Source organism: Nannobrachium achirus (genome assembly GCF_963921795.1).
Source record: "Nannobrachium achirus genome assembly, chromosome: 14".
Lineage (NCBI taxonomy): Eukaryota > Metazoa > Chordata > Actinopteri > Myctophiformes > Myctophidae > Nannobrachium > Nannobrachium achirus.
In genome coordinates, this window is record NC_137821.1 from 37259463 (window position 1) to 37403641 (window position 144179).

General features: G+C 42.9%; 6 protein-coding genes across 7 annotated transcripts in view; 3 read left to right on the forward strand and 3 right to left on the reverse strand.

Moving 5' to 3' along the window:
* Positions 1 to 6907: 6907 nt before the first annotated feature.
* Positions 6908 to 16298, forward strand: LOC308298012 (E3 ubiquitin/ISG15 ligase TRIM25-like; the record flags this gene model as incomplete). The annotated part of the gene is made up of 7 exons (XM_080741576.1): positions 6908 to 7288; positions 12207 to 12581; positions 13357 to 13452; positions 13641 to 13874; positions 14574 to 14733; positions 15527 to 15597; positions 16278 to 16298. Exons 1-7 carry the CDS (start codon positions 7046 to 7048, stop codon positions 16296 to 16298), a joined length of 1200 nt encoding a protein of 399 aa, XP_080597702.1. The 5' UTR covers positions 6908 to 7045.
* Positions 16299 to 18190: 1892 nt separating this feature from the next.
* On the forward strand, positions 18191 to 27707 carry LOC308298013 (E3 ubiquitin-protein ligase TRIM47-like; the record flags this gene model as incomplete). The annotated part of the gene is made up of 9 exons (XM_080741577.1): positions 18191 to 18302; positions 19009 to 19106; positions 20151 to 20444; positions 21321 to 21695; positions 21965 to 22060; positions 22241 to 22459; positions 25443 to 25602; positions 25861 to 25911; positions 27511 to 27707. 9 exons carry the CDS (start codon positions 18191 to 18193, stop codon positions 27705 to 27707), a joined length of 1602 nt encoding a protein of 533 aa, XP_080597703.1.
* A 3382-nt stretch (positions 27708 to 31089) lies between these two features.
* On the forward strand, positions 31090 to 36004 carry LOC308298014 (tripartite motif-containing protein 16-like; the record flags this gene model as incomplete). The annotated part of the gene is made up of 7 exons (XM_080741578.1): positions 31090 to 31329; positions 31940 to 32314; positions 32706 to 32801; positions 33774 to 34007; positions 34875 to 35034; positions 35298 to 35348; positions 35481 to 36004. The coding sequence occupies 7 exons, from the start codon at positions 31090 to 31092 to the stop codon at positions 36002 to 36004; spliced, it is 1680 nt and encodes a 559-aa protein (XP_080597704.1).
* Positions 36005 to 41723: 5719 nt separating this feature from the next.
* Positions 41724 to 53956, reverse strand: LOC308298737 (molybdopterin synthase catalytic subunit). 2 transcript variants are annotated; one of them, XM_080742396.1, is made up of 7 exons: positions 53876 to 53956; positions 51768 to 51872; positions 51030 to 51169; positions 49282 to 49512; positions 47845 to 47998; positions 43525 to 43648; positions 41724 to 42542 (listed from the first exon to the last, which is right to left on the reverse strand). In XM_080742396.1, exons 4-7 carry the CDS (start codon positions 49478 to 49480, stop codon positions 42468 to 42470), a joined length of 552 nt encoding a protein of 183 aa, XP_080598522.1. In that variant the 5' UTR covers positions 49481 to 49512; positions 51030 to 51169; positions 51768 to 51872; positions 53876 to 53956; the 3' UTR covers positions 41724 to 42467. The 2 variants fall into 2 exon arrangements, with proteins under 2 accessions (XP_080598522.1, XP_080598521.1); XM_080742395.1 differs by having other exon boundaries at positions 51751 to 51872.
* A 4702-nt stretch (positions 53957 to 58658) lies between these two features.
* Positions 58659 to 66888, reverse strand: cnpy3 (canopy FGF signaling regulator 3). The gene is made up of 6 exons (XM_080741291.1): positions 66643 to 66888; positions 65164 to 65290; positions 63042 to 63138; positions 62077 to 62199; positions 61298 to 61415; positions 58659 to 60324 (listed from the first exon to the last, which is right to left on the reverse strand). Exons 1-6 carry the CDS (start codon positions 66755 to 66757, stop codon positions 60029 to 60031), a joined length of 876 nt encoding a protein of 291 aa, XP_080597417.1. The 5' UTR covers positions 66758 to 66888; the 3' UTR covers positions 58659 to 60028.
* Positions 66889 to 97000: 30112 nt separating this feature from the next.
* Positions 97001 to 144179, reverse strand: part of trpc5a (transient receptor potential cation channel, subfamily C, member 5a) — a gene marked incomplete at both ends in the record, with an annotated part of 89464 nt that continues 42285 nt past the window's right edge. Inside the window, 10 exons of the mRNA XM_080741579.1 lie at positions 97001 to 98281; positions 100572 to 100661; positions 102737 to 102778; positions 107574 to 107783; positions 108496 to 108691; positions 118890 to 119011; positions 120962 to 121162; positions 127371 to 127510; positions 128318 to 128516; positions 132069 to 132206. Coding sequence (XP_080597705.1) covers positions 97001 to 98281; positions 100572 to 100661; positions 102737 to 102778; positions 107574 to 107783; positions 108496 to 108691; positions 118890 to 119011; positions 120962 to 121162; positions 127371 to 127510; positions 128318 to 128516; positions 132069 to 132206 — 2619 coding nt within the window. The remainder of the gene's footprint in view (positions 98282 to 100571; positions 100662 to 102736; positions 102779 to 107573; positions 107784 to 108495; positions 108692 to 118889; positions 119012 to 120961; positions 121163 to 127370; positions 127511 to 128317; positions 128517 to 132068; positions 132207 to 144179) is intronic.

Below are 144179 nucleotides of genomic sequence, written 5' to 3' on the forward strand. Positions count from 1 at the left end.
CTGCAATGTGTTGTAAGCTTGTAGATCGGCTATTTTCAACAACCAAGTGTAAAATCAGCCATTACGGCAGTATCGTAGATTTAGATCAACTGTATATTTAGTTGACTAAAATCTTATATTTATTAGACTAAAACTAGATTAAAGCCAAAACATTTCAGACGACTAAAATATGACTATATTTTATTTGAAAAACATCAAAATCAACACTGAATCAAATTATGATGCTATTTACCTCTCTACCTTTCTTTGTCTGTCTTACAGCATCGTGTATGGGAGTGGGAGAAGAGATTGCTGGTCTGCAGGAGCAGGAGGAATGATGTTCACCTCACCTGGTCTTTCAAACCACATGCATTTTTGACATTGTTTCTCTTTGTCATTTGTTTCGCTGTTTCTATCTCTACTCTTTTCTCTAAACAGCTAAATATTGAGAGCTTGTACAATGCACTTACAATAACTCAGTTTTTACAATAAAGTCTTGCAGGGGGCTCAGTTCTGTGTCACTGAGCACACGTCTACAATTGGTCTAACACTGGTCTAGAAATGAATGAAACTATACCGGTACCTCTAATAGACGTCTATATGTAAACAAACATCTATTAGACGTCTAATAAACGTCTAGTCTAAGTTTAGATGTCTGAAAATGTCTGAAAAATTTCTAGACCGGTGTGCTCGGGGGGGTTGTATTGCTGCATATCACATTTGTGACATTCAGCTTAAAGCTCTATATGTCATTTGTTTGTGAATAAAATGTTATTTTGTAAAATATGTATGGTAGAGTGTGTTAATACAATATAACTATTATACAATTGGGGTGGTATTTGGTCATCCCTGCTCTTCATTTAGATCCTGTGTCTGGTTTGGCCTCACTGTTGACAAGAGGTAGCCTAAATACAAAATGTCTCCCCTGAACAAGCAGGCAGTCTCTATTAGCTCAGTGGTAAATATTAACTGTTGTGCAGGAAATTAAGTTCCCGTTAAGTCCCAGTTTTATTGCCTTTTTATTAAGGAACAAAGTAGAACGCTGTTTTGTACTTTTCCCCTTAATAAAAAGGCAATACATTTTATTTTATCAGAGTTGCACTAGTGCCTTCCTTCCTACTTTTAAAGTAAAAGTACCTCACAGGGTACACCACTGTGAACCAATCACTTGAAGTATACTGTAGATTGTGACCTCCTCCTCCTCTGGTTAGATATAGTGGAAGTAAAGAAAGACAACACACGTGCTTTGTGTCTTTGATGACTCTGTGATCCACCGTGCTGAGGAGAGAGATGAAGAATCCTACCATTACCATCCTCCTATTCATCCCACTGACTTTCACATTCTGCCATGCAACTTCTCAAAGTAAGAATCTTGCTGCTGCTACTGCTTTTAATAATAATAATATTATTAATACATTATAATATGCAATTATATAAAAAACAGTGTATACATAAAACAATGAACAGATGAGGTGGGTAGTAATTTTACTATGTTACATTTGGAGCACCTTGTATTTATATGAATAGTTTAAATAATATGTCAATGAAAGGAGTAAAACAAACATTTTTCAAATGATTTGGCTTCATTCAACTTGTTACTCAACCTCATTTATTATTTTAAAATAACATTACTTCTACTTGAGTAGAAGTTTTGGCTGCTCTACCCACCTCTCTCAACCGAGAGAAACAAATCGAAAAGAAAATAAGATAAAGATAAGATAAAAATAAAACTGATTTTAAATGCAAGGGAATTAATCTGCCCTGCATGGTGACATTGATGGCAATTGTATAGTAGGCTACTCGAATAACAGGATAGGTGGGCACCAAGGAAGAGTGGGCACCGCACCTCATTGTTAGATTGTCTATTCTTTTTCAAAAATGTAAAACATTAAAATTGTTGGATTTTTTTTAAGTAAATTTAAGTATACAGCTTTATAACATTAAACAATGTTATAATAAAACCAATATATATCCAGTCATTTTGGGGCATAAACAATACGTTGAAGGCATGTTCACTTCACGTATACTCTACATTACTTAAGACCATTTTTCAAACTCCTTCTAACGCTATACGGACTCAAGATAATTACATTTTATACGTTTCAATATGCAATCGCAATGCAATTCATACATAATTATATTACTGTATTCCTTTTTTTCCCAGTTCGCCATGATGTTCAGTATTTTGTGGGCTGCTCTTTCCCGAACTTCACTGATATGCATCTACAGTTAGCCATTGATGGCGACGAGGCATTTTATGTGGACTTCCAAAGAGAACATTTTGAGTTTGTGTTCACTGCTCCCCCATTCCTAAAGAATGCTATATCTGCAATCTTTGACGTTCATCATACTCTTGAGAATGCTCGGAAAGCCAATAAATCGTGTCCAATATTGCTGGCTTTAGTAAACAAAATGGAGAACAATCCTCCCGAAGAACAAGGTAAAGGACAAATATTGTTTCCTGCCCCACAGTGTTGGCATTTTCATTTCATTGTATTTCTTTTTAATCATATAGCCTATACTTATTTGGTTGGTTTGTTGTAAAGAGTAGCCAACAGTTGTGGACAAAGTTCTTAACCCCAGTACTTGAGTAAAAGTTTTCATATATCAATGCATTGCTGTAATGTTTTCACGATGAACCTTGTAAGCAGAGATGCAGTTTGTCTTTGGTAAACACAATAAGCATTTGAAAATGTATATATATTTTTTCTTTTTCTTTCTTTTTGTCTGTTTTGTCCCCGAAATCTCAAACATGGACTTCAGATGTTCTTGAAGGTTTGTCAGATTAGATATAGATGAGGTCAGGGGTGTTGCACCAAATTCTGAAAAGGTTAATACAAAAATACAAAAATAAATGAAAGAAAAAGGCAAAGTAGTTTAGGGGTTTAGGGTTTAGCATGGATGAAAATAGGGCCCAGAGATTACATAAATGTATAGATATTTTTTCTTCTTAAAATGTCTAAATGCAATGCCAAATAAGCTACCTGTATTGATAAAATCGATTTATTTGCATTGCAAAACGATTCGATACAATACAAAGTCAAGCAATAAGATATTTTTCTGTTTGCATAACAATATAGTTGATTGTTCCAAAATAGCTACTCCTTGCCCGTTCGAACGTATGTGCTCCAAATTATGTGCAGTTTGGGTTATGGAGTGTGCACAGCATATGAGGGATTGATTGATTGATTGATTGATTGATTGATTGATTGATTGATTGATTGATTGAAGACTTTATTAGAAGTTTGCATAGTAAAAGGTACAGTTTCATGACGGTACAGTTCACTGGTACAAGGTCTACTAAAAGGAGATCCATGAAAAGACTAAGCTTATTTCCACAGGAAACCATTAGGATTGGATGTCTCAGATGTCTCAGAAGTAATGTTGGAGAACCCAGACGTATCAGTGATGTCAGTCATCTCCAAATTTGGGCACTGTTTCAGCATGCGGCTGTTACCACAGCGGTGACGCATGCACAGTACAGGCGGAGGTATCAGTGATGTCAGTTATTTCCAAATGTGTGCACTGTTTAGTATCCGTGATGTCAGCCTGTGTGAATATCAGATAGACGTCGGACAGACAGACATTCGGTTGTTTATTCGTAGGATATCGTTACACCTAGTACTTACTATGGATGACTATGGTAACCAACTACTAATTTGTAACGATCTACTATATTGTTATGCAAACAGCAAAATATATTTTCCTATCAAATTGTTTTGCAATGCAAATAATCGTATCAAATCGCTTTGCAATGAAATATTGTATCAATCGGGCTGATTGGCAGGGCTGTTGTGTGCTCATGGCTGTACTCTACATGTGTAATCTCATCTGTTCATTTTTCCCTTAAATAACCTGTACTCTCCACACATTAAATTGTTTTGCTAAATAGTATTTATCGATTTTAAATCATTGAATCCCAAAACAAGATTTATGATTCTGTCCCTGTTGGGACATAACTGAGAGACTGAGTCAGCTATAACAGACGTCACAGTGGTTGGCACAGCTTCGATACTTCTAAAGAATGTGAGTACTTTTACCACCAGGCCACCACTGACCCCACCTCTGCATTCAACAGAAGCTCCTGACAGTTTCCTGTATCCCTCAGAGGAGGTGGAGCTGGGGGTGGAGAACAGACTCATCTGCTACGTCAGACACTTCTACCCTCCATCCATCCAGGTCAGCTGCAACAGAGATGGACAAGAGTACTTAATCTCCACAGCACTGTTTACCAAACAGTCGGTCGAGACTCACTTGTTGCCGAATTTGACCCTTTGTTTGAGCCAAATCTGGGTTGAACAGGATCTGTGGCGCTGCCTCTGGTGTTGTAATTGTGGACATCCTGGACGTTTTGGAAGTATTTTGTCAGGTCATATATAGCGTATTGTATACGTCATATATGGTCATTTCAGTGGTTTACCCTACACTGCACTCTCAGGAAAAATAAAAACCTGAGCCAAAACAAAACTATATATTTCTTAATCATTTCACCCCTGAAAAAGGCCTATTTTTGTCTAAGTCAGTATAGTCTGGACTTAGGCCACAGTCCCGACCCACGGGTTGAGAACCACTACTGTAGCGTAGTGAAGTGAAACTCATACGTATAAACAATAACGAAAGACTCAAGTAAATGTACTTTGTCCACCTGCAGGTCAGCTGGACCAGGAATGGTGAAGCGGTGAACGGAGCGTCTCTGAGCCGCTACTTCCCTGATGAGGATGGAACCTTCCACCAGTTGTCCTCAGTGGACTTCATCCCCCAGGAGGGAGACGAGTACAGCTGCAGCGTGACGCACCCTGCCTTGGACCAGCCCCTTGTCAGGTTCTTGGGTCAGTACACTCCTCAGCTTCAACGTGATCTTTCGTGTTCCGGTCCCCAAAGGGTTATAGTTTATTACCACTCTCAAGGGTTATAGGGGTCCGTCTAATGTAGTGGTTCTCAACCTTTTCACCACCTCTCTGATAAGCACCAGGTTTGTAGTTCAGGACATTTAAGTTTTTATTTCACTCAGTTCCATATAGATATTGTGAAAATAGCTCTTCAAAAATATATCTACAAGACAAGCTCACAACGCGAGGCGTTGATCTTGTAGATCGGCTATAGTCAGAATCTTTGCCTTGCCAGAATTTTTAATAATAGTTTGTGTATGACTTTTGATGTCTCATGGTGGCATTGTGATTTAATGTTTCTCTACACAGACCCTGAGCACGTGGCGAGGCCCAGTTCTTGGGTGGACGTGGTCTTTGGAGTGGGAGTGGGCCTGGGCACTCTGGCCGTGGTCAGCGTTGTGGCTGCAGGGGTCACGGTTGTCGTCATCATCAAGCGTGGTCACGCGTGTCCAGCATCAGAGATGTTCTGATGTGGAAGCTGTGCAACAAACGCATTTTTGAGATTGTACATCTGGCTATTTTCAACACAAGACGACACCAGTCATACAACAGAGAATAAATTACACATTTTGAATGCTGCGAAGAAGAATCACAACGGTCTGCTTTCGGTTCTGACTTTCACTCACACAGCACTGGCCTCGCAATTTTATTTATTGGCTAAAACTCGAATGATGAACTGAAAAGTAGTGATTACTGATATCCTATCTTTGAACCTGGTTTCCAGCTGATATAGATCCTGCCTGCTTGCTCAGGGGATAAATTGAATGTTGACCATCAGGTAAAATATTACGTCAGATCATGTCTGTGTCTGTGTAGATGAGACATGGCCTTTGACACAATCTAAACAACTGACTATTCAGTGCGGACTTGAAAGAGTCCAATGTTGTCCAAAGTATCACGATGTTACGGCCTGAAGTATCGATACAGTACTGTCGAATAAACTATTGCAATGCATTGCCATATCGATTATATTGCCCACCCTTAATGTGGAGAGAGTGACGAGTCCGAGGGCAGGGGCTGCCACACTGAAAGCTCTATCGCAGAGGGTCCGCTTATTGCTGGGAGGGATGGTGAGTTTTTTTTTTTGATTGATTGATTATTTTATTTGTCAAAAATGGAGAACGGTTCAAGTATATCATTATAATTGAAATGTAGTAGGCCTACAGTACAAGTACAAACACCCTGCCTAAAAGGAACATCTCAAATAAGACGTTGAAAGCCCTCTGTAAAGATTTGAAACTATTGCAATAAAAAGTATTAAAAAAATAAAAATAAAGCCCTCTGTATTTAATTCATGGAGCCCCAAGTCAGAAGATCTCCGGTTTCACGCTGGGGACCGTGGGGAGTAATCCCCTATGAGGTCTGACAAGTACCATGGGGCTAGGGCATGGAGAGCTTTATAGGTGAGGAGGAGCAGTTTGTAGGTGATGCAGGATTTAACCGGAAGCCAGTGGCGTTGATGTGTGGTGATGTGCTGCCAGGGTTTGGTATGGGTGAGCACTCTGTTCTGCTGTGCTTCTGTTCTTTGGTTAGTTGGTCCCCTGACAGTTAAAGCTGTTGAACCAAAGGACCAGTTCAATCTACTGTTCACTGAGGTGAGGTCACAAATGATACTGAATGGAACTACTGGTAATTCATCATTACATTTGACAATGCTGCTGGCATTTCTTTCACTTAATCTACAGGAACGTAATCTGGTTTCCTGAAATAACACACAAAACGAATAATTCCATGAACACTGTAGTGTGTACCACTGAATTAGCCACCAGATGTCACCCTTGTGTCATTTTCATGTGTGCTCACTGGAAGAAGTGGAACCGATGTGGTCCGTCACTGTCACTGATGTGAAACTACTTAGAGCTTTACCTCTATCTAGTAAAACCTCGTGTCACCAGGCTCTTCCACACCGCGGGGAAATCGTCGTGTATAGTGTGTGAGTGTCCAGCTGTACAACATTCAACCACAAGCTGTTTCTGTCTCTTTATAAAACCACTGCCTCCTGCATGGAAACAACTTGGAAACAACCAGGAAGTCCCACCCTTGCCTCTCCCAGTTTTCTTCGCTTCAGAAGAAACGAAACTCAAGAGGCTGCTGTTGTGTTTACTCTCTCTGTCTCTCTTTAGGATGAAGCAAAGTGGTGTGTGTTTTCTGTCAGTGTGAGTGTGGTTGTTAGTCAAATGGCGGAACAACAACAACAGCAACATGCATGTGATCATCTGGACCAGGATCAGTTGTGCTGTCCTGTGTGTCTGGACCATCTAAAGGAACCAGTGACTCTACACTGTGGACACAGTTATTGTGGAAGCTGTATTGAGGGTTACTGGGACCAGAATGAGGAGACTGGAGTCTACAGCTGTCCCCAGTGCAGAGAGAGCTTCAGTCCCAGACCTGTTCTGAGGAAGAACAACTTGCTGGCTGAGGTGAGATGACCTTACAAGTTATAACCTCACATTAAACTATTATGTTCTGCTACATCAGTAGATTTTTTTTTTGGTCTTTGAAAGTAACTTGGTAGCCTACTTGAACCCCAGCATCCCTGACTATTCTGCGAGGAACTTTAAACAAAAATAGCAGATTTACAAGCTCACAACACATTGTAGATCAGCTATTTTTGGCAAGGAGGTTTGGTGGTCCATCTTACTTAGTATAGATGGGTTTGGACCGTTATGATGTCTAGTTATGATTTCTGCTTGTTGCCGTCGCCAACTAATGACCCATGGGGTTCATTTTTAACCTTTTCTCACAACTATTCCCAATCTGAACCATACAATGGTCATAACAGAAAATGCCATAACTCTTGATGTAAACAACCTACAGGGACAAATGAACACACTTTTCTATATGATTTTGACCCAGGGAATTCATTAAAGTGGTTATTTTTAACATTTAAGCACATCTTGACCCTATTTCAGGACAGAAACGGCGAAAAATAACCCAAAAATGATCAAAACACGTCTATACTTCTCTTTGTACAGATAAATTAAGGTGTATTAATTTTATACCACAGGTTTTTTAGGACCCTTATGATGTCTAGTTATGATTTCTGCTTGTTGCCGTGGTCAACTAATTTCCCATGGGGTTAATTTTTAACCTTTTCTCACAACTATCACCAATCTCAACCATACAATGGACATAACAGAAAATGCCATCACTCTTGATGTAAACAACCTACAGGGACAAATGAACACACTTTTCTATATGATTTTGACACAAGGAATTCATTTCCGGCATCATTTTTAACATTAAAGCACGTCTTGACCCTATTTCAGGACAGAAACAGCGAAAAACGACCAGAAATGTTCAAAACACATCTATATTTCTCTTTGTACAAATACATTAACGTGTATTATTTTTATACCACATGTTTTTTAGGACCCTTATGGTGTCTAGTTATGATTTCTTCTTGTTGCCGTGGTCAACTAATGTCCCATGGGGTTCATTTTTAACCTTTTTACATCTATCCCCAATCTGGACCATACAACGGACATAACAAAATGCCTTAACTCTTGAAGTAAACAACCTACAGGGACAAATGAACACATTTTTCTATATGATTTTGACACAAGGAATTTATTTACGTCATCATTTTTAACATTCAAGCACATCTTGACCCTATTTCAGGGCAGAAACAGCGTAAAACGACCGGAAAATGTTCAAAAACATCTAAATTTCTCTTTTTACATATAAATATTAAGGTGTATTCTTTTTATACCACTTGTTTTTTGAACCCTAATGGTGTCTAGACAATATTGCTTCTTGTTGCCGTGGTCAATCAACGTGGCTTGGGGTTCATTTTAACCCTTTCTTACACCTATCCCCAAAACAAAACATAAGATGGAGATAATAGAAAATACAATAACTCTTGAAGTAAACAACATACAGAGACAAATCAACACATTTTCCCACATAATTTGCACCCAAGGAACTCATTAACGTGGTTATTATTAAGATTCAAGCACATTTTGACACTACTTCATGGCAGAAACTGCAAAAGATTTGCAGAAAATATTCAAATCACATCTATATCTCTATATCTATATTCTCTTTGTACAACATTTCTAAGGTCACACGTCATGTTTCTTAGTACCCTAATGGTGTCTAGTGTCAAGATTTAGTAGTGTTGCCCAACTCATGTCCCATGGGGTTCATGTTTTTTCCCCAGATATGTTTTTGGGCTTTTATGCCTTTATTGACAGGACAGTAGACTGACAGGAAACAGGGAGAGAGAGTGACACGCAGCAAATCTGGACGGGCTCGGGGATCGAAACAGCGACCCACCGCAGGCTACACAAAGCCTACTGTATGTGGGATGCGCCCAGACCATTTTGAATCGATGTCCGTAAGTTATCAAAGAACAATTTCACTGGTCAGTGTCTTCCATCTCATCAAACTCCACCTCATCCTCTTCCGATATCATCATCATTATCATCACTGAGGACAGCCAACAGGTCAATGAGAGATTGGGGAAGAATTGGCCCACAAGACCAGACAGGCTCCAAAGTCCATCCTTCCGTCTTCTGCCACCCCTGACCTTCGTCATAGGTTTAGGCCCCCACAAGATTGGCTCAGCTGCTGGCTTGTAACAGGCCACTCACTCTATAGTTCACCCGCTGGATGTGGGGGATGAGCATATTGGCAGAGGGGCAGGTGGGCAAAATGCACTCTAGACCTGCTGCAGAGGGTCTCGTCTTCACCCACCAGTTCATTCAGCATCTTGCTCCTAGCCTGGTCGACTGATGTCTCGCGTGCTTGATTTTACATCACACACGTGAAGGCTTCCAGCTGTTCCTGCACTTCCGGCTTCAACTTACACTCATTGCCCAGCCGGCTGTAGAATGATTGTTTCGATTGTTGCTAAATATGGTCTCTCAAAATGTTGCATTATGTATGCAACATTTTGAGAGAAATGCTTGGTGATGAGTGTAAGTTGAAGCCGGAAGTGCAGGAGCAGCTGGAAGCCTTCGCGTGTGTGATGTAAAATCAAGCACGTGATACATCAGTGAACTATGGTAGGAGCAAGATGCTGAATAAACTGGTGGGAGAAGACGAGACCCTCTTCAGCAGGTCTAGAGTGCATTTTGCCCACCTGCCCCTCTGCCAATATGCTCATCCCCCACATCCAGCGGGTGAACTATAGAGTGAGTGGCCTGTTACAAGCTTGTGGGGGCCTAAACCTATGACGAAGGTCAGGGGTGGCAGAAGACGGAAGGATGGACTTTGGAGCCTGTCTGGTCTTGTGGGCCAATTCTTCCCCAATCTCTCATTGACCTGTTGGCTGTCCTCAGTGATGATAATGATGATGATATCGGAAGAGGATGAGGTGGAGTTTGATGAGATGGAAGACACTGACCAGTGAAATTGTTCTTTGATAACTTACGGACATAGATTCAAAATGGACTGGGCCGCATCCCACATACTTTTGTGTAGCCTGCGGTGGGTCGCTGTTTCGATCCCCGAGCCCGTCCAGATTTGCTGCGTGTCACTCTCTCTCCCTGTTTCCTGTCAGTCTACTGTCCTGTCAATAAAGGCATAAAAGCCCCAAAACATATCTGGGGAAAAAACATGAACCCCATGGGACATGAGTTGGGCAACACTACTAAATCTTGACACTAGACACCATTAGGGTACTAAGAAACATGACGTGTGACCTTAGAAATGTTGTACAAAGAGAATATAGATATAGAGATAAAGATGTGATTTGAATATTTTCTGCAAATCTTTTGCAGTTTCTGCCATGAAGTAGTGTCAAAATGTGCTTGAATCTTAATAATAACCACGTTAATGAGTTCCTTGGGTGCAAATTATGTGGGAAAATGTGTTGATTTGTCTCTGTATGTTGTTTACTTCAAGAAAAATGTGTTCATTTGTCCCTGTAGGTTGTTATGTCCGTTGTATGGTCCAGATTGGGGATATATGTAAAAAGGTTAAAAATTAACCCCATGGGACATTAGTTGACCACAGCAACAAGAAGAAATCATAACTAGACACCATAAGGGTCCTAAAAAACATGTGGTATAAAAAGAATACACGTTAATGTATTTGTACAAAGAGAAATATAGATGTGTTTTGAACATTTCTGGTCGTTTTTTGCTGTTTCTGTCCTGAAATAGGGTCAAGATGTGCTTTAATGTTAAAAATGATGCCGGAAATGAATTCCTTGTGTCAAAATCATATAGAAAAGTGTGTTCATTTGTCCCTGTAGGTTGTTTACATCAAGAGTGATGGCATTTTCTGTTATGTCCATTGTATGGTTGAGATTGGGGATAGTTGTGAGGAAAGGTAAATTAACCCCATGGGACATTAGTTGACCACGGCAACAAGCAGAAATCATAACTAGACATCATAAGGGTCCTAAAAAACCTGTGGTATAAAAAGAATACACCTTAATTTATCTGTACAAAGAGAAGTATAGACGTGTTTTGAACAATTTTGGGTTATTCTTCGCAGTTTCTGTCCTGAAATAGGGTCAAGATGTGCTTAAATGTTAAAAATAACCACTTTAATGAATTCCCTGGGTCAAAATCATATAGAAAAGTGTGTTCATTTGTCCCTGTAGGTTGTTTACATCAAGCGTTATGGCATTTTCTGTTATGACCATTGTATGGTTCAGATTGGGAATAGTTGTGAGAAAAGGTTAAAAATGAACCCCATGGGGTATTAGTTGGCGACGGCAACAAGCAGAAATCATAACTAGACATCATAACGGTCCAAAAAAAACAGGTTTCGAAAACATGTCATTGGGGTGCTGGTAGACCCCTCTCTCCTGCCCTACTATAAGTGGTTAGACTGAAGTGGTATTGATAAATTCCAAATATTATCAAAGTATTCTGCCACTTTGAGAAGCACTGATATAGGCTACATTGTTTGTCCACAAATTCTTAGAATTGTATTTATTGTTTGTACATACATAGAAAAAAAAAAAAAGTCATTTTGGGATTGAACTACTCCTTTAATTTGAGAACCACTGGTTTAAACAGATGCTAGCTTTGCCTTACTTTATTTGCAGTCTACTTACCTTATGCTGTCATTTTGTGTTAGTCACTGGTTAAATATTAAACCCTAGCGTCCCTATTCTTGGCATGCCATTCATTCTAGGCAAACATAATATCAGATACATAGGGTTCTAGTTGTTAAGAGTGTCTTGCATTGTATTTCTTAACAACGTAAAGCAATCAACTTTCTGCAATGCAAAGGTTCCGAACCACATAATGTTACACTGATCTTACTAGATGAACTTGCCTGCCATTTCTCACTGTGTTTATCACCATGAACTTCACAATGACTGTGTTGTATTTGTCATCAGAGAGTGACCTCCCCTCCTCTTCTCTTTACTTCCAGCTTGTGATGAAGCTGAGCATTACAGGAGGTCAGCAGTCTCCTGCCTCCACTGCTCAGCTCTACGCCGGACCAGAAGACGTGGCCTGTGATTTCTGCACTGGAGCCAGACGTCGCAAAGCTCTCATGTCTTGTCTGGCGTGTCTGGCCTCTTACTGTGAGACTCACCTCCAGTCCCACTACAATGTTCCTGTGTTGCAGAAGCACAAGCTGGTCCCAGCCACCAACAAACTGCAGGAGAAGATGTGCTCCAGTCATGACAAGCTGCTGGAGGTGTTCTGTCGCACAGACCAGCAGTGTATCTGCTATCTGTGCACCATGGATGAACACAAGGGCCATGACACGGTGTCAGCTGCTGCAGAGAAGGCAGAGAAACAGGTAGGACCACGATCACTTGAAGACGAATCATAAGATGGATCATGGTTTAAAGATAGAAGCAGAACTAAACGTGTCAGACATTAAAAGCACTAATCAGGGAGTTATACAATAAAAGGTATTAAGGGAATCAAGTACACTCCTTTTGGACCCAATGTAAACAGAGGCGATTAATAACCATTTATGAACAATATTTCACTAGACCTTACCCGTTCGAATATATGTGCTGCAAAATATGTGCAGAGTGTGGGTTATGGGGAAAGTAACTGTAACTGCATGGTGCGTGCGTGAGAATATGTGGGAGCATCATAATGTAAGGAGCAGCCCATGGAGGAGTGTATATCTTTTGATGGATACAAATCATTTAACAGCTAAATTAGGTGAATAGAAGTATGAGGATGTATTTGCTCATTCCTAACTGTGAGTGTGTGTGGGCCCGGGGCTACAGATCCCATGGCCTGGAGGAACGGACCGTAACCCTGACAACAGGCTGTAGAGCTGTAGAGTGAATAAACGCTAAAAAATAGCTAGAATTTGGGAAAAATGAAATTCGGGCTCCGTCACCGTGTGTATAATGCTAATGGCCAATGCCATGTTAAATTTGAGATCAGTCGCTGAAGCGAGTGAATAGATAATGCATTTTGTGAGTGACCTACTGACTGACTGCTCTCCCTAATTAGTATATGGATGTCCATTAATCTTGCCCCTGCAAAAGTGGATTTTGACTTGAAAATGTGCTTTCTTTATAAGCCAAAATGTCTCTTCCTGTTTCTTGCAGAAACAGCTGGGGACAATTCAGGAGAAAGTCCAGCAGCAGATCCAGGAGACAAAGAAGGAGCTGAAAGACCTGAGAAAGGTCATGGAGGACCTGAACGTGAGCTGATATATTATGATGAGGATTCTAGTGTTTACTGTGGATAGAGGAAGCACTAAAGTTTTTTTGTCTAGGACCCCGAATTATTTAATATTTGGCTGTAGACCCCCTCCATTTGAAAGTATTTTGAGTCAGCAGTGTGTGTGTGTGTGTGTGTGTGTGTGTGCGCGTGTGCGCGCGTTAAGCAGAGCTCTGCAGAAGCAGCAGTGGAGGCCAGTGACAGGATCTTCAGTGAGATGATGGTCTCCATTGGGAGAAGACGCAGTGAGCTTAAAGAAGTGATCAGAGATCAGCAGCAGACTGCAGTGGCTCAGACTGAGGCTCTCCTGAGGCAGCTGGAGGAGCACATGGAGCAGCTGGAGAGGAGACATGCTGACCTGGAGGAGCTGTCCAACACTGATGACAGCATCACTTTCATTCAGGTTCCACTCATGGTTATGACTCCTTTAGTACTATAAAGGAGAAAACAGCTTCATATTTCATTCCACTCTACTACCTAATTGACGCCTGTATCCCACCAGCAGTTGTTCAATTGTCTAAAAAACCTGATAGAAAAACCTGTAATAGTTCTGACTCAGCAACCTTCCACCTTCACATGTGTCTCCACTTCTCATAATCACAAAATGTGTGCCAATTTCCCCCATATTGTTGCCTGTAGGTGGCGTGCATGTGTTAACAGGCTTTACAGGTTCTCATTTTGCCACAGAGAGGACTGTACTCACACCTTCTACTGCGCACAGGGAAAGCAAGGAAAGCCACAACCAGTTATGCCTCAAAGAAAACAGACTTCATGTGGGCCACAGAAGCGAATGTGCATAGCAGCTAGTGTGTTTATTTTGGTCATGTGTTTATTTTTAAGCTCTTGTGTGCGTGCTCTGCTCTGACAAATAGGATTACCATTTGGCATTTAATACCATACCATGTGGTTTACTAAATTTGTAACAATAGAAGTTACTGATATGCCAAAAACACATTATTACTTAAACAACAAGGACATCAGTTCAACTCCACCGATCGTGATCAATGATGTGCTACTAATCTATAGATCTCTTGCTACAGTATAATGTTCTTCCATCCCTGACTAGACTGGTTTACTTGTCTCTCTGCTTGTCTCTCTCCAGAGTTTCCAGTCTCTCTCCAGTTCCAGTGGATCTCCAGTCTCACCCAGTGTGGTCTCATGTCCTCCGAGGTCCTTCACAGATGTGATTGATGTGGTGTCTGATCTGAGAGACCAACTAGACAACATCCTGAAGACAACTTGGCCAGCGATATCAAGGAGAGGTGAGATTTAAATGGGTTTATATTTTATTGATTTTCTAACCAGCCAGCATAGTGAACATGGATTGATGAAGCGAGAAGGAAACTGGAGATATTTGAACTAGAGCAGGTGCACAGGTTGACTGTCTGTCAGACTGGATGATGACATCGGAGACTTTAAGCAAGAATATTCCTGAAATTAGATTATTAAACAGCCCCCACTGTGCAGTACTTTTTTTGTTTTTATTTTAGATTGCACCAATTTAAACAAAATATGACAAGACACCATAAATGTACATTTCTGTGTTGAATGGAATTTGTACAGGTGGAATTATGTCTGGTAAGGGTACTAAAACATACTCTGTAGTATGGGGGACAGTAAATTAGTATATAATATTGTTGTTGTTGTTACTATTATATTTTGATGTTAAATTTGTAACCCACCTGAAAATGTATTATTTGTTTTACTAACCAGCTGGAGTGACAGGGAGACAGCTGCTACTGAACTAACACTATAGCACAGATTACTATATCGAGGTATAATAGCTTTATCTTTGTGACAAAGATAAAGATGTATTTGTTTATTTTAACTTAAATCTTGTGTCTCCAGTGTGTGCAGTTGATGTTTTACATCCAGCGGAGCCTCAGACCAGAAAGGACTTTTTACAATGTGAGTCCATGTTGATGCAGGTTCTGAACGTTGAAGTTGCAATCTGATATGTTGTTATTGAAAGCTTCATGAGTTTGATCTGAGACACTAACTCTAAACACAATAAGTTTCATGAGGTTTGAAATGTATTTTATTGTGTTCTCACAGATTCCTATCCTCTGTCTCTGGACATGAACACAATAAGCAAAAGTCTCTCTCTGTCAGAGGAGAAGAGGAAGGTGACTGCAGCACCTGCACAAAAACAACCGTACCCTGATCATTCAGAGAGATTTACTTGGTACTTTTCAGTGTTGTGTAAAGAGGGTCTGTCTGAACGTTGTTACTGGGAAGTAGAGCACAGTGGTACTTATGTTAAAATAGCAGTCTGTTATAAAGACATCAGCAGACATTCCACCTTTGGAAAAGATAATAAATCCTGGTGTTTACAGTACTCTGGTAACAACTACAGTTTCATACACAATAGTGTTGTGACTAAAGTGTCAGGGCCTCGTTCCTCCAGAGTGGGGGTGTACCTGGACCACAAGGCAGGTACCCTGTCCTTCTATGGTGTTTCTGATACAATGACCCTCCTCCACACAGTTCAAACCACGTTCACACAACCTCTCTATCCAGGGATAGATTTGTCTCAGAGATATGGAGATACAGCAGAGCTGTGTAAAACATGGTAGACATGTTAATAATACTGATGATGATATTCAGTTGAAATATCATCATCACTATAGAGTTCCCTTCTAAATAAAGCATGTGTAAGAATTATGTCTATATCACCATCATGATCAATCAGCCGATTAATAATATGCAATCATCATACAGTATGCCCTGTTATCTTGTTGATGTACATTGTTATACGTAATGCAGTGATATTATGCTTAATTAATGTGCATCATTGTTTTCTCAGAGACAAACCAACATAGACTAAGAGTATCTAATCATTATTTTTCATCAACTTTACTTCACTTACATTGACTTGTTTATCAAAATAAATGTGAGCACTGTGGCTTTAACCTCTTGTGAAAGTTGAGGTCAGGATGCTCTTATTTCAATCGTTCACTCCTTTCTTATTTGTAATTGTATATTTTTCAATATATTCTTCAAAAGATGTTATCGTTCGTTCATGCATAGAGTGGAAACAATGGCAACTTTTCAGGATTGAATTTGCGCAAAATCCGGTTTGCTTCCAGTGTACTAACTCTGGGTTACGTGGAGAAGAAGTGTTCCCTGACAGTCAAAGCTGTTAGTATTAAACCGAAGGTTCAGTCGACAGTAGGCTACTACTGTTGTCCACTGAGGTCACAATACTGAATGGGATTCATTCATCATTCAATTTAGTAGTTTTTTGCCACTTATAGGCGTTCCCGCATAACTTCCAGGTATGATGATGTCACACGCATACCCTCTATAACAGGGGTCTTCAATGTTTTCAGGCCAAGGACCCCTTAGTTGAGAGAGAGAAATGTAGCAACCTTATCATAGATTCCATATAGTTTAATTGTTTGACGGCACCATCGATCAGTGTATTTTGGAAAACCTCACCGGGATCTTCCACGCGTAAATTGACCTTTTGTCAAGTCCCGCCCGTTGTCCCGCCCCTCTTCGCACCCATTGGTTGCTGTGTCCTTTCTCTCCATACACTACACAAAAGTCCTTTCTCTCCATATACTGCCATTGCAATTCAGTTGCTTCTAATTGTTATTTTGTGTATTCAATTCTCATTTTAAACGTGGTTTCAGTAAAAAGGAGCCTCTCGGGTGCAGTATAGTGACTAGGCATGTTTTTATTTCTCAAAAAATTATGTTTCAGCAAATTCAACATAAAAAAGCGGAACCACCTTGGGACAAGGCAGAAAGAGCCTGCTGGTTGGTCAGTCAGGGAGGGACCAATCAGAAGGCTGACAAAAGGTAAATTATTGTGTAGTCTGTGAGTGTCCAGCTGTACAAGTTCAACCACAGGCTGAGCCAGTTTCGGTCTCTTTTTAAAACCACTGCCTCCTGCAAACAACCAGGAAGTCCCACCCTCTGCCTCTCCCAGTTTTCTGAAATGCAGAGCTGTTGTGTTTACTCTCTGTCTCTCTTTAGGATGAACCAAAGTGTTGTGTGTTTTCTGTCAGTGTGAGTGTTGTTGTCAGTCAAAAGCAGCAACAACAGCAGGCATGTGATCTGGACCAAGATCAGTTGTGCTGTCCTGTCTGTCTGGACCTTCTAAAGGAACCAGTGGCTCTACCATGTGGACATAATTACTGTAAAAGCTGTATTGAGGGTTACTGGGACCAGAATGAGCAGACTGGAGTCTACAGCTGTCCCCAGTGCAGAGAGAGCTTCAGTCCCAGACCTGTTCTGAGGAAGAACAACTTGCTGGCTGAGGTGAGATCACCTTACAAGTTACGACTTACAACCACACATTAAACCACATTTCTGCTACAGAAACTCCTTAGTGGTTCTCAAACGTTTTTGTCTCAGCTCACCCCTGTAAATAACCTTTTCATCCGAGGCACACCTGAATTAGGGGAGAGTGGGGTAAACAGACATTTGCCATCCCCTCTAGGCGAACTAAAAGATATATCAGAATTTACACATTTCCCAGTAATTTGGGATGTTTCCTAACAATTGAAGTTGTCAAAACAAAAAGACAAAAGGCAGTGAAAATATGATTTAAAAAAAAAAGTGGTCTTGTGTCTCACTTTACGCCAGCACCGGGGTAAACTGAGACAGACCAGAGAAATCAATGTTGTAAAGTGATCCACTTACTTTTTTCACTTTAAAACTACCATAAAAACACAAAAACCCACAGCGTCGGCAGGTTAAATATGCAGGCATGGAGAGCTTTATAGGTGAGGAGGGTGAGGAGGAGCAGTTTGTAGGTGATGCAGGACTTAACTGGAAGCCAGTGGCGTTTGAGGGTGATGTGCTGCCAGGGTTTGGTATGGGTGAGCACTCTGGCAGCTGAGTTCTGCTGTTCTTCTGTTCTTTGGGTTAAGTCAAGTCAAGTCAAGTCACCTTTATTTGTATAGCACATTTAAAAACAACAGCAGTTGAACCAAAGTGCTTTCCATAAAAATAGCATAAAAAGACAACAATGCATAAAAACAACAATGCATAAAAACATAGCATATCATAACAACATAGCAGAAACAAAAACAAAACGGAAAACAATAATAACCGACGACAAGATAAAACAAAATATCTAAAAACGCTTCCTAAAAACAATGGCAACATTAAAAACACGTAAAAGTGAAGTAGTGGAACAAAATTTGAATAGTCCATAGTCCAAACACTCATACAGAGTTAAAAGCAATGGAAAAAGATGGGTTTTTAAGGCGGATTTAAACATACCAATGGTGGAGCAGGACTTAATGTATAGGGGGAGGTTATTCCAAAGTGACGGGCCAATTGCAGAAAATGCTCGATCACCTTTACTGACATAGGTTGTCGATGGGACAGCAAGGAGCATCTGGGAGGCCGACCTGAGTACCCTGACGGCAGGGGGTGCAGAAACCAGATCTGATATGGGTGCAAGGCCGTTTAAGGCTTTAAAAACGAAAAGTAAAATTTTAAAATCAATACGGTATTTAACTGGTAGCCAGTGCAGTTTGGCCAGAACTGGGCTAATGTGCTCTCGCCTCCTGGTTCCAGTTAGGAGTCTGGCGGCTGAGTTCTGGTTACAAGAGAAGTGTCCCCTGACAGTTAAAGCTGTTGAACCAAAGGACCAGTCCAATCTACTGTTCACTGAGGTGAGGTCACAAATGATACTGAATGGAACTACTGGTAATTCATCATTACATTTGACAATGCTGCTGGCATTTCTTTCACTTAATCTACAGGAACGTAATCTGGTTTCCTGAAATAACACACAAAACGAATAATTCCATGAACACTGTAGTGTGTACTGTAGGCTACACTATCACTGAATTAGCCACCAGATGTCACCCTTGTGTCATTTTCATGTGTGCTCACTTGAAGAAGTGGAACCGATGTGGTCCGTGCAGTGTTGCCAGACGTACGATAATTATCGTATTTGTACGATAATTTGACCCTCTGTACGATGTACGATCAATAATTCCAAAAATGCCCAAATGTACGATAATTTCGGCATATCACCAAAAAGAGCGTGAATTCACTATTTTCCCTGGCTGCTGATCTGGGATCTGGTTTGGCTTCTCAAAATAAACCAGGAAATCAGTCAATCTGACCCTAGATCTGTACTTGGAGGCATTAAAAACACTGTTGCATCTTTCCAGACCAGTTTCAGGCTTTTATTTGTGTAAGCTCCAAGAAGTTGCCTGCCTCCACACAGCATATCTGATGCGTTTTTGTCACGCAGGAGTCTAAAACGAGGTCGTTTCTTACACTAAAGACGCATTTTTTGGTGAAATTACGTTTTTACGCGAGTGATTTCTCTTTTTTTGGCCGTGTACGATAGTTTCATGTCAAATACGATAATTCTGAGCCGCCGGTACGATAATTCAACATTTCCCATCTGGTAACACTGGGTCCGTGTGAAACTACTTAGAACTTTACCTCTATCTAGTAAAACCTCGTGTCACCAGGTTCTTCCACACCGCGGGGAAATCGTCGTGTATAGTGTGTGAGTGTCCAGCTGTACAACATTCAACCACAAGCTGTTTCTGTCTCTTTATAAAACCACTGCCTCCTGCATGGAAACAACTTGGAAACAACCAGGAAGTCCCACCCTTGCCTCTCCCGGTTTTCTTCGCTTCAGAAGAAACGAAACTCAAGAGGCTGCTGTTGTGTTTACTCTCTCTGTCTCTCTTTAGGATGAACCAAAGTGGTGTGTGTTTTCTGTCAGTGTGAGTGTGGTTGTCAGTCAAATGGCGGAACAACAACAGCAACATGCATGTGATCATCTGGACCAGGATCAGTTCTGCTGCCCTGTGTGTCTGGACCATCTAAAGGAACCAGTGACTCTACACTGTGGACACAGTTATTGTGGAAGCTGTATTGAGGGTTACTGGGACCAGAATGAGGAGACTGGAGTCTACAGCTGTCCCCAGTGCAGAGAGAGCTTCAGTCCCAGACCTGTTCTGAGGAAGAACAACTTGCTGGCTGAGGTGAGATGACCTTACAAGTTACAACCACACATTAAACTATTATGTTCTGCTACATCAGTAGATTTTTTTTTTTGGTCTTTGAAAGTAACTTAGTAGCCTAAACTTGACATTTAGCAACTTGAACCCCAGCATCCCTATTCTGCGAGGAACTTTAAACAAAAATAGCAGATCTACAAGCTCACAACACATTGTAGATCAGCTATTTTTGGCGAGGAGGTTTGGTGGTCCGTCTTACTTAGTATAGATGGGTTTAAGTGGTTAGACTGAAGTGGTATTGATACATTCCAAATATTATCAAAGTATTCTGCGGGTGCCACAGCATCCACTTTGAGATGCACTGATATATATAATAATGGGCTACATTGTTTGTCCACAAATTCTTAGAATTGTATTTATTGTTTGTACATAGAAAAAAAAAGTCATTTTGGGATTGAACTACTCCTTTAATTTGAGAACCTCTGGTTTAAACAGATGCTAGCTTTGCCTTACTTTATTTGCAGTCTACTTACCTTATGCTGTCATTTTGTTGACGAGGGTCAATGTAATTTACTCTGATCTTTACCTTTATTAGTCACTGGTTAACTATTAAACCCTAGCGTCCCTATTCTTGGCATGCCATTCATTCTAGGCAAACATAATAACAGATACATAGGGTTCTAGTTGTTAAGAGTGTCTTGCATTGTATTTCTTAACAACGTAAAGCAATCAACTTTCTGCAATGCAAAGGTTCCGAACCACATAATGTTACACTGATCTTATTAGATGAACTTACCTGTAATTTCTCACTGTGTTTATCACCATGAACCTCACAATGACATTGTTGTACAGTATTTGTCATCAGTGAGTGACCTCCCCTCCTCTTCTCTTTACTCCCAGCTTGTGATGAAGCTGAGCATTACAGGAGGTCAGCAGTCTCCTGCCTCCGCTGCTCAGCTCTACGCCGGACCAGAAGATGTGGCCTGTGATTTCTGCACTGGAACCAGACGTCGCAAAGCCCTCATGTCTTGTCTGGCATGTCTGGCCTCTTACTGTGAGACTCACCTCCAGCCCCACTACAATGTTCCTGTGTTGCAGAAGCACAAGCTGGTCCCAGCCACCAACAAACTGCAGGAGAAGATGTGCTCCAGTCATGACAAGCTGATGGAGGTGTTCTGTCGCACAGACCAGCAGTGTATCTGCTATCTGTGCACCATGGATGAACACAAGGGCCATGACACGGTGTCAGCTGCTGCAGAGAAGGCAGAGAAACAGGTAGGACCATGATCTCTTGAAGACAAATCATAAGATGGATTGTGTACATACATGTTAGAGACATTAAAACCACAAATCAGGGTGTTATAATAAAAAATATTCAAGGATGCAGTACACTCCTTTTGGACCCAATGCAAAACAGTGACGATGGATAACATTTCATGAACGATATTTCATGTCCATTAATCTTGCTCCTGCAAAAGTGTATTTTGACTTGGAAAATTTGCTTTGTTTATAAGCCAAACTGTCTCTCTTCGCATTTCTTGCAGAAACAGCTGGTTACAATTCAGGAGAAAGTCCAGCAGCAGATCCAGGAGACAAAGAAGGAGCTGAAAGACCTGAGAAAGGTCATGGAGACCCTGAACGTGAGCTGATATTATGATAATGGTTCTTGTAGAGGAAAGAATGGCGATGCTATATGGATGAGACCGTTCCTTGTGTTATCAGAAGCACAAGTTTTTTTTCTTGGACCCCCAAATGATATAGTATTTGGCTGTTGACCCCCCCATGCGTGCATGTGCGTGTGTGTGTGTGTTGTTAAGCAGAGCTCTGCAGAAGCAGCAGTGGAGGCCAGTGACAGGATCTTCAGTGAGATGATGGTCTCCATTGAGAGAAGACGCAGTGAGCTTAAAGAAGTGATCTGGTTCAACAGCTTTAATCAGGCTCTCCTGAGGCAGCTGGAGGAGCACATGGAGCAGCTGGAGAGGAGACATGCTGACCTGGAGGAGCTGTCCAACACTGATGACAGCATCACTTTCATTCAGGTTCCACTCATGACATTTTACAGATTGGTTTTGACTCATTCAGGAGAAACCAGCTTCATATTTAATTCTACTCTACTACCTAATTGACCTGTACCCCACCAGCCTGTATGTATGCGGTCTATTAACCCCAGGCCAAGCAGTTTTTTAATTGTCTAAACGGCTAGAAAAATCTGTAATAGTTCTGGCTCGGCAACCTTCCACCTTCACGTGTCTCCACTTCTCATAATCACAAAATGTTTGCCAATTTCCCCCATATTGTTGCTTGTAGGCGGCGCACAAACAGGCTTTACAGGTTTTCATTTTGTCACTCCTTCTACTGCGCACACACCGGACTTGAACAGAACACGCAGGACAACTGACATGCACGCAGAGCAACACTGTGCCTGTAGTAGTTGCCCAGTCAGAAAAAAAATTAAATACAGAACTAAGATATGCAAGGAAAGCCACAACAGTTATTATGGACTTTACTATGTGGGACACGGAAGCGAATGCACTTGTCAGCTAATGTGTTCTTGTGCGTGTGTGTGTGTGTGTGTGTGTGTGTGTGTGTGTGTGTGTGTGTGTGTGTGTGTGTGTGTGTGTGTGTGTGTGTGTGTGTGTGTGTGTGTGTGTGTGTGTGTGTGTGTGTGTGTGTGTGTGTGTGTGTGTGTGTGTGTGTGGAGACAGATATGCTCTGCTCTGACAAATAGGATTACCATTTGTTATTCGAGCACATGCATATTATCCTCATTATTTATCTATAAGGCAGTCAATCAGTCAGTCAGTCATATCAAGTTCTCCTCAAAACTTTGGCACCTTTCTACTCCTACATACGGTACTTACACCGAAAATCGATATTCAAACATCAAAATGTGTTCAGCTTACTGTGGCGACGTGTGCCATTACTTTTTACAGCAATCGGCCAAAGAGTGGCGCTGTATGAAGCCTTTGAAAGTGCAAACCTTGAACAGGTATAGCTCATGCTCTGTTTGACGTACAGCCATGAAACCTGGACACACATATGCGTCTCCTCATGCCGAACAACTTTGACACTCTGACTTTTGACCTTTGACCCTTAGATCTTCCAACCATTTTGAATGATATGAAAAACAGAAAAAATCGATCTCCTGGGATTTTTGTGTTACACGCACAAAACCTTTTTCACGTGAAATTTGGACCTATATGGACTGAGAAGTTTGTACGTTAAATAATTATTTTTTAATAATTCAATGAATATTGCGGTTTTATGCAAATTATTCTTCTGCCTCTAAATCATACATGCAAAGTCATGTTCATGACATTTGGCAAAGATGTAGAGGGTTAGCCCAAATATCACTGAAACCAATCTTATTCCAATTGGCCAAAGGTGGGCACTATACAAAATAATCGTTTGAAAATTCAAACTTTAAATGGGCATAAGTCATGCCTTGTTTGGCTTGAAGACATGCAGCTTGCTTACACGCATGCCTTGACTCAAGAGGAACACATCTGTGTCTTTGTCAAGTAAGCTCCGCCCTTAGATTTTCTGCCATTTTGAGCAGTTTGTAAAACACTTAAACACGTTTTTATCCTGGGATTCTTTGAGCAATTTGCATGAAACATTCTACACACAATCTAAGGACCTTTATCTAACATGCCTATAAAGTGCACACACAAAAAAAAAGAATAATAATAAATATAGTGCAAGCAGCGATAAAGTGGCCCTTCTCACATTGGCCTGTTATAGCGCCACCAGTGGGTCAACTTTTGCATAACAGATTTTTGGAACAAATGCCTCAAATCACGCATGCAGCGTCTGATTGCCGTGAAAGGCCCACGTGGCACCCTTTTCACATTGGCCTATTATAGCGCCACCAGAAGGCCAAAAAAACCTACCTGACCTGCCAGAGATCTGTTCTCGGAAGAACACTGCTTATAGTTTTTCTTTGATTTCTTTTCCCACTTTTCTAGCTTTTTTCCGCTGCTTTTTTCCTTTCCTACTTTTTCCTGGCTTGGCCACTTTATTGCTGCTTGCAGCTATATTATACCATTGTTTTTTGGCTTAAAGCGAGCTCACAATTGTTTTGAAGGAACAATATTTTTGGAGCTGTGTGCAGCTCCCTATACGTGGCTGTGTGGGTCTGTCTGTGTGTGTGTGTGTATGTAGCCTGACTGTAGCCTGACTTCGGCGCGTAACTAGTGCCGCACCATTTACGCCACTCGCGCAATATATACATCAAAATGTGCGGCTCGGCCGGGAATGGTGTTCTATTACCTTTCGTTCCGATCCGCCTTACCATGCCGACGTAATCGGCAAAAAACGACGCTTAATTGTCCCCATTGACTTATAATGGGACAATGCAAGAAATCACTTTCAAGTATTTTTCTCTCGTAAACCATAGGAGCTACAGTTTCAAACCTCGGAGAGGAGATTCATAATGATTTTAAGAATGAATCAAAAAATAATTACATCACTCGGCCATTTTGCCCCGTAACTCTTGAACCGTAGATTGGAAAATTAAAATTCTTTTTTCCCTGGATTCCTTGGGTCAAGACGCATCTCCCCATATAGGCCACGCCCATTTGCGCCAGCATAGATTTTCCGCCATCTTGAATTTTCTCCAAAACACACTTTTTGCTCCTTTTCCTACATATTTTCTTCAAATGTCACAAAAATCGGTACACATGATCCACACACACACACACACACACCTACACACACACACACACACACACACACACACACACAGCTCCACTTCACACGGGTGTGATTCTTTTTTTGTTTAATACCATGCAGCCATGTTTTACTAAATTTGTCATAATAGTAGCTACTGATATGCCAACAACATTATTATTATCATCACATGTGTGCGTGTGTGTTTATTTATTTACTAGTTGAAATAAGGACATCAGTTCAACTCCACTGATTGAGATCAATGTACTAATCTATAGATCTCTTGCTACATTATGTTCTTCCATCCCTGACTAGACTGGTTTACTTGTCTCTCTGCTTGTCTCTCTCCAGAGTTTCCAGTCTCTCTCCAGTTCCAGTGGATCTCCAGTCTCACCCAGTGTGGTCTCATGTCCTCCGAGGTCCTTCACAGATGTGATTGATGTGGTGTCTGGTCTGAGAGACCAACTAGACAACATCCTGAAGACAACTTGGCCAGAGATATCAAAGAGAGGTGAGATTTAAATTATTCTATTTCTAAGCAGCCACCATAGTGAACATGGATTGATGAAGTCAGAAAGCAACTGCTCAGACATTTGAACTAGAACAGACTGATGGTACACAGGTTGGGTATCTGTCAGATTGGACAGTAACATTAAAGAATTTAAGCAAATATATTAATGAAAAACAGTTGGAACTTACGTTTAATCCATTCTTCAGCATGATGTCATTATGACCTTTGAACGTTTTCTTGTGTCTCCAATGTTTGCAGTTGATGTTTTACATCCACTGGAGCCTGAGACCAGAAAGGACTTTTTACGATGTGAGTCCATGTTGATGCAGATTCTGAACGTTGAAGTTTCAATATGTTTTTGTAAAATTTTCTAATGAGTTTGATCTGAGATAACTAAGTTCATGAGGTTTGAAATGTTTGCTGTGTGTTCTCACAGATTCCTATCCTCTGTCTCTGGACATGAACACAATAAACAAATATCTCTCCCTGTCAAAGGAGAAGAGGAAGGTGACTTTGGCGACATTCACACAGGCACGTTTTATGACGATTAAAACGAATCCTATAACGTATTGTTGGAAAATACACAACGGTTGGGCATGTGTGAAGACGCATCCGTATTCTTTTTCGAATAAAAGAAACGAATGCAAATCCACAAAAAAACGGTGGTTTCGATGCGCTACCGCAAACGCTTCCCTGTTGGTGTGAATCCATCCGTCTCAAATACAGGCAATATATAGAGCCATGTGCGGGTTAAATCCATATAGTTATTTATAAAAGGTTAAATCCCCCTCCAGACCGTCTGCTCTCATTAGATTTCTGACCATTCTGGCCGCCTCCTCCCCTCATTGATATCATTTCTGATCACCGCTCCCTCGATCGCACATGGTGTATTATTTGTGAGGAGTTGCTCTCAGTTAGATGAAAGGCAAGTGCCACTGGAGTCACTTGTATATCATATAATATAATATATAGGCCGATGTGTGGGTCTCTCGCCCTCGCTCGCGCTCGCGCTCTTGCTCTCTGTGCAATCAGATTCATGTCCAAATGGAGACGCTTTACGCGCGCCGCGGAGCGCAGAGAAGGAGCCAGCGGAGGGCAAGACGAGGGGCAGAGAGAGAGAGAGAGAGAGAGAGAGAGAGAGAGAGAGAGAGAGAGAGAGAGAGAGAGAGAGAGAGAGAGAGAGAGAGAGAGAGAGAGAGAGAGAGAGACAGAGAGACAGACACGTTGACGGTGTCCTCTTCGTAGATATCTTGCTAAAGTAGGCCTATTATTTGCTGTCTGGTTTATTGCTGGTAGATCTTGCGAGTCCCTCCCGCCGCCGCATGGTTTTATTTTTTGATCGCCCCGTTCGCCCGTTTACGACCGCCGACCGCAGATAAATTGGCTAACGCCTGCGCCGCAATTTTGCAGGGGTCCTGTGGTTACATTGTGAGTTGAACTTGAAGAATTAATAAACACATGGAGATGGAGGAGGCATTATTATGCAACTTGGATACATACATGTCCCGTGGACAGACGTGGACTCAGTGATTCCTTGTTTCGGATGACAATGTGCAGTGTGAGGGCAAACGTATCAATTAAATATGCAAGTATGTGGCAACTTCACCCCTCCCATTCGCACGACTAAACCGAATTATATTATGAGAATGTGGCCTAAAACACCACAAGAACAAACATACCCAGATCATGCAAAGAGATTCACTAGTACATTGTATTGTGTGTTGTGTACAGAGGGTCTGTCTGAACGTTGTTACTGGGAAGTAGAGTGGAGTGGTAAAGGGGTTTGTATAGCAGTCTGTTATAAAGACATCAACAGACAAACCTGCTTTGGAGACGATGATAAATCCTGGTGTTTAGAGTACAATAGTAACAGGTACTGTTTCAGACACAACAATGTTGACACTACAGTGTCAGGGACTCTCCCCTCCAGAGTGGGGGTGTACCTGGACCACAAGGCCGGTACCCTGTCCTTCTATGGTGTTTCTGACACAATGACCCTCCTCCACACCGTTCAAACCACGTTCACACAACCTCTCTATCCAGGGATAATGGTTCAATGGAAATACGGAGATACCTGTACAGCAGAGCTGTGTAAGACATGGTAGACATGTTAAGAATACTGATTATAATATTCAGCTGAAAATGTAAATTTGATTATAGATTTTCCCTTCTAGATAAAGCATGTGTAAGAATGATGTGTATGACCATCATGATCATTTGGGATGTCCGATATTGGCTTTTTTACCAATAACCGATAATATCCAACTCTTAATTCCCGATACCAATATTAACCAATACCAATAGTATTTTTTTCTCACATAAACTAATGTAAGGTAACACACTAGGGTCCATTTTGTTCCTAACTATTAGATGGGGACCCCCTGGAACGCCCTCAAGGATCCCTGAGAGTCCCCTAACCCCACTTTGAAAACCACTGTAACATTGTGTGTGTGCGTGTGTGCGTGCGTGCGTGCGTGCGTGCGTGCGTGCGTGCGTGCGTGCGTGTGTGCGTGCTAGGAACAACTAGCTACTGGTGTGAGCAATACACATCAAAGGGAGGTCAGGTCAATAGTTGAATAGGCCTTAAAGGACAATTCTGCCCTAAATCACTTCTAGGCTCATTTCCCAACTTATATTGATCCCAAAAGACTGTCCATGGAGTCTATTAGGCAGAAATGCCCCTGTTGTCCAGTTTCCCCAGTAGAACCCAGCAGCTCTCATAGCATAGAGTGGAGCCTATTAGCCTATTGCTTTTACACTATTTGTTGTGTTCAAAAGTGATTTTCTTTTTCTTGAATGTGTTACTAGAGTAGACCAAAACAAATAGTTTAAAAGTGATAGGCTTTTAGGCTCCACTCTATGCTATGAGAGCTGCTGGGTTCTGCTGGGCAACAGGGGCATTTCTGCCTAATGGGCAGTCTTTTTGGGATCAATATAAGTAGGAAAATGAGCCTAGAAGTGATTTAGAGCGGAGTTGTCCTTTGACGAGCAGCCATTGATGGGCCATCAGCACAGCAGGCAGTGGAGGAGAGAGATCGGCTGCAGTATGATTTTCATTTTTGAAACCCATTGTAACTTATTTGGCATTAAAAATCGCGATAGTTGAGTGAATCGATTTTTGGGCACATCCTTAACTATATTTTCTGATATTAATTCTTATGCTAATATTGGCCGATAATATCGGACATCCCTAATCATCAGTCAACCGATTGTGTTCCTCTTATTGCATTTATTTAATAAGCCTGTTGTAGACAATCATACAGTATACAGTATAGCCCTGTTATCGTGTTTATATTACTACAGAGAGCCCTCTGTCAGTCTGTGTAGATTCAGATTGGTTATACTTTGAATTATGGTTGGAATTATGACATGCTGTTTTTACCAATCATAAAAGTCAGTGAAGTCAATTCAGGGTCAGAGGTTAAAATATTCCAATGTTTTTTTTTAAAAGGGACTTAATCTTATAAGAATGAGGAGAATATGTTGTCACACATGTAACAGAAAATTGAATTTGTCTTATTCCTCATTGTGTAAAAAGGGGTGAAACAGTTAATCAAACTAATCCCCCCTCCACCTTATTGTTTTTCTTCTTTTTTCTCCAATATTGTAAATACAGTAGGAACCTTGGAGTCCAATAGGGCTAAAGTTAAACACTAAAAACCTGGATTGTAAAAAATCACAACATAAAAAGTTTTGTAATTTCTTTAATAGCCGATCTACAAGCTCACAACTTATCTGGCAAAATGAACATGTTTAAATTCATACAAAGGTCTTTGAGACTGTCAGGTAATCATTATTTTTTCATTAACTTTACCTTGACTTCTTTTTCTAAATAAATGTGAGCACTGTGGCTGCAACCTCTAGCGGAGTGTTTTAGTCAGGTTTTGAAGAATGTTTCTCTTTCTGTCTCTCTGTGAAAGTTGTCTTTTTGTAACCCATTTTTCACCCGGTTCCAATGCCTAAACTTTAACCCTGGGTGCTAATCTGGGGAGAGCCCTGAACTGAGCTCATGCTTCCTTCAGTGCACGCACGAGAAGTGAGCTGACTGCTTCTTATCAACTGACAGGGGAGTTTTCCCGGTATAGGATATAGCCTGTGGAATGAACACGTTATTCCAACCTGTTCCTTTCGAGGCGCATGATAGCGAATGCCAGCCGCATATTGACAAGTCCCGGAAAAGACGTGCTGTGATTGGCTGGTGTTGCTTTGAGTGACAACCGTGCGAGGCTCCTCCCCTACTAATACAGACCAAATGCCCCTTTCAAGCACTGGCCTCGGTGGCTTAGTGGACTAGTCACTGCCTTCCCATTCCATGCACCCTGGGTTTGTATACACCGCTTTTGCCACTTTTTTCCACCACCGCAGAGAAAACTTATTTTTGTGGTGATAAAGTATTATTATTATCCATGACGGAGGCGCGCCGTCTCAGGCTACCTTGATCCCTGTGAGGCCCCGCCGAGCGAGCGGTAGCGAGCGAGTCGCCTGGCCGAGCAGTGCGAAGGTCGCATGAGCTGTTATGGACAGAATTGACCAGTATAGAGACCAGAACATATTGAAGATGAGTTGAATTAAACATTCAACACTAATAACTGAACACAGTCTTAGAATAACATTGTGATTCATGGCATTTCTACAGAACCCCACAAACCAACCCTAACCTTAATGCTCAATGGGTGTCAGCTGTACACACACACAGACACACTGCTGAACTGAAAGTGACAGGAGTTGGTTGAATGTGAAACTTGATTGAAGACATAATACATTAATAATGTTTACTCATTTGTTGCAATGTTTTGCAGTTTTACAACATTTAGTATTTGTTACAGTGTTGCACCACAAAGAAGGGCAAAATCCTATAACATTGAAATATGGAGATGATGTTTTTCTGCATAACAGCAACAATATACAGTATTTTTGATATGTGAGCTTGAACAAGCCATCATGATTGAAGGGAGTCCCAAGATGAAGGCTCCTAGATCCTTCTTTATTTTAACCTTAAAAATATTGCTTAGCTCACGTGCCGCGCACCTGACTCCAAAACCGCAATGAAGCTTCCTTTCGGAACTTGTGGGCCCCAATTATGTCTTTGTCTTTTGTTGAAGCCCCAAAATATCTTTAAAAAAGAAACAGTCATATTGTTGTCATCTGGGCTTTAACAATCAAGTGAGTATTGTGTGAGTCCAATCAACCACAAGCTGAATAACCTTGCGTCACCAGGTGTCCTCGCTCTACAAGCTGAACCTGTTTGTGAACTTACCTGTGGCACACATTCACTGTCTCTTTAATTACACTGCCACCTGCAAACATCCAGGAAGTCCCAACCTTTGCCACTCCATTCTCTAGTCTATGACCTCTCCCGATTTTCTTCAGAAGAAATGAAACGCAGAGCTGTTGTGTTTTGTGTCTCCTTTTCTCTCTTCAGAGTAAACCAGAGTGTTGTGTGTTTTGACTGTTTTCTCTCTCGGGGTGAGTGTGGTTGTCTGTAAAATGGCAGAACAACAGCAGCAACAGGCTTGTGATCATCTGGACCAGGATCAGTTGTGCTGTCCTGTCTGTCTGGACCTTCTAAAGGAACCAGTGACTCTAAACTGTGGACACAGTTACTGTGGAAGCTGTATTGAGGGTTACTGGGACCAGAATGAGGAGACTGGAGTCTACAGCTGTCCCCAGTGCAGAGAGAGCTTCAGTCCCAGACCTGTTCTGAGGAAGAACAACTTGCTGGCTGAGGTGAGATGACCTTACAAGTTATAACCTCACATTAAACTACTATACATGTTAATGATAATGATAATGAATTTTATTTATATTGCACCTTTCAAAACAAAGTCACAAAGTGCTGCTCAAGGCAAGATTAAAACATTATGTAACAAAGCAAAAACAACGCAAAAAACACAGAAACACAAAGCAAATTAAGACACAACAAAATTGAATCACAAATCATAAATTAAAAATGTGTACTATCACATCACAACAATTAAGAAAAACATTTTGTATTTAGTAGATATGTCTTTTAAGCAGTGATTTAAACAGTGGCAGGGAAGCTGCTAACCAAGGTGCACTGGCAGTGCATTCCACAACCTTTGTTTAAGCCCGTAGCCAATGAGGGACCAGCATTTCTGGCAACGTCATCATTAACAGCCAATAGGACCAGCATTCCTGGTGATGCCAGTGGTGAGCGCACCTCATGGCACGCTCTGCTGGCGCACAAGGCACAAGTTGACACCTCGACAGACTGCAGTTCTAGTTTCTCACTGTGTTTATCTCCATGAACTTCATAATGACTGTGTTGTATTTGTCATCAGTGAGTGACCTCCCCTCCTCTTCTCTTTATTTCCAGCTTGTGATGAAGCTGAGCATTACAGGAGGTCAGCAGTCTCCTGCCTCCGCTGCTCAGCTCTACGCCGGACCAGAAGACGTGGCCTGTGATTTCTGCACTGGAGCCAGACGTCGCAAAGCTCTCATGTCTTGTCTGGCGTGTCTGGCCTCTTACTGTGAGACTCACCTTCAGCCTCACTACAATGTTCCTACATGGAAGAAGCACAAGCTGGTCCCAGCCACCAACAAACTGCAGGAGAAGATGTGTTCCAGTCATGACAAGCTGATGGAGGTGTTCTGTCGCACAGACCAGCAGTGTATCTGCTATCTGTGCACCATGGATGAACACAAGGGCCATGACACGGTGTCAGCTGCTGCAGAGAAGGCAGAGAAACAGGTAGGACCATGATCTCTTGAAGACAAATTATAAGATGGATCATGTTTTAAAGATAGAAGCAGAACGAAATAACCTTGTCAGAGACAAAATCACAAACCAGGATGTTGTACAATAAAAAGCATTAAAGGATGCAGTACACTCCTTTTGGACCCAAAGAAAAACATGGAATTGATAACCTTTGATGAATCATATTTCATGTGCATTAATCTTGCCCCTGCAAAAGTGTATTTTGTGGAAGTTACAAGTTACTTTGATAGAAAATGTGTGAACCCAAACTAAACTGTGTCCAATTTCAAAAAGTGGTGATTGATGATTGTATAGAATTGGTATCCTGAATGTGCTTTGTTTAGAAGCCAAACTGTCTCTCTTCCTGTTTCTTTGTTTCTTGCAGAAACAGCTGGTGACAATTCAGGAGAAAGTCCAGCAGCAGATCCAGGAGACAAAGAATGAGCTGAAAGGCCTGAGACAGGTCATGGAGGACCTGAACGTGAGCTGATATTATGATGATGGTTCTTGTTATTGTGTTTACTGTGGATAGAGGAAATAATAGTAATGCTGAGATGAGACAGTGCCTTGTGTCATCAGAAGCACTAAGCAGTGAGTGGTTCTCAAACCATGTCAAGGACCCCCCAATTAATATATATTTTGCTGCAGACCCCCATTTGAAAAATGAGCTGATCTACAAGCTCACAAGTTGACACGACACATTCGCAATGTGTTGTAAACTTGTAGAACGGCTATTTTCAAATGTGGATTACGGTTGGTTAAACTGATTTTGATTTTGACTATATTACCTAATTTTGGGGTCCCTGGACCCCATTTTGAGTACCATTGCAGTACCCAGAATGACAGTAAAGAACAGTGACAGTCAAGAATCCATCAGATCAAGGAACTTCAATGGCCACCAATCCTTCTGTCGTGATTGAATTTATTCCAACAAAGTTAATCATGACAACTAATAACCAATCATTTCTTTGTTTCTTTCTTTCGACGGGACAACGCACATTAATGAACATTCCGTACATGAAAGTGAAATTAATTAGCTAACCTCATGTAAACATGTCAGATTTAGCCAGAAGCAAATTTCCATCCATAGTCCCTACATAAACCAGTAAGACGCCTAAGGGCGAAAAGCGAGGTCACGCTATCTGTCTTGGCCATAATGGATTCTGTTGTCTGACATCATACATAAAATCCCTTTTATGCCCATATATGGAGATCTCTGCTCTGAGTATCTGACATCACTGTGATGTCACCAGTGATGTCACAGTGATGTGTCAGCCTTTTATGCCCATATATGGAGATCACCTGTGATGTCACAGTGTACAGACAGACAGAGATACGGTCAAGTGTGGCGGTTCACAGACGAAACTGCGACCTGCGGTCGCAACAACACAATACAGATCATCTTTGAACAATATTATGGAATTGTGTGTGTCTGTTCGTGTGTGTTAAGCAGAGCTCTGCAGAAGCAGCAGTGGAGGCCAGTGACAGGATCTTCAGTGAGATGATGGTCTCCATTGAGAGAAGACGCAGTGAGCTTAAAGAAGTGATCAGAGATCAGCAGCAGACTGCAGTGGCTCAGACTGAGGCTCTCCTGAGGCAGCTGGAGGAGCACATGGAGCAGCTGGAGAGGAGACATGCTGACCTGGAGGAGCTGTCCAACACTGATGACAGCATCACTTTCATTCAGGTTCCACTCATGGCATTTTACTGTTTGGTTTGGACTCATTTAGGAGAAAACAACTTCATATTTCATTCCATTCCATCATGTCATTTAAGATGTTGTGTCTATAAAGTAATAATATATTACATTATTGTATATTACTGTACATGATATGGCACAACATGACATGATGCTGGTAGTTACTAATACTAACATAGTATAGTATTCAGTGTACAGACCAGAATAACAATGTCAGAATTAGGCCTATTACATTATGCAAAGTTTGACATCGATAGGGCCAACGGTGGCGAAGATAAGAGTAGGGACAAAAGTGTGACGTGACGTGGCGGACAGACGGAGGGACGGAGAGAGAGGTGGACTTTTCATAGTAACTTGCGACCTGATCGTCGCAATGAAATGGTTAAATATTTGCCCTGAATGGTTAAATATCTGCCCTGTGCTATTTTCGTCCGTAGACTGGAACGGAAATGTAATCTTTGTTAAATGTTAAATGTCAAAAACACAGTTATTGTTAACCACATCATCATCATTTATTACAGGGAACTTTTACTGATTGTGTATAGTACGACTCACTGGGTTGACGTGAAACACAGGGTGGGTGTGTGTGTGTGTGTGTGTGTGTGTGTGTGTGTGTGTGTGTGTGTGTGTGTGTGTGTGTGTGTGTGTGTGTGTGTGTGTGTGTGTGTGTGTGTGTGTGTGTGTGTGTGTGTGTGTGTGTGTGTGTGTGTGTGTGTGTGTGTGTGCGCGTGCGCGTGCGCGTGCATGTGTGTGTTTGTGATCAATGTACTAATCTATAGATCTCTTGCTACAGTATAATGTTCTTCCATCCCTGACTAGACTGGTTTACTTGTCTCTCTGCTTGTCTCTCTCCAGAGTTTCCAGTCTCTCTCCAGTTCCAGTGGATCTCCAGTCTCACCCAGTGTGGTCATCTGTCCTCCGAGGTCCTTCACAGATGTGATTGATGTGGTGTCTGGTCTGAGAGACCAACTAGACAACATCCTGAAGACAACTTGGCCAGAGATATCAAGGAGAGGTGAGATTTAAATTATTCTATTTCTAAGCAGCCACCATAGTGAACATGGATTGATGAAGTCAGAAAGCAACTGCTGAGACATTTTGAACTAGAACAGACTGATGGTACACAGGTTGGGTATCTGTCAGATTGGACAGTAACATTAAAGCATTTAAGCAAATACATTAATGAAAAACAGTTGTAACTTACGTTTAATCCATTCTTCAGCATGATGTCATGATTGATGACCTTTGAACGTTTTCTTGTGTCTCCAATGTTTGCAGTTGATGTTTTACATCCACTGGAGCCTGAGACCAGAAAGGACTTTTTACGATGTGAGTCCATGTTGATGCAGATTCTGAACGTTGAAGTTTTAATATGATATGTTTTTGTTTAATTTTCTAATGAGTTTGATCTGAGATAACTAAGTTCATGAGGTTTGAAATGTTTGCTGTGTGTTCTCACAGATTCCTATCCTCTGTCTCTGGACATGAACACAATAAACAGATGGCTCTCCCTGTCAGAGGAGAAGAGGAAGGTGACTTTATCACCACAACCACAACCTTACCCTAATCATGCAGAGAGATTTACTTCGTCCTTTCCTGTGTTGTGTACAGAGGGTCTGTCTGAACGTCGTTACTGGGAGGTAGAGTGGAGTGGTGTTGAGGTTTATATAGCAGTCTGTTATAAAGACATGAGCAGAAAAACCTACTTTGGAGACAATGATAAATCCTGGTGTTTTGGGTACTCGGAGCACAAGAAAAACTACAGTTTCAAACACAACAAAGTTGAGACCAACGTTTCAGGGCCCTGTTCCTCCAGAGTCGGGGTGTACCTGGATCACAAGGCAGGTACTCTGTCCTTCTACTGTGTTTCTGACACAATGACCCTCCTCCACACAGTTCAAACCACGTTCACACAACCTCTCTATCCAGGGATAATGCTTCAGTATAGACATGGAGATACAGCAGAGCTGTGTAAGACTTGGTAGACATGTTAAGATTAAGTTGATGATTATTATTATTATTATTATTTTCATTTTCCCTTCTAGCCCATTCAGGCCGGGAACACATTTTAGTGTATGGGAGGGGCTTACAGTACATGTACAGTACTGTATGTAGCAACATATTTGTTTTGGGGGGTCCCCAGTTGAAATATGATTATTTGGGAGGAGTTGCGGCCTGAAATGTTTGAGAATCACTGGTGTAATGTCTTCCATACTCCTCAATTTGTTAATAAGGGTGCAAGGAACAGTTAATCAAATACTGTACATGAACAATGTATTTATTTTATATTTTGTTTATCTCTACTCTCCCCCTTTTTTTTTCATTTTGAACCTGGCATGTAAAAAAAAGAAAGCTTATGTCATTTCTTTAATAGCCGATCTACAATTCATATAAAGGAATAAATTGTGGCAATGGGACGAGTCTGCAACCTCTAGCAGAGTGTTTTATTCTGATTTTGAAGGATGTTTCTGTGTCTTTAAATCAGAAGGGTGTTTCTGTGTCTGTCTCTAAGTGAAAGTTGTCTTCATGTTTAGATGATGTTGTATACAGGATGAAGATAGATGTTAAAACAGTCTGAGTGACTGAGTGCTGAGAGGACAAGGACAATATCTGATTAATATACTGTTTTCACCTATTGTGAAAATGCAAAGAACAATTTGCTGGCTTAGGCACGACACAAGTGGGAAAAGGTTAGATCTACATGTATTTCATTTATATAGATAGAACATGATGATAATATGAAACAGGGACGTGCTGGTCATTGGGAAAAGCGGGACAACTCCCGAACGGCCGGTTCATTCCTGGCCGGTCCAGGCCGGCCATTAGGAAAAAATTAAAAATAACATTTTGGTCTTCGTTCCATTTTGGGGGCTGGGCGGCCAACAAAGTAAACAGTCACTTTCGGGCAGAAACCTTGTATGTCCAAGTTTCAAATTTGTACCTTTTTTTCGCAAAGCAAAGCCCTGCTTCATCATACAAGGCCGTCGCACAAAAGTAGTGGGAGCACACAACGCCTCGCACGGCGAGGCGGTGTGTGCTTGTAGATCTGCTGTTTTCACTACTTTAAATCATTTTTAAAATGATAAATACAAAACAAATGCTTTTGGACATACAAGGTTTCCACCCGACAACGAAGAAATATAACTCATGTAATTGGCCCACTGGCTTGTCACTTGTCATGATCTGAAATGGCAAATATTTGAGTAGCAGCAGTGCTATAGAGAGAGATCTCTCTATAGCGCGCAATGAGGGCCTCTCCAACTCTTTTTCCCGGGCTGAATCAGGGGCCCAGAACGTCCCTGATATGAAACCTATGAAAAAGTGTAATATGCAACAATTGTATACAATAAGTGGTTCGGGTCTCTGCTTAATCTCTGTCTCTCAGCAAGAGAGAGAGAGAGAGAGAGGTATCATCTTTAAATATTCACTTCAAGGATTATGAGAAAACATTGCAAAAAAAACAACCAACGAGTATTTAGTAAAATAACACACACACACGCACACACACACACCTGAAAAAGTGTTTATTTGTATGTTTTATATTTCCAAAGAATATAGCTATATGCTATTGTTTCCATTTTGGAGTAGGATATGTGGAACATACACAAAGTGCATTTTGTTGGAAGTTGTGGTCAGACGTGTGTGTGTGTGTGTGTGTGTGTGTGTGTGTGTGTGCGTGTGCGCTTGCGGGCACATATATTATATGATACAGTAAAAACAAATGTAGGAGCAGGAAAAATATAGCTATTGTGTATGACCATCAATCAGTACTGCTTGTCAACCACTAGGTGTTCTCCCGACACCAGGCCAGGGTGTAAAAGTATCAACTAGGTAAGGGACACTGCACATAGTTATATGCTCATACTCTACCTTACACTTAACATAACCTTTAATTATTTGAAATAAACACTGGTTAACTCCAATCAAACTATATCAACGTTGCAAACCTTTTTCAAGGTAGAAGTCTGGTTTTAATGACCAATTAAATAATTCATTCAGACAAGAGAAAATAAAGAAGGATACAAAGTCCAAATGGGGCTTTGTAAGTGCAGAGGGTTCCTCATTCTTGGTGGATCATGGCTGACTTGGCTGTGTTTTGTGTCTGCTCTGCTCTCTGGCTGCTGCTCCTGAGTCCTGTCTCTGCTGTGGCAGGAGTCTCCTGAATTTTTGGCCCCATCTCCTCTGGTGCTCAGTCCTGAATTGTCATTTCTCCTGGATTTGGTATCAAACCCCCCCAGTTTTGAGTACAAGAGGACCCCCAATGTAAACAATCAATTGTGTTATTTTCCATGCTGTGTGAGATGGTGTAGTGGTGTAAAGATCAGACTCTGAGCACAGAGATTACAGTATATTTTCAAATCCCAGTCCTACAGATCATTGCGAGTATCATTGGAGTATCTAAACTCTAGACATTTTCCAGGCTTAAATACAAAATAAGTACTTGGAGCTTCTTGCAGTGAGAGATGGTGTATTGGTTTGAAGCTCAGACTTACAGTGAGCCTGCTTCAAATCCCATGAACTACATATATTTGCTCTAGTAATTTGATCTTTTCAATGTTAAAATGCAAAATAACTACTCAAAAGCACCTGAAAAAAGCTTCAGTGAGATATGGTGTAGTGGTCTGAAATGTTCAAAAGTACTCAGTCACCAGAAGATATGGTAGTGGACTGATTGTAAGTCAGACTCTCAGTACCAATGACACATGTTCAATCCCATTCCTCCTTCAGTTCATTACTGCAGTACGTTGCCATTTGCAAGGCTAAGATTTCAAATAACTCAAAAGTACCATTGTACCAAGTGTAGAGGTTCAATCCTGGATTAGTCATCCTACAGATGGTTGCTGTGTAGTACTTTGACATTTTCACGGTTAAGATAAAAAAGAAGTATTGAAAATCACCAGATCATTTCTGTTATGAGAGATTGTGTAGTGTAGTGGGCTGATTGAAGGACTCTCAGTGCTAAGGACCTATGTTCAATTCCCATTCCTCTTTCACTTCTCTACTGCATTATGTTGCCATTTCAAGGCTGCAATTTGAAATAAAGCAAAAGCATCAGAATGTTGTAGTGAGATATGGTATAGTGGTCTGATGATTAGACTGTCAGTGCAGAGGTTCCATGTTAAGTGTAGATCATATGGCACTTTGTTTAAACCTTTCAAGGTTATACCTACAAAATAAGTAGGCAAATCACCAGATGATACCTGCAATAAGTAAACAAATCACCAGGTGTGTGTGTGTGTGTGTGTGTGACTTCATACCTGCCAACCCTCCTCTTTTTGGAAGAAGTCTCCAGTTATTTGACCATTTAATATATATATATATATATATATATATATATATAAATTCTTTTTAACCATTTCTCATTTCACACTTTTCACACTTTTTTCACACCCACTGGTATGCAGCCACGGCCATTATACTTTAGTTCCTTGGCTATTTGATATGGGGGGCCGTATTTGATTGTTCTTTTTGTTGAAAGGTGTGGGCGAAACACCTGAAAAAAGTGAGTTCCATCAAGGCGAAACACCCGGAGAAAAAAAAACTCATGCAAATGAGGTCCAAGTCAGCCTAGAAGTTTTTTTTCCTCCGGGTGCCTTGATGGGACTCACTTTTTTTCAGGTGTTTCGCCTTGATTTTGGGACTCACTTTTTGGGGGATTTTGGGACTCACTTTTCTCCGGGTGTTTCACCTTGATGGGACTCACTTTTCTCCGGGTGTTTCGTCTTGATGGGACTCACTTTTCTCCGGGTGTTTCGTCTTGATGGGACTCACTTTTCTCTGGGTGTTTCGCCTTGATGGGACTCACTTTTCTCTGGGTGTTTCGCCTTGAGGGGACTCAACTTTTTCCAGGTGTTTCGCCTTGATGGGACTCCCTTTTTTTCAGGTGTTTCGCCATGATTTTGGGGGATTTTGGGACTCACTTTTCTCCGGGTGTTTCGCCTTGATGGGACTCACTTTTCTCTGGGTGTTTCGCTTTGATGGGACTCACTTTTCTCTGGGTGTTTCGCTTTGATGGGACTCACTTTTCTCCTGGTGTTTCACCTTGATAGGACTCACCTTTTTCCAGGTTTTTCGCCTTGATTTTGGGACTTGCGTTTTTGGGTCGGTGGGGGTGCACGGAACTCCACAACGAGGGTCTGGGGTTCCCTCCAAAACCTCTTAACAGAAATATAATATATATATATAATAATATATATAATAAGTCATTAAGCTAAGCATTAAGCATAATAGTCCTTTTTCTCATCAGACGAACAACAAACAACGTTACAAAAGAAAAAAAGAAAATATCTTTAATAGCATATTTGTTGTTGTTTGTTGTTGCTTGTCTAGATGTTTGAATGTTTTGGAACCACACTAGAAACAGGACTCTACCTTTTCTCTTATTATCCAGCTAAAATATTGAAAACCTCAGTGACTCACTGGTCTAAACGTTTTCCTGAGGGACAGAAGGTTATAAGTTCAATTCCTGTACTGTAAATCTACATCTCTTCCCATGGGGGTCTGTGGCCAAATAAAATAAAAATCATGCGGTGACCCCCCTGGGGGTCCCGGACCACAGGGTGAGAACCACTGGTCTTACGCATACCAAACTGGGGCGTCTTTGAAATTAACACGTTTGAGAATATAACTAAACAAAATGAAGACTAACCCAAAACTAAGCTAAACTAAAGCAAGTGATCATGGCTAAAGAATGAAGCACTCAAAGCAACAACAGCTCTTTCAGCCTTTTGTTGCTCGTGGTGACATTGTGATTTGTTGTTCCTCTATATCTATACAGAGCATGTGGTGAGGCCCAGTTCTTGGGTGGACGTGGTCTTTGGAGTGGAAGTGGGACTGGGCACTCTGGCCGTGGTCACTGGTCAGCGTGCTGGCTCATCGTCAAGCATGGCCACGCGTGTCCAGCATCAGAGACGTTGTGGTGTGGAAGCTGTGCAACAAACGCGTTTTTGAGATTGTACATCTGGCTATTTTCAACACACGACGACACCAGTCATACAACAGAGAATACATTTCATTATTACAGAGGTCTGCATTACCCTAAATACAGTTTTAGTACTGATTTTGAGATTGCCATACCAGTCAGATCACAGAAACTGCTAACATGAACTCAATATACGATATCTTATAAGAAAGGTTCATTAAATGGGTCTTATAAATATCAACAAGGGGTAGAACAGTGAAATTTCTTAGTGTTGGAACTCAAGCTGTGATTAATCAAGCTGCTGTCAATGCGGAATCTGTAGTGGGGCTCAAAAACAAATACACACAGTGAGGCAAGACAAGAATTCAGCCTTCAGAAGTATGAGAGATTTTACTCAAGTAAGGATCCCAGTAGTGGATCAAAGAACACGCCACAGCTGCTCCCTTCTTAAATACAGGGTTCCCAGTTCCACACATCTTTACCAATTAATTTCCAAAATATTTCCAGAATATTTAACCCGATTTCCAGGACTATATAACAATAATTCAGCTCAATAACGAGTCGCTTACTCCTATGCGCAATGCCCAAAGACAGGTGTCTTTGCCAGTGGTACTCAACCTTTTCAGGCCGTGACCCCCGAAATAATCATATTTGAACTGGGGACCCCCCCCCCACCCTGAGTTGAGGAATTTTGTATAACACGGTTTTATTGTGAAAATAGCTGATCTACATGCTCAAAACACCTCACGTTGCGAGGCGTTGTGAGCATGTAGATCTGCTATTTTCACAATTTCTGCCTCTAATACTTGACAATTTGGCCAATGTTTAATTTGTCATTTCGGAGGTATTAACAAAATCAATAACCAAAGACAATGCATAGCTATTTTTTCCAGGACCTCCCAGGACCCTTGATCAATTCCAAAACTTTTCCAGTACTGGAAAAATATTTTTCTAATTTCAAAATATTTCCATGAATTTCATGACTGTGGGAACCCTGTAAATACCTCACAGAACAAACAAGAACCCATCTTGATAACGAAGGATGAGTATATATATAGTTGATTTAAATGTTCACATGTTAAAATTACATTGACATTCCCCCATAGAATCATCTAAAGATATCTTAAAAAATGGCGTAACGTGTCATGGCACCAAACCTCTTCCAGGCAGAGGCGAAAAACCTAGATTGTAACTCTTTCTCTTGCACTAGGAAATGTCAACTGCAGTCCCCTTTCACAAACCAACCTCCTCTATCTCCCAGGGGTCCAGCACATGGAAAAGGGCAAAGACTATCGCGTCCTAGGCTGATACAGACAATAAGTCTCTCTGATCCCCAGTATTCCTAATAATACTACGACCAATGGAAGCGATTAATACCGACAGATTTATATTAGGTTTTCTCCGTCTAGTATAATACATTTTTTATAATGTAAGATATATCATTGTAAGCATTGTTTTAATAAGGGTAACAATAATAATAATAAGGGTAATAATAATAACAAAATAATAATGCATCCAGATTGGATTCAGGTGCGTTTAGAGCGACCCCATGGACATTCTTGATTCTCCTTCCAGCTTGAACCGTCGTCCTCATATATCTCCTAAAACACACACACACACACACACACACACACACACACACACACACACACACACACACACACACACACACACACACACACACACACACACACACACACACACACACACACACACACACACACACACACACACACACTTTAGCTAAATTCAGAGTAGAAAACATGATATTACTCCTATACTATCTAATATAAAGTTAATTAAGCTCTTTTTTAATACAAATTGCCCCTCAAAAATGTTACTGTAATTGATCATTATTTTTACACTTTGTCAATAATGTTACATAACAGTAGTGAAAATATTATTTTGTATGATTGTTTCAATCGCTTAAAGTACTGTAACTGCTGCACCACTATCACTGTACTTACAGTACTAACTAATACACCCCATATTTGCCCGAGAGAGAGTGTTTTTTACTGGTGATTCAGTCAGAGTGTATGAAAGGGTGCGCTCGTTTTATTGTCCACGACATTGCAAGCGGCGCGAAGGCCAGCGGACCTTGGTCCTGCTCTTCGCCCCCGAGCGCCGCAGGCGCGAGTGGCCGCGAAGAGCGGGCCAGGGCCGCGCGGCCGGCGGAGCGCCGCGCGAGTTACGAAGCCGTGGTGAATGCAATCGTTATATTTATGCCCAGGCCGTAAGGCCTGGGCAAGCCCACGATAAACGCCCGCGCAGTCCGGTGCGCATTTCCGAACGCACCCTTTCCCCACACTCGGACTGAAACACCAGTAAAAAACACCATCCCATTTGCCCGATGAAGACATAAAAGGTCGAAATGTTGCACCAGTAAACAGTGTGCAGATTTTGTATCTTCTCCTTGATTCTTGCCTCTGTGAACTACTAGTACACCTGTACATTACTACTAGTAGTCGTAATTCATCACAAGTAAACTATAGTACCTTTTTCCAGATGGGGACAGTAGATTACAGTAAACTAGAAGTACCTTTTTCCAGATAGGGACAGTAGATTACAGTAAACTAGAAGTACCTTTTTCCAGATGGGGACAGTAGATTTCAGAGTATTAATGCAGTACTGGACGGCCTGAAGGGAGTCCTGGCGATGGGGTGACGATATCGCTATGACAACACTGGCCTCGCCCACTGGCACGATGCTGGACACGCACGCATGCAGACACACACACACACACACACACACACACACACACACACACACACACACACACACACACACACACACACACACACACACACACACACACACACACACACACACACACACACACACACACACACACACACACAAACAAATCAATTTATACATTAGTGCTGTCAAACTATTCAAATAATGCAAAACAACCATATGATTAATGCAAAACAACCACATGATATTAATCACACTTAATCGCAATTTTCTTTATTGGCTCAAACTTGAATGATGAACTGAAAAGTAGTGCATTGTGTTCTAGACGTGATTACCCTAGATTTGAACCTGGTTTCCTGCTGATATAGATCCTGCCTGCTTGCTCAGGGGATACATTTAACGTTGAAAAAATTACGTCAGATCATGTCTGTGTCTACAGTACTTTGACATAATCTAAACAAGTGACAATTCAGTGCGGACTTGAAAGAGTCCAATGTTGGCATCTGACGAATCTCCATGGGGAGAGAGTAGGGCTGTCACGATTATGACATTTTACATGACAATTAATTGTCTTGACTCAAATAATTGCGATTAACGACTTAATTGTGTTTTTGTCGTTGACAATTACATTTCTGTTTGGCTTTTAGGTTTTGAAGTTGCACATGGTAGATATGACACATAACCTAAATATATAAAGAAATTACTGACATATTTGACAACTTTATACTTAAAAAATAACATTGATAGGATATATAAATAGCCGATCTACAAGCTCACAACACGGTGCAATGTGATGCGTCGTGAGCTTGTAGAGCTGCTATTTCCACTATTTTTTACTTAAAAAATATATATATATGAAAGTTTTTAACATGGACAAAATTATGACGATTATGAAAAATAATCACGATTATGTCATATAATTGCGATTAGATTATTATGTAATAATTGTGACAGCCCTAAGAGAGAGTGACAGAGGGCAGGGGCTGCCACACTGAAAGCCGAGGGTCCTTTTATTGCTGGGAGGGATGGTGAGGAGCCCCAGGTCAGAAGATCTCCAGTTCCACGCTGGGGAGTAATCCCCAATGAGGTCAGACAAGTACCATGGGGCTAGGGCATGGAGAGCGTTATAGGTGAGGAGGAGCAGTTTGTAGGTGATGCGGGACTTAACCGGAAGCCAGTGGAGGCGTTTGAGGGTGATGTGCTGACAGGGTTTGGTACGGGTGAGCACTCTGGCAGCTGAGTTCTGCACACACTAGGGTTGTCACGGTACAAGCACAACACAGAGTACATTACCTGCACACCGTTTTTAAATAAAAGTTCCTTTTGTGGCATGATCATCCATGTAAATTACTAAGCTTGTTATAATAATTATAAACACTCCAAGCATATCACGTGACGAGAGGGGAAGAGAAAGAAGGCCTGCTCAATGCTCACTGCAGTTTACACAAGTTTACAGTTTACAGTTTAGGCATTTAGCAGACGCTTTTAATCCAAAGCGATTTACAATCAGCAGATAACATCACAATAATAAACAAGATAATATGTTTATCACAAGACGACAAACAATGGAGGACGCGAGGGATTTGGCGTGTACTACTGTTTACACAGAGCCACTGGCCATTGCACAGAGTTGGGTTACTTGGCTATGCACTGACTGCTGGCCTGTTTAAGACGTTGTGTTATGTAAGCCTGTTATTATTACAGCATCCGATGCGATAGTATTTATTCGCGAGGAGCGTCAATATGCCTGCCTGCATAGATATCTTTGTATCAAAGAGAGGGTTTTTGATTGATAACTTTTTAACTTTAGTTTGCAGAGGTACAGACTGATTTATATACAAAAGAAGGTTAAAGGGATAACAAAAATGCACTGCACTGAATTGTGTGCACTTTGTTATAGGCTGGTTTGGTTTCATACAGGTAATCAATCACCATGATATACTATTACTAATAACCAGTAAGACTCCCTAATCGGGAGTCAAGTGACCGTCAGGTCGCAGCGTGATTTTAGGGCAAAATGTGTAGGAGCAGTGTCCAAAAATGTGTTTGAGGAAATCGGCCTGATGGTGGCGCTATATGGGACAGATCCATGTTGATGACATGAGTGTAGACATAGGGCTGTCACAATTATTACATAATCGTCTAATAGCAATTATTTGACATAATCGCAATTTTGACAGAATTGTCAGAATCGTTTACAGGTTGAAAAATGTTCATATTTTCAAACATTTTCAAAAATAGTGGAAATAGCAGATTTACAAGCTCACAACGCGTAGCGATGCGACGCGACGCATTGTGAGCTGGTAGATTGGCTATTTCCACAATTTATCAATGTTCTTTGTCAAGTATAAAGTTGTCAAATATGTAAGTAATTTCTTTGTATATTTAGGTTATGTGTCATATCTGCCATGTGCAACTTCAATGCCTACAAACCAAACAGAAATGTAATTGTCAACGACAGAAACACAATTAAATCGTTAATCGCAATTATTTGAGTGACAATTAATCGTCATGTAAAATGTCATAATTGTGACAGCCCTATGTAGACATACTGTGTACCGATTTGCTTGATTTTAGGGCAAAATCTGTAGGAGCAGTGTCCAAAGATGTGTTTTAAAAAATCGGCCTGAAGGTGGCGCTAAATGGGACAGATCCATGTTGATGACATGAGTGTAGATATACTGTGTACCGATTTGCGTGATTTTAGGGCAAAATGTGTAGGAGCAGTGTCCAAAAATGTGTTTGAAAAAATCGGCCTGATGGTGGTGCTATATGGGACTGATCCATGTTGATGATATGAGTGTAGACATACTGTGTACCGATTTGCGTGATTTTAGGAGAGAGGGCGAGATCATTTAGCGACCTACAACCGGGTCGCGACGTGGTCGGTAGTTTTCAGCGACCGGGTCGCTAAATCGACCGACTGGGACGGTAAAACCACCGACCGGGACGCTAGAACCACCGACCGGGACGCTAAAACCACCGACCGGGACGCTAAAACCACCGACCGGGTCGCTAAATCGACCGACCGGGACGCTAAAACCACCGACCGGGACGCTAAAACCACCAACCGGGTCGCTAATTCCACCGACCGGGACGCTAATTCCACCGACCGGGACGCTAATCCAGCGACCGGGTAGGTAAATCCACCGACCGGTGGTCGCTTCCACCGACCACCGGGCTACTAACCCTAACCCTAACCCTAACCCTAAACCTAACCTCAGTTAGGCTAACCTGCCACGCAACCTCCCGACCGGGTCGCTAAATCACCGACCGCGTCGCTAAATCACCGACCGCGCCGCTAAAGCGAGCGACCGGGTCGCTAAATCGACCGACTGGGGCGCAAAATCTTCCGACCGGGTCACTAGATGTACCAACCGGGTCGCTAAATCTACCGACCTAAAACTGCAGGCAGGTCGGTAGATTTAGCGACCGGGTCGGTCGATTTAGCGGCGCGGTCGGTAATTTAGCGACCCGGTCGCTCGATTTAGCGACCCGGTCGCTGAAAACTACCGACCACGTCGCGACCCGGTTGTAGGTCGCTAAATGATCTCGCTCCTACTGGATTTTAGGACAAAATCTGTAGGAGCAGTGTCCAAAAATGTGTTTAAAAAAATCGTCCTGAAGGTGGTGCTAAATGGGACAGATCGACGTTGATGACATGAGTGTAGACATAGTGTGTGTTTACCGATGTGCGTGATTTTAGGGCAAAAATTGTAGGAGCTGCATCCAAAAATGTGTTTTGCAAGAATCGGCCTCATGGTGGCACTAGAAGAGGGTCATGTGTGAATTGATGGGTGGAGGTTATGGTTTGTGCAAAATTTGGCATGGATCGGGGCAGCGGTTGCGGAGATATGAGCAGGTCAAATGTGTGACGTGTGACAGACTGACAGACAGCTGGTCGAGGTTTTGATAGTAACTGTGACCGCAACAAGTTTCGAACTGGGTGTGATGAAGAGGACATCCAGTGGTTGAAAACGGTATTACTTGTACACACTGCAGTCTGTCCAGGGCTTTTTGGGGAGCCCCAACAAGACACTGTTACAGTAATCCAAAATCAAAACCTTCGAGCATGCAGATCTGCTACTTCTGATGCTTTGGTGTGACGCTGTAGTATGATCAAGTCGCGTGTTCGTTTAGAAAAGATTAGAATATAGGAGGTTTCCGCCCGACAGCGACGATAACCAATCAATAATCAATCAATACCCCAGCCTGTGATGGATGCAGATGTGTCTCACGCCCGGCCACGCCTCCCTGGCACCTCGGCAGACTTTCCTTAGCTCGGATTGGGCCATGGCCTCGTATGCCTCGTACTCCAAGCGAATCACACGCCTCCCCTCGAACGTGTCCCGCGTCGTGCCTGGAGCGTCAAATGTGCAAACACACATATCGTCGTTGTCGGGTGAAAACCTTGTCCAAAACCGTTTGTAGCTTGTAGATCTGCTGTTTTCAATACTTTTGTGCGACGGCCTTGTATGATGAAGCAGGGCTTTATTTTGCGAAAGAACATACACATTTGAAACATGGAGATACGAGGTTTCCACCCGGAAACGACGATATGATTAGAGTTGCCTCTAATCACATATATTCAAAATAACATGTGTTTCAAAATAACAATGCATTTACACTTTCACAGTCAACATAGGTCACACTGGCCATATTACTGACACCGGGAAAGGATGGATACGAAAAGCACAACATAACATAAGTCAGTGTTTCTCAACCTATGAGGTCAGGAGGACCCCCAGGGGGTTCCCCACACGATCCCTGATGACAGTGAAGTTACAATTGATGGACTTTTAGGACCTTTTTAATACCTCTGTCCCAATTCATTGCATTGTAACATTTCTGGTTTCACACAGGGGTTTTTGTAAAGCACAACAGAGGAATCAAATTCGACACATCTTTATTAATGATTTCAACAATTCTTTCTTTACCTTTTTATCCCACAATTTTGTAAGCCATTTTTCACCCAGTGTGAATTGTCTCATGTAATCCTGGGCGCTACACTCCCTCTGCCGACCTGAAGAGAGCAACGGACTGACCTCATGCTTCCTTCAATGCATAAGGAGTATGAGGGCAAGACCAGTGTAAACCAATGTGAACCAATGTAAAACTCCAATCACTTCTTGACTTGCCTACACAATAGAAATACAAGTCAGATAGGACCCTAGCCAGAATGAGTAGCGAATGAGAAAAATCGTGAAAATTTGTGTAAGTCTTTGAATATTTTTGACCCGATTCTATAAATGTCTTCTAAATCCTTCTAAAGTTTTCTGAAAAAAACTTTGTTTCTATGTCGGTGGTGCTCAAACCTTTTCATGTCAAGGACCCCAAAATGATGATATTGTATTTATAGTATTTGGCCACAGACCCCCATCTCAAAATATTTAGTTCCAGGGACCCCCCAGGAGCAAAGTTTGAGTTATGTGCTTAAGAAATACATATATTCAAAGATTTGCACACATTATCACTACTTTTCAAAAATAGCAGATCTACTGTAGATCTGCTATGTTTCAATAGTTAAAGTATATAAAATAATTAGGACCCCTCCACCTTGGGCCCTAGTAACTCAGTCCCACTTTTCCCCCCTTGTGACGCCCCTGCACGCACACATAGAAGCACACACACATTTTGTAGTACCTATAAACATAGCGATGGCTCCACAGCCTTCGTCGCCGACGAGCCGCGTGGCGGCGTCAACCGACAGCGGCTCGCACGTCAGTTTCAGCCAATCACTGCCCTTCTCTTCCTCCATCGCTCTTTCTGCACCTCCGTTCTCATCCCTTCGTTTGGCGTTCTCCTCCTCCTCCTCCTCCTCCACCCCCTCGGCTGAGTTCATCGGCAATATGATATCCTGATGAAACCTGTGTGCTGGATTATGGCGAACGCCCAAAACTGTCTTTAGTAAACAACGCATATTCTGCCATCATTCCATTTAGCACTCATGTTCCTCAAACCTTTCCATGTCAAGGACCCCCAAATGTATATGTATTTGGCCGTGGGACCCCCATCTGAAAACCTTTTGTGCCAGGGACCCCTCACAATGCAACTCAATGCGACACGTGGTGCGTACATCAGTATACTAGGGCTGTCTTCGACTCAGGATTTATCAAGTCGATTCGAGTCGCGGGGGTTAATCCGACGCGTCGACGAATCGTTTATGTGTAAAAAAATAAAAAATAAAAAAAGTTGTGCTTAAATGACTGGAGAGGAGGCGCGACCGCGACGCATTGATAGAGTACCGGTACAACAGCTGTTGTAAACCACTATGATTGGTGGATTCTCTGCTTTGAAAACTGCCTGGTTGTAATGATTGTATGCCTCTCCAAGGCTAAAGGAACAGGGCTAAAGCGCTAGCATGCTAACGATTTAGCCCTGTTCCTTCAGGAGGAAAAACAACACCAAAGTAGGCTAAAGGTAACAATAATGTAACATCACTGCGTCGATGCAGAGCGACACACGGCTGCATCACAATGCAAGCAAATTGTCATAATCTAAAACTTTTTAATAAGTCCTCTACTCCACCGCAGTCCTCTGCCTTAGACCACCACCACAGAGCTACACTCAGCGAGTCAGCGGCAGTGAGTGAAAGTGAAAGCGCATCGCGCTGCTGCTTCTTGGTCAGCTTTAACAAGTAGAATAACAACAAGTCGACGCATTTCCTTTCAAAGCGGTTAACTTCAAAATAAGAGCACCTTGTTATATGATCAAGGCAACTTTCAAGTCACGTGAACTGGTTTTATTTTTAAGTCTAGTTGCAAGCAGTAGGAAGTATGGACTAAATAGGAAGAACATGACAGTCCAGCGCTCTCATACCGCACCGGTGTGATAAAAAAATAATATATTTTTGACGGCTCGACTCAAACAATTGGCGTCGATTCCGGGGGCTTAAAACGACGCGTCGATTCGTCGAATTTTTGAAGACACCCCTACAGTATACAGTGTTGTTTTTTTTTTAAGAATATCTTTATTCATGTCAGAGTCAAACAGTAGATTCATATCATTGCAGTATAATCAAGACATTTCTTTTTTTTCTCCCCAACCCAACCCTCCCCCCCATTGTCGTCATTGAACAGACCACACACGAGTGGCCTTGTGGTTAGGGTGTCAAACAAACATTATAAAATGGGTCCCAGTGCCTCCCTGCTTGGCACTCAAGGGTTGAATTTGGGTTAAGTCCCTGCAACATACTAGCATCATGTCCAAGGGGTGTACTTGTACATCAAGCTGCCTCAAGCAACAAATACAGGAGATGGGCTCCTGCCCTATGGGCCTCAGGGCTCTGCAAGGCTTATTTATATAATTGAACAGAGGTAATTTATCTATGGGTTTAAACCACACACCACATGTGGAAGAGGACTTTAGATATGAAAAAACAAGAGTCCTACCGTGGGTTCCCCTCTAGCCCCCACTGACGGGAGTGATGACCGCGACCTCCTCGCCCTCCGACAGTGTTACCGTCTGGTCGCCCAGTTCCACGTACTGCTGGCCCACTGCCAGAACCACCTGGTCACTCAGAACGTCCAGTCTAGAAGAAGTGAGAGAGAGAGAAGGGTGAGGAGACCTAGAGAGCAAATAGGACAGTGTGTGTGTGAGAGAGAGAGAGACGATAAAATGCCATAAAAGGTTTTTATTTTTTGTGAAATATCCCTTTTAGTAAAAGTATCAATACCACAATGTTCAAAATGTGTTCAATTAGTTCATGATTTATTTTCCTCATGTCAGAAATGCTTTGACAATATTGTTTTTTTTTTTCATGCCAATAAACTATTTTGAATTGAATACGAGAGAGTGGGAGAAGGATAGAAGAGCAAAATATGTTTTGTAGTTTAATGCCAATAATCACATAAAAAATAACAACTATTATTATAATATAATACATATTTATGATATTAATGAATGATATATTCTAATATTAATTAATTGAATACAGAGGGCTTTCAACGTAAAAAATACCGTAAAAGGTCTTATTTGAGATGTTCCTTTTAGGCAGGGTGTTTAACTGTACTTGTACTGTACTACATTTCAATTGAATTGACTATACTTGTACTGTTCTCCATTTTTGTCTAATAAAATAATCAATCAATCAATGATGGATAATATGTATACCGTGGATGTCGCAGTACCAGTTCTTGCCACAGGAGGCTACTGGTGAGCTGTGCCGGCAGAGTCAAGGTTTCTGACCTGAGTCCAGCTACCTCTGCACTCTGAGCGAAATACAACACTAGCACCTAGAGAGAGAAGACACACACACACACACACACACACACACACACACACACACACACACACACACACACACACACACACACACACACACACACACACACACACACACACACACACACAGAGAGAGAGAGAGAGAGAAGAGATTTCATTCATATCCTAATGGTTGGATTTTGCTATCATTTATATACATGAAAACAATACAAGGGCGTCAATGGGTATGGCAGGGGTATGCAGCTGCCCCACCTGGGGGAAAATAAAAGTTACTTTTAAATATAAATCAATGAATGTCTCTTTGTCTATCTGTGCTGGTTATGTTGTTAAATTACAGTAAAATAACTACAAATGCAAAATGTTACAAAATGGTCACTTTAATAAGGTATTATAATTGTATTCTCCACACTTTTATTCTCCCCATTTTGACAAAATGGTATATTCCCAGGTTCCACAGGTCAGCTGCACAGGTGCAATGCACTTGAACAACCGTTCCAGGCTGCCATATCCAGCCCAAGAAACCATAGAAACGGGGGGGAAATAAAATGTACTTCTTAAAATAAATGTATCATGCCTGTTGCTAAGGTATGGCAACATGACTGGTGTCTTGCAGCCATACCTTAGCTTTTTCTGAACTGACGCCACTGAAACAATACATTGGCAGGATAAACCAAATGTGGATGACAGGGGAACGTAGAATAGCTGTAAAGAGCCAGAGGATATTTCATAGATATGGGAACATTTGGGAAATGATGGGGAAGCTAGAAATGCAGTGCACACACTGGCAACTATTGACACGTAACTTACATTTGTTTTGCATGGCAGGATGCTATTTAGGTAGGTTGCTTGTTGTTTAGACTTTAGACAGGTACAAGGTTTGAGTTCACCTGGAATAGTTATTGTGAAGCACTAGATTCTTGTCTTTGCTTGCACCATAGGCCTACTTATGTGACTATTTATTTACTTTTTGATCGGGTTATGGTATTTACTCGGTTGTAAGGACATCAGGGTAAAGTGATTAGATTCTAATCACTATATTCTACTCTGTAGAATATAAGGACACGTGTATCTGACAGTGTATAAAGTCAGTATACCAACTTTATGAGGAGGTTTTGTGTTTTTCTAAAAGACTTTTCCTGAAAAGTTAATATTTTGGACATAGCTGGTTTCTGCACGAGTCACGACAAGAGATACACATCTGCATTTGATGCTAATGTTCTATGTACCTGCTGCTGCAACTACACACGCTACAGTGTATATCTAAAGCTATCCTGTGTTTGTTTTCTTACCTCTCCTCCTACTCTATGCAACTTTCTCCTCTCACCGACAAAACTACAAAATAATGCACGAATACAATCATTTCACCCACTTATTTTTTTTTTAATATCTCTAAGCCTGTGATATGTGATATGTGACAATAATACAATATCTGAGCGGGCTACTGTGTTCTATCCGTTTGTCATGAGTTAAAGAGAAGGATCTCGATGGAAATAAAGCCTTGCTTTACCTGAGTTTCCTTTTAGTTGTCCTATGAAAAACTACTACACAATCAATCAATCAATCAATACAGTAGATTTACTAGTACTACTGTTAGTAACACTATTACTACATGTATAACTACTAGCAAACTATTACTATTATTAGTATTAGCTTATGAATAACTTCTACTACTACTATACCATAATACTACTAAACACTACTAGTAGTAGTAGTAGGCCTAGTTAGTAGTAGTAGTAATAGTAGGTTAGTAGGCTACCACTAGTATACAACAACTATATGCCACCAAAAGTGTTTAGGCTACAAACATTCTTTCAGGTAGGGAACATTACTGGAAAGCAGTGTTCTCGTTTTTATGTTATCATCATATGATCATAAGAAAGGGATAGCAACAGCTGTTATTAGTCCAATACCAAATAATATCAAATACCATCCACTATTAGTATTAGTACTTCCACTGTCAGACAGTGCTAGTGTTGATACACTACAGTTATGATTGAATATTCATATATCTCACCTGCGCCGTCATTAATAATCTCTATAGTTATTTGAACTTTCTGCAAAATTCCTTCCACATCTTCCGGGTCGTTTGCGGGCCGTTTGGTCATTGGCTGTACGTGCGCTATACATCCATGACGTCCGCCGACGTTGCGTTCCGATTGGTGCAAAGCAGAGCCGTATAATGGAGAGTTGCGTCACTCCCGTTCACTTCATGGGCGCAGTGGCAGGACTCTCTGATTAGACGGCTCTGGTGCAAAGGGAGAGGAGTGTTGCTTACCCCGTAACGTGATTGGTTGGTTCTGGTCACGGTGGGCCGAGGGTCATGTGACGCACGCACGCACGCACGCACGCACACACACACACACACACACACACACACACACACACACACACACACACACACACACACACACACACACACACACACACACTTTAAAAACAAACCTAGCCCAGCCCCCCCCTCCCCTGCCCCTTCTTTGTCTTACTGTTTGTTTAGACTTTATACTGTTTTCTCTTTTTTTTTGTTCTTTAATTTTTTTTATTTACATATCTACATAGTACTGTGTTCTATTCGTCTGTCATTCAATGTTATATGAGATACTTAAATGGTTTCCTGTGGAAATAAGCTTAGTCTTTTCTAGGATCTCCTTTTAGTAGACCTTGTACCAGTGAACTGTACCGTCATGAAACTGTACCTTTTCCTATGCAAACTTCTAATAAAGTCTTCAATCAATCAAAACTCTCTCTCTCTCTCTCTGCTCCATCCCCTTATTCCCTCCTCCATATCATTGACATACTCAACATTAAAATGCATATCAACATCAATCGATGACTTCCAAATATTGACTTGATAGACAATAACATAATGTGTAACAATAATAAATTTAAATTTGAATAAACAAAACACCAAGGCTTAAAATAATGTCACAATGTTTAATGAAAATAAAATGGTACAAGAAACCACACTAACAAAAGCAATTCAATTCAAGAGAACGAAAAGGAGCAAAACGAAATAGAACATCAAAACAAATTATGCAAAACAATTACAAAGACTAGAAAATCAAACACGTTTTTCCAATAAGCAATATATTTAATAATGCATACAATTTTATTTCATGTCCCTTAAGATTCAAAAAAGCTGTACTGTAGAACAGCATTATCCTTTTCAAGTTAAAAATCTGTTGAATTTGTGAAAGGCAGACTTATAGTAACAGCAGCAGCCGGTCGATCACTCATACAAGCACTCAAAACCCACACACACTTAAATAGCAACGCTTGCATAACCAGCAAAATGACAACACATTAAACGAGTAGTTCACCCCCAAAATGACTTTTTTTGTTCAATAATATTTTGGGTTTTTTGTCACATTCCTAAGACAAAAATTTGATTCGAGTAAATTTACCCCCCATTGATTCCGGATGGGGACCCGTTTCGAAACGGGTCCCCATCCGGAACGAATGGGGGTACATTTATTGTTATCACATTTTTGTCTTAGGAATGCGACAAAAAACTAAAAATATTATTGAACTCTAGTCTCCATGGCATGAGTAATCAATAGAAAAAAAGTTATTTTGGGGGTGAACTACTCCTTTAAAATAGGACCGGGGCAAAAACAAATCATATTATATTTTTGACCAATTCCCTCAATATCGACATAATGTGACAATATTGTATTGCTACGAGAGAAAAAAAAGTAGGCTACGGTATTCAAACATTTTCAAAAATAGCAGATCTACAATTGCTATTTTAGCAATTTTTTGCATGTATAAAATAGAGTGCAAGTAATTAAAAACAGAAAAAGACAACATCCATGTCTTATCACGATATCACGAAATCCAGTCCCAATCTAGTTGCATATCACAATATCAAAATATCGATATACTGCACAGCCCTACATGAAAATGTTTTATATTTCAAAAGACAGGCTGCAGTAACACTTAACGAGTTGCTTAACTCCATTTTATAAATGATCTATCTTGAATAATATTATTGGTCAAGTTTCACAGTTTAAAACCTAAAAACTACTGTATATAATCAAGATGATGATTAAATTATTTTAATGCAGGTTGGTAATAAAAACACTGGACTCCAGACAGGAATGCAAAAGTAAATAGAACAGCATTGTAACAAAGCATAGACTGAGCAACACTTCACATTATGAAAAGGGATACATTAATATCAACCGGTACCATCATTCCCTTTCATGATAATTAAACAACATAAACAACAGGTCCAAATTAAAACAAATAAAACAAGGGGACAGACATTTCCAGATGAATGTATGCTATAGCAACAACAATCATTTTCCTTCATGATTTCAGCTCCAGTCTTGTGGACCCACGCTTTTCTCTGGACTTCACCGTTTACTGGGTGAACTCTAGTCTCGCATAGACAGACACTCAAAGAGATCTCATTCTACTGATAGGTCAGGTTCACTCAAAGAGATCTCACTCTACTGATAGGTCAGGTCAGGTCTGCAGAGCGGCACTCAGTGCCACAATGTGAGTTTGTATATCTGCTATATGTCATAAAATAAAATGGTTAAAGTGGTTAAAACGTAAAGCGACAACTTCTAAATCAGTAGTTCTCACTTCCCAAGATTGTTTTAAAAATGTCCAAAAATAGCAGATGTACAAGCTCGCAACGGGACAAAGTGACCCACTGTGAGTTTGCGATTTTTGAATAGCCAACATTGTGGCTTTGAGACACTCTTAACGACTATAGCGAACAAACAATGTCCGTATCCACCATTAAAACAAGGAAGCATTTAATTACCTTACGTGCATGTTCGCTACTTTTGTTTATATACTAAGTAAAGGTGGCCGCACACTAGCCGACAATCGTGGCATTTAATTACCCTCCCGACAATCGGGCTGCCTGCGACTGAATCGGGCTCGACTACCGGGCATAATTTTCGTCTAATGTGAGGGCTCACAGATCCAATCTGAGCCCAGCCGAGTGGCTCGGAGGACGATCGGGGCCAGCCCGACTCTTTTCAAAAATGTTTGATATTTTTTCTGGATCACTAGGCAGCGGGGGACAGAGAGAAAATACAGCCGCTGAGGTCAGGGTACTAAAGTATCGTTAGATTTTCAATAGGAATTCAATTTTAAAAAATCATTTTTCTCTCAATTTTCTAATTTTCTAGCTCCCCATAAAATCAAATATTGGTTCATTTTTCCAATTTTCTAGCTTGCAAAAAAATCAGGAAAATGCTTCAATTTTTTAAATGTGTGATTCATATTTGTCATTATTTGATTTGGAACCGACAAAGGAAAAACATCTTTAAAAATGGTATTTTTCATTTTTTTACCACATTACGAATATCAAAAAATGGACCAATTTTTCAAATTTTCTAGCTTGCAAAAAAATCAGGAAAATGCTTCAATTTTTTAAATGTGTGATTCGTCTTTGTCATTATTTGATTTGGAACCGACAAAGGAAAAACATCTTTAAAAAGGTATTTCTTAATTTCTTACCCCATTACAACAATCAAAAAATGGGCCCATTTTTCCAATTTTCTAGCCCACAAAAAAATCAGGAAAATGCTTAAAATTTGCTCAATTTTTTGAATGTGTGATTCATATTTTGGCATTATTTGATTTGGAACCGACAAACAAAAAATAGGCCCATTATTCAATTTTCAAGTCCAGGAAAGAAATCGTCATCATGAATGTCACGTGACCACGTGTCAAGTCACATGGTACACAACTTCAAAATAAAAGCTGTAGGCTAGTCTAACATCCAAGTAATAGGATCAACATGCAGGCAGGCAGGGGGTCCATGAGGGGTTTACAAGGGGGTCCATGGCTGGTTCCCAAAGTGTGGTTTGCGGACCCCCAGGGTTTCTATGGCTGGTTCACAACAGCCTGGTACACGTACAGCCATGGCTGGTTCCCAAAGTGTGGTTCGGGGACCTCTTGAGGTCCATGACGGATTTCCAAGGGGGTCCATGGCTGGTTAGCAATAAATGTGGTTCGGGGACCTCTGGGGGTCCCTGAGGGGTTTCCAAAGGGGTCCATGGCTGGTTAGCAATAAGTGTAATTGCGACCGTAGGTCGCTACTTACTATCACAGCCTGCACAAACTGTCCGTCTGTCTGTCTGTCTGTCCCTCTGTCTGTCACACCTCACACGTCACACTATTGCCCTGCTCATATCTCCGCAACCGTTGGCCCGATCCATGCCAAATTTTGCACACACGGACCAGAGGTCCCCGAACCACATTTATTGCTAACCAGCCATGGACCCCCTTGGAAATCCGTCATGGACCTCCAGAGGTCCCCGAACCACACTTTGGGAACCAGCCATGGCTGTACGTGTACCAGGCTGTTGTGAACCAGCCATAGAAACCCTGGGGGTCCCCAAACCACACTTTGGGAACCAGCCATGGACCCCCTTGTAAACCCCTCATGGACCCCCTGCCTGCCTGCATGTTGATCCTATTACTTGGATGTTAGACTAGCCTACAGCTTTTATTTTGAAGTTGTGTACCATGTGACTTGACACGTGGTCACGAGACATTCATGATGACGATTTCTTTCCTGGACTTGAAAATTGAATAATGGGCCTATTTTTTGTTTGTCGGTTCCAAATCAAATAATGCCAAAATATGAATCACACATTCAAAAAATTGAGCAAATTTTAAGCATTTTCCTGATTTTTTTGTGGGCTAGAAAATTGGAAAAATGGGCCCATTTTTTGATTGTTGTAATGGGGTAAGAAATTAAGAAATACCTTTTTAAAGATGTTTTTCCTTTGTCGGTTCCAAATCAAATAATGACAAAGACGAATCACACATTTAAAAAATTGAAGCATTTTCCTGATTTTTTTGCAAGCTAGAAAATTTGAAAAATTGGTCCATTTTTTGATATTCGTAATGTGGTAAAAAAATGAAAAATACCTTTTTTAAAGATGTTTTTCCTTTGTCGGTTCCAAATCAAATAATGACAAATATGAATCACACATTTAAAAAATTGAAGCATTTTCCTGATTTTTTTGCAAGCTAGAAAATTGGAAAAATGAACCAATATTTGATTTTATGGGGAGCTAGAAAATTAGAAAATTGAGAGAAAAATGATTTTTTTAAATTGAATTCCTATTGAAAATCTAACGATACTTTAGTACCCTGACCCGCTGATGGATGCAAATCTGAGCATAGTATCTGAGCGACAGATCTGTCTCTTTTTCTCTCTCTATCTCTCCCTCTCTCTCTCTCTCACTCACTCACTCACACACACACAGACACACTTTTCATACCGTCCGTCCGTCCATTAGGTTGTATCATGATTGGGACGATGGGAATTAAAGCTCAACGGTAGCGGGTTTGTTTTAGGACACTATATCAAACACAAACAGCAGAAATAACCGCTACCAGTCACTGTCAGTCACAGATTGCAAAGAGCACACATCTCGCTTTGCCCTTGCAAGTCAAAGTACACGCCCAGCCTGATCTACAAGCCTACGACGTGGCGCAGAGGGACACAGTTTGGTCTTGGAGATCTGTTTGTTCTGTGCGCTACACAGTCATACGACTAATCATAAATCAGGCACCATGAAGCAGACAGCACGCAACACTATCCTGTAGTGTTTAATGCTACCTGATTCAATCGCACCCGATTATCTGCTAATGTAAGGCCAGCTTAAGGTGTCGTGTGTCAAGAAGAATAGACCAACAAGCTAAGAAGGTGTCTTTCCATCAAATTACAGAAAAGTAAGTAGAAATGGACCCGGATGGTCAAGTAGTACAGATAATGGTATCAGTATGAATAAAAATGTACGCTCCCCATCACTACCTATCAGCAGGCGGAGGTCTCTCAAAGTGTGGCTACAAGAGACTTAAGTGAAAGCCAGTAGACATACCAGCTAAGCAGCTTCCATTCAAAGCATAGATCTCTGAAATGAAAAGCAAGAAGCCTGGGTCTCTGGGACCGGAGCTTTACAACCACGTTCCTTAAGAGGACGCGCGTCTTATACCTCTGACGGGGGCTAAACGTTTACCGACAGCTTCTTGGAGCTCTGATTGGATAAAACCGGTAAACAAAGACAATCTCTGTGCCATGTAGGAAACGGGGAGGTTTTCATACATCCAAAAACAAGCTATTCTGGTCCAGAGTGCAGATCAAAAAACCTGAACCGTTTGTTTTATTTGTATGGTCTGTCCAGGGGGATTACAGCTCTGTCTTCTTCCCGGGAAGAGACGCCTTCCCCTGGATGTCCTCGTCCGAGGTCAAAGCCCCTCCCCCTCCCCCTTCCGTCTTATGCACGGGGTGTTTGCTCTTTTTCTTCTTCTTTACTTTCTTTTCTTTCTTCTTCTTGGTCGTCTTCTCTCCGTCCGAGCTGCCCTCCTCGCCGCCTCCGTTCTTGCCTTTTCCCTTCTTCCCGCCCTTCTTCTTTTTCTTCTTGTCTTCCGACAGTGCGGCCGGGTCTCCTTTCTTCTCTGGCGTCCAGTCCTCGCTCAGACAGGCTGGGCGGGGGGAATAAAACGTGTTTTCATTAGGCCAAATTGTCTTCTATGCAGAGTGGAAGTGATTTAAGATAATAAATAGTGTGATTATTTACTGTATGTACATTAAGCCCAAATATAAGTGACCTATTTTCGACAAAGAGAGTTTGTGTCGAGGGAAAAAGGGAGCATACAGTACAGAGCCCTGAGGGACAGCTAAGTACAAAGGGTTTAAGTCAGGGGTTTTTAACAGGAGGTGTGGGACCCCTAGGGGTCCTCAGAGTTACTACATTGAGGCTGCCAAATCTTAGTGTGATAGGACAATATAAATATATTTTTGCATTAACCACCTAAACCCTAGAATCCATATTCTGATGATAACTTCAGCTAAAAATAGCAGATCTAGATCGTCTATTTTTGGCAAAGAGGTTTGTGAGGAAATAAAGGGCAGACCAAGTACAGAGTTTGACGGTTCAAGTGGTTAAATCATGAACATACACATCAACATGAACCCCAACATAACACTGATGATAGTGCCATCAAACAAACAAATCTATGTCATTTTTTTAATCTGCAACACAATACTAGCGGAGCTAGGGGGTTAAAACCGTTGAGGACCCCTGGTTTAAGTGATTAGCATCAGGGCTGTCACTCATGTCTCTCATTTCAGCATATCATGTCTGCATGGGGAAGACCGTTTCCCGTTTCATGACAAAGACAACCCCTCCCCCCCACACCCGATTGTCAGTCTGAAACAGGAAATGGCCTTCAGTGAACACAAAATTAGAAGCGCGACCAGAACGCCTTTGCAGCTGGAGCAATACGATTTCCATTCAATGGAACAATGGGCAATAATTAGAAAAGGTGTCCACTGTTTTTTGGTCATACAGTGGATTATTAAATCCAGAGAAATCACAGAAGCTGTGTGTGTGTGTGTGTGTGTGTGTGTGTGTGTGTGTGTGTGTGTGTGTGTGTGTGTGTGTGTGTGTGTTACCTGTGTCCTTCCCTTTGAGAACGTGTTTCTCACACAGATAGGAGGTGAGGTCCTCTTCCTGGCTGCCCTTGTACCAGTCCTCAATCACCTCCTCATACTGCTCCACCATGGTGTCACACTGTCACACAAACACGTGCACAAGTTAGGGCCGGGCAAAATATGAACAAAACCAAACAGAATATTTTGGAACGATAACCTTAACATGATATTGTGACGATAATGTTGTGTGGATGTTGCTTTCACAAAATATTTACACAGTGACATTTTGATTAATAATCGTCAGTAATTCCACCTATGATAACTAAGTGGGCAAAAGCAAATCATTTAACAGTCAGGTAAGTTCCAAAAAATCACATTATTTAATTACTACAAACAATGCAACCTTTAAATCCAGGACAAGACTAAACTTATGCCATAGAATAAACTGAGCCATAGTCGTCTATTAGACATTAGACGTTGATCTAAAATCGGATTATAACTGGTCTAAAGGTGAACGTTTTTTAGATGGCTAAACTTAGACGCTGAAACAAAATTATTTCAACAGCTATAGGCTATATAGACGCTTAAAAAATAGCTAATCAACGTATAAGCTAAGCAAACTTTCACTTTGAGACCAGTTATAACCATGTTTTAGTATAGCCGTTTAGACATATTTTAGTCTAATATCCCGAAAGATATTCAGTGGGATATTATGATACCTACATCACATCACGATATGAATATAATACCGGTATCTATATTTGACCCAGTCCTAGTACAAGTACCGTTACACCATTTACCTGCTTTTTGAGGTCAGCCACCTCGGCAGACGTCTCATTCCACAGCTCATAGGGAATGTCCATGACTACCTTCACTCCTTTGTTCACCAGACCATGGAGGGTGGAGAAGGTCTCTGACATCCCCTACACAGAGACAGTCACTTTTATTGTACCTGTACTTGTATTGCATGTGCTTTTGTTTAGGGGTAAGATAAGATGATAAGAAAACTGTATAGTATTGTCCATCGACTTTTGCATAAAATGGAAATGTGTCTTTGGCACACAGGCAGTCAGTCTGTATACAACAATATAACCTAGAATACACAAATGCATTAAAAACTATAAAAAATGCATCCCATAACATAGCAGCAGTGATCAAGGGCCGCAGGGGTTGGAACTATTTAAACATTTGTAAGTTGTAACCCTTTTTGGAGTGTGCACAGAGCTAGTCAATTAGTGTATTAAGTAGGGATGGGACGATAATAATTATTATCTTTTATCGTAAAAAAATAATAATCGTATTGCAGAGATTTAAATGTAACGTGAAATTGTCCTCACATACTAGGCTTTTTTGGTTGAGTTGCAAATTCAGTACCACTTAAGCCCTCTATAATTTATAAAAGAGACATGTAAAGAACACATTTGGTACCATATTATAACAATCTACACATATCGATTCAGAGAAAATGCAGATCTATGAGTGGTTACCAAAAGCAGCATTTTACGTTTGGATTATCATAATAATATTGTTAATCGCAATATTTTGTTTTTGTAATTTTCATATCGTAACATCCCTACTATTAACTAATTTACTGCGTATCCTAGTAGGTTGGAGAGGCTGATGCTGCTTTTTTGTCAGAGAAGTGCGGGCGTCTATCCCTGTTTTAATGCATTCAACCTCTGCGAGATGGGTTGCTGAGTTGGAGCGTGGCACCAACAGTACAGTGTTTTGAGGTGAGACATTCCTCGCCCTCTCACACACACACCTTGGCGAAGCGGTTGCTGCCTGTCCTCTCCTTGTGGAGGTTGTACTCGGTCAGTCTCTGACACACGTTCTCCACAACCTCGATAAACCTCAGGTCTCTATGGGGAGGGAGGGAGGAAGTGGGAGAGAGACACAGAGACAGTTCCTTCAGTTAAACATTCACAGCAGAAAGCAGAAGTGAAAACTTTGAACAATTCACACACGCATGGGGATGAAGGGTGAGAAAGTAGGAACCAGAGAGAAGGTTGAATGGAAGTAGTGTGCAAACTATTTTTTCCACGTGAATGAATGACGTGTCCATGAGATAAAAGATTTTAAACAGAAAAGGTTGATGTCTTCATGTTATTTTTCATATCGTCGTTGTCGGGTGGAAACCCTGTATGTCCAAAACTTCGTTTTACATTTATCATTTAAAAAATGATTTAAACTAGTGAAAACAGCCGATCTACAAGCACACAACGCCTCGCACCGCGAGGCATTGTGTGCTTGTAGATCGGCTGTTTTCAATACTTTTGTGCAACGGCCTTGTATGATGAAGCAGGGCTTTACTTTACGAAAGAACGTACACATTTGAAACTTGGAGACACGAGGTTTCCGCTCGAAAACGACGATATGGATGTTTGGTTAGACATGACAAAAAAAGAAAAACCTACAACATTGTTAAACTAGAAAAGTGTGCACAGGTCTCTGCCAGGCCGGGTTGCCACCTAGGGCCCGCAAACTTTGGAAGGCAGTCTTAGCCAATTCGAATGGGTTCTGAGATTTGAACATTTTGGGATTGAGGTTCTTCCTTGGCTTAGTGGCACTGTGTGTGCAAAGCTTCCCAGCAATCGGGGCTGCATTCATGGTGTGTGGCATTTTGTGCAAAACGGGCAACCCCCAGAAAGCAATCATAGCCAATCAGAATGAAAAATGAGAAATGTGACACAGATACTGTACATCTTGATCACATGACTACAGAGATAATGCGAGTACCATTGGCCTGGTGGGAATGTGCGTGCAAAGTTTCACAGCGAGCGGGCGCTGCCTCATTTCATGATTTTTGCACTGGCAGATACGTCTGGCTCCCACTAGGCTATAAAACACCTGCTCTCGCACGCACCCACTCTCTCTCACATGCACAAGCGTGCACGCATACACACACACACTCTCCCTCTCTCACATATGCACAGTAGAACTTCTCCATTCTATAAAAAGACCATCAGCCCCAGAGGAAGACTTCCTCTGGTGTTGTTCAACTTCAAGCTGAACATGTTCTGTATTTGAGACACAAATAGCGCACCGTCTATCAATCTAGTATCAAGCCATTCATCTCTCTCTTTTCAAGTTGAATGTACTGGACACAAGTATCTTACTGGTTTTATTTTAGCAACAGGCCATCTTTGTAAGCACCGAAGATGATTTTTTAAAATTAAATATGACAGTCATTAGTTAGGTTATTTTTGTTATATCTGCTCTGTGCAACTTCAAAGCCTAAATGCCAAACAGAAATGTAATTTGTATTCATGTGTCTCGGCATTCAACAACAAAAACAAAGTAGATTGTTAATCGTAATTATTATAGTGACAATTAATCGTCATGTAAAATAATCTTAATCTTGACGGCCCTAAATACAGGCGGTCAAGTGGGCAAAAGTCAACAGAACTAGCACTCTGAGCGGGTACAGACCCAAATCAAGCAGCGACTTCAACTACTATTTGTTCATGAATAGTCCAATTGAAAGAAACATTTGAAAAATGTAATAAAAAAAAAGGAAAAGGTAAATCTCAAAAGATACATGCATACAAACTGAACGAACAAAGACTAATGAAAATTCTAAATGAGGAATGGTAAAATGTGGGTTTATCTACTACACAATAACTGGTGGGTCAAAACTGTTGTCTGACCAAAACATCCACTTACTTCTTCTACCAGACAAGCGGGCATATCTTTAACATCCAGCCAAATATACATGTCTATTTTCTGATTTGATTCAATATTTGTGAACAGCAAATACGCGGTACAGTAAGACAAACCAAAACAGTCCTGGGTAATTGTTGCCACTGTGGTCTCAATTCATCAACATGTACATCTATCCAGCTCTCAGTCCATCACCCACCCCAACCATCATCACAAACACTTACGACTTGACATATTTGATAGGCGGGGTTCCCTTGTTGTCCATGAAATGGTAGTTTGTCTCCAGGACTTCCTTGGTCTTCCCTGTCTCATCGAACGCCGACTTCATCTCTATGGAAACAAACTTGCACACTGGACACACACACACACACACACACACACACACACACACACACACACACACACACAAAGACTTTCATTGAGAACTGTAAAATGTGCTATTTTGTCCAAAACATTAAAAGTAAAGTACAAATGATTGGATCATGCTTGAACATTTGCCAATTAAGGTCTAAAAGTTCTACAATTGGAATAATTCACTGCTACGGTAATATCAATTGACCAATTGATAGATATACTTTACTTAGGCCATGGGCTGTATTAGCCATGGGGCCGGTGGGGCCGGGGCCAGCTGGCCAGCTGTGCCCACCGTTGTGGGTAGTGCACGTCGGGAGGGGGAGGTTATGTCGGGGGATGGGGGGCCCTAAAGAATCATTGGCCCCAAAGGCCCTCGCGGGGGTTAATCCGTCCCTGGCCTTTGTATTCCTTTTGGAACATACACTGTATGCCTAGGGCCATATAATACTGTATCACCAGGGCTTCATGTCCCTTTTAACTGGGACACTGTGAGGGAGCAGAGCAAAAATCATTGTTGTACTGGCTGATAGATAACAGAGGGAAACAACTGGAGTCCGTAGATAGTATGATATCCCACCACAGTGTGTTTAGAGTTGGTATCCTTGGGTTAAGTCAAGTGTCTGTCAAGCGAGATGGGTTCATCTGAAATTCATAATACTGTAATAATATAATAATGTGTGTGTGTGTGTGTGTGTGTGTGTGTGTGTGTGTGTGTGTGTGTGTGTGTGTGTATTGAAAACACAGGACCAAAATAGAAATAATTGTAGTCCCTTTTGAATATATCTGTACCACTGTAGGCCTATCTCTTTTTTTTGCAAGCTGTTAATTAATTTAGTATTCAATTAAACATACAGTCAGTGTATGGAATCGCCCGTGGTGCCCCCCCGGGGTTTCCTCTCCAAGTAACATTAGGCTGTCTAGAATAGAGATAGAGAGTTTAAGGCCGACTCAGAGATGCCCTATGCGGTACATCTGACCTAGATTACCATCGCACACACACGAGACAAAGTTAGAAACCACCCGCCTGCCCCTGACTGTATCTCAGTTCTAACTGAATGTTGTGATGACTACACCACCGGTTGTACGACGAAACACAAACGGGTGTTGATTTCGCACTTGTCGTGCATCAGGAGAATGAATGGAATGAATGTAAAACCTACACGTCAACCTGTGTTTGTGATCGTGCGCGCGTGACACGAGCAGATCTACAATCTCACAGCACGTCGTCGCGTATTAGGAGCCTAGGAGGCGACGTGAGCTTGTAGATCTGCCCATGTATCGCTTGTATTTTCGCGTATAAACTACTAGTATATTTGGCGTAAATGCGTAATGATGATCGCTTGTTTTACCTTCGCATCTGTTTGGCAGGTGGACCCACTCCTCGTCAGCCACCGCTACATCGTTCTTCTTCCCGGCGGCCGCTCCGAGCGCGGCGATCAGCAGCCACACCGTGAACGACATCATGCCGTGTGCATGAAAAATACAAATTAATGCCCTGGATGTGCCTTTTTTGGGGGGTTCGAATTCTCATCCGCCTCTCCTCCCTCGTGCCTCCATTCACTACACACTACTACAGCTGTTGTGTTGAGCCGCTGCTGCTGCTCCTGCTGTCGGACCGCTCACTTCCGTGTTGTTGGGGGCGTGTCGACTGGTGTGGACCAATCAGCGATGGAGAAGTGGCAGTCCTCCGTCGCGAGCTTCTGTCTGCCTTTAGGATCGATTTGCGTTGTGGCTTGCAGATCCGGTTTTAGAGCAAAATACGGAAACGGCTTGTGAGTTTGCTGTTTTGGAAATTACCGGATACAGTTTGAGGTGGGCTGTGTGGACCGGATCTGATTGCTGAACAGTAAATAGAACCAAACGGTAAGCGATCATATCATCTTGCAGTCAGCAGTTGTCTGCCATTCGTGGTTTCTGCCGCCAGAGGGCAACAACTGCCTACACTTTGGTACAACGACTACCACATAAACATTACTGTAAATGTAATCTCTCGAGACAGCCTGTCGCACTTTCTTCTTTGACGATGGGTTCCCAGATTGCTGTAAGTGTAAATGAAATTGGCACTAACACGAATTGAAGCTGGTGAATGGTTTCTCTCTCCTCCTGAAGCTACAAAGCACCTGCCCTGTCCTTGTCCTTGTCCTTGGGGAATGAGGGGGGAGGGTGTTGTCCAATTCTCCATAAAGGGCGAGCTGGAAAAGTGGCATTTGACATGTGTCAGGCATGTGCCTGTTGCCAAAGTGGCATATGCTGTTGCCAAAGTGGCATATGCTGTTGCCAAAGTGGCATATTCCCTATGGAAGTCACGTGGTTTCATGCCTCTAGCAAGCCTCTTGGATTAATAGTCCAGGCAAACTAGCTCATTTTGGACCCAAAACAGAAAGTAATTGTAAAAGATTTTTTTTCTTCACAGACCTTTTCTATAAGGTCTCCAGAACAACATACTAAAAGTCCTAAGAAATCCCAGTTGCGGAAATATGTTTAATTGACATTAATCCAAGACTTACTATACACTACACTATAAAGGCAAAAATGACTCCCAAAAAATCTGCTTTAAGTGGGATGTGAGGGGTCAAACTAGGGGTTATTAATTATTCTGAATCCATTGCAAGCATTTGTTTGGCATGAAAAACATTCCTTGGGCAAGAAATGACCCCACAATACAATGGTTTAGTGATGAGTCATCAATTTTCACAGCCTTTTGGGGTCCGTTTTTAGCCCAAGGAATGTTTTTCATGCAAAACAAATGCTTGCAATGGATTCAGAATAATTAATAACCCCTAGTTTGACCCCTCACATCCCACTTAAAGTTGTACTATGTAACTTTTTTTATAAAACAAATCTTAAAATTCTCCTAACTATTAAATCACAAAAGTTTTAGAAGATCCGCGCCGTGAATTTCAGCCTGTAAAGCCTTCTCTATATGTAAACTGAGATCCTTGCCGTGGACCGGATCTCGCGCCAAAATTGCGTCATCACACTACCGGCCAATCACAGCGAGGGTTATACAACTGCCGGCCAATCACAGCGCATCTTGAAGTGGGGTCGCTATGGCAGCCATATTTGTTGTCGCCCGTTTGTACCATCCCTTCTCTAGGTAATTTCGCCTACCAGGCAGGGTGAAGGAGTCCGTATCTCTGGAATTACTGAACGCACAGGAACAAGGGACCCCTTAAAAGATAGATCTCAGCGAGGTGGAGGCAGACGCGGGGGTCTGAAGGTACGAAAAACGGACGAAAGACGCGGACGCGACCGCGGTTTGCTATAGGGCTAATGACCACTAGTTGGGCAACTTACACAGTATGGCTTTAAAGCAGATTTTTTGGGAGTCATTTTTGCCTTTATAGTGTAGTGTATAGTAAGTCTTGGATTAATGTCAATTAAACATATTTCCGCAACTGGGATTTCTTAGGACTTTTAGTATGTTGTTCTGGAGACGTTATAGAAAAGGTCTGTGAAGAAAAAAAATCTTTTACAATTACTTTCTCGTAAAACGCTAGTTTGCCTGGACTATAAAGCAAGTTTCCGTTAAGACAAAGAGGCTTGCTAAAGGCATGAAATGATGTGACTTCCATAGGGAATGAATTGGACATGGACACTGCCCTCAGGGCAGGTGCTTCTAATATCTGAACGAGGCCTCAGAGGGAAGCAGGCTCGGCTCCAGGATGAAATGACTGAGGGGGCACATCAGTCTTTATATAGTAAAACAATATGTACATAAAACTTAAACTGAGGGGGCATGATTTGCAATAGGCTCTATGCATATACGCCATTTTGTTCTACTTCCGGGTGTCTTTTGACTTCCTTCACAGGTGTTACCGATGATACTAATGAAGGGTCTGTTCCATTCTGGTCAAAGTGTCCTTGAGTGGGTTCCAAATGTCCCCATACAGGTGTGTAACTCTTACATTGTACAAATGGAAGCAAATGGACCCGCAAGGGTCCATTTGATTCCATTTGTTGATTCCATTTGTACAGAGTTATGGGGGTCCTTGAAATTAAAGAACCACTGTACAATAAATCAAACAGACCCTTCATTAGTATCATCAGTAACACCTGTGAAGGAAGTCGAAAGACACCCGGAAGTAGAACAAAATGGCGTATATGCATAGAGCCTATTGAGAGTGCCATTCCCCCTCTGGAACCCAGAGATGGGCACAAAATACAAAAAAGTATTTTGAAAAAGAAAAAAAAATCGAAATACTTGGTCAGTAAGTAGTAGGCTGTTTTTTGGATACATCAGAAGAAAATCCTTTATCTTTCTGCCATGAAAGAAGAGTGTCATTTCTATAAATAGCCTATGTATCAAGTCAAGTGCAATGGTGGACAAACATATTAGGCCTATTATTATTATCTTTATTTTTTTAAGTAAAATTATCAATATGCAAAAACCCTATTTTTAAAAGTAAAAGTATCAATACTGCAATGTAAAAACCCTCTGGTTCAAGTAGGCTATAAAGGTCCGGTAATCAAAATGTAGCCTACTTGAGTAAAAGTACAAAGGAATTGGCTTCAAAACATACTTAAACTAGAAGCAGTGCTCTTCCGAGCACAGGTCTCCACCAGGTCAGGTAGGCGCAAAATGTGAAAAGGGTGCCATGCTGGTGGCGCAATGTGAAAAGAGTGGCATTTGTTCCTTGACCTAGTGGGAATGTGCGTGCAGAATTTCTCTGTAATCACAAGCTGCGTTCATGATTTAAGTGATTTTGTTCAAAATGGACCAATCCTGTAAAGTTTGGAGGCCAATGTTAGCCAATCAGGTTGTAATATATGTAATATGAGACAGATCCGTCTTGATCACATGACTGTAGAGATACTGTTTACTGATTTGTCTTATTTTTTGATAAAATCCGAAGGAGTAATATCCATAAATGTGTTTTACATAAGTCGGCCTCCTGATGGCGCTATAAAAGGCTGATGTAAAAAATGCAGGGAAAAGGTTTTACCTTGGCCTCTAAGGAGTGCGCATACAAAGTTTGACACTAATCGGTGGAGTTATAGGTGAAAACATGAATCGGCCTGTTATAGCGCCACCATGAGGCTGATTTGATTTTTCTTAAGTGGCATTTATTCCTCTGCCTATTGGGAATGTGCATGCACAATTTCACCAAAATCGCACACTGCGTTCAGGATTTCAGGCATTTTATTCAAAACTGACCAATCCTGCAAACTTTGAAAGCCAGTTTTAGCCAATCAGGATGGAATATGGAAAATCTGACACATCCATGTCGATCACATGACTGTAGAGATACTGTCTACTGATTTACGTGATTTTTGGACAAAATCTGTAGGAGTACTGGCAAAAGTTAGTTTTGCAAAAGTCGGCCTCCTGGTGGCGCTAGAACAGGCCCATGTGAAATATTTGGGGCAGAGGTTCTGAATTGGTATCGAGGGAGTGTGTGTGCACAGTTTGGCAGCGACCGGGCCAACGGCGCCGGAGATTAGCTGGTAACGGACAAACGGACGGACGGACGGACGGACGGACGGACGGACGCACGCACGGATGGACGGAGGGGAAAACATACTCTCCCTCAGCCTTCGGCTGGTGGAGACAATTACCAAAAGTAAAAGTAGGCTACCCATTACGCAGAATGGTGGAAGATTGAGGTCCCATAGTGATATAGTTGTTTTTGCGACCGTATGTAGCATTCAGTATGAAAACCTGCAGGATCATGTCCGTCCGTACGTACGTCATGCCTCATGTCACGCTCCATATATGGCCATGACAGAATTCATGTGCAAGTGTTACTCGCGTCACGGCAACCCATGGAGATCCCTGATGTCATCAATATTAAGTCCATATATAGGAATGCCCTTATATGGATATATTGTGCGTCACTCATGATAACCAGTGTGGTTGTCGTGACGCGAGTCACACTTGCAAATTAAATCCGTCCTTGTCCCTTTTATGCCCATATATGGAGATTCCTGATGTCATCAATATTAAGGCCATATTTGGAAATGCTCATATATGGACATATTGTGTCAGTCATGTTGTTTCGCTTCTTGCCCTTATATTAGGGAATCTTACCGGTGAAGTATCAGTTGTGTTGTGTTGTGTTGTGTTATGGATTTGTTACATTGTAAAATGTGTTTTTAACAGGTGTTTTCTTGTATGCTACAGTATATGTGTTACAGTTGCGTGGTGTTTTGTTATGCTATATTTTGTTACAGTATACTATGTTTTGTAAGAGTTGTGTTGTGTCATGCTGTTTTTATACGGTTGCATTGTGTTTTTTTTTTATGATAGTGGGAGTATAGGGAGGAGCAACTACTCCCACTATCACAGAAAGGAGATAGGCAAAAAGAATAGGTGTGTATCTCTGAGAGGTGCTTCAGCACACACTGTAGGCTGCAAAGAGAACAAGATACAGTACTCAATCATTTACGTACGCACGCACGGCACGCACGCACGCACGGCACACACGCACGCACGCACGCACGCACACACACACACGCACACACAGGGAGCTAGAATGTCTCATGTTTACAACAGTACTTGACACTGAGTTGGTGGAGGAGAGGACGATGAGAAATGCTGTGCGGAGGGGGATAGAGAGGGAGAGTGAAAGAGGCATGAAAGCAGCCCACACAAACACAGCAACCAACCGAGCGACGGCTTTGCTGGAACAAGACAGTGAGTCAAAATGCCCTGCCAGTGTGACCCCCTTGAAGCCACACTGCTCCGTTAAGCTAACACAGGATGTCAGTCCCCTCCTTCACTATGACAGCCTGGCCAAACACTCCAAGGAGGGTTTGGCCAATTCACCAACATATCCGAACCCAAACATGGAACCCAATGACTTAATCTTGCTCATCTATCTATAAATGCGACAAATCTCTGTCTGTCTGTTTGTTTGTTTGTTTGTAATCCGCGTATCTCGAGAACATAAAGAGAATAAAATGAATCCCCGAATGCGGAGCTGATGTCTGACATCAGAGTTTTCCGCAACCGGTACTGTGTGTGCAGAGATCTCCATATATTGGGGTTTGCATTAAAGGGTGGGGACAAAGTCCAACAGAAGGCAAACAGATGGTCAAAACGGGTCCTATGACAACATGACAACAGGTATATTGGGGTTTGCATTAAAGGGTGGGGACAAAGGCTAACAGAAGGCAAACAGATGGTCAAAACGGGTCCTATGACAACAGGTATATTGGGGTTTGCATTAAAGGGTGGGGACAAAGGCTAACAGATGGTCAAAACGGGTCCTATGACAACAGGTATATTGGGGTTTGCATTAAAGGGTGGGGCAGGCATAAAATGGACGCAAATAGACAGATATCTCCATATATGGGCATATGGGCATAAAATGGACCCAGAACTATATCTGCAGTGATCTCCATATATGGACATAAAATGGACGCCGACAGACAGACAGATACAGATATCTCCATATATGGGCATAAATGGACACAGGCAAACAGATGGTCAAAACAGGTCCTATGACAACAGGTATAATGGGGTTTGCATTAAAGGGCGGGGCATTCATTCTCTATTTACATCGTTCCCGAGTTGGCCAGGTCGCCGACTAGACGCTGGGCCGCCCGAAGGGCGGCCCAGCTTCTAGCATAAGATAATCGATTAATCGATTAACCTCGTTTCCCTATATGCTCTAATGGGCAAACTCTCTAGAAAAAATAGGCTATAACACACACAAAATAGCAGTGGCAGGAAAAAGGAAGGGACCATATAGTCAAGTTTGTTGACTATGGTTTTATTGGACATTCACTTTGTAAGTCACTTTGGATAAGTGCACCTGCTAAATGGCTAAATTGTAAATTGTACATCGCAGGTAATTTTACATATTTTGTTTGGGGCCAAAGTTTTGGAATGGACAACTTTGATAGCATTCTGCTCTTTAGATTTTGAGATATTTTCTGTGCAAGTGTAAATTCTGAACAATGCTTGGTGCTTAGAGGAAATATCCGATGGTCACCAAAATTAGTACATTTTGAGTACATCCAGACACCTGCCTAATCGGTGTCTATTGGATTATGAGATAGACATTGTGTAGAAAGATGAACATTTTCATCTTTCATCGTAATGTTGGAGCCAGGGGGCTTCGGCATCAGTTGACAGTTTGGGTCATCATTTGGGGGAGCATGAAGATGCACTGCATGCAATTCCATAGCAATATTTGTTGTTTGGGAATTATATTTTCTCAGCGCTTTTCTTTCACTCCTCCTCACTTTCATCCTTTAATTCTCATTGCTTTGTCTCTTTCTGTTTCTCCATTCATCTCCCTTTCTCTGCTCTTTCTGTCATCTCCTCTCCTCTTCTACTGCATATCTCGCCAGTTCCACCTCAGTTGTTCTCTGTGAATAATGGCTAGTGTGAAAAGCTCACACACACACACACACACACACACACACACACACACACACACACACACACACACACACACACACACACACACACACACACACACACACACACACACACACACACACACACACAGCATAACATGATGCAGACCACCAGTGTGTGTGTGTAGACACTAGGGGGCGCACCGGTAGCTGGATTAGTGTGTTTGACCACATACTGGTTTGATGGGGACCAGTGTGTTGCATAACATTCTGCCTCTCTCTCTGCCTGCCTCCCATCAATGTGTGCCACACATCCTCGCCAAACGCAAGAAATCATTTTGTAAATGGCAAGATATTCAAGGAGGCGTTTGACCACACAGATATGAACACTTGGATGACATGCGGTGGGCGATGGATTTTGAAACCAACATGCTTGACCGCTTTCACTGCCACTTAATTGTTTTTCAGAAAAAAAAAACCCAAAAGATAACTGATCTATAGGCCTATGTGAGCTTGAAGAACATCTATTTGTGCTACTGCTACTTTTGAGTGACACTGTAGCACAGGGTTCCCCAATATGCGGCCTGCGGGGGGCTACTGTCTGTCGGGCCCCCACCAACCCCAGTAATAATGGTGGTATAAGAGCAGCAACAACACTAGTATATTGTCGTTGTCGGGTGGAAATCTCGTATCTCCAAACGTTCTTTTCGCAAATCATACAAGGCCGTCGCACAAAAGTAGTGAAAACAGCAGATCTACAAGCACACAGTGCGAGGCGTTGTGTGCTTGTAGATCGGCTGTTTTCACTAGTTTAAATCATTTTTAAAATGATAAATTCAAATGATACATTTTGGACGTACATTTTCACCCGACAACGACGAAAACTGTCGCTGGAGTAGTGGGAACGCCACCGTCGCCCCCGGCAATGCTGTGGCCCTCGGCTTGGTACACTAGACATGATTCGGCCCTTGGGGAAAACTAATTGGGGAACCCTGCTGTAGAGAATTAAATTGCTTTTGCCATTTCTATAGTATCATTGAATTCTTCTATGTTATCTGTGCGGTTTATTTAATCGTTAGTAATCTATTGTATCTCAAAAGTCCGTATTTCTAGGTATAAAGACATGTGTTGGACTGGACATGATCAGCACATTGCAGTCTGGTGCCAACTTGCGTCTTGTGTACAAGGCGGCCATGTATGGCCTACTTGTGCGCTGGGCAGAGCGCGCCATGAGGTGCGCTCACCCCTGGCATCACCACCGGCGAAGTCAGTGGCATCACCAGGAATGTGGTCCCTCATTGGCTGTTAATGATGACACACACTAAGGCATTCACGAAGAAGTCGAAGTCGACTCAGTCGACTTCATTACACAAGTTGACTCCCACCAGAGAAAGTCGAAAGTCGGAGTTGGAAAAAATAAATAAATAATACTTTCTATTGTGAAAATAGCAGATCTAGAAGCTCACAACGCCTCGCGATGTAAGGCATTGTGAGCATGTAGATCGGCTATTTTCACAATTTCTGCCTATATTTGACAATTTGGACAATGTTTAATTTGCCATTTTAAAATTAAAAGGTCCTTAAATTGGCACTTTAGAAATGTGAAGATACCCTCTATACACTTAAACTTTATGTTGGTTTGTTTACAGTTGAGTGAGAAAACAATGTTTCACATCTATACTATAATTTTGCGAATGTCTGAGTGAGTGAGTGAGTGAGTGAGTGTCTGTCTGAAACAGCGTTTCTCCTCAGTGGCTGGAGCAATTGATCTGAAATCGCATCACCATTAGCATATGAACACACCTGACATAACTGTGAAGCCCGTTTGTCACTTTCACAAATCATATGCTGTATATTAGCATTTTTATGGTGTATCTACTATCTATTCTGCATCTAGCATGAGGCACATCTATTCTGCATCTAGCATGAGGCAAAATGTTTAACCAGCTCTGTGTGTGTGTGTGTGTGTGTGTGTGTGTGTGTGTGTGTGTGTGTGTGTGTGTGTGTGTGTGTGTGCGTGTGTGTGTGTGTGTGTGTGTGTGTGTGTGCAGGCAGGCGGGTGTGTGTGCAGGCGGGTGGGCGGGCGGGCTGGGGGGGGGGGGGGGACAGTATCTCTGTAGCCATTAAACGAAACAGGTTTCTTACATTGATGCTCCTACATCATGCAAGCACCACACTGTTAAATATTACCAGGATCTCACAATACTTTACATTATTATTTCACAATATAATACTGTATTCTGAATATTACTGTGTAATCACACCATCATCTGTGATAACACAACAAATGACTGTACTCTAAATTGTTATCAGGATTACACAACACTTTACAATATATCTCACAATAAAATATTGTGTTCAGAATGTTACTGTGATACCACAACAAATTACTTGATCCGCGCTGCATTGTGGGATTTCATTTCAAATTTTTATCCATTGTGAGCTGTGAGAGGGAAAGCAGCAGGGAACTGATGGTGAAGATGGAATTATGAAGTCAATTTCAATTCAAAGGAACTTTCAGAAGTCATGTGAAGTTCATAACATTGCTCTGATAAGGTAAGTCACGCTCTTTTTTACCCCCTCCACCTTAATGACAACTAGTTGTGCTTGGGTTAGGGTTCAGTCTTGCTCCAGTAATGTATGTGTGCTGCAGTGCAGGCTGCAGCAGCACTGCTTCCCCGCTGACGTGAGCCTGTCGAGGGGCAGAACACACACAAACACACCGGTGAACCGGCTTGGCGTTTACACCGAGCGACGCGCACCACTATGAGCTTGTATATCTGCTATTTAGTTAAAGCGGTGTGTGAGGGAAACACACATTTAAACTGTTGAGTTAAATGTGTGTTTCCCCTCACAAACGGCTTTAACTAAATAGCAGATATACAAGCTCACAGTGGCGCGCGTCGCTCGGTGTAAACGCCAAGCCGGTTCACCGGTGTGCTTGAGTGGTTTCTGCCGCCGAGAGGCTGCACGTCAGCGGGGCTTATTTATATCATGTCGGCTGCTTACTACTAGCGGACCGCGGTAGGGAACGGTCGCCCGCCCTGCCCGGTTCAATACGGCCGACGCGCGTGGAATACATCCCCGCCGCCGCCACCCGCGACGCACGAGTTACAGACCCATACGGGTCCATTTGGTTCCTATATCTATCATTTAGCTGTGGTCCATCTGGAACTCCATCACTCGGACGCGATAATGACCGGACACTACTTAGAGAACCACAGACAATCCTTGTGTCAGTTGTTACGTATCCTTACGCCGGGTCCATTTGGTTCTCAACTATATCAATGATAATATTTGCACCGGGGGAGGTTTTATGCTCCGGTGTGGCTCAAAGTTGCTGTAAAAGCAACCGATCCACAAGCCAAGCGTCACGACACAGGAGCCTGTAGTTAGATCATTGGTTTTCAAAGTGGGGTCCGGGACCCCTCAGCAGTCCTTGAGGGAGTTCCAGGGGGTCCCTGGCTAAATGATAACAGGTCCATTTTGTTCCATTTGTACATTCTGAGAGTTAAATTAACATATATCATCAACTCAGAGATAGAAATGCCATTAAATATGTCCTGGGGGTCCTTGAAATTAAAATGGAATCACTACAGAGCCTTAAAAATCTTCTCTTGGGGGTCCCTGGTGTATATCTTTTCAAATGGACGTCCACTGGCTGATAAGTGTTTTTTGGGGTTTGTTGACGTGAAAAAGTTTGAGAACCACTGCTGTAGATGGTTTATATTTGACGGGTGCATGACCATCAGATTAATGATTGATTATTAGCCTACCTGCTTGTGCTGTCCACTGCAGTAGGAGCTTAATTTCCGTCAGAAATCCCATCATAAGTATAATGTCCTTAAATCTTTATGCATGGATTAAATTTATATTATATTTAATTGCCTACATTAAAACTTTGTTTTGACTTTGATGGAATCTCCTCGCCCCTCCCCTTTCCTCCACATGTGAGACATTATGGTCATTAGGGTGACATAGGGTGATTTTCCCCCCACTTAATATCATAATGTAAGCATACCTAGAAAATAATGTAAGTCAGAAAAATACTGGAACGTGTCTGAATAGAGATTTTATTTCTATCTTCATCAAATAATATTAAAGTAAAATAAACTGATCATTTTGGAAAGATTTCATTTTTTTAAACTGTACCAAAACAGTACATGCCACAGAGTGATATGCCACTCTGTGGGCATAAATAAATTGTGTGTGTGTGTGTGTGTGTGTGTGTGTGTGTGTGTGTGTGTGTGTGTGTGTGCGTGTGCGTGTGCGTGTGTGTATATTGTGGAATGCTTTTAGCATTTCACCTCTTAACAATATCACACGATGGGTATCTCTGTTCAGGTGATATAATGAAGCCTTGGCTTGGGCCTGGAAGGATGCTGTCCATTGAAGAATAAGATGGGACCACATGATGGCTACTGCAACTTCAATCTGCAGTGTCCTGAGGATGGCACTTGCACTCTGGAGTTTATCCAAAGGTATTATACTTATAGGCTACTGAAAATGTATACTGCATTTAACATTGCTAATAGAATTTGGCATAGAATAATAGAAAGTAGATCTAATGTGATTGACAAATTGATTGAGGTTCTAGATAAGGTTTTATCTAGAGGTCCTGGAGAGAGTTTGGTGTCAGCTTGAGATCTCTTGGGCATGGTCAATCATTGAGGTGGTTGTTTTCTTGTCTTATGTTTTTTACAGCTGTGTGCCACAGCCACTGATGTGCAGAGGACAGAGAAATTACCAAGCACCCCCTGCTTGATTGTCCAAGGTACTGTTGATATCTGGATTTTATATTATAATCTACGTGATCATAAGATACTTTTCACATAAGCTGATCAGTGTCTTGATCTACAGCAGTGGTTCTCAAACCTTTTTGTGTCAAGGACCCCCAAATTGACACTTATTAGCCAGTAGACCCCATTTGAAAAGCAATGCCAGGGACCACCATAAGAGAAGATTAGGCTACAGACCCCCCATTTAATGGCATATCTATTTCTGAGACCCCAATCTACAGTATATCGTAAAATCAATGTTAATGTAATTCTCAGTGTACAAATGGGACCAAAATGGACCTGTTAGGGTCCATTTGGTTCTGAGTTACATACCCAATGAGGGTCAATTTAGTTCCTAATTATAATTTAGCTGGGGACCCCCTAGAACTCCCTCAAGGACCCCTGGGGGTCCCCGGACGATTCATCAACCTGGTCGTAAAAATAGTGTATGTGACAAAATCTGGCTTATATTTCTGTCTTACCTTCAAAAACCCTTCAAAATCCCAGACAAAATACATTGCTGAATCTGACCCTAATTTGAGAATTGTCTTAAATGCCTGTCAGATCAAAATAAAGTGAGTTGTGTCACAGTTTGTGATGTTGCTGATCATTGAAATTCTACTCTTGTTCAATTAGCATTTCACCTCTACAATATCACATAATGGGTATCTCTTTTCAGGTGATTTAATGAAGTCTATGGCCTGGATGCTGTCCATTGAAGAGCAAGTGGTGATGGGACAACACGATGGGATCATTATTGGATTGCTGTGGTTTTCGCGATCTACTACAACTTCAATCTGCTGTATCCTGAGGATGGTGTGTGTACTCTGGATTGGAGGTATTGTAACACTGAAATTGTACTGAAGCATTGTACTGGATTGCTTGCAACATTGATACTTGAATGTTACTTACTCTCGGTACTACTTTCTTTCTGTGGTGTAGGGCAGGGGTTTTCAAAGTGGGTGATGGGGCACCCTGGGGTGCCGCGACGGCAGTCCAGGGGTGCCGTGAGATCATTTGATAATCTTTGGAATTTATTTATTTGGACAAATATTTAGTATCATTTTAAACTTGAAGTACAGTTATTTTCAGTCAGTTCTAACCAAAATGGATATTATCTCAACGTTTTCCTCTCAACATAACTTTTCACTAGTTTAGTACATTTTATGGATGATAAATACAAAACTAACGGTTTTGGACATACAAGGTTTCCACCCGACAACGATGATATGCTATAAATATAAGGTGCTGGGAGTGAAAATTATAATGTAGGGGTGCTTCGGATTAAAAAGATATTTATGGGGTACCCTGAGACAAAAAAGTTTGGGAACCCCTGGTGTAGGGTTTACTTAAGGGAAAGGGGAACTGCTGCATGTGCCTTGTATAAACGATGCAATATTATGTTTATGTGAAACTAAAAGTTGTTGTCTTGTCTTATTGTTTACAGGTGCTTCATGGGCATTAACCCTGAGAGAGGCTCCAAATCGAAGAAGCGTGGCGTATCAACCCACACGTGAGCACACTTTTGAGACAACTTGTGGACTTTGAATGGTCGATGGTATTGAGGACTCCAATATGAGACACACTCATACGCATTTGAGAAAACTTGTGGACTTTGAATGGTCGATGGTATTCAGGACTCCAATATGAGACACACTCATACGCATTTGAGAAAACTTGTGGACTTTGAATGGTCGATGGTATTCAGGACTCGAATATGAGACACACTCATACGTGTTTCAGATGCCCTACTCTTGTTTGTCCAACTCCACCAGCCATTATTCTTATCTGGATATGTAAAATTGTCAATATTCTTTGCCGATGCCCTGTCACTTCATTCAGCAATGCTCGCCTCTTCCGTCTCTGCCTGCATGTTAGCAAGGTGCATACTGTAATTTATGTAAACATTAGGTTGCTTTGTTCTTACCACTGCTGTGTTGCCTTATACCTTCAGGACTTATGTGACTGAGTGCAATGTTGAGGTGTACTTCACATACTTCGTGCCTGCTGAAGTGTGTTCATATAACACACAGGAGGGTTGCCAGAGAGAACCAGTCACCATTTATCCCTAAGTTGTGAAGGCAACCTCCATTTGTGTTATATGGACACATTTCACCTCTGTTCCAACTGGCATGAGGGTGAGTAGATGAGTTATTTTGCAGTTAAAGGAACAGTTCACCCAAAAGGGAAAATATTGTATCTACTCACCACCATGCTGATACAAAGTCAGGTGAAGTTTTTTAGTCCACAAAATCACTCCTGGAGTTTCACTGGAAAACAGTGTTGCAGCCTCCTAAATAACTAAAGTCTATGACAACCAGTTTTCAAACTGGCCTCCAGACACCAGACCAAACTCCAGGAGTGTTTGTAGACTTAACACTTCTACTGAGTAAAAGGCTTTAAGAGAGACTGGTGTGGTTCTTCTTTGTCCATTTGAAATGTTGCACTTTGTATTGGAATTGTACAATAAAAAGTTTAAATGAATGAAGTTGTTTTTCTTTCTTTTCTTTTTCTTTTAGCATGTTTGTGTATGTTTGGTAAAATCACAGTTGAGGCCCATTCCCACTGAGCCAGATAACAGATTAAAAAAAAATCTCTTTCTTCAGATATTTTTCCATTCAAAGTGGATGATAGATACAGATAAAGAATATCTGTGGCAGATATTTTTTATCTGTATCTACCATCCACTTTGAATGGAAAAATATCTGGAGAAAGAGCTTTTTTTTATCTGTTATCTGGCCCAGTGGGAATGGGCCTATAAATTCAAATTTACAATATCTTACTGTATTAGATACAATTTACTGTAAATATACAGTAAATTACTGCCTACTGAGCTGCATTACATTCACAGTAATAGTGTAAAAATACAGGCAACTACTGTAATATTACAGTAAATAACTGCAATCCATACTGCTAAATCACAGTGAATTACCATAATTTCACAGCTGTGAAATTACAGTAATTTACAGTGCAATATTTACTGTGAAAATTACTGTGAAAGTAATGCAATTAGTATCCAGTAATTTACTGTAAATTTACAGCGAAATATTTTACAGTGCAGTTAAAGTTACTTTCCATCCCTCATATACTGTGTGCACCCCATAACCAACACACTGCACATCATTTTGGAGCTCATATCTTTGAACGGGTAAGGGCTAGTTAAGTTAATCATCTGGGACAATTGGGGGGTCGTGTGTGAAGTGATGACGTCATCAAACGATAATGTCGACTTCAAATCAACTTTTCACTGAGTCGAGTCGACTTGCAAAAATCACAAGTTGTTAATGCCCTAACACACATAGACACCTACAGTACATACATACATACCTACATGCAGCCGAACGCAGTACTTGCGCACTCTGCGGGTACAAGTAACTACTTGAACCCCATGATGTTTGAGCGCCGAGCGGAGTCCTTCAGGGCTCTATGCTGGTGTCTTTTCCGCTCTCTAGTTAGTGTGTGGGGCATGCAAACGCTTTCCCCACAACACGGATGCTGGGGTTTAAGAGGTCAAAAAGTCAAGCTGAAGATCAACTGTTGGCCCACCTTGTTGTCTCTTTTAGAGAATTGCAACCTGCAGGTATGGCCGACCATCCTAAATGTATCAGTGGCAGTCAAGTTCCCAGTGCCAACTCTGACACCACGGGGCGAGACCGAGACGGCACAGAAGACAGTTTCGTTGTGAGCTCTTCTGACGATGAAATTCAATTTCACGCTATCTTTCCGCAGCCTGACCGATTTGTTTTGTCTCATTTCATATTGAGGTCCAGTGATGCCTGCTCGAATTGATATTTTTTCTTTTTTTTATAGAATAGCAGTGAGATATTGTTTTTATTCTGCGGTGTCATGTTGATAACCGGTATCGTTGCTGTCGGACAGAAAACTCATATCTCCACATTCTATCCTTTTGTGTTTTTCTCTCATAAATTTACACCCTTTACTTGATCACACTACAGCATCACACAGAAGCTCCAAAAGCAGCAGATCTACAAGCACGAAACGTGGCTCGCAAACACGGTTTCCAAATGTGGATTGAAATGTGTCCCGAAGCGACGCAGTTCGAGCCCATGGATCGGCTACTTTTGAATAAGAGCAAAATGATGGTTTTCAATTAGTGCCAGTGGGCGATCTCCACCAGCCTTATGGCTAAGTGATCTTCATGTGCTAAAAAGGTTAAAGAGGAAAGGTCATAGTAAGTTATTAGAGAAAAGGTCATGAGGTCACCAAAATCAGTAGGCCTATCGGGGTCATCCGCAGGGAGCATCAAGGGACAGAGCATTAGGAGTTAGCAACATATCCATAGATATCGTCGTTGTCGGGTGGAAACCTTGTATGTCCGAAACTGTTTGTTTTGTATTTATCATTTTTAAAATGATTTAAACAAGTGAAAACAGATGATCTATGTGCTTGTAGATCAGCTGTTTTCACTCATTTGTGCGACGGCCTTGTACGATCGATGAAGCAGGGCTTTACTTTGCAAAAGAACATACAAATTGAAACTTGGAGATACAAGGTTTCAGCCCGACAGTGACTATATATAAAAAGCTAGATGCCTCATCCGCAGTTCATTGGAGCGACCTGCAACAACTGGAGGCTGGACGTCCGCGAGTGCCGGAGTCAAAGTGACTACTGGCCAATCACAGCACGTCTTTTCCGGGACTTATCAATTCAATTCTACAGAGCTTTATTGGCACGTCTCCATCCAGTTCCTGATGTCGCGCGGCTCAGCTATTCTTAGAGGCTGCCTAAAAGACCCACCCCCACCTTCCTTTGATTAGCCTACCGACTGTCGTAGAAGTGGGAAATGACCGGAAACGACCGGTCGCCGAGTCCCGCGATGCATATGACACAAAGCCGAAGGAGGCGTCTACCTTGTCTATGCACATATCTTTGGGACAAGGAGTTGGAAGCCATCCTTAATCGTACTTGTACACACAGTACAAGAAAGACATACAGATCCACGGTACAGATCGTCTTTGTCGGGTGGAAGCCTCCAAAGCGGTTAATTTTAAGGATTCAAATTCCATCAGTGGAAAAAGTACTCAAATGTAAAAGTAAAAGAATCACTACTACTGCAATGTAGACATACTCTAAATGAAAGAGAGAGGAGTTCACAGTTTCGAGTCACAGACAAACCCAGGATGCGAGTTTGAAAGGATCACTTTAATAAACTCAAACAGCGTGCGATAGAGGTCTGTCGTATCAAAACACCAGCTCAGTCATTCACACGCCCTCTGTGCTACTAAAAAGCAGAATTATGGAGGCCCCACCAGGGCCAATATATTGATGTGGACTGCTGTGTGAGAGCTGGCTCCCTGACATTGCATGTGCAGGGCTTTTAGAACTGACCACAGACATATAATACAGTATTTCGCTGTTGTCGGGTGGAATCCTTGTATGTCCAAAACCGTTTTTATTCATCATCAAAAAGACAATTTAAAATGGTGATAATAGCGAGGCGTTGTGTGCTTGTAGATCTGTTATTCTCACTAGTCTTATGTGATGAGGCAGGGCTTTAATTTACGGGGGGAAAAAAACATTCACATTTGAAACTTGGAGATATGAGGTTTCTTCCGGACAGTGACGATATATCATATATGTGTGTGTGTGTGTGTTTGTGTGTCTGTGTGTGTGTGTGTGTGTGTGTGTGTGTGTGTGTGTGTGTGTGTGTGTGTGTGTGTGTGTGTGTGTGCGTGTGTGTGTGCCTGTCTGTGTGTGTGGGTGGGTGCACCCGATACCCACGTCGTTCTCATTCCATTGAATGAACTTGTTATCAAGGCTATCATCTCATTGCTCTGGTCCCAGTAGGTCCCTATACTGACCTTACAGGAGGCCCTGGTAGGCCGTTATCAGTTACTCCTATGCGTGATTCAATGTTAATGCATGTGCATGGAATCACCCATAGGAGTGGCTGAAGGCTCAATGGGATGATAACCTTGATAACAGGCCCATGCATGCATTGCAATGAGAACGAAGTGGGGTGTATGGATGATTCAATGCACATGCATTAACTTGAATCACTAATAGGAGAATGGCCTATCAGAGCCCCCTGTTTAGGCCAGTAGGGACTGTGTGTGTGTGCGTGTGTGCGTGCGTGCGTGCGTGCGTGCGTGCGTGCGTGCGTGCGCCCGTGAGAGACAGATTGGGAACTACAAAAAAGACAAACAGATGGGAGACAACACGAGGGGTAAAGATTAAGAGAGAAAACTGAAATTGAAAGGCAGAGATATATTCATGTTATTATTAGGGATCACAGTGTTATTAGTTTGGGGTGTGTAGTGTGTTTTGAATAATGCATGACAAGGACCTCATGTCTCCCCCCTCCAGATAGAACAACCTACATTAATATTGATTGTGTGTGTGTGTGTATGTGTGTGTGTGTGTGTGTGTGTGTGTGTGTGTGTGTGTGTGTGTGTGTGTGTGTGTGTGTGTGTGTGTGAGAGAGAGAGAGAGAGAGAGAAAGAGAGGGAGTGTACTTCGTCTTCTCTTAGGTCTTAGGGCATGGGCTTGATAACAAAATTATTTTCCACTATACAAAAACAAAACATCATTTATTAAGATTTTTGTTCTTGCCCTCTGGCAAAGATAATGAAGCTCCTGGACCCACCAGGAATCAAATTAACTTTAGTCAGAGACGTTCTTTCTTTTCTAGTTAATATAAAAAAGGAGAAAAAGTTTCTATCACTCAAAGATATGGAGAACCCCCTGTAGTAACTCTGGGGGTCTCGGACCTCCTGTTGAAGACCCCTGGCTTACAGGTGATATCATCGGTAGGCAAGTTTGGTCATTTCAAACAAGATTCTTCTTATTTTTTTTTTGAACGCAATAAAAATGGCTTCTATTTAAAAATACTAACTTTTCATGATGAGAAAGGCTCAACGATGTCATTGGAAGGCAGGTTTCTGAACCAATGAGATGCGGAGTGAGTAGACGGAAACTGAGCCATCTTATAATGAGCATCAGAGGACCAACGTTGAACTTCATTGCTGAAGTGCGCCTTTAACACATTCAAACAGGGAAAGCACCTACAGTACATATTGCTTTCTTGGGTTTAAAATCCTCTTAGAGGAGCTTATATTGAACTGTACTTTCCTGTGCTTGTTTTTGCAAACTGTTAATAAAGTGTTCAATCAATCAATCAATTAAATCAATCAATCAATCAATTAAATCAATCAATCAATTGGCCTCAGGCCGGTCTGCTCTTAATGGGTTACTGTAAATATATTCTTGAACCATTATCACAGCTTTACACAATGTCAGTTCAGGTCAATAACGTCTTCAGTTCACCACAGTCTTAAGCCCTACAGTACGGTACTACCCATATACTTCATTCACGGGGTCCCCCAGGCCAGGGGTCTGTATTTGGGGTCTGTCCCCTCCCTTTTCCACCTCTACACTAGATATTCTCACCAAAAATAGCAGATCTACAAGCTCACAATGCGTCATTATGCGTGCCTATTTTTTGCCAAATGTTCACCTGTTACGACGTGCACAGAATGTGGTTGCTAATCGCACTGGAGTAAATCAGAACTTGTCAGCAAATGCCACGGAGTATAAATGATGGTGAATTCACACCAGCAGTGGTATATTCCACTGGGAACAAAATGACGTTCCATTAACTACAAGAGCGACCGCCGCCTTCTATAGACTATACTGAACCAGTGTTTCTCCAATGTTTTCATGTGAAGGACCCCCGAAATGCCTATGTATTTGGCCGCGGACCCCCATCTCAAACATATTTTGTGCCAGAGACCTCCTCCAGAAGCAGTTAAAAATGTTCACTTTATATTTTATCCCGATACATCAAAAGCTGGTAACGAGGTGACTATTTAGTGGTTGGCTATTCAATGGAAAGTAATAGTGGACTGCTGACTCGCACGAATTTCAGTCGGTATATTGAAGAATGGGAAGAAAATAAAGCGGATATTCCACCTCTGACTACAGATGTGATGCGGAAGTGGGCTTTCGTTTCACCTGTGCTTAAGTCCTACTGTAAATGAAATTAGTTGAAGCCTATCTAGTTTGAAATGGAAGTAATAATAATAATTAAAAAAAAAACATTATATCAGTATTTCAGTTGGGCCTTTTGACTCAGAGGCTTTCAGCTTTCAAGAAGTAACCAAAAATCAAACCTCGGTTCGAAGTGAAGCGGTGACTTTTATTCTATGTGTTCTAGAGCTATGAACTCTGTATATACATTCGGTTCGAAGTGAAGTGGTATGTGTTCTAGAGCTTCAGAATTCTGAATTCTGAATTCTGAATGATTTTATCTGGAGGGCCGAATTAACTTGACCATTCCTCAAAGTATGGTCTCATTGGACATTTTTAATCATCCAATCATCAGACCGGGACGGACACTACACACATATTCTGGACTAAAACCTGTTCATTCTGGACTGAAATGACCATATATGGACGTGGGGGACACACATGGGACACACATTTACGGACAGATAAAACCTGTTCATTCTGGACTGAAATGACCATATATGGACGTGGGGGACACACATGGGATACACAAAGCCACTCCTTGGAAGCGGCTTTCACCGCTTCAAAAAGGGAAGACATATTTGCATATTATAACCACACCTGGGGGTCTATTAGAGTAAAGTACAAAACTATGGCACCACTCTCTCTGCAGCATCAAACGATGGTGGAAGAGTTGTTTGGCTTAAGACTAGCATAGTGGTAAATCAAAGTGTGTAAAGACGTCTGGAGGAGAGCGATAAGAAAAGATTTACATTTAAATAGCTGCCTTTGAATGTGAACAAAAACCTATTTTATTAACCCTTTAAGGCAGTTTTCAGATTTGTTTTTAATTTTATGTCAGGACATGTACAATTACCAGGACAGTGGTTCTCAAACCTTTTCAAATCAAGGACCAACAAAATGATACGTACAGTATTTGGCCATGAAACCCCATCACAAAATATGTTGTGCCAGTGACCTCCAGAAACAAAGATTTGGGGTAAAAATGTTGGCTTTAAAAACCATATATTCAATGTAAAATGACACATGATGCTTTCCGGGTTTTAATGGGTAATTGATTTGATCATATCGTTTTCTTTTTAATTATTATTATTCCGGAACAGCATTCTCCATTATGCTCTCGTTTTTGTTTCCGGTTCAACCTTTACATTCCTCAAGCCCTGCCTTTAGAGAAGATGGATTTACTCAATCACACATGCACATACGTGCATCACGGTGCAGTGTGTGCTGATACATCCATGTCTCTCTTCCGACTGATCAATAGCTATCAGTCACGGTTAACAATCAATTGATTGATCCTGGATCAATAGTGCTTGGTTGACCCCATCTCCTGGACAGGTTAAAGAGGCCCCCAGGCGCCCAGATGCAGGTTACCCATATTGATCTGAGATCCGATTGATTATCAGTCCCCTGTGCGTGCGTGCATTTACCAGTAAATGGTGAGCCCACTAAAGCTGTGGTTTTCGCTACTACTTATCACTTATTAACTTTCATAATTTATAGAATTTCTTTGATTTCTTTCATATGTAGGAAAGATTCATTTGGGGGGGTCGGCTTTTATGCCTTTATTGATAGGACAGACAGGAAATGGTGAGAGAGATGGGCAGTGACACGCGGCAAAGGTCACCGGGAACGGGATTGTCAGTCTAGGGTGTCGGGACCACCAAGCCGGCGGCCCGGGCCTAAACTCTTTTAAAATATAAATAATTAAAACCAAACTGTTTTAGGAAACAAAAAATAAAGGTGTGTTTATACTCGCGACCCATTAAAAAAAAAATGTATTCGCTGTTTGGGAAACCCTGCACTATAAGGGATAGAATACGATAGATAGAAAGTACAAGGCTGAGGCCCGTCAATAACTCAGCCTTCTCTCTCTGCTACAAACATACAACCACCCAATAAAAGAGCTTCTCAAACATTTTCATGTCAAGGACCCCCAAATTGGATTTGGCCGCCGCGTACCTCCCATCTGAAAAGATTTTGTCTTGGGAGTATCCCATAACTTTGTATAAAATATTTCAAACTTTTCCCCAAAATGTGGTGTGGTTACACTGATTTTGAACTTGTTCAGCTTCGACTCTTGTCATACAATATGGTGTCGCACAATATAAGTGAAAATAGCAACGTTTTGTTGCCTATGTCATGCCGCATGCGCTAACTGGGTTAAAACTGATTTCGGTATGTATGGCTATCCAGGGTTTGATGAGGTCAGTGTTGTGATCTTTATATATGGAGATCCAGGTGATGATAGTCAGCTCCACATATGGAGACCTATGTAACTTTCTGTCTCAGTACATATATGGCCATATATGTACTTTGGGTCTGAGAGTTGCAATATCAGGTAGTGCTACTCAGACATACACTGTGTTCATTTTTTGTTCATTGGTTCAATATATTTATAATACCCACACAGACACATTTAACAGCTTTCAACCACGGCGTCCCTATTTTGGGCTGGGCATGAGCGAAATAACGTTCTGTAAAAGATGCAGTAGATCAGCCATTTTCACTACTTTTGCAGGACACATTTATGACGAAACATAAAAAATATATGAAATAATGGAAATATGAGGTTTCTGCCTGAACGAGGAACAAAATGGATATCGATTATCGTCTCTGTTGGGTGGAAACCTCGTATGTCCCAAAACTGTTACTTTTCAGGATTCAAATTCGAAAAACAGAAAAAGTCGCGCATCTACAAGCGCTAAACGTGCCGCTTGGATCTGCTGCTTTTGATGCCTTTGTGTGTGACGCTGTAGTATGATCGAATATGGAGATAAGCCGACAGTGACACAAAGATGAAACATGGAGATACAAGGTTTCTGCCTGACAAAAGCAGACACAAAATGGATATCAATTATATTTTATGTCTTTGACGGCGGACCGTAATTAACGTTTCACATCCAGGATCAGTACAGTGTGAGTCACCGTTAATTGTCACACATGTCACACATCATGTCACATAGGCAGGGGTGTCGGATTCACTGAGTTATTCTGCTTTAACTATTGAAAAATAGCAGATATACAAGCTCACAGCGCAGGACCGAGTGCCGCGCTGTGAGCTTGTAGATCTGCTATTTTTGAAAAATCTTGAAGATTTGTGCAAGTCTTTGAATGTTTCTATGTCAGTGGTGCTCAAACTTTTTCATGTGAAGGAACCCCAAAATGTAATGTATTTGGCCACGTACCTCCATCTCAAAATATTTTGTCCCAGGGACCCCCCAGAAGCAAAATGTTCGCTTAAAAAGTACATATATTCAAAGATTTGCACACATTTTCACAACTTTTCAAAAATGTTTAAGCTTGTAGATCTGCTATTTTTCAAAAGCTAAAGTATAGAATAACCTTGGGCCCTAGCAACTCAGTCCCACATCCAGGATCAGTACAGTGTGAGTCACCGTTAATTGTCACACATGTCACACATCATGTCACATATCGTCGTTGTCGGGTGAAAACCTCGTATCTCCAAGTTTCACATTTGTATGTTCTTTCGCGAAGTAAAGCCCTGCTTCATCGTACAAGGCCGTCGCACAAAAGAAGTGAAAACAGTAGATCTGCTGTTTTCACTAGTTTAAATCATCATAGTTTAAATCATTTTAAAATGGTATATTTTGGACATACAAGGTTTTCACCCGACAACGACGATATGGTGGCTGCCCTGCATGGCTCTTCCCTCGGATCCCAATAAACCCTACCATTGGATGGTGATGAAAGAGGTACACCCGGTCTCCATAGTTACACAGGGATGGTTTTAGGGAGCCAATTGCGTTTGGAGGGGTTTTCAGGTCCCTGCTGATGTCACGCTGTTGACAGGAGCCTGCCAACGGGGGAGTCTGTGCGTGTGTGTGTGTGTGCATGTGTGTGTGTGTGTGTGTGTGTGTGTGTGTGTGTGTGTGTGTGTGTGTGTGTGTGTGTGTGTGTGTGTGTGTGTGTCCTGATTCCCTGCTATAGCGCATTATGCCTATAAGTTATGCTCCGACACCGAAAATAGCTGACGGACCTGCAAGGTCTGCTATTTTCGGCGTGCGCGCGACACCACCTCGTGACGAAGTACGAAGCGGACTTTTCATGGGGTCCAGTGTCACGGAGCTGAGCTGATTCTAAACGTTTCAATGTGGTCAGTAATGAGGGGGTGGTACTCGGTCACTGTTTCCCAAAGTGTGGGTTGGGACCTATTTGTGGGTCACAGACCTTTTTTTGCCATTTCCTACAGCAGTGCTTCTCAACTTTTTCAGGCCATGACCCCCAAAATAATCATATTTTAACTGGGGACCCCCACACCCTGACAAGCACTAAGAGTTGAGGCATTACATTTTGTATAAAACGGTTCTATTGTGAAAATAGCAGATCTACATGCTCACAACGCCTCGCGTTGCGAGGCGTTGTGAGCATGTAGATCGGCTATTTTCACAATTTCTGCCTCTAATATTTGACAATTTGGCCAATGTTCAATTTGTCATTTTAGAGGTATTATAAAATTAAATTGTAATTTAGAAATGTGCATACGGTATGCCCTCTTTACACTTCAACTTGATGTTAGTTTGTTTCCTGTTGAGTGAGAAAACAATGTTGCACATTAAGTTAATCATCTGGGGACCCCCCAAAATAATTTGGGGACCCCCCTGGGGTCCCGACCCACAGGTTGAGAACCACTGTCCTACAGTACAAGATTGAAGAATGATCAAACAAAAATAAATACAAACTTTTCATCAATTAAAAATAATTCAGATCTTTCAAAAGCATTTCATTGATGAAATAGAAAAATCGAATAATTTTCATAAATACATTTTTAAAATGTTTAAGAAGTTGTGAAAATAGCAGATCTACAGTACAAGCTCAACACACTGCATGGGAGCTTGTCGATCTTAATTTTTCGGTTTAAGGCAAAAATGTCCAGAGCTAAAAGGTTTAAGAACCACTGCTCTAGGGCATTGGTTCTCAAAGTGTGCTCCACGGACCCCCAGGGGTCCTTGAGGGGGTACCAGGGGTCCCCAGCAAAATAAATGAAGCCAATATTACATCAGGCTACCATTACTTTGTACCGCGCTGCGAGCATCTGCTCTTTTGGAAAAGTCTTGAAAATGTTTGGACATTTTTCTTTTTTAACACAAATCTTCTCTTCTTGGGGTCCCTGGCACTACATAATTTCAGATGGCCAAATACATGTCAATCTTGATGTCCTTGTCATGACAAAGTCTGAGAAACAGTGCTCTATTAGGGGACTACACATAATCCAAACTGCATCCAAAGTACGTTTTTATCTTCTTCAGCACATGAATACTGTCTGGCTAATCTGACATTATTAGCATCGCCAAATTACGAATGCATGTCATTCCGGGAGGCAATTCATTGAACAGGATGAGACACGTTGTTTGCAGGTCGCCTCATTGTTGATTTTTGCCATGTTGTCATCCATCCAAACCCACAAGATTGCCCATATATCTGTGAGGACACTGATTAGAGCTGAGCCTGTTTTGTTTTGGCACAGAGAAAAGATTCCCTCGGCTTCAGCACCGTACGGATAATAGACCCCCCCAAATTTGATGCCACAACGGGTGACGTTGTTTACCATCTGGACCTCTGCAGGCAGTATGCGTGCACTGTGCCTGTGCAGACGTGCGTGCCAGTGTTGGAGAGAGACAGAGGGGGGAAATAGAAATGCAAAGACAAAGAGAACGCAGTCAGACAGACATGACACACAGACAGAGACAGAGACCTACAGACACATGGACAGTGGATTTTGTCAATGGAGGTCGAGAGACTATAGAGACAATTAAACCACGCAAGGAGATTTTACAGTGTGTGTGTGTGTGCATGCGTATGTGTGCGACCTGTGCATGCTTATGTGTGTGCGTGCCCCTCCCTCAAAGACAGAGAACTGAAGGAGTACAGCCAGGGTATGGCAGGGGTATGGCAGCTGCCATAGCCTGGGTCCAGGGGGGGAAATAAAAGTTACTTTTAAATATAAATCCATGAATGTCTCTTTGTCTATCTGTGCTGGTTATGTTGTTAAATTACAGTAAAATAACTACAAATGCAAAATTTAACAATATGGTCACTTTAACAAGGTATTATAATTATATTCTCCACACTTTTATTCTCCCCATCTTGACAAAATGGTAGCCTATATTCCCAGGTTCCGCAGGTCAGCTGCACAGGTGCAATTCATTATTGTTAATTGTGGCACGTTTACTAACATGCCAAGTTTAGCTGCATTTGTCTTGAACCATTCCAGGCTGCCATATCCAGCCCAAGAAACCGTAGAAACGGGGGAAAAATAGAATGTACTTCTTAAAATAAATGTATCATGCCTGTTGCTAAGGTATGGCAACATGACTGGTGTGGTGTCTTGCACGTGCACCTTCGCGTGCGTGCAAGACACCAGTCATGTTGCCATACCTTACCTTTATCTTTTTCTGAACTGACGCCACTGAGTACAGGCCAATGTAGAGTGTAGCCAACATGGAGCGACAAGTGTTGAATGATGCATCACACGACAGGTTTTAATTCACACTGTCTGAGACTTAATCACCGACAGCCTCGCCACAAACAAGGTCAACGGGGAAGTGAATGTGTCAATCGACACTTGCAGCAGCAGCTTCAATGACTTCACTGTCGGGCAGAAACCTCTTATCTCCATATTCTAACATATTGGGTTTTCTTTTTGTAAATTAGCGCCCTACTTGATCATTATACTGCAGCCTAGGCCAGACGGGGCTGGATATTTCATATATCCCGTTTTTTTCAGATATCCACATAGAAACATATCTAGGTCCACACGGCAAAGATATCTAGGTCTAAAATAGTCCACAGACCTCCACTAGGGGGACAAGCACACACAGTAAAGTCTTCAGAGATATCCGGGTTCCATGTCTACATGGATCCAGTGAATCGGATATTTTTCAATGTCTCCACTTATTTATCCGGTTTCAAAAATATCCAGTTTCGCGGCCAAAATATCCAGCTTTGTGTGGCTGCAAGCCCCAACCGCACAAAAAGATGTCTAGCAAATGTCTAGCTTCAGAAATATCCAGCTCCGTGTAGCCGGCACCTTAGTAAGGGAAAGTAAGCCGAGTGCTGGACCAATCTGGGAACTAAATCATTACCAATATAGCTTTCTTCACAAATGTGTTCATAAAGGTGTCTACTATCACCTCTGAACTTTTTCAATCACAACTCTCTTGACAAACTTTGTGGGAGCCAAACAAAGTTGGGGGTATCCCGAGGGCCTGGGATTAAAGGGGGAAAAATAAAAAATAAATGGCCAATATGAGTGCATGTATGAGGTGTGTATTTAGGGTATTTTTGGGGCTGCTGAATACATTCCAACCATTAGTTATCATTAAAAATTACTCCTTGGCCATAAAATGGGCCTAATTGGCTTAGCCAATCATGTAATTTGAGTTCACCTGTGTCCTGTTAGTCCCTATGTTTTAAACCCTGTGTTTGAGTGTTCCTTGTCAGATTGTATCATGTTATCCTGTGTGTCATGTGTGCTTACCCACCTGATCTTGAATAGTTTTCATGAATTCAAACCCTACCCAACTTTTTTTTTATTGCCAATATTATATGTCTCATGGACACACACACGTAGGTGTGGCCTATTTTATGGCCAAGGAGTCATTTTAACTGATAAATAATGGTTGGAATGGACTCAGCAGCCCCACAATACCCTAATTACACACCTCATACGCTCATATTGGCCATTTTCTTTTCCTTTAATTTTTCCCCTTTAATCCCAGGCCCTCGGGATACCCCCAACTTTGGCTCCCACAAAGTTTGTCAAGGGAGTTGGGTTTGAAAAAGTTCAGAGGTGATAGTAGACACCTTTATGAACACATTTGTGAAGAAAGCTATTGGTAATGATTTAGTTCCCAGATTGGTCCAGCACTCGGCCAACTTTCCCTCACTAACTACAGCGTGACGCAAAAGCATCAAAAGTAGCCGATCTGCAAGCTTGTCAGTAGATCTTAAAATCGTAATCCTGGAAAGTAGCCGTTTTGGACATATGAGGTTTCCACCTGTACTGACAGAGACGATAACTTGGCCTTTACTGAGCTGAAAGGTCAACAAACATCACAATGGAGTTCAGGTTGAACTGAAGCAAATCTACCCCGAAGACAACCACTCTTCCTGGACCACTTCCTGTTGCATCATCACTGATCTCCATTCACCCCTCTTACATCTCGTGCTTTCACCAACATACAAGCAAAATAAAAGAAGAATAATCATTATATCACGAGCAGTCTCAGCATAACTTATTAGGGTAAAACAAAGTTCCTTGGCCCTTGGTACAGTATGTGCAGAGAAAGAGTAGTGCAGTGCAGTGCAGTGCAATGTTTCCATGCCATTCCATTTCATTTCATTCTCTAGGATAGGACAGGGGTAGATTCCATTAGAGTACATTGGACTGGCTTTAGTCTGTTGAGGATAAAGCACAAACTAACTAAGCCAGACACTAACAAATGTTCGCCTAGCAAAACAGCATTGTAAGACTAATAGGACTAAGATCTGTAAGGATGGATAATTGTATGTAGAACTAGTCTACGACTAATATGTGTAGGTCTATGATAAGGTCTGTATGATGGCGGGTAGGACTAGAAAAATGTCGGTTGGACAAATGTGACCAAACGTCAAACGTTTGACCCGGAAGGGTTCCAGTCATCTGGTGCCCCCCGGCCATTTACACACTCCAGGAAGTGTAGTTCTCTGCAAAAACATAAACAGAGCGCTGCGAAGTCTGTTTAAGCCAACTCAGCAACGTTCAGGTTATGTCCAGATAGGGACAGAATGGTAACTCATATCCCCTTTTAGTCAACATGTGCTGTCGAGGGGACCCCCTTGGTCAAATCCGACCCGAGAAGTCACTCGTTGTTTACTAGTCTTGGGAGTGAGAATGTGTTGGTAGGACTAATAGGCCAGTGGTTTCCAAAACGGTGTGCCGTGGCACACTAGCATCGTAAATCAGCCTTCTCCGGAATTCAACATTTCATTTGCTTTAAATGTAGATTTAGAGGAGGCTGGTTTACGAGGTTAGTGGCATACAGGTGTGATGTGAGACAGCTGGTCCAGAGGCGTGCCTGGGGATTTCGAGACAAGCAATTACAAGTTATTATTGCAATACAATACAACGGTACAAAAAGGTTATGATTTCATTCGATGGATTTACTACACCAGTACTTTGTGTGTACACTCATTTCCCAATTCAGAAGCGAATTCTATATTCTAATTATTTAAAAAGATATTTTAAACTTTCTATCAAAGCAAACCCGAGGTTCTTCCGATCGTGCACGTGCAGTACTCCCTGAAGGTAAAGAATGATTACACATCAACGATTCACCACCAGTCTGAAGGAGGATCACAACAACATTAAAAAGAAAAATGCATATTTCTCGAGCAATATAGTTTGTTCAACTTTTATTTGGCATTAATAAATAAAAAAAAACGTAATGTTTTACAGAGTAATAAGAGTGATAACATGGGTTACAGAGGCTATTCTGTGTGGATATGAATACAGGCGTTGACTTGAGAGTTTTTGACTTGCCCTTTGGGTGTGCCGTCTGTGACACAAAAAGTTTGAAAACCACTGGACTAGGCTATGGTCTGTTAGGACTAGCATAAGGTAATATGTAGAACTAGATTAAGGTTTGTAGGACTAGCATAAGGTATGCAGAACTATAGATTAAGGTTTGTAAGACTAGCATAAGGTATGTAAAACTAGGATCGTGTTATATTCACCCTCTTTTTGTAAAAAGGTTCAGGCTCCTAGTAATGCATAATCATACTCATCATGCTCGTTACATAAGAAAAGAACTACGAATGCAAGGGGATTGGTGACATCACTGTCCAATCCGTTAAGAAATTCACCCCTCTCCTCTTCCTCTCCGACGCCCTCCGACATTTTACATGGACGTTTCTGAAGTCATTTTGCAGCCGCCGGTTATGCCTTGAACGCAGACAGATTCCAGAAAGGTTTCCACAAATCCACAAAGATTCCAAGATGACCGGATTCCAGCATCCGTTCCAACACCACTTCTGGGGAGGGGAGGGAGAGAGAGAGAGATGTATTTTCCGGCAGTCAAGTTTTTACTCTCTTTCTCTCCCCATCTCTTCTTGCAGACGCCTCTATTATCCACTGCATCCCTGAATCTCTCTCTCTCTCTCTCTCTCTCTCTCACACAGGAGAAACTGGATCAGAGAATACATACAGATGGTTCAGCTCCTCCTGTATAGAGTTGGGATCCTTTGGGATTTTGAACGCTTCCGGTTCCTTAAGGATTTCCCCTTAACGTTCCGGTTCCTTAACGATTCCCTTTAACGATTCCTATAGGGGAGTTCCAAATGGACCCTTACAGGTCTGCAGCTCTGAGAGTGAACAAATGCAACCAAATGGACCCTTGTTCCATTTTTACACTCTCAGAGTCATAGTGATCCTCGAAATAAAATTAAAAAAGTCTAAGAACCACCGGTATTGTAATCGTACAGCAGACGTGAAGTCCAAGTCCAGGAAACCAGCTCCGACAATGCAGATAAAACCCCGGTTTCCGGGGGGGAAAAAACAACCCGACTCCAAATGCGACGGAACCGCGATTTCCCCTGGTTCTTCCTTAGGCTCCCCCGACCCCTCCTCCTATAGCTGCGTGGTGACCGACTCCTCCGCCGCCGTCTCGGCGTCGCCGCACGGCCCCGCCCAGCCCCCGCCCGCCATCATGCGCACGCCGCCCACGCCCTCGAACACGTCCTCGCTGGACGAGTCCAGGAGGCGCGCGCTCGACTCCGACATGTTGGAGCGGCAGTGCAGCGACTGGCAGGGGCAGGGGGGCGGCATGGGCAGGAGGAGCGAGGAGGACGAGGACGAGTCCCTCCCGTTGGCGCCGTTGCTCCCGCCGACGACCGACAGCGGCTGGGCGCCGGCGGCCAGGAGGAGGGGGGAGGAGGCGGGGTCGGCCACGCCCACCTCGTTGAGCCGCGTGTCACTCTGCGTCGCCAGGGGGGGGACGCCGTGGTGGCCGAGGTGGCCGGCGAAATGGCGGCTCCCCGGCGGGGGCGGCGGCGGCCGGAGCCGGCCGTCGGAGATGGTGTACGAAGAGGAGGAGGGGTGCGGGGGCGGGGGGTGTGGCAGGAGGAGGCGCGGCATGTGGGGGAGGGGCAGAGCCTTGCGGCGGTGCTTGGGCTGCGAGGAGGAGGAGGAGGAGGGGGAGTGGGACAAGGACGCCGCCGCGGCCGCCGACGAAGACGTGGCGAACAGGTAGGAGGAGAAGCGGCGGGAGAAAGAGTGTGAGGACTTGGAGGAAGAGGAGGAGGAGGAAGGGATCAGCCTCCTCTGGAGGCGCGCCAGCGTGGAGGACAGCGAGGAGGAGGAGGAGGAGGAGGGGAGGAGGGAGGTGGCGGTGGGGGCCGAGGAGGCGCAGGAGGAGGAGGCGCTGGGAGGCGGGGGAGGCGGGAGGACGGCCGTCTTCAGCCCGTTGCTCTTTGGTTTGCCTTCCTCCTCCTCCTCGGCCTCCTCTTCCTCCGAGGCCCAGCAGCCTCTGCCCGCCCTCTCCCTCTCTCCTCCCCCTCCTCCCCCCGCCACCCCCGGGCGGGCACAGCGCACCAGGGCCGTCACGCTGTACGTGCTCTCGTCCTCCACCTCGTCCTCCTCCAGGGGCGGAGTCACGAAGGTCACGCCCCTCGACGACGACTTGGCACGGATGCGCCTGGCCCTGCTGCCTCCCCCTCCTCCGCAGCCGCCGCCGCCGCCCGGCGACTGTTCGTCGCCGTCGTCCTCGTCGCGGTCGTCCTCCGAAGCCGCCGCCCCGCCCTCGTCCCGGAACGGCTCGCTGGTGGAGGAGTAGTTGCGCCGCGGCAGGCGGCGGTTGCCCAGGAGGTCCAGGACCTCGTAGCGGAAGCTGGAGATGTCCTGTTTCAGCTCCTGGAGGGAGAGAGAGAGAGAGAGAGAGAGAGAGAGAGAGAGAGAGAGAGAGAGAGAGAGAGAGGATTGGATTTGCTGGAGGGATGCTTCTGCTTTTCATATTCCCCTTCTGGTCAGTACTTGCGCCAGCAGAGCGTGCAAGTACTGCGTTCGACTGCGTATGCCTGTCTGTGTCTTTCTTTGTTTAAGCCGTAGCCCAATCAGGGACCAGCACACAAGTAGTTCACAAGCTGCAAGTTGGCACCTCGCCAGAGTGCAGTTAGTTAATCTTTATGGTGGGGAAATTAGCTTTTCAGGTTTGTTGGAGAATTTTGATGTTCCCCCTATTAGTATATTCATTGCTTCCAAAAAGCACACACACTGTCAATATCATATCTAATGTTGAACTTGAAACATGTATTAAGGTAATAAAAGCAGTGTGTTTGTACTCAGATATTTTACTTAATTAAAATGTCAATACTGCGGGGCACCCACTGGCCTAGTGGTCAAGGCGCATACCACATACCAGGCTATGATGCCTGCTGGCGTCGCCGGTTCGATTACCGATCCGGACGACCTTTGCCACATGTCATTCCCCGTCTCTCTCCCCATTTCCTGTCAGTCTACTATCCTATCAAATAAAGGCATAAAAAGCCCAAAAACAAATCTTTAAAAAAAAAATATATATATATATATATATATATCAATCCTGCAACATAGAAATACTCTGTTACAAGTAAAAGTCCGGAATTCAAAATGTATTCGAGTAAAAGTATGTGTTGGCACCGAAATGTACTTAAAGTACCAGAAGTTAAAGTACAAAATGTGGTTTACTAAAGTGGTTTACGTATGTTTTATAATATTATAATTTATATTTGCAAAGTAACTAGTAACTAAAGTTTTCAAATAAAGGTAGTGGAGTAAAAGTACAATATTTGGATCTGAGATGTAGTGGAGTAGAAGTAAAAGTAATGGAAATTGGAAATACTCAGGTAAAGTACAAATACCACAAAACTTAAGTACATGTACTTTCCAACCCTGCAGGTCAGAGTGATTTCACAGCAGCTGAACAGTGACTTATTGAAGAGCACACAGGGAGCAGAATGACAGAGAAACCAGTTGACCGCTTAAAAACCAACACAGAGATGACAGTTTGTACTATTGTGAAAATAGCAGATCTACATGCTCACAACGCCTCACGTTGCGAGGCGTTGTGAGCATGTAGATCTGCTATTTTCACAAGAGGAGATAAGAGGAGGTTATGCACTCTGTTCACACACACGCACGCACGCATGCATGCACGCACGTACGCACGCACGCACGCACACACACACAAACACACCAGAGCATGGGGTCTTCAACAGGGGGTCCGGGATCCCTAGGGGGTCCTCAGAGTCACTACAGAGGGGTCGCCAAATCTTTGTGTGATAGGATATTTGAATCCTAGCATCCCTATTCTGAGGAGAACTTTAGCCTAAAATGGCAGATTTAAAGCTCACAACGCCTCGCAGCGTGCAAGGCGTTGTAAGCTTGCAGATCTGCTATTTTCTGCAAAGAGGTATGATTTATGAAGCCAACTATGACATCTATTAAAAAGTTATATCTGAGACATAATTCTATACAATATCGGGGGCCCCTGCTTCATCTCTCTCTCTCAGCTAAGGGGTCCTTGCCCCGAAAAATGTTGAAAACCTCTGCACTAGAGGAAAGCAATAGATTATGCAAAGTGAGAGAGAGAGAGAGAGAGAGAGAGAGAGAGAGAGAGAGAGAGAGAGAGAGAGAGAGAGAGAGAGAGAGAGAGGACAGAGATTACATCATCCACTCTCTCTTCCCTGACCTTTTTATCTTTCTCTTTCGTCTTTAATTATTCTGTCTCTCTCTCTCTCTCTCTCTCTCTCTCTCTCTCTCTCCCACTCGGACTGAGCTCTTCCACTGTTCAAAGATGCTCGAAGTACACATAGATACGTGCACACCGCACACACACACACACGCACGCAAGCACGCACACACACACACACACGCTTCTGTATTCAACAGAGCTGCACAACTCCAGCTGAGAGGAAGACAGCTGCTATGAAGAGATGGTGCACTTTTTATAATTCAATTACTGTTCAAATATGGAACCATCATTTGGCAGCCCTAGCGTGTGTAGTGTGTACACACGCACGCACGCACGCACGCGCGCGCACGCACGCACGCACGCGCACACACACACACACACACACACACACACACACACACACACACACACACACACACACACACACACACACACACACACACACACACACACACACACACACACACGCACCTTGAAGTTCTCCTCTGTGAGTCCTTCGTCCGTCTTGGCGCTGCGTATCATGGCCGCCACGTATCGCTTCACCAGGCTGCGGATCACTTCCTGTTGGAGACAGTCGCCATGGTTACCACACGCACCTGCTTGCTCATCCATGTCCGAATACGCATGCAGCGCACGCACTCAACACGCAGACACAGGCTGGCACGCGCGCACGCATACACACACACACACACACACAAGCACACGCAGATCTTGGGGACGTTTGCTTTGACTGCCATGCGTTCAATTAACCCATTTAGGCATAGAATTATTGAATGCTTTAACCAGTGAAAAATAGCAGATATACCGAGTGCCGCGCTGCGAGCTTGTAGATCTGCAATTTTTGAAAAAGTCGTGAAAATGTGTGCAAATCTTTGAATATATGTATTTTCAAAGCGAACGTTTGTAACTCAAATTTTGCTTCTGGGGGGTCCCTGGAACTAAATATTTTGAGATGCGGGTCCGCGGCCAAATAAAGTGCCAAAAGTTAAAGTACAAAATGTGGTTTACTAAAGTGGTTTACGTATGTTTTATAATATTATAATTTTTCCTTCACATGAAAAGGTTTGAGAACCACTGACATAGTAGTCTCTCAAGAACAGACCAACTGAGCTCCAGTTAAGTGAAAAGGACCTTTTCTTTGAGGATGGCTGGCCAGATTGCTGACATAGAAACATAGGATTCAAAAGACACTTATAGAATCGGGTCAAAATTCTGATTTTCACAATTCTTCAAAAATAGCAGATCTACAAGCTCGCAGCGCGGCACTCGGTGCCGCGCTGCGAGCTTGTATATCTGCTATTTTTCAATAGTTAAAGCATAAAATAATGATACACAATAATGTGTACCCGTTCTAAATGGGTTTAATTAACCCCGGCGCGTCTGCCCCTCCCCCCACCTCCCCCTAAAATGAAGCACATCGCTGGGACCGCGCGGGACACGGGAGTCACACGGCTGAGCTGTAATCAGCCGTGAGTCTGCTGATTGAACACATGTTTCTAATCAGCCACGCTTTTCCACACATCCCAATCTCACTTGATCTGATCACTTGCTTCTCGGCGCGGCTACAACATTGTGGATCTCGGGACGTTCTAATTGAACTCATTCACTGCCAAGAATAGTTAAGCACAATTAGCCCTCACTGACAGCTATTTTATTTTTTTTCCTTACCTTTTCCAAGTAGTCACAGAATATTCTCATATTTTTCGATCGATCACGGACACAGATACATTCTCTGTGCTTCCGTGGGAAAAAAGCGAGTCCTTTCGGCCATGTGTTCGCTAGTTACTGTTTTGACAAACACAGAGCGAAAGTCAGGAAGCGGAGAAAAAGGTGTTTCCTCTTTTACAGAAAACAAATGGAGATCCGGATTTTCAATGACGACCCTGATTAGAGCTTAGTTTACCGCTTGGCTAAAGTCTTAAATGAGTAGGGATGGAGCTTGTTAACTTTTATTGATAATGAGCACCTTATCGATCCTGCTTATTGAGCCGGGCTTTTATCGAGCCCACTATTGAGCGTTTTCTAATATTTTGTGGAAAGATATGTGACGACAAATTCAGAACATAACTTGTATCTTTTTTTTCAGGCAGTTGTTGCGACTGTGTGTTTGTGGCTGACCACCATCTATGAAGTAACAAATATCATTAATATCATTAAAACAATCATTCATTAGTGTCCAATAAGTGTTAAATGGCTTTATATTATGGATAGTATTGTAATAATTTATTGAACGCCTCTTCTTGATTGTTTAAACATGACATCATGGGCCGCTATGCTCGATAACAAGCTTGATAAGCCCAAAGCTTATTGATACCGGGTACTCAATAAATCTATTATCGGGTTATTGAGCTATTCTTGTTTAGGGCTCCATCCCTATAAATGAGCAGAGCCATCAACACCAAAATATAACTATTTTATTTCATTGCTGCAATAGATGCTTAAATTAATGTTTCTTGACTGAACCCTATGATTATCGTTAGCTCCAATTCCGTCCCCGATTTGACATGCTGACAGACACCACAGACATCATGTCAAACATCTGTCCTCAAATGTGGCCTACGGCATATGCCAGGAACACACACGACACACGCACACCCACAGACACACGCACACCCACAGACAAACACGGTACTGACCTGGTAGTGTTGGTTTTGTATCAGGCTGTCTGCATGTCGCTCCTGGAAGAAGGAAATGACATCATGTAAGAAATACAAACTTGAAATGACATTAAGAACGTGTGTCCAGTCCACCAAAGTGTTTCTGGCTAAAAAAAACAAAGCGCTCTTCTAAAACTCTCATCAAAGTTTTATTTGAACTATCGGCAAAACCAGATAAAAACACCAGCTGTTGAATGTGAAACCCAGAACAGGCGCTTTGTGCCTCGTTATGTGCTGCTCGCAATATAAACTATGCTAAGAAACAGAAAGTACTTGGTGTGCATAGCCATTAAAAACACACTCTTCTTGTGTCTACCTCAGTGTTTCTCAACCTTTTTTCTGCATGGGCACACTTTTCATGTCCCAAGAATCCATGGGCACACTAACATACATACTAACAACATAATACGGAGGTGTAAATATCGTCACTGTCGGGAAGAAACCTTGTATCTCCAAGTTTCAAATTTGTACGTTTCTTCGCAAAGTAAAGCCCTGCTTTATCATACCAGTAAGACTCCCTAATCGGGAGATAAGCGACCGTTGGTCGCTTATCTCCACAAATATCACAGCCTCCACCTCTCACGTCATACGGGCAGCCATAGTTACACCTGGAATGTTGAATCTCCATATATGGAGATAACCTACCCATCACACAAAGTCTGACCTCACCAGCCCATACCTGGGCATGGATTTAGTATCATATGATGACATCACAGAGTCCACAGCTGATGATGTGGCGTGATGTCATACAATACACAAACAAGCCCTATATAAAGGGGCAATTCTCACCAGGGAAGAGAGCATTCCCCACTAGCTGAGTATCTTAAGATGGTTGGATGTGATGATAAGCCACAAATAGGCCAAAAGTTTGTTTTACCAATTATCAAGACATACGGGCAGTTGACAGTTTGCCATTGTTACTCATTGAAGTTGAATCTCCATCTGAATCCCTTTTATGCCCATATATGGAGATCCCTGCTCTGAGTATCTGACATCACTAATCCCTTTTATGCCCATATATGGAGATCCCTGCTCTGAGTATCTGACATCACTAATCCCTTTTATGCCCATATACAGTATGGAGATCCCTAACAGAATCCATTTTATGCCCATATATGGAGATACCTGCTCTGAGTATCTGACATCACTGTGATGTCACCTCTTTATGCCTAAATATGGAGATCCCTGCTCTGAGTATCTGACATCACTGCGATCTCACCTGTGATGTCACAGTGACACATCACCTCAGTATCTGTGATGTCACAGTGACACATCACCTCAGTATCAGGCGTTACACGTATACATTGAGCAGGGCAAAGGTGTGACGTGTGTGACGGACGGACGGACGGACGGACGGACGGCCGGTGGAGGTTTTCATACTAAACTGCGACCTTACGGTCGCAACAAGGCTGTCGCACAACAGTAGTGAAAACAGCAGATCTACAAGCACACAATGCCTCGCACACCGCGAGGCGTTGTGTGCTTGTAGATTGTCTGTTTTCACTAGTTTAAATCATTTTTAAAATGATAAATACAATACTGGTTTCAAGGGGCACACTTGACCCTTCTCAAGGGCACACCAAAGGTCCCCAGGCACAGTGGTTGAGAAACACTGGTCTACCTCACTAGTTCTCAAACTTTTTCATGTCAAGGACCTCAAGGAGGAAATGTGTTTGGCCACGGACCCCCATCTGAATATGTTTTGTGCCAGGGACCCCCAGAGGAGAAGATTTTAGGCTATTTTGAATAGCCAGCGTATACAATATGGACAAAAGGGTTGAAATGATTGTGATGCTATGCATGTAGGACAGGCACTCTTTGATTTGTTATTATGCTGATGTATTTTGGACTTGAAATTACAGTTTATTTTTGTTTACATTCTTTTTATATGGTAAATTTGAACACCTTTATAAGATATGAGTGTATCTTAAATGTGTTGCTATCAGTTAAATCTCTTTGAAGGTCCAAGATGCCATGGTCTCCATAGACTTCCATGTAATTCATAGTGCACGGATCATGCACTCCCATGCCTAGATCATGCACCACGTGTGTGCACGCTGTTCACAGCTTTCAAACAAAAGAATCCGCATGGAAATCCGTTCAGGCATTGATGAGATATCAGCCATTATGTTATGTAAACAAACATGGCTGCCATGTTTGAAAGATGGGGTTTGTTTTAAACATGCAATTTTGCGATCGTGATCATGCCTAGTACATTTTTGGAGGTCCAAAAACATTTTTGAAAAAAAAAAAAAAAAAAGTCTTCAAAAACAGCCCAAACTCGGCAAAACTCAGGGTTGGCACAGGTAAGGTATCTATACAAACTCGGGAAACTCGGGATTGGCACCAAACAGGTTAAATCATGAATACGTAGGATAGGTATTCATAAGCTTTTTAGCTTCAGCCTATTCCTTTTGATCACCTCAAACAGCCGATCTACAAGCACACAACGCCTCGCACCGCGAGGCGTTGTGTGCTTGTAGATCTGCTGTTTTCACTACTTTTGTGCAACGGCCTTGTATGATGAAGCAGGGCTTTGCTTTGCGAAAGAACGTACAAATTTGAAACATGGAGATACGAGGTTTCCACTCGACAACGACGATATATTCTCAAAACAACATCAGCATCTCTCGCTCTCTCTTCATTTTGATTGATTGAAGTTGTTATTGACAAACAAATACATAACACTGGGAAAGCATCTGTGCCATTTAAGATAAAAATCGTGAAATGGTGAGAAGTACTGATTTCGAAGGCATTTGTCGGCCTCGGTTCTTAAATAGTTAACAGTTAACACAAATTTGTCCACATACTGTTAAAAAGATAAAAGACAATTAAAAAAAAAGCTCAAGAGCTTATTTCCATTGTCCTTTGATTGCGTTTCTCTCTCCCTATTCTCCTGGAGTGCTTTTCTCTTATTCTGTCACACACACACACACACACACACACACACACACACACACGCGCGCGCGCACACGCACACGGCACACACACGCACACGCGCACGCGCACACGTTCACTTCAGTTGAAGCCAGCTGTGTTATGTAAGCTATCAGCCTACATACATGTAGGTTCACACTGTACCAATCTGATGTGTGTGCACATGGGTGTGTGTTGCAAATGACAGTGCATTCTGCACCGGTTGAGCAGAGTCTCTGTACAGGCCTTACTGTAACAACCTGATAACTGTTCATTTTAACATGTACAGTAGTTAATACTTTCAACCCAAGTATCAACCTAAAGTCTTCCGCAGAGTCACCCCTGCAAAATAATAAATACTAGGCCTTGCTCGTTCAAAGATATCTGCTCCGAATTATGTCCCGAGTTTGGGTTATGGGGTGTGCACAGCATATGAGGGATTGAATGTAGAAGACTCAGAAGTAATGTTGGAGAACCCAGACGTATCAGTGATGTCAGAAATCTCCAAATCTGGACACAGTTTCAGCATGCGACTGTTAGCATGGCGGAAACGAACACGCAGTAGAGGCGGCGGAATCAATGATGTCAGTTATCTCCACGTTTGGGCACTGTTTAGTATCAGTGATGTCATCATGCGTGTATATCAGACAGACATCAGACTTGGGCATTCACGAATAGTGATTTTTAGTATTCAAATTTTTCGACCTCAAAGCATTCGAATATTTGACAGGACTGGCCAAACTGTCAAATATTAAGTAAGCAAGAGGCAAACATTGGCTGTGAGCATGTCACAATATTTATCTGCAGAACCGAGTCACATTAAATGTAATACCTACAATTCCAAGTGCTTGTCAGGGTGGGGGTCCCCAGTTCCAATATGTTTATTTAGGGGGTCACGGCCTAAAAAGGTTTGAGAACCCCTGGTATAGAGCATTAACAAATTCATCCACCAGGGGCATTTGACAACTCATTCTTATGACTTCCTATCTAGCCAAGCTTTATAAACTAGGCTATATATTTTTTAAAGAGAAAACAATACAAAAAAAAAGGAAATATTCGACTTCGGTGAACAACGTCGAATAGTGACTTTGATATTCGAATATTCGAATATTTGGTGAATGCCCTACATCAGACAGACATTGGGTCATTTATTAGTAGGATGTGCAGACCGTTGGAGTGCTCCAGTATGTTTAGTGGGGTAGTCTCTCTCCTGAGGTGTCCAGGTATCATTCTCTCTGCACTGAAGTTGTCCCTGTTGAGCACTGACAAGCCCTTCTACCTTCAACTCACTGAAGCGTGTCGGACGTCTCTGCACACACGCGACTGTGCGCGTGTGTGCCAGTATTTTGTTGACTAAAACTATGAAGAATAATGTCGATCAACTATATATATTTTTTTACTGACAACAACTAAATAAACTAGAAAACTGTTCCTCCGAAACAGTGTGGGCTCGCTCGTGACTATACTCTGCAGTGGGCTAACTGTCATGTGAAGCTCAACCAATACTCCAGCTAACACCATTCCCAATTTTTCCCCACCAATTACGCCTCATTGGCTAACGGAACACGATATGCGGCGGAAATAATGACGAAACCTTAGTGTTTTCGCCTTTGAACTGTCTGCGGCAGAACTCACTATTAAATAATGAGCCCACAATTACACATGCCCAAACGATGCACACTTTCCGACAATACACTTCGGGATTCATTTTAACCATGCATGTGCGAATGCACTCTAAAACTAAATTTAGATGACTAAAATATGACTGAAACTAAATGGAATTTAATTCAAAAGACTAATGACTAAAATACATATTTGCTATCAAAATGAACACTGGTGTGTGTGTGTGTGTGTGTGTGTGTGTGTGTGTGTGTGTGTGTGTGGATGTCCCCTCCCTCACCGTGAACTCTCTGAGGTTGGCACACTTGTGCGGGTCCTCGTCGGGCCCCGGGCCCCTGCGGCACAGCTTGTGGTGGATCCAGGTGACCAGGTACCACACGGACTTGGGGCTGGGGATGATGTTGAAGGGCGGCGGCAGCGTGCCGCCCTCGTCAAAGTAGCTCATCCACAGCTTGGTCCTCGCAAACTTCCACTCGATGTCTGCGTGGTCCTGCAGAGGGGAGGATGGTGGGTGAGTGTCCAGTACAGTACAGCAGGGGTTTTCAAAGTGGGGTGACGGGGCACCCTGGGGTGCCGCGACGGCAGTCCTGGGGTGCCGCGAGATCATTTGATAGTATTTGAAATTTATTTGGACACTTGAAAAAATATTTAGTATCGTTTTAAACTTGAAGTACAAAGTTATTTTCAGTCAGTTGCTCAGTTCTAACCAAAATGGCTATTATCTCAACGTTTTCCTCGCAACATAATCACTAAGATATCGTCACTGTCGGGCAGAAACCTCGTATCTCCAAGTTTCAAATGTGTACGTCTTTTGGTAAAGCAAAGCCCTGCTTCATCATACAAGACTGTCGCACAAAACTAGTGAAAACAGCCGATCTACAAGCTCACAACGCCTCGCTGTAGATCTGCTGTTTTCACTAGTTTAGTACATTTTATAGATGATAAACACAACGAACGGTTTTGGACATACAAGGTTTCCACCCGACAACGACGATATGCTATAAATATAAGGTGCTGGGATGGAAATTATAATGTAGGGGTGCCTCGGATTTAAAAGAAAGAAAATGGGGTGCCCTGAGACATTGTTACATTAGATTTTCAACACTTTAACCATTATTTTATGCTTTAACTATTGATCATTGAAGCAAATGTTTTTCAGAAAAGATTTTTACAATACAGCACAGCACAGCACAGCTACTCACAGCTATCAGCTGGTAGGAGTTGTTCATCATGGCTATGAGCATGTTGAGCAGGACCACCAGGGAGATGACGTTGTACGTCCCAAACATGGTCGCTCCCACGAACTCGGTGAACTCGTGGCGAGCCTTGACGTTGGTCACGTACAGGTTGAGCAGGCCAAACACGGACCAGAACAGAGACTGGAGGGTCTCAAATAACCTGCGAGAGAGAAGACGAGAAGGACAAGAGAGAGAGAGAGAGAGAGAGAGAGAGAGAGAGAGAGAGAGAGAGAGAGAGAGAGAGAGAGGTGAAGACGAGATAAGAGGGGCATTTTAGTTGCTGAAGAGGTAGAGTGGCTGCTTCGTGGAACTGCTGCTTGTTGGAAGGAACTGCTGCGTCTCAGTTCAATCAGGGAGTTACGGCCCAAGAGTCCTTGAGCAAGACACCCAACACCTATAACTAGCTCCCACTGAGCAGGTGTGTGTGTGCGTGTGTGCGCGTGCGTGCGTGCTTGCGTGCGTGCGTGTGAGCATGGGGTGTGAAAGTGCTGCAATGCAAACCACTTTGGATAAAGGCACTGCTGTATATTAACTGCGCCATTTACCATGTTGTGAGAGGAGTGGAGTACTCAAAGAGAGGCATAAGAGGAGCTAGAGATCAAAGCCAGAATGTGGAGAGACAGAGAGAGAGAGAGAGAGAGAGAAAGAGAGATGGAAGCAGAGAGAGATGGAAGCAGAGAGAGATGGAGAAAGACAGGGAGAGACGGAGAGAGAGAGAGGGATGAGAGAGAGATACAGAGAGACTACATTTGTTTCTTCTGTAACACCCCGTCTCTCTCTCTCTCTCTCTCTCTCTCTCTCTGTCTCTCTCTCTCTCTCTCCGTCTCATGATTCATTCCTTCTTTCATTGTGCAGGAACAGTGATGCAACACCAGCCTGGAGACATCCCTCTCCTTCTTTCTATTTCTTTCTCTCTTCCTTATTCTCTCTATTTTTCATTCTATTCCTCTCTCTGCCGCTCTCACACACACACATGCACACGCACGCGCACACACACGCACGCACACACACTCTCTGTGTGACAATAGGACGCACAGTTGCTGAATATTTGATGAGGTGACAATTGGCGGAGAGGAAGAGAGAGAGACACACAGATGTAGGGAAAGAGACATTTTTTGTCTCTGGGCTTTTGTATTTTTCCTTCATTAAATATTCAGCGTTTATTACTCGGTGTGTGTGTGTGTGTGTGTGTGTGTGTGTGTGTGTGTGTGTGAGTGTGTGTGTGTGTGTGTGTGTGTGTGTGTGTGTGTGTGTGTGTGTGTGTGTGTGTGTGTGTGTGTGTGTGTGTGTGTGTGTGTGTGTGTGTGTGTGTGTGTGTGCGTGCGTGCGTACGTACGTACGTGTGTGCGTGCTAGCCAGGCATGGCCAGACTAATATCACTGCGTAGAATATTAGTCTGGAATCTCTATATGGAACCTGTATTTCCATTGGGCGGATTAAACCTCCGCCTCTGGTGATATTTGCATACTGGGCCATGATTGATCCCTCTTAACTTCGGGGGGAGTGAAATCCAATCACAACTGAGTGGTGCCAGACCATTTTCTTTTTTGCAATGTGGCAGATTCGTCTGGTTTCCAGGCGTGCGTGTGTGCGTGCTGCATGTGCGAGCAGCATGTGTCATACACCAGCACATAAAATGCGTATTGTTAAAGTTATACCATGTAACTATTTTTATAAAACAAATCTTAAAATGGTCCTAACTGTTAAATCGCTAAAGTTTTAGAACCCCCACTCCGTTATTGTCAGCTTCAAAAGCCTTCTCTTTATATGTTTTCTATGAGCCGTGAGGGGGGGAGAATTTCGCGGCAAAATGACGTCATCATACTACCGGCCAATCACAGTGAGGGTTATACACTGCCGGCCAATCACAGCGCATCTTGGAGTGGGGTCGCTAGGGCGGCCATATTTGTAGTCTCCCGTGTGTCTGTATACTCGGTTGCACAGGGAGGCATGGGTGAAGGAGTGTATCTCCGGAATGGCTGAACGCACAGGAACCAGGGACCCCTCAAAAGATAGATCTCGGCGAGGTGGAGGCAGACGCGGGGGTGTGAGAACCGAAAAACGGCCGAAAGACGCGGACGCGACCGAGGTTTGCTATAGAGCTACTGACCACAAGTTGAGCAACTTACACAGTATAGCTTTAATGCACGTGGAAGGATACACATTCAAACTAGAAGCAGTGCTCTTCCGAGCACAGGTCTCCACCAGGTCAGGCATGTAATGTGTTTTACATAAGTCGGCCTCCTGATGGCGCTATAAAAGGCTGATGTAAAAAATGCAGGGAAAGGGTTTTACCTTGGCCTCTAAGGAGTGCGCATACAAAGTTTGACACTAATCGGTGGAGTTATAGGTGAAAACATGAATCGGCCTGTTATAGCGCCACCATGAGGCTGATTTGATTTTTCTTAAGTGGCATTTATTCCTCTGCCTATTGGGAATGTGCATGCACAATTTCACCAAAATCGCACACTGCGTTCAGGATTTCAGGCATTTTAATCAAAACTGACCAATCCTGCAAACTTTGAAAGCCAGTTTTAGCCAATCAGGATGGAATATGGAAAATCTGACACATCCATGTCGATCACATGACTGTAGAGATACTGTCTACTGATTTACGTGATTTTTGGACAAAATCTGTAGGAGTACTGGCAAAAGTTAGTTTTGCAAAAGTCGGCCTCCTGGTGGCGCTAGAACAGGCCCATGTGAAATTTTTGGGGCAGAGGTTCTGAATTGGTGTCGAGGGAGTGTGTGTGCACAGTTTGGCAGCGACCGGGCCAACGGCGCCGGAGATTAGCTGGTAACGGACAAACGGACGGACGGACGGACGCACGCACGGACGCACGGACGGACGGACGGAGGGGAAAGCATACTCTCCCTCAGCCTTCGGCTGGTGGAGACAATGATTTACTGATCACTGTGTCTGTGTGAATTCACAGTTATAGCTTTTATAGCAGGGGTCTTCAACAGGGGGTCCGGGACCCCTAGGGGGTCCTCAGAGTTACTACAGGGGGTCCTCCAAATCTTTGAATGATAGAAACTTTTTTTTCTTCTTTTTTATATTAACCACTTGAACCCTAGTGTCCATATTCTGAGAACGTAAGCAAAAAGTAGCAGATCTACAAGCTCACAACGCCTCGCAGCGGCTATTTTTGGCAAAGAGCTTTGGTGTGGAGTGGGAAAAGAGCAGACTAAGTACACGGTGAAAGGTCAAGTTTATTAAGTATTGGTGGTTCAAATGGTTAAATATCTGAAAACACAAATTTACATGAATCCAAAATACACTGACGATATTGCTGTCAAACAATGACACTAAATGGACTCTATGATAAGGTAGTGGGGGTCCCTGCTTCATCTCTCTCAACTAAGGGGTCCTTAATTGGCCTGAAAACGTTGAAGACCCCTGTTTTATAGCATAGTTAAAGGGAGAGGCAGTGTTTGTATGCGGTTAAGGTTCTACAAGAAATATATCTCATTAATGCATCTCCTTGCAACGTGCAGCTGCTTGCAACTACTTGCAATCATTATCCCTGATGGCAGTTACAAGGTGTTGCATTGGTGCACAATGGCCATAAAAGTGTTTTGTTGCAAGGAGTTGCATTGGTGCAGTCTGGCCTTTAGGGTCCAACATCTACGGTATTTTCCGATGACATGTTTAGACCAGGGGTCTTCAACGTTTTCAGGCCAAGGACCCCTTAGTTGAGAGAGAGAGGAAGCAGGGACCCCCACAACCTTTTTTCATTGTTTTGTTTGACAGCACGATCATCTGTGTATTTTGGATTCATGTCAAGTTTTCAGATATTTAACCTCTTGAACCATCAATACTTAATAAACTTGACCTTTCACTCTGTACTTAGTCTGCTCCTTTTCCCCTATACACGAAAGCTCTTGCTCTGCGAGGCGTTGTGAGCTTGCAGATCTGCTATTTTTGGCTAAAGTTCTCAGAATAGTGACACTAGGCTTCAAGTGGTTAATATATCACTATCACTCAAAGACTTGGAGGACCCCCTGTAGTAACTCTAGACCCCATAGGGATCCCGGACCCCCTGTTGAAGACCCCTGGTTTAGACATTTAGATTTGTGTATACGTCGGTTGGACCACATATTTAAAGTATGAGGAAAGAACACAAAGTTTTAATGTTATGCATTCACATTTCACACATTCAGCTGGGTTTGTGTTTCGTTCATCCGTTAGAGCGTGAACACGTGCCATTTAATCCCAGGGTCTTACTGTAATGGCATCGATCGCTGATCAATAAGGCTATTATCTAAACAAACCACAGCATTCATTAATATTCACATCTACTGACCGCCTGGCACCCACTCTGCACTTTCAGCACAAACACACGCACGCACACAGCGTGCATGCGTGCGTGCGTGTGTGTACGCATGCAGGGGTGTCGCAAAAGAATTCTGGGCCCTGGGTGCTTTAACTATTGAAAAATAGCAGATATACTAGCTCACAGCGTGGCACCAAGTGCCGCGCTGCGAGCGTGTAGATCTGCTATTTTTGAAAATGAGTGCACGTTTTTGAAAAACCTACGTTTCTAAGTCAGCGCCGGTGCTCAAACTGTTTCATGTGAAGGACCTCCAAAATGATATGTGTATTTGGCCACGGACCCCCATCTCAAAATATTTAGTTCCTGGGACCCCCCTAGAAGCAACATTTGACTTACAAATGTTCGCTTAAGGAATACATATATTCAAAGATTTGCACACATTTTCACGATTTTATCAAAAATAGCAGATCTACAAGCTCGCGGCGTGGCACTCGGTGCCGCGCTGTGAGCTTGTATATCTGGTATTTTTCAATAGCTAAATAAATAGAGGCCCCTCCACGTTGGGCCCTAGTAACTCAGTCCCACTCCCCCCCCCCCCCCCCCCCCCCCTTGTGACGCCCCTGTGCGGACGCATTCCATAATGGATTGCATCATGCAGCTCATATACCTCAGCAGAAATATACCACACTGGAGGGAGTGCTGTAATGCACGCCGGCACGCCTGTGATTGGCTCATAAGGCATAAGGCAAAAGCCACGAGCCCAAGTTTATGACTCTATTGATGATTTTGCCATTCGTTCTGACCCCGGCAAACAAATCATTCCATCAACGAAAACATTGCAAAGCAACAAAAAAAAAAGAACGTGGCTTCAGGGTTTCCACGGACGACGGACGGATGCAGGGATGTGATTTGTGTATGTCGTCGTTGTCGGGTGGAAACCTTGTACGTCCAAAACCGTTCGTTTTGTATTTATCATTTTAAAAGCGGTTTAAACTACCGGTAGTGGAATAGCCGATCTAAAGGCACACAAAGCCTGGCACGGCGAGGCATTGTTTTTTGATTGATTGGAGACTTTATTAGAAGTTTGCATAGGAAAAGGTACAGTTTCATGACGGTACAGTTCACTGGTACAAGGTCTACTAAAAGGAGATCCTAGAAAAGACTAAGCTTATTTCCACAGGAAACCATTTAAGTATCTCATATAACATTGAATGACAGACAAATAGAACACAGTACTATGCAGTAGATATATTCAGTAAAAAAAGAACAAAAAAAAAGTCTATACCAACAGTAAGTATATGCAAAGAAGGGGCAGGGGAGGGTAGGGCCGGGCTAGGTTTGTTTGTTTTACCAGTTGTGTGCTTGTAGATCTGCTATTTTCACTAGTTTTGTGCGAAGGTCTTGTATGATAAAGCAGGGCTTTACTTTATGAAAAAAACATACCAATTTGAAACTTGAAGATATGGTTTCTGCCTGACAGGGACGATATTATAGCAGAACGGCTGTGATTCGGTTGAGGAAGCCTCGAGGGTGGAGGCCACCAGTTCCTTTGCTTTGCGGTGCGGCAGTGCTGTCATAGCATGACAGTGTTGAGCCAATAAGCATGCACACATCCACTCTGTGTGGAGTGTGCCACTGTGCCAGCCTGCCAGGTGTGGGGCAGAAGTCAAGACGCAAGAAAAACAGAGTCCGTCGAGCGTACGATGTTCTCACGTGATCTAACCAAGAAGTAGTATTCCATGCTTCACTTACATAAGTAAAACTTGTGTCAGGCAAGAGCTTTTTGCTTGATATAACTAAATTGCCATCATTTGTGAACCTCAGCATGTTTTTAGCAAATACAGACTTTCTATCTGTCAGGTCAGCATTATAGTCTCCCAGAACATAGATGCATGACGAATTATTATCCTCAATAAAGGATTGAATAAATGCAAGCCTGCTCACAAACTCATCAAGATGATCATAGGATTCATAAGGCGTGTAGATATTAAGAATAACAAATATTTTACCGTTACAATTAAACTCAAGCCCAATGGCCCAGTCAACATTTAAACGTAAAATTTTAACCATGGAGTCATATTTAATGTTCCATAAAACCGCTACTCCTCCAGCAATCCTACCTCGGTGAATTCCCGTGCTCAGGTCCGTGGTGGATTCACCAGCACCGTGGAAGTCTGGGTGCAGGGTGTTAAGTTTATCCAAGTCTTGCTTGGCCATCCAAGTCTCTTGTATACACAAGACATCACAGTCATCCAACAGTGTATCCACCACCAGCCGCCTCGCTTTGTCGGCAGCCGAATGTCCTAGTCGTAGGCCACGGGAATTGTAGGATACAACCCGCATTATGCGTCCGTAGTATCCCCGTCAGGGCTGCTGGTCTCCCCGCTGTCACTTGTCACCTCCACCGCTACATCCGCGGCGGCTGACGGCGCTCCGGCTCCTGGGCGCATCCTCCCCTCTCTCTGCAGAGAAGGGATCTTCACCCCGCCTGCTACTCCTCTTGGTCGGCGAGGCTCAAAGTATTGTCTGACGACTGACCCGGCGGGCCAGAACTGAGGGTTGTACATCTCCTTCCACTCATTCCATTCAGCAGCAGTAATACAGAACGAGCTGAATCGGCTGTGTGGCGTCTCGATTTTCCTGCATTTTACCTCCCGGTTCATTTTCCCTTGCAGGAAGTCACGGAGAGTATCTGCATCCAGGTCCAATGCAAATTTCGTGGCAAACACGCTGACTAACTTTGTTTTCACAGTGGACAGTTTCTCATTGTTTATCTCCGCCGTCCCAGTAATGCCAACTTTTTTCCGTGGATGTTTAGCAGCACGGTGAGTAGAGCTCTCTGGGGCTGCAGACCGCTTTTTCCCACCCTTCACCACAGTACTCCAGCCATGGGACTCCGTCCTCCCTTGGGCAGTTGCACTCCCCAGAGACGGGAGCACAGCAGGGGGTTCAGACGACGACGCCCCCCTACCTCTCATCGGAGATTTTCGGGTAGAGGGGAAAGGCCCCCGCTGCCCTGCCTCCTCCTCCACCATTGCCGTGTTGGGGCTCAGTTCAGGCCCGCTGCTTGAGGAGCCTTCGTTCGCAGGCTGAAGAGAAGTAGCCACCGCCAGGTGAGCAGCCACAGAAGAGCCGCCTCCTGCCCCAGCAACAGTAACCGTGTTTTCCACCGCCACCAGTCGCCGGTCAAAGGAGCCTGAGACCTCCAGCAGCGTTTCACATGCAGTCGCTTGGGAAGTAAGTAGCGTTTTCAGATCTTCCATGTCCTTGTTGATCTGCTGCATTCTTCCAAGTAGCGCAGAGACATCCACATGTTTGAATGAAATGGGAGGTAGTTCATCAAGATAATGTGACACAAATCTTGGTCCTAGCTCCCCTTTCTCCTTGAACACAGCCAAGCACATTTTGATGTAGAGTTCATCTTTCTTCTCCCCTCTGTGAGTTGACCAGCGTTTAGCATCAGGAAACAGCTCAGCCATTGTGTCTCTGGAGGCTTCAATCCGTTGTGAACTGAAACTAGTTTTAACTATCTTGATAATGTTGTCTTGATCTAGCGTTCTCGACTTGATCAGGAGAAAGTTCAATAGTTCATCTTCAACTATTGTGTCTCCATCCATAGTGTGATAAATCATAGGTTTAATGCGGGCAAGCGCTCCCACATCACACCGACGCTGCCCGACGGCAGCCATCTTGATAATCAAGGCAATCAATAGCAAGGCAGCTTGTTTGGAAAAGTGGAAAAAGATTCCACTGCTGTCGTAATGTATATCGCCACTCGCTGTTGTATTCCAGATTAGTTTATTGTTACATCAGCATCATATAATCATTATAGTAAAATGATTGTGTTGTACACTGTACATACAGATCGATCTTAGAAAATTTGAATATTGTGTAAAAAAAAAAGCATTGCAGATGCCCTATAGCACACCAATACATAACTGACTGCAGAAAAACCTCCCGCTAGACTTCAAGCAACTCTGACTTCAGAAGGGCTGATAATTCTCTATTATAAATCCTTGTTTTGAGTGGTCTTGTGTAATATTGTAATATTTTGAAATTCTAAATTTGAACAAAAAAGGTTTGAAATAATTCACTGAATGTGCAATGTATCTAGAATATATGAGTTTCAAAAAAATATATTAAAGTTTCAAGAGCATTTATTTTTACACAATATTCTTTTTAGATGGATCTGTACAGTATATGTTGAATGACATACCGTACCTAAAGTCAACGAGCAAACAGCATTTCATCAACACAAATTGAATAAACAGATTAAGATTAAAGTCTAACGTCTCCTCTGCCGTGAACTCTGAGCTGATACAGCTTATCAGTCCCTTGGGTTGTGTTATCACTCCCATCAGACAGGACGCAATGCTTCTGGGCAGGGCCCTGGGGCTGATAGCAGTCATTAGCCCTATCAGTTACCACTCTGTGGCCATAGCTGAATGGCGAGACAGCCCTCCTGGGTTCCATTCCCGGCCCCCGGCAAAGTGTTGATGTACAGTGTCCCCGAGCAAGACTCATGTCCCACCCGATCTCAGTAACTTCTGTGTTACGCCTAGAGTTCTGAAACTTAAAGCCCGGCTCTAACTGGGCCCTACTGGGCCGGCCCGAGGCTCGGCTCGGCCCGGCCCGGCCCGGCCCGGCCCGAACATTTGTCATACTTTGAGGCCCGAAAATCCGGAGAATATTTCATTGTGCGCCTAATGTCCTCAAAGTCCCGCATCCAACAAGCTTTGAACTGAGCAGATTGGACCTTCCGTTCCAGAGATAATGGCCAAAACATCTTGTAAATTGTCATTTTAATGACACAGGAAGGACGACGGCGACAAACTAGATACCTGAGTAAAGTTCACTTTGAGCTGCATCCAGCACATCCACTGCCATTCACGTCGGCCTCACCGTTAGGCCGGTTGAAACTTATTTTTGGGGGATAATAGTTATTTTATTCTTTAGAAGCCTTCAGAAGTTCACAGGAAAGGTCGAAAGCGAGGAGGCCTGCCAGCAGCGCCTGCCAAGCTCTCCCTCCCCACACTGTGGGGAGATCCCAGTCGGACTGTACCATCGTGTTGGCCAGGGTAGTTCCTCATCGGCAGTAACTAGGCCAATGCCCGTTGGCAACGATGCCCGTTAGGAACCATGCCCGTAGTGAAATTATAAGAAAAAATGTTGAATCATCAAATTTGCCATTTGCCTTTGCCCCACTAAAAACACTGTCCAATCAAAGCCTAAATCACTTGTTTCTTTTCGAAATGGCCGGAAAATCACCAGAAGGGGAGGTAAATGTAAATTCCCATAGAAAGTAGGTGTCATTCACTGCCACAGTTTTTCCTTTTTCTCCTTTGTACATAATAGTATTTGAATGATGACTTTATTGTGCCTTCAACAAGGGGGCTGGTTCTGTTTGAATCTTGTCACTGTGGTCAAATGCTTTGCTCATGGGTACCTTCTCTGTGCGTCAACTGTTTTGAGACGACCTGTTGTCATTTGGCACTGTAATAAAATGTAATTGAATCGAATTTACGGCTACATCAGTGGGATATACTGCCTATATATATATATATATATATATATATATATATATATATATATATATATATATAACGTTGATTGTCACAGAGTGAGCCAACATCATAAACACTGTGTGTGTGTGTGTGTGTGTCCATATAAGTAATTAAATCTCTCTCTCTCACGCACGCACGCACGCACGCACGCACGCACGCACGCACGCACGCACGCACGCACGCACGCACGCACGCACGCACGCACGCACGCACGCACGCACACACACACACACACACACACACACACACACACACACACACACACACACACACACACACACACACACACACACACACACACACACACACACACACACACACACAAACCCACAAGCATGCATAAGCAACGCATAACTTCATAGCTTTGTTCAATATCACACAGAGGTTTTCGTGTGTGTGTGTGTGTGTGTGTGTGTGTGTGTGTGTGTGTGTGTGTGCGTGCGTGCGTGCGTGCGTGCGTGCGTGCGTGCGTGCGTGCGTGCGTGCGTGCGTGTGTGTGTGCGCGTGTGTTACTCACGTAGAGAAGGCGTTGTTCTGTCTCTCACAGCGTATTCCTTTACAGTTGTTGGGTTCGTCTGACGCCTTGGTCTCGTAGTAGAAATACAGCTGGTTTAAACCGTTGGCAAACGCTAACAGCACCTACACACACACACGCACACGCACACGCACACGCACACGCACACACACACACACACACACACACACACTGCATAATTCATATACCTCATATTTCCATTTGCTCCTTAGCTGAACCTTTATCAATGTTTGTGCGTGTGTGCGTGCGCGTCTGTGTGTACATGTACTGTATATCAAACAGCTGATAAATAGATGGCATTTTAATGCATCTTTCTTGTCTGCAGGGCCCCATATGTGTGTGTGAGTGTATGTGTGTACAGTACATCCCTAGTAGATAGTGTGTGTGGGTGTACTGTACTGACGAAGTAGGATACAGTATATCAGGGTTCCCCAATTAGTTTTCCCCAAGGGCCGAATTATGTCTAGGGTACCAAGCCAACCAACATTGCAGGGGGTGACGGTGGCGTTCCCGCTACTCCAGAGACAGTTCAGATATCGTCGTTGTCGGGTGGAAACCTTGTATGTCCAAAACCGTTCGTTTTGCATTTATCATTTTAAAAATGATTTAAACTAGTGAAAACAGCCGACCTACAAGCACACAAGGCCTCGCACCGCGAGGCCTTGTGTGCTTGTAGATCTGCTGTTTTCACTACTTTTGGGAGACAGCCTTGAATGATGAAGCAGAACTTTGCGAAAGAACGTACAAATTTGGAGATACAAGGTTTCCACCTGACAACGACGATATACTAGTGTTGTTGCTGCTCTTATACCACCATTATTACTGGGGTTGGTGGGGGCCTGACAGTAGCCCCCCGCGCGCCGAAAATGGCCCGCGGGCCGCCTATTGGGGAACCCTACAGTATATCGTTGCTGTCAGGCAGAAACCTCTTATCTAATTCTAACTTTTTGTGCTTTTGCGCAAATTAATGCCCCACTTGGTCACACTACAGCGTCACACGGAAAAAGCTTGAAACGCGGTTTTGGACACCAACTATTTTTCCACCCGACAGAGACGATATAGTATACTTAAAGTTATGAAAAAGTACTGTTTTCATTCAGCCATCTTTTGTGCGCAGATTAAAAACTGTCCTTTGAGACTATGGATTTAAGACTTTTAGGAGGCCCATTCCACATAACAGCTGCTGAGTATTAGGGCATTCACGAATAGTGATTTTTAGTATTCGAATTATTCGACCTCAAAGTATTCGAATAGTCGAATATATAATATATAATATTCGACAGGACTGGCCAAACTGTCAAATATTAAGTAAGCAAGAGGCGAACATTGTGAAAATAGCCGATCTACATGCTCACAACACCTCGAACCGAGTCACATTAAATGTAATACCTACATTTCCAAGTGCTTGTCAGGGTGGGGGTCCCCAGTTCAATTATGTTTATTTAGGGGGTCACGGCCTAAAAAGGTTTGAGAACCCCTGGTATAGAGGATTAACAAATTCATCCACCAGGGGCATTGACAACTCATTCTTATGACTTCCTAGCCAAGCTTTATAAACTATATATTTTTTAAAGAGAAAACAACATTTGGTGAATGCCCTACTGAGTATAGGAACGTACTCTTGCCCTTACAGCTGTTACATTTGTATGGTACAAAGTCTGTAGAGCTACCTCTGGTGTTATACCGATGGGTGTCTCTGACATTAACAGAGTACTTTTCTACCACTTTTTGTGATCACATGTTCAGATACTGGATTCTGATTGGCTTCTGAGTGGTAAATCAGTCAACAACCTTGAGTTGGCTCATGGACCCCGCCCACCGTTGTTTTGCAGTCGATTGTAACTAAATAACCTTGCAAGTTACAACTGTGTTTCCTTTCATTTATATGGTAGAAGTGGCAGAAAAGCAATTTACCATTCGAGGGTCGTGGGTTGTTGGCTGATTTACCACTGTTTCAGGGTTGTTTCAGGGTTGCCAAACTAAAAAAATCTGCCAACAACCCACTCCCTCTCATGGTAAATGGCTTACGACCGGCACAACTACGAGTAACTTACCAGACAGTATATGAAGAGGAACTTGAGGATGTCGAGCAGCATGCGGCCCAGGGAGATCTGCAGGGGGCCCAGGTGCGAGTTGGCCGTGAACAGCGAGATGAGCCGCAGCGAGCTGAAGATGTTGGCGATGGCGAACAGGGCCTCCGCTATCAGGGTGGGATGCCACATCTCCCACTCCTCCCTGGGACGAGAGGAGTTGTACTGTATGCATGGGAGGGAGGGAGGGAGGGAGAGAGTGGGGGGGTAGGGAGAGAGAGAGTTAAATATGAGCATTTCGTCATTGTCGAGCGGAAACCTCCTATCTCCAAGTTTCAAATTTGTACGTTCTTTCGCAAAGTAAAGCCCTGCTTCGTCATACAAGGCCGTCGTACAAAAGTAGTGAAAACAGCAGATCTTCAAGCACACAACGCCTCGCGGTGCAAAGCGTTGTGTGCTGTTTTCACTAGTTGGGGGCTGTTTTCACTAGTTTAAATCATTTTTAAAATGATAAATGCAAAACAAACGGTTTTGGACATACCAGGTTTTCAACGGACAACGACGATTTAATACACGCACCCGCACAAACACACACACACATCAATCCATCCATCCGTCCATCCATTCATCCATCCATTTGCTCTTTACAAAGCACAGCAGTGTGAAATGGGTTGAGATTGGACTTGGATGCGTATCCAATGGCGTAGATCTTTGTTTGGTACGAAGTTTTTTTTGCTCCATACAAATAACTCTGATGACCCTCCCCACTTCGTTCTCTCTCTCTCTCACACAATGTTCACGGATGAATTACTTCTCTTTCAAAATTCACCTTTTAGAGTAAACTCCACGCATGCACGCACGCACGCACGCACGCACACACACACCACACACACACACACACACACACACACACACACACACACACACACACGCCCGCCCAGGGCAAGGTGATTGAAACTGTGAAATGTTCCTGTCTGTCTTTCCTTCTGATGAACAACGTGTTCTAAATGGTCATTGAACTTTAAACGTGTGCAGTGCAGTGTACTACGTGCACACAACTGTGGTGTGTGTGTGTGTGTGTGTGTGTGTGTGTGTGTGTGTGTGTGTGTGTGTGTGTGTGTGGCGTGCGCGTGCGCACTGCTCAACGCACATGCAAGCACAAAAGTACTGTATTATGAAAAGTGTGTGTGTGTGTGTGTGTGTGTGTGTGTGTGTGTGTGTGTGTGTGTGTGTGTGTGTGTGTGTGTGTGTGTAGGCGGGCCACCATCAGTGATTCACAGCTGTTACAGATGGCTCAGCCGTCTGGTGTGTGTGTGTCTCTCTATAATTTCAACATTAACATTAAAATCTCGCTTTTCATTCGATTTTAAATGTGGCGTGTGGATCTTTCATTGATTTTCCACCGACTGTGTTTCTAGGGTTGAATATATTTCCAGGGGGCAGTGACGTCATTACGTGCGCGTCCCGCGTCTCTGACGCATTCACGTTGCCTAGAGACGCATTCACGTCATTGCCCTGGGGTCCCACGGACGCATCGCCTCCATTGGAGTCCACGTTAAAATAATTTACCACGTCGCGAAAAAAAAAATATTTTAAAAAGTCCACAGACGCCACCATTATTCATGGGTGAAGGCATGCTACTTAACCCTACTTTAACACAAATGAAATCCGCGTAGAAAGTCTTAAAACAGACGATAGAACTAACAACAGTGCGTTCTATCGTCCACCGACGCCATTCTGTGTGCCCGTAGATGGTCACAGAATTCAATGGGTGCCTGAGTTTTAGCGTAGCACCGGGCCGCTCTCTGACCATAGTGGCACAGCATGTTAGGTGATACACCAAAAGGGGTTCCCCCACAGAACGTGTGCAACTGACGGCGCAGAAACGTGACGTCTCTACACTGGCAAAACAACAGCGTCGCGGTCAGGGTCCCCGCGGAATGAACGTGTCGCAAACAGCATTTCGTTTCATTAATATCCTCGCCAGAAACTGCCTGCCGTCTGTCTGTCTCTTTCTGCATGCAGCGGAGCCACCGCACTCTGCACTGCAGCAGCATGAACGTGCTCTCTCTGTCACTCTGATGTGATGCTGCTACGTTTAGCTACATGCTAAAGCTACTGCCGTGGCTGCTCTTCTGAGGCACAGTCAGTGAGGCTGGCAGAGGGTCATAAACTCATTAAGTCATAAAAAGACGTCTGATTTTCAAAGCGGAGAAACTAATTATCTGTGATTTACAACAGCCGTTCTCCGGAGCGCTCCACTTTCTCATAGTATTACGTCGAGTGGTCTCTCCATACACAGAAGTATACTCAAATGTTTTACTTAAGTAAAAGTATCTTCTACTGCAAGTTAAAGTCCGGAATTCAAAATGTACTTGAGTAAAAGTATAGGCTACACTTTAGGACTAAAAGTAAAAGTACTCATTATGCACAATTATTCTGTATCACATGTTACCAAATAATATCCTTTGAAAATAGCCATGGCTGAAGTGGTTATGTAGGCTATACTTTTCAAAGTAACTAGTAAAGTTTTCAAATAATTGTAGTGGAATAAGTACAATATTTGCCTCTGAGATGTAGTGGAGTAGAAGTAAAAGTAATGAAAATTGGAAATACTCCAGTAAAGTAAAAGTACCTTAAATTGTACTTATAAGTTACCTTTTTATTACCCCAAGAAAAGAAAAAAAAAGACCATTATTGCACCAAAGTAATCAACAAGCTAAAACTATACTATCAAAAATGTCCAAACATTAGCCTAATTGTAAAATAATATAAGATAGAGGCAAATATAAATAGCCGATCTAAAAGCTCACAATGCAAAAAATAAATAAAATGGGGACCCAAATTGGGGACCCATAATTTTTTTCTGGGACTCATTCGAATGACCACCTGTGGGTCCCGGGACCCATTACTTTGAAAACCTATTAACATCACTGAGGGGGTTAAAATTATTACATCCCGGATTTAAGTAATCATACCAGAGAAAGTGCCATTTCCCACCAAAGCCTAGAGTGCTGTTCAACATAATTTTATTTTATTTTTATCTTTAACTCATACCCCGCCATATGCAAATACCTTCGTACTCTCATATGCCTCTGTCTCCATAGACTTCCATGTAATTCATAGTGCACTGATAATGTCATGTCCATGCCTAGATCATGCACCACGTGTGTGTACATTGCTCACAGCTTTCAAACAAATAAATCCGAATGGAAATCCGTTCAGGCATTCATGAACTAGCAGCCATTATGTTTTCCTAAAATGTAAACAAAGATGGCTGCCATGTTTTGAAAGATGGGGTTGCTATGGGGGTTAAACATGCAATTTCACGATTGCCATCATGTCTACTACATTTTTTGGGAAAACAGGAAATTCTCTGGACTATAGGGCCTGGCGGGGAGAGACATATTCTCAGGACTATCGGGCCTAGCAGGGAATGAGTTACATGCACCCTAGCGTCCCTACTCTGATGGGGCGAACATCCGGAAAAAAAATAGCTGATCTACAAGCTCACTACATGATGCTCCATCCCTGGGGGCCCTCGGGTCAACTAAGTATAATTTACATGTTAATTAGTTAATAACGCAATATAATAACCGAGTGATTCATGGAAATACATCAATAAAAATAAAGATATGATTAAATACAACGTCTTATGTCCTTGGAGTTTGAAAAGAACAGAATCACGAGTCCTGTGCCCGGGGGGGAGGGGGGGTATGCACAGTATATGAGGGATTGAATGTAGGAGTCAGAAGTAATGTTGGAGAACCCAGAACGGTGCCCGTTGGGCAGAACAGTCACCATTGACGTCCAGTTGTGCAATACCCGTTGTATCCGTCTGTGATGTCTCCAAATTTGGGCATTGTTTCATCATGCGGCTGCTACCATGGTGGCGACACTGTTTAGTATCAGTGATGTCAGCATGCTCATGTCCAAATTTGGGCATAGTTTCAGCAAGCGGCTGTTACCATGTTGCATGTCAGAATGCTCATCCCAAAATGTGGGCATTGTTTCAGCATGCGGCTGTTACCATGGTGGTGACACTGTTAAGTATCAGTGATGTCAGCATACAGACAGACGACAGAAAGCGGACGGACAGACGGTAAATTAATAGTTAGATAATACAAACAAATGCAGTACTGTGTAGATAGACAAATACTTCAGCCCAGACCTGGGTTATAAAATGTTACGTCTATTCTTTGATTTGAATACAGTTTCAGTGCCCGCTTTGCCAGGTTGATTCTGTTTGATCCAGAAGCACCACTTGATAAGTTCAACTGCTTTTAACCACTTGTATCTCCTGTGAGCACCTAGCTGTTTTCTTTTCTCTGCAATTGCAATAAAAGGTTGACATACGACTTAAGGATCGCAGCATTAAACATAAATAAGGACCATTGACACCTCGGCTGTCTGTTCTGTGTGTTTGTACTTGACATAACCTTTACCAGCCACTCTCATCACATCCGCCTCCTCTATTGGCATTTATCTTTACAAAGCTCCGCGATAGGAGAACCGTAAACCAGGGACGTGCTGGGCCCCTGATTCAGCCTGGGAAAAAAAGTTGGAGAGGCCCTCATTGCGCGCTATAGACAGAGATCTCTCTCTATAGCGCTGCTGCTACTCAAAGATTTGCCATTTTAGATCATGACATTGACAAGTGACAAGCCAGTGGGCCAATAACATGAGTTATATTTCGTCGTTGTCGGGTGGAAAATGTCCAAAACCGTTCGTTTTGTATTTATAATTTAAAAAATGATTTAAACTAGTGAAAACAGCCGATCTACAAGCACACAACGCCTCGCGGTGCGAGGCGTTGTGTGCTTGTAGAGCTGCTGTTTTCACTACTTTTGTGCAACGGCCTTGTATGATGAAGCAGGGCTTTGCTTTGCGAAAAAAAAATACAAATTTGAAACTTGGAGATACGAGGCTTCTGCCCGACAGTGACGATTTACTTTGTTGGCCACCCAGCCCCCAAAATGGAACGAAGGCCGACATTTTATTTGTATTTTTTTTCCTAATGGCCGGCCTGGACCGGCCGGGAATGAACCGGCCGTTTGGGAGTTGTCCCGCTTTTCCCAATGGCCAGCACGTCCCTGCTGTAAACAGACATTTCCCAATGAAAAAAATGATTTGAAGAGAGACAGCGGCAGCAGGCGGCATGAAAAGTTGTCTATTAGCATATTAACTGAATTTCAAGGTTGTGTGCCTGCAGCACCGCAGAAAAGGCAGCTGATTCAGACGTAGGCCTATCGTTTCACTGTACATCAGTTTGACACCACCCGATTATAGGGAATGGATTACGTTGAGAAATAATTAATTCCTTAAACCCTAAACAATAACTCCCAATACCTAACTATCCTTAGCCTCGTAAACCGCCCTCTTCCGGAAACCGTATTACGGAAGTTGGTCGTTTACTAGGCTAAACTATCCTCCCTGTGTGAATGAAAGGTACATATTAGCCCATTAAGACCTGAGACCGATTCTACAAATGTCTTCTGAATCTTTCCTTTCTTCCAACCCCTCATTGGAACCTGTCTACCGATCATGATTGCATTCAGGATGAAATCCGCATAATCACAGTGGGCAACCTGCTTCGGGTCACCCAGCACATATGTCGCCTAAGGCAGAATGGAAAATCAACCCTTGTCCTTTCTAAGATTTGCTTCCAAAAACTCTCAATTATGGGACATTCCCAAAGAGTGTGAATTAGGGTGCCTACCGATGATGGGTCCTTACACTTCCAGCATTCTGTCTCTTTAAGACAAACGGTTTTGATGTAGGATACCAGCTTTAATGAGATGACACATGCATGGTTGCACGCACACGCCGAATGAGTGGCATTTATCTTAAGAAAGCTCTGCAACAGGAGAACCATAAACTGACATTTTGGAGTGAAAGATGGCCTCTGACAGAGTGATGGTGGCAGCAGCATGAAAAGTTGAGCTTGTTCAGTTAATATTACCATATTAACAGAATTTCATGGTTTGCGAGGGCAGTGGAGCGGGAAAGGCGGGCGACTGATTTAGTCATACTGTCTGTCGGCCTGCCACTTCACTACTCAACTTGACACCAACGTGCTGCGAGGAAAATTGGATAAAATACTTTTATTGGTAATTATATATTGTCGCTGTTGGGCAGAAACCTTGTATAGCTCTGCATTCTGACTTTTTCCTTAATATGCTCTTTGGTCAACTAATTCAATACTTTGTCGCATGAGAGTGACAAGCAAAAGTATAGTGAAAACAGTTTTCACTGCTTCTGAGACATTTCCTGAAAAGTTGCGGTTTTGGACATAATATGCGAGGCTTCAATCCCAATTAATTCCTTATACTTTAACCCCAAACTCTATCAAACTGCACAGTACACACACGCACACACGCACGCAGGCATGCACGCACACACGCACGCTGCACGCACACACACAAAGCATTACCTTGACGTAGGCTACTATCTTCAGCGAGATGGTGGCCAGGTACAGAGAGTTCATGGCAAAGTCCATGAGGTTCCACCAGTCGTGGATGTATTCTGTGAAGCCTCCGTCCCACATCTCCTTGATCTCCGCCCAGATAAACCCTACAACACACACATGTGGGGGGAAAAAAAGTCTCAGCACACACTGCCTACACACTCACTCAAGAGGGGTGTACCTGGCATCCAAACCTGTTTACCAACTTTAATACAGTATACAACAGTACACTGGCTATTTTCAAAAAGCCTTGACAATTTTTTTTTGTTGCAAAGTTTGACATTTTTGTTTTGTTTTGAAACATGTTGCTCCTGTATGGGAGTCCCTGCAACTAAATATTTTCAGTTATGGGGGGTCCGGGGCCAAAGACATTAATTTGGGGGTCCAGACTCCCGTTTTCCTGTAGTACAGTGGTTCTCAACCTTTTCAGGCCGCGACCCTGACCAAAACAATCATATTTGAACTGAGGACCCCCCCCACCCCACCCTGATAAGCACTTGGAAAATAGAAGTTGAGGCATTTACATCGACTCGCTTCCAAAGAAAAATACAGTGAACATAGCCGATCTACAAGCACACAACGGCTCGCAATGCCAGGCTATTTTCATTACGTTTGCCTCTTTCTTATATTATTTGACATTTTTGTTATGTTGTAGCTTGTCTTATTATACTTTTGATGCAGTAATGGTCTGCTAGATTTTCACCACTTAAAATAGCAGATATACAAGGTTGTGACCTGTAGATCTGCTATTTTTGAAAATATGTGCAAATCTTTAAACATATATAAATGTATATAGTTTTAAAGCAAACTTTTGTACATCTTTGCTTCTGGAGGGGTCCCTGGAAACAATATTTTGAGATGGGGGTCAAATACATACAACCAGTGCTGTAGCAGCCTATACATACAGTACATACCCAGCACCCAGGGCAGGATCATCCACTCCACCACGGTGGGCGGGGGGCCCTGCATGTGCAGGTTGGTGCGGGCGATGTGCTGCGAGGCCAGCAGCAGCAGGAACAGGAAGGTGAGGTAGGACGCCGTGTGGCAGATGAACTTGATGAAGGGCTTCTTGATGAAGTGGCCCAGCGCACTCTTAGGAGCCAGCAGGTAGATCTGTGGACACACGGAGACGGAGGGAGAGAGAGAGAGACAGAGAGAGAGAGAGAGACAGAGAGAGAGAGAGATAGATACTGTATGAACACAACCAACACAATCTCACTCCCCAAAATGCATAGTGACAGGAAGGGAGTAACCTTCCAGTAAAACGATACCGTCGCGGCATTGTTGATTTTGACAGAAATGAGACGTAGCATGCGAAGCCTGCGAAGTTAGTTCAGTGAGGTTACACTGCATTGCAGTTGTATAAGGACACTACTGCTCCTTATTAAGCCAGACCCTACGTCATTGGCTGACGTGGCAGTCAGCTGATCATTTGCCAACTACTTAAGCCCGCCCAGTCTGTCATTCTTCCTGCTGCTCTTGCCCGGACTGTTGCCTGCGCTTGCCCCCACCGCCCAGTGTTACCAGATGGGAAATGTTGAATTATCGTACCGGAGGCTCAGAATTATCGTATTTGACATGAAACTATCGTACACGGCCAAAAAAGAGAATCACTTGCGTAAAAACGTAATTTCACCAAATAATGCGTCTTTAGTGTAAGAAACGACCTCGTTTTAGACTCCTGCGTGACAAAAACGCATCAGATTTGCTGTGTGGAGGCAGGCAACTTCTTGGAGCTTACACAAATAAAAGCCTGAAACTGGTCTGGAAAGATGCAACCAGTGTTTTTAATGCCTCCAAGTACAGATCTAGGGTCAGATTGACTGATTTCCTGGCTTATTTTGAGAAGCCAAACCAGATCCCAGATCAGCAGGCAGGGAAAATAGTGAATTCACGCTCTTTTTGATGATATGCCGAAATTATCGTACATTTGGGCATTTTTGGAATTATTGATCGTACATCGTACAGAGGGTCAAATTATCGTACAAATACGATAATTATCGTACGTCTGGCAACACTGCCACCGCCTCCCCAGCACCACCAGTAGGCTCTGCTAATTCTGTTCCCCATGGGGGGTGTTTATATCTATATATCTCCCTGCTCCTAATGGTTAATGATGTTCTTCTTCTGTGCTGCTGCTGAGCAGGGAGAAAATGTAGCAGATCGAAACGCCAAATTAAATGTGACATACACACTTGCATACCTCCAAGGACCCCCGGAGTTCCAGGGACCCTGGGGGACCCCCAGGTGTAAAAAAAATACCAAATGTGCAAAAATGACCAAATGACCACCCCCACGGGGCTGCTCACGGGGAATTCCCGGGGACCACCCACTCCTGCTACTCCAGAACGGATGCAAAAGTGGTGGCGCCCCCAGTGGAGGACCCCCTCCACTGCAGCTCACATAAAATGCCCTAACTCGGCCTAGGAGCGTCCGGGAGAGCCGGGGCCGGTACCTATTCGTCCGCCAAGGCAACGCGGAGACCCCACCCCTCATTTCTCACATGGCCCTCTTCTAGCGAGACCTACGGTCGCTTATCTCCCGATTAGGGAGTCTTACTGGTAATAAACATTGTTCAATATATCTAGTATACCTGACTGAAATATGTGGTTAGTTTTAGTCATATCTTTTGAATACATTTTAATTTGGTTTTAGTCATCTGAAAAGCTTAAGTTTTAGTCTAGTTTTAGTTGACTAAATATCATAAGATTTTAGTCTTGGAAATCTACAGTTGATTTCGTCAACAAAAATGAATTTTGACGGGACTTGATGGCGTCGTAATGTTCTGGGGGGTACCTGGCACAAAACCTGTTCAAATGGGGCGGCACGCGACATTGACACAAAAGACTTTTCAGAACCACTGCACTAAACAAAACACTGAGCCGAACTGACAAGCGTAAAATGAACCAGTAAATGAAGGGAACACTTGGCCAGTTCTTTAAAGTCTCTCAGTGTCCTCTCAAGGCCACCAGGGCACAGGGGACGCGCGGAGCGTTGCCAGGCGAGTGGCAGAGGGGAATGGAAGGGGGCAGGAGCAACACAGAGACAATCTGGAGAGGGGACAGAGGCCGTGACCGCCAGGGACGTGCAGAGAATGTTAGAGAGGCAGGGGCTGACATTTCTAAAAATGGCCTTTTGGTGGAAAAATAGCAGACCTCCAAGCTCACAACGCGTCGCACGGCAGAGTTCGGCTATTTGCGGTGCTTGATACCATACTGACTAAGCATAATCAAGTGATGGCGTAACGGCATGGATTTCTACACAGAGAGGGCAATACTTTCAACATAAGCATGCATGCATTCAAGTTCAGGAGAGTTTGGACAAGGCAATTCTCCTGAATGCTGCCTTTAGGTATGGCATGGAAAAGGGGCGTTTGCATTTCTTTCACCATAGTAAAAACTGCATTCATGGTCTGGAGAGGGCAATTTTTACTGACGGATAAAAGGGCAGGGGCTCAAGCCCAGGCACGTGCACACATAGACAACGAAGGGGGCTTGAGCCCCTGCCCTTTTATCCGTCTGTAAAAAGTGCCCTTTCCAGACCATGAATTCAGCATACCAGTGAAGGAAATGTAAATGCCCCCTTTTCATGTCATACCTGAAGGCGGCATTAAGAGAAATGCCTTGCCTTGTCCAAACACTCCTGAACTTGAATGCAAGTCTCTCTGTGTAGAAAACCATGTCGTTACGCCAAATCTCCAGTATGCTTAGTTCAGTGTGCAAGCACCGAAAATAGCCGACCTCCAAGCTCACAACGCGTCGCAGCGCTACACGTTGTGTGAGCTTGGAGGTCTGCTATTTTCGATATTTCCACCAAAAAGCCCTTTTAGAAATTTTAGCCCCTGCCTCTCTAACATTCACTGCACATCTCTGCTCAAGCCCCCTTTGATGTCTATGTGTAAGCGTGCCTAACCTCGCCTACCAGGCTTTCTGGGGGAAAGCCTGGTGTTCATTCAGGCCGTTTGGTTTCCGCCTAAAGCGCGGAAACCACTAGAAGAAGCGGCGTTGCTTTGATTTGGTTCCCCCCGTTTGTTTCCCCAATCCCTATTAAAATGCTCGAGTAGCCTAGTGTAGTCTTGCCAGTCGCTAACAGTTGGACTAAAAGATGCATAAACCAAACACATTTTTCAAAAGCAAAACTACTCCGCATCAAGGAGTTTATTAGGTAGGCCCCTAAAAGTATGTCCTTGACCGCAGGGTAATATTTTGGGTTCAAACTGAATCCGGTTTGATCTTTCCGGCAAATTGTAGTCCTTTGAGTACTACAACATGACGTGGTTTCTGCTCCAGACCGGTTACAACCCCGAAAAGTGAAGTGATCCCAGACTAGCGCGTGCCTGGTGGCCTGTGACAGTACCACCCCTCCGAGGGACGGTTCCCGGCTCAAAGCCCCCGCGCCACCGGAGTGACCCGGGCAGAAGGGGCTGACAGGCCGAGGCTGTCACCATGACAGTCACTCACTGGTTCAGGTGACTGATTATCGTCCTTCTGACGCATGAGGGGGCTGTGGGTTTTTTCAATTACTTTTATCTATGTTCTTAAGAACGAGAATAGACAAGGATTATTTTTCAAAGGTTGGAGGAAAACGGTCAGGATCTTTTCGGTCAATGTGTTGAGATGAAGTCTCGAGCAACAAGATGTGGGAAATTTAAAGTGTCTGTCTTACCAGGGAGAACACGGGGAACAGCAGCCCAATGATGAAGCAGGTGACCAGCTTGACGGCCCAGTGCCTTCTCCTCCATCCAGGGAAGCCGTCGTACCACAGAGTGGCCAGGAGCTGCTGGCAGTTAGGCTGGGAGACGAACTGGAGGGAGAGAGACAGAGAGAGACAGAGAGAGACAGAGAGTGAGAGAGAGGGGTGGTGATTTCTAGGGGTGCCACGGTTCAGTCAGCCCACGGTTCGGTTCGTATCTCGGTTTTTGGCTCACGGTTTCGGTACAGTAGAAATGGAAAATGAAAAAATAATAAAGAATCAAAAATGTTCCGTTAATTTTAAAGATGGGTCCGGTGCAATCATTTGGTTCCCCCCTAAAACATGATGATCAGTTATTATGATTATACTAGGAGGAAGATTTTCTCCAAAAAAGTGTACAGAAAGAGTTAAAATTATGTTTGTATGTGGCCACACCCAAAAAAATAAAGAAATTCGGTTCATTCGGTATGGGCTGTTTGGTTCGGTACAGGGCCATTCGGTTTGGTATATCGGTTCGGTTCAGTATTGTGGCACCCCTAGTGATTTCCCATTTTCTACAATTATTGCATGAATAAACACAGAGGAAGGGAACAGAAAGGGAACAAGTCGGAACAAAATGTACATTGTTATGTTTAAACTATGAGAGAGAGAGCGAGAGAGAGAGAGCGAGAAAGAGAGAGAGCAAGAGAGAGAGCAAGAGAGAGGAAGAGAGGTAGATAGGTAGAGATGGAGAGAGAGAAAGAAAGACGACACAAGTAGTGGATAGGAAATAATGAGATTCCTTCTGACAACCTTGTTAGCTGATGTTTCATACAAACAAAAGCTTGATCTGAGCAAGAGCGAGAGAGACAGAGGGAGGGAGGGAGGGCGAGAAAAAGAACGAGAGCTACCGGTGGGTCTAAAAATAGAAAAGTCGGGTCATTTAAGACTTTCAAGTGTATTAAAATGTATGAGACATGGAGTCCAAGTGGGAGGGGGTGTCAGAAAGAGGAAAAGAGAGAAGAGAGAGAGAGAGAGAGAGAGAGATGGAGGTGGGTGAGAGAAAAAGGAGCGAGAGATAAAGAGATACAGTTTTGTTGTCGTCGTCACCCTGCCAATGGAGCGTTTGAACCGAGAAGTAAGTTCAAGTCAGGTGAAACACACTGGAGCCAACTCCTACCCAGAATGCTCTCTGAGACAATGGAGCTCATACTGTACACATGGGCAAGTGGCGGCACCACACCGTCACTTACTGTATTAATACCTGAGGTCGGTTTGACAAAATGTCTTCTGAATCCTAGCATTTATTTTTTAACGTACGTTGCTATATCAGTATTGCTCAAAGCTTTTGTCATTGACCCCCCAAAATGATATGTATTTGGCCGTCGGCCGCCATCTCAAAATATTTTGTTCCAGAGACCCCCAGAGGCAAAGACCTTAGTTAAAAAATATACAGTATATATATATATATATATATATATATATATATATATATTTAAATATTTAAAACACATTTTGAGCTTGTAGATCGGCTATTTCGACTATTCATGTTTTTTGATAAAGTATAACGCTATTAAATGTAAGTTTAGTCATTGATCGTGCAAACGTGGAGGCTGGGGTGGAGGAGGAGGCAGCTAGCAGCGACTGATTCCGACTGATTGAGAGCTTTGCTTGGAGTATGGCAGACCAGCAGATATGAGAATGAGGAATGAGAACAGAGCTGACTGACAGCTGACTACAGCTGGGCGGGGCGACTCCTGTGTCTAAACTAACACGGTCGCTTCATTTGTCATATCTGCCCTGTGCACCTTTTGTAAAGGAAGCCTAAAAGACAAACAGACCTTAGAATTGTATTCATATCTTTCAATGTTCAACGACGGAAACACAAGCAAAACCTAATACTGGTTCAGGGAGAGGTTTGCCTCTAACCCTCTCTGGAAGAGCTGAAGGCCATCAACTCCCCAGCCTGTGTGGCAAAGCTCCAGGAAATGATGGCGTTCTCCCAGAGGTGCTCAAGGCTAGCAAGATGAGCACTCTTAGCAAGCCTTCATCATCTCACCCATTTGGTGTTTGTTTTGTTTAACCCGTTGTACTGCTGTGCTAAAAACTCATGAATAAAATATTCAATCACTCACTCACTCACTCACTCACTCACTCACTCACTCACTCACTCACTCACTCACTCACTCACTCAATCAATCAATCAATCAATCAATCAAGAACTGCTAGGAGGAAGGGATGTGCGATGCCAACATGATCAGTAGCTTGTTCATGTCCAATGTAGTTAACATACTGTAGATACAACTAAATGCATTTGAAGTATAAAAAAAAAGAAGAAAAAAAAAACTAACGATCTACAAGCTCAAAACGTGTTGCACAGTGGCATGTTTTGAGCTTGAAGTAAGGCCCTCATTTACGAAAGAAGTTAGAATAGGGAGATAAGTGGTTTCTGCCTGACAACAGTATGCACTGTGGCCCTCTGGAGTGAGTGTGGAAATATAGTGGCCCTCTCCATCATCAAAGCTGCCCAGGGGTGTCGCACCAAATTCTGGGTCCAAGGATTCACTGCGGGTCCCCCATGAATGTTCCTCTTCATAGAGGGAGGGGGGTTTAACCCAATTTAGACTGGGAACGCATTAGTACGCATTATTTTGTGCTTTAATGAAAAATATCAGATATACAAGCTCACAGCGCGCTGCGAGCTATTAGATCTGCTATTTTTGAAAAATCATGATTTTTGTTGTCAGGTGGTGCTCAAACTTTTTCATGTGAAGGACCCCCCAAAATGATGTATTTGGCCACGGACCCCCATCTCAAAATATTTAGTTCCAGGGACCACCCACAAGCAAAATTTGAGTTACAAAAAGATTTGCACACATTTTCACGACTTGCTAAAGTATAAAATAATAAAGGCCTCTCCACCTTGGGCCATAGTATCTCAGTCCCCCCCCCCCCCTTTGTGACGCCCCCTGAAGCTGCCCACAACTGCTCCAGAAGAACAAATGAGATTGCAGTGACTGCAACGACTACCGTGGAACAAAATCATTGCTCAGTATTGTTGGCAAGGCATTCGCGGCAAGGAATTTAGCATCCGTTTTTCAAGAAAAGTTGACTATAGCCCCTTTAAATAAATGATACTTTGTTACTTTACACCTAACCTAACCCTAACCCTTTACACCAATGCTTATACAAGGCTTTGCTAAACAGACCTGGTTCTGTCCCGTGTGAGTCACAACAGCGGCCCTCATAACCACTCTCCTTATCTTTATTGTTTCATAGCATCTCTCTCTCATACCCGCCTAGCGCTGTCTCCTCCAGCGCCTGTTTGTCTTAGAGAGGGGAAGATAACTGACACAGATGGTGAGGTAAAGCGCTGTCATCCGTGCATATCATTTTGTGTTGAAAGGTGCACACGTGAATTTACATTACCTCCTTGTGTGTGTGTGTGTGTGTGTGTGTGTGTGTGTGTGTGTGTGTGTGTGTGTGTGTGTGTGTGCGTGTGCGTGCGTGTGTGTGTGTAGTAGGCCAGTGATGGTAGTGACGGTATACTGCAGTGGTGTTTCTGTTAGAATATTCCGTCTTATAACAAACATACACACTTGCACACAAACACACGACGCACACACACACACACACACACACACACACACACACACACACACACACACACACACACACACACACACACACACACACACACACACACACACACACACACAGAGATACGGTTATCATGTCTTATTCCATCAGCAATATAGCAAACGCTTATCAGAGAGAGTGAGAGAAAGAGAGATTGTGTGTGTGTGTGTGTGTGTGTGTGTGTGTGTGTGTGTGTGTGTGTGTGTGTGTGTGTGTGTGTGTGTGTGTGTGTGTGTGTGTGTGCACTTGTGTGCGTGCGTGTGTGCGTGCGTCACAAAAGGAAACTGGCTATAAAGCATTTAATTATAAAGACGATGAGACGATAGAGGGAGGAAAAGAGAGGAAGAGAGATAAAAAAAAACGTTAGAAGTCAACCCAAGGTGGTCGCTGCTACTGCACTTCCTGGTTCTTTACCACCAGAGACGCATCACTTGCTCCCCTCTTCACCTCTCTCATCTCATCTGTCCGTCCTTCCTTCCTCACCTACCGTAGGTCCATTTGTCCCCCCTCCAGGGACGTGCAGAGAATGTAAGAGAGGCAGGGGCTGACATTTCTAAAAGGGCCTTTTGGTGAAGATATTGAAAATAGCCGACCTCCAAAGCTGACAAGCTTAGAGGTCAGCTATTTTCAATAATTCTTTCAACATAAGAAGCTGCATTAAAGTTCAGGAGAGTTTGGACAAGGTCATGTTTACTTGAATGCTGCGAGGGCATTTGCATTTCTTTCACCATAGTAAAAACAGCATTCATGGTCTGGAGAGGGCACTTTTTACAGACAGATAAAGGGGCAGGGGCTCAAGCCCCCTTTGATGTCTATGTGTGTGCACGTGCCTGCCGCCCCCCCCCCCCCCCCCCCCCCGCCTTTTATCTTCATCTTGTGACATATTGCCCTCCACTTGCATTCCCTTCATCTATGCTCTCCTCAGCCCCGCTTCCCCTTTTCTCTCCTCTCTCTCTCTCTCTCTCTCTCTTTCTCTCTCTCCGTGTCTTGGGGTCTTGTTGCTAGGCAGCAATATGCTAATGAGGGGGCCTGATCTCTTGGCTTTTAAAGACCAATGTCTGTCTGTCTGTCTGTCTGGATTAGGGCTGTCACGATTATGACATTTTACATGACGATTAATTGTCACTCAAATAATTGCGATTAATTAATTTAATTGTGTTTTTTTTCGTTGACAATTAATTTTCTGTTTGGCTTGAAGGTTTTGAAGTTGCAAATGGCTATATGACACAATAAAATATACAAAGAAATTAATGACATATTTGACAACTTTATACTTAAAAAAGAACATTGATAGTGGAAATAGCCAATCTACAAGCGCCAATCTACAAGCGATCTACAAGCTTGTAGATCTGCTATTTCCACTACTTTTTGAAAGTGTTTGGAACTATATTAACATTTCTCAACATGGAAACGATTATGCAAAACAATTGCGATTACCTCAAATAATTGCGATTAGACGATTATGTAATAATTGTGACAGCCCTACATCTACAAGCTCTACAAGATTGAGCTATTATTCTCGGTTATTCTCGTTATTATTGTAAGATTTGAAATGGTCAAACTATAGCAATATGTTCGGAAGCATCTTCCATCAAATCTTAATCGTCCCTGAGATTTCATATAAAAGCAAAGGTTTAAAGACTCCCTTCGCCTGGCTAGCAGTATGTAGAACAGCAGGAAAAATATTACTGAAAGATACCGTAATTTGACATATTGTGTTAATTCTTTAGGAATCAGTGCTAGTGTGGACTGTGCAAACATTTTTACATTTTTATGTTGCTTTAATCCCCAAAATAATCATATTTTAACTGGGGATGACATTTTGTACAACACGGTTCGGTTCTATGCGAGGCGTTGTGAGCATGTAGATCGGCTATTTTCAAAATTTCTGCCTCTAATATTTGACAATTTGACCAATGTTTAATTTGTCATTTTAGATGTATTAAAAGGTCCTCAAATTGTCACTTTAGAAATGTACAGACAACCTCTATACACTTGCACTTTATGTTGGTTTGTTTGCTGATGAGTGCCAAAACAATGTTGCACATTAAGTTAATCATCTGGGGACCCCCCAAAATAATATGGGGACCCCCCTGGAGGTCCCGACCCACAGGTTGAGAACCACTGCTTTAATCCATGTGTCTGTCTGTCTGTCTGTCTGTCTGTCTGTCTGTCTGTCTGTATCTACTGTACAGTGTGTCTCCATCTATCCATAGCCATTATGTAACTCACAATTTACATACATACAGAAGCTTTCTTCCATCTTCCTGGACAGTGATGGAAGAAGTACTCACATGTTTTACTTAAGTAAAAGTATCAATACTGCCATGCAGATATACACTGTTACAAGCAGAAGTCCCGTATTCAAAATGTACTTGAGTAAAAGTAGCAAAGTATCGGCATCAGAATATACTTAAAAGTAAATGTAGACATTGCGCAGAATGACCCAAGATAAAAATGTATAAGAAATCAAATATGCATAAGGCTGAAGTGATTAGCGTGTTTTGTAATAGTAATCATTATTTCATATAATTTTTGCGGAGCACAAGTACAATATCGTCGTCGTCGGGTGAAAACCTTGTATGCCCAAAACCGTTCGTTTTGCATTTATCATTTTAAAAAGTATTTAAACTAGTGAAAACAGCCAATCTACAAGCACACAATATCTGCTGTTTTCACTACTTTTGAGCGACGGCCTTGTGTGATGAAGCAGGGCTTTACTTTGCGAAAGAACGTACAAATGTGAAACTTGGAGATACGAGGTTTCCGCCCGACAGCGACGATATGTTCCTCTGAAATGTAGTGGAGTAGAAGTAAAGATATTGACAATTGGAGATACTTCAGAAAGGGAAAAAAGTATTTACCTCAAAATTGTACAGTACTTGAGTAAGTTTATACTTAGTTACCACCAATCTCTACCATCCTCCCAGACCCTTCCTCCTGCTACCAGTCAGTGCAGCTGTGGGCTGCGTCTTAATCTCTAAACGCTGCGTCCGTCACCACCTGCTCGTCCTCACAGGTGCACAAAGCTGTGTCCTTGTGTACAGAAATGAATCACTCCAAGGGAAGTCGAGCGTTTGTTTACGCTCTCTTAGCGGGCTGTAATCTGTCCTCCTCATCTTCCCTTGGACAAAGGAAACTCTCTCCCAGGGGTGTCACACCAAATTCTGGGCCCTGGGTACAAGGATTCACAGACATTTTGTGCTTTAACTATTGAAAAATAGCAGATATACAAGCTCACAGCGCGGCACGAGCTTGTACATCTGCTATTTTTGAGATTTTTTTGAAAATTCGGAGTGGTGCTCAAACTTTTTCATGTCAAGGTCCCCCAACATGATATGTATTTGGCCCCTGACCCCCATCTCAAAATATTTAGTTCCAGGGACTCCCAGAAGCAAAATTTGAGTTACAAATGTTCGCTTAAAAAGTGAATATATTCAAAGATTTGCACACATTTTCATGACTTTTCAAAAATAGCAGATCTACAGCGTGAGCTTGTAGATCTGCTATTTGCCAGACCCATGAAATGGGTAGGCCTACATAAGCAAATGTCGGTCTGTCCGGGTTTTCTATATAAAGGGTATATATGATGATGACATGATGATGACATGCCTACAAAAGGCATGATGTCATAAATGATGATGACAGATAGGGGGTCTGGCACAACCAGGTTGACCTGGTCTAGTTTTCAATAGTTTAAGTATATAGAATAATTAAGGACCCTCCACCTTGGGCCCTAGTAACTCAGTCCCACATCCCCCCCCCCTTGTGATGCCCCTGCCCTCTCCTATCAGATGCTGTACAATCACAGCGAAGCTTATCTCTCACCTTGGGACTCGTCTTTGTGCTATCAGGAACTAAAGCTTTGTTTAAGCGAGGTAGTTTTCAAAAGAGGGGAGTCGCGTCTCTCCCTCGTTGTGATGCGCTATAGCGAGGGTCTTCGATGTTTTCCAGGTCAAGGACCCCTTAGCTGAGAGAAAGATGAAACAGGGACACCCCCCCCCCCCCCCACACACACACACACACAAACTACATCTTGAATAAAACTCTGTTGTAGCCAGGTTAGACTTTTTTTTTTTTCACAAGATAGCTTCATAGCCTTGTTTGACGGCACGGTCATCAGTGTAGGATTGACGTTAATGTGTATTATCAGACATTTAACCACTTAAGCCGTCAATGCTCAGCAAACATGACCTTTTTATTAAACATGATTAGACGATGATGTTTCTTGATTGATTGAATACCATGTAACTATGTTATTAATATAATTGTGACAGGCCAATGCCGGATCTGCAACATGCTAAAACAAATTGATCCCAGACCAGTCTACTCCACCGGCACCGAGGAAGCTTTTGACCCCTTCACCCGGTCCTCATTCATCGAGGAACTGTCAGTCTCTCCAGACGGACCGATATGTCATTCATCGTGGAGAGTCAGCTTGTCACAGACTGACATTATCTACTTGACGAGACGGAGGTCTGGCCATACCCATGACATTATTAGGCTACTGACGGTCAACACATATAGTATGCTCGTGTTGTGTTGTGTCAGGAGGTGGCAGGAGAGAAAAATAAATAGAAAATGCAGCTTACATCTAGCCTGAGATCAATATCCTTTTTCAGGCTTCTGATTTCGGTGCAGTGCACCTCTAAAATGACTCTGACTAGTTTAAAATTGGTTTAAATTGGCTTTTTTTTATTTTATCCCATGATTTTGTAACTCATTTTTCACCCGGTGTCTATTATCTAATGTAATCCTGGGAGCTACACTCTCTCTGCCATCCTGGGGAAAGCAACGGACTGACCTCATGCTTCCTTCTATGCATCCAAGTTGCTTCTTTTCACCTGACAGGGGGGGAGTTTCCTCGGTTGGACGTAGCGCGTGGAAGGAACACATTATTCCAACCAGTTCCTTTCCCCTCCATCAGGCGCCCCGGCTGGCCAGGGGGATGCAGTATGGAGACCAGGATTACTGCATGTTTTTTGTGAGGGTACCTACCCTCGGAGACACAGGGAGAACATGTAAACTCTACACACAAAGCCCCCAGCGCCCACAGCGTCCCCGGTGGGAATCAAACCCTCTATTGCTATGACATCTACGAAAAAAGCAAGATATTGATTGTTTTTTTTTATTACATCTCAGAACCTGCCGTAAATGTATCCTCCCAGCTACTTTACCACGATAATAATGTAATAATCTGATTAAAATTATTGTTCCAAGCTAAGCTCACCCATTCAATTACTATACATCCTCTTAGCATTGTCCGTTATAAGCCACCCGCTAACTCAGATCTAATTTGCCTTTCAACTCTAAACTGCACAACACAGGGCTTCTTTTAAGCTAATTCAATTCCCAGGCCAATGTGCCCTAGATCGCTTAACTAAGAAATATGCTAACCGCGCCTACGCTACGTAGCGCCAGCTAATTCAATTTGACTGTGCCCTGATGCGATCGACCCTGGCCCACCATACAAAGCAATATGCTAACCCGGAGCTACCCCAATGCTAACGCTAATTCAATCTCACTGTGCTCACCGGCGTGATTTATATGCTAATAAGCTACGGCTAGCGCTATGCGAGGCTAGCCGTTTCTATTAAACGCTCTTTCCTCCTATCTCTGTACTTGCTCTAGTCTTCTTTTTTTTGGTCACTGGTTAGCTTACACTCAGCCTCAATCTCTCTCTCTCTCTCTCTCTCTCTCTCTCTCTCCCTCTCTCTCAATCACTTTTAATCTCCCTCTCGCTCTGTCTCTCCTCTTTGTTTAGGTAGACTGAACAAACCCACATTGTTAATTGTAAAAAGAAAACGGAATGCTTGACTGATCAAACTACAAAGTATTGCGTGTGTTTGTGGGTGCACAAGGAGTGTGTGTGTGTGTGTGTGTGTGTGTGTGTGTGTGTGTGTGTGTGTGTGGCGTGCGTGCGTGCGTGCGTGCGTGCGTGCGTGCGTGCGTGCGTGCACCGGTCCCTCTAATTGAGGACATGTGTTGTCAGATTAATTAAAACAATAATTCATTTGGAAGCCGAAAAAAACATTCAGGCAGATCAATATATTATTCAACTACTTAGCCATGGATTAGTGAAAACACACACACACACACACACACACACACACACACACACACGCACACGCACGCGCGCACACACACACACACACACACACACACACACACACACACACACACACACACACACGCCATTCATTATTGAAGTCATAGTTAATGTATTTTTAATAACACTGCCAGGTATCAAAGGCATTTGAGGCAGAAAACACATCATTAAATTGAACCATTGAATAATTTAAGAGCGCACACATGCACACACACACACACACGCACGCACGCACGCATACACACACACACACACACACACACACACACACACACACACAAACTTAGGAGGTCAGATCGGGGTTAAAGGTATAAATAGAAGAGTTAAGGTTAACACAAACAATTACTACCACGATGATACAATGTGTGTGTCCGGGCGTATAAGCGATTGCATGGCTCTACGCATGTGTGCGCCTGCCTACTGTACATGGATGCAAGCTCTCTGGTTCCGGCCTCCAAAAAGACTTCCAAAGAGTAATTGTTGATGCGCAACCAATTGTTGATGCGCAAACAGTTTCTTTCTAAAGGGATGTCCATACTTCGACGGAAACCGAAGATTTCGGTCAAAAGGTCCTTTTCGATCTTAACATTATGTCCCTCGTGACTTCTTATAAAGCAATAAGCCACAAGAGGCGAGTGGTTACCGGGGCAGTATACACCGGCTGAGAGGCGTTGGAAACACGAGGCGCAGCCGAGTGTTTCCGACCCTCTCAGCCGGTGTATACTCCCCCGGTAACCACAAGCCTCGCGTGGCTTATTGCTTTTCTAAAACGGTCACAATATTGCAACATGAATATCATAGCATTGCATTATTTAAAGAAAAAAGTACACTTCTCCGCCACCAGGAAGAGACATATCCTTGCGTTTACCAGCAGGAACGGGACTTACGGAAGCCAGTGTGTGTTTACAAAGTCACGTCATTCTTTTTGCAAAAAACAAATAGGGAAACAACACTTGTGTTAGATCAGTCTCATGTTAAGAACCATATTCGATCCATAAAAATGTTTATTTTCATCCAGATTTAGCTGCTATGTATCACATAAAAAACGCTAGCATAGCAACCTAAGCTAAACAGCCGAGTGGTGCCTGGAGAATAGAGGGCGCTTGTTGCCTTTACAAGCCCCGCCCGGAGCCATTCAGTCACTGTCCTATGCATGCGGGCGGTGCTTAGAAGCACCCGCACGGCAGGATTTGAGAGGAAATCAAACGCTCGCTTCTCTAGTTCAGCCTCACGGCACAGTGGAAAGAAATAACGCACCTGGCTTTGATATAAACTGATTCAAGGTATGGGTTACAGTCTCAGGTATACCATGGCACCCAGCCGATCAGAATCAAGGAATGGAACTAGCCGTTTTAGAAAAAGCATTAGACCGACTGAGAGTTCGGAAATGTGCAAGTCGGAAAACACAACTCACCGAACATTTCGGTCGAGGTTGTCTTATACTACAACTCAGTTCAGGGAAGCTCAATTCGGAACAATCTACCCATCAGCATAAGAGAGTACATCCCTTATATCTTTTAAGGTCCAACTAAAAGGATGGATCGTGGACAATCAAACACGTGAACAGTTTTAGATAGACTAAGATGTAGGATTTACTGGTTTTCTTGGGTGCCCTCTATTTTAGGTCAATACCTTTAGGCCTTTATTTTTTATTTTTTGCTCACAGCACGGCACCGAGTGCCGCGCTGCAAGCTTGTAGATCTGCAAGTTTTTGAATATATTTGACCCGATTCAATAAATGTCTTCTAAATCCTTCTTCTAAATCAAGGACCAAAAATTACATGCATTTGGCCAGGGTCGCCCCATCTCAAAATATGTTGTTCCAGGGACCACCCAGAAGCAAATATTTGAGTTACAAATGTTTGCTTTTAAAAAGATATATCCAAAAAATCATGATCTACAAGCTTGCAGCGCGGCACTTTTCAATAGTTAAAGCCTTAAATAATTCTAGGCCTAAACGGGCTAAATGGTGGCAGTTGCCGTTGCCCCAAATGACGCCCGCTGCTGCCAGTCCCCACAATGACGGACGGGTACTGAACTGTACTCTACCTCTGTGGCATGCAGATGACTCTCTCCTGTCATTCTATCCCTTCATCTCTCTCTCTCTCTCTCTCTCTCTCTCTCTCTCTCTGTCATCCAGTCCTCTTCATCCTCACACGCTTTGATCACAAACCTTGCCTACACAGCTGTCTCCCTCAGCTCTCTCTCTCTCTCTCTCTCTCTCTCTCTCTCTCTCTCTCTCTCTCTCTCTCTCTCTCTCTCTCTCTCTGACCTCCTTCGCACCAAAAAAAACAGATGAAAGGAAATAAAACCAGGAATAGAATTAGAAAATCAATTTCACTTCCTCCCTGTGACTC

What these genes read in the sequence shown, in the direction of transcription:
- LOC308298737 (XM_080742396.1), bottom strand. Translation starts at nt 49,480, where the DNA reads ATGAACTCAGCCGAGGGGGTGGAGGAGGAGGAGGAGGAGGAGAACGCC. An exon ending in AGCCATCGCTATGTTTATAG is followed by an intron (nt 47,999 to 49,281) that starts GTACTACAAAAT and finishes TTGACGCTCCAG; the next exon opens with GCACGACGCGGGACACGTTC. An exon ending in CTGTCCCCATCTGGAAAAAG is followed by an intron (nt 42,543 to 43,524) that starts GTACTTCTAGTT and finishes TGTGTGTTTTAG; the next exon opens with GAGATATATGAGGACGACGG.
- cnpy3 (XM_080741291.1), bottom strand. Translation starts at nt 66,757, where the DNA reads ATGATGTCGTTCACGGTGTGGCTGCTGATCGCCGCGCTCGGAGCGGCC. An exon ending in CCTGCCAAACAGATGCGAAG is followed by an intron (nt 65,291 to 66,642) that starts GTAAAACAAGCG and finishes GTGTGTGTCCAG; the next exon opens with TGTGCAAGTTTGTTTCCATA. An exon ending in TGGCTGACCTCAAAAAGCAG is followed by an intron (nt 61,416 to 62,076) that starts GTAAATGGTGTA and finishes TTTGTGTGACAG; the next exon opens with TGTGACACCATGGTGGAGCA.